Source organism: Pecten maximus, chromosome 18 (genome assembly GCF_902652985.1).
Source record: "Pecten maximus chromosome 18, xPecMax1.1, whole genome shotgun sequence".
Classification (NCBI taxonomy): domain Eukaryota; kingdom Metazoa; phylum Mollusca; class Bivalvia; order Pectinida; family Pectinidae; genus Pecten; species Pecten maximus.
The window spans coordinates 15195216-15323218 of record NC_047032.1 but is presented as its reverse complement, the minus strand read 5'-3'; the positions used below and the strand labels follow the sequence as shown (position 1 = coordinate 15323218).

The window sequence follows — 128003 nt, the reverse complement described above, 5'->3', positions numbered from 1 at the left end:
GTCCACTGTAGATTTTGAGAAAGATTTTGATAGCGTAGACAGAACAACCATTTAGAGACTGATGCAGCACTATGGAGTGTGTACAAAGATGATAAAAATGCTCTAGACAAGAGGCTGAGATCAGAGCAAGCATATATATATCATCAAGGGAACAGTTCATGCCAAGAAAGCATCACCACCCTTTTAATCACAATCGATCAGTCAGTCGAATGGCAGTGCCCGGCTACATCATTTCTATTGTATATAGAACAACCATTTGTAGGCAGATGCAGCACTATGGGTACCTCCAAAGATTTTATTTTAAACATCATCCACCAGCTATATGCAGACTCCATCTCTCAAATCATCCACAACGGGAAGCTAGCCAACGTGATTGCAGTGGGGACTGAAGTAAGACAAGACATCAGAAATAATCCTGAAGGACACTGACCACAGCAATAACACAGGCACACAGTGGACCTTCACCAAGCAACTCGAGGACCAAGACTTTGCAGAGGACATAGTCCTCCTGTTGTGTTGACAACATGCACAGACCAAGTTAAAGAGATTCCTGAGAAGGCAGGAAAGACTGGTCTGAAGATAGACATAAAGAGGAGGGAAGTGTTGAGGATAAACAACAGTCAATACGTTCAGCTAAAGCAACCAAGGAGTTTCACCTACCCAGAGAAAATGTGCAATGATGACGTGTGGAGGAGAACCAAGAAAAAACCCATCAGCCATGATGTCTCAAAGTGTAAATGGAGCTGAATAGGACATTCTCTCTGGAACCAAGCTGACATCAGCAGACAGGCTCTGGATCGGAATCCTCAAGGGAGAAGAAATGTTGGGAGACCAAGGCAGACTTAGAGAACATACATAGAGAAAAAACTCAGTTCTAATGATGTACGAGGTGAAGAAGGATACTCAAAGAAGAGTTTGCTGGCAAGATGTAGTTGCAGCCCTATGTACCACAAGGTGTTTAAAGAGATACACCAAGTCAAAATGAACCGTGGGCCTGTCCTTGTCTCACAAAGTGAAAGGAATGTCATTTTCACATGCTTGGCAAATATTTTGTACTGGTGTAATTCTTACAAGAAACTGCTCAACAGATGAAACCATATACAATCTTAACAATAATCCTTTACTGCTAGAGAGAATATTACCAGCGTAATATGTTGTTCTATACAACTATCAATACCAACTCCTCCATTATACATGACCAGTTACACTACAGTCAATTATCATAGATTACACCAAAGCCAATTATCATAGATTACACCACAGCCAATTATCACAGATTACACCACAGCCAATTATCATAGATTACACCACAGCCAATTATCACAGATTACACCACAGCCAATTATCACATACATGTATTACACCACAGCCAATTATCATAGATTACACCAAAGGCAATTATCACAGATTACACCACAGCCAATTATCACAGATTACACCACAGCCAATTATCATAGATTACACCACAGCCAATTATCATAGATTACACCACAGCCAGCCAATTATCATAGATTACACCACAGCCAATTATCACAGATTACACCACAGCCAATTATCATAGATTACACCACAGCCGATTATCATAGATTACACCACAGCCAATTATCATATATTACACCACATCCAATTATCACAGATTACACCACAGCCAATTATTATAGATTACACCACAGCCAATTATCATAGATTACATAACAGCCAATTATCATAGATTACACCAAAGGCAATTATCATAGATTACACCACAGCCAATTATCACAGAAGACACCACAGCCAATTATCATATATTACACCACATCCAATTATCACAGATTACACCACAGCCAATTATCATAGATTACACCACAGCCAATTATCATAGATTACATAACAGCCAATTATCACAGATTACACTACAGCCAATTATCACAGATAACACCACAGCCAATTATCATAGATTACACCAAAGGCAATTATCATAGATTACACCACAGCCAATTATCATAGATTACACCACAGCCAATTATCACAGATTACACCAAAGCCAATTATCACAGATAACACCACAGCCAATTATCATAGATTACACCACAGCCAATTATCATAGATTACATCACAGCCAATTATCACAGATTACACTACAGCCAATTATCACAGATAACACCACAGCCAATTATCATAGATTACACAAAAGGCAATTATCATAGATTACACCACAGCCAATTATCATAGATTACACCAAAGGCAATTATCACAGATTACACCACAGCCAATTATCATAGATTACACCACAGCCAATTATCACAGATTACACCACAGCCAATTATCACAGATTACACCACAGCCAATTATCATACATTACACCAAAGGCAATTATCATATATTACACCACATCCAATTATCACAGATTACACCACAGCCAATTATTATAGATTACACCACAGCCAATTATCATAGATTACATAACAGCCAATTATCATAGATTACACCAAAGGCAATTATCATAGATTACACCACAGCCAATTATCACAGAAGACACCACAGCCAATTATCATATATTACACCACATCCAATTATCACAGATTACACCACAGCCAATTATCATAGATTACACCACAGCCAATTATCATAGATTACATAACAGCCAATTATCACAGATTACACTACAGCCAATTATCACAGATAACACCACAGCCAATTATCATAGATTACACCAAAGGCAATTATCATAGATTACACCACAGCCAATTATCATAGATTACACCACAGCCAATTATCACAGATTACACCAAAGCCAATTATCACAGATAACACCACAGCCAATTATCATAGATTACACCACAGCCAATTATCATAGATTACATCACAGCCAATTATCACAGATTACACTACAGCCAATTATCACAGATAACACCACAGCCAATTATCATAGATTACACCAAAGGCAATTATCATAGATTACACCACAGCCAATTATCATAGATTACACCAAAGGCAATTATCACAGATTACACCACAGCCAATTATCATAGATTACACCACAGCCAATTATCACAGATTACACCACAGCCAATTATCACAGATTACACCACAGCCAATTATCATACATTACACCAAAGGCAATTATCATAGATTACACTACAGCCAATTATCACAGATTACACCACAGCCAATTATCATAGATTACACAAAAGGCAATTATCATAGATTACACCACAGCCAATTATCATAGATTACACCTAAGGCAATTATCACAGATTACACCACAGCCAATTATCATAGATTACACCACAGCCAATTATCATAGATTGCAAAAAAAAAGCCAATTATCAAAGATTACACCAAAGGCAATTATCATAGATAACATACACCACAGCCAGCCAATTGTCACAGATTACACCACAGCCAATTATCACAGATAACACTACAGCCAATTATCACAGATTACACTGCAGCCAATTATCATAGATTACACCACAGCCAATTATCACGTTATCATAGATTACACCACAGTCAATTATCACAGATTACACTACAGCCAATTATCGTAGATTCTACCGCAACCAATTATCACGTTATCATAGATTATACCACATCCAATTATCACAGATTACACTACAGCCAATTATCACAGATTACACCACAGCCAATTATCATAGATTACACCACAGCCAATTATCATAGATTATACCACATCCAATTATCACAGATTACACTACAGCCAATTATCACAGATTACACTACAGCCAATTATCACAGATTACACTACAGCCAATTATCACAGATTACACCACAGCCAATTATCACAGATTACACTACAGCCAATTATCACAGATTACACTACAACCAATTATCATAGATTACACCACAGCCAGCCAATTATCATAGATTACACCACAGCCAATTATCACAGATTACACTACAGCCAATTATCACAGATTACACTACAGCCAATTATCACAGATTACACTACAGCCAATTATCACAGATTACACTACAGCCAATTATCATAGATTACACCACAGCCAGCCAATTATCATATATTACACCACAGCCAGCCAATTATCATAGATTACACCACAGCCAATTATCACAGATTACACTACAGCCAATTATCACAGATTACACTACAGCCAATTATCATAGATTACACCACAGCCAGCCAATTATCATATATTACACCACAGCCAGCCAATTATCATAGATTACACCACAGCCAATTATCACAGATTACACCACAGCCAATTGTCATAGATTACACCACAGCCAATTATCACAGATTACACCACAGCCAATTATCACAGATTACACTACAGCCAATTATCACAGATTACACCACAGCCAGCCAATTATCACAGATTACACTACAGCCAATTATCACAGATTGCACCACAGCCAATTATCAAAGATTACACCAAAGGCAATTATCATAGATTACACCACAGCCAATTATCATAGATTACACCAAAGGCAATTATCACAGATTACACCACAGCCAATTATCATAGATAACACCACAGCCAATTATCATAGATTGCAAAAAAAGCCAATTATCAAAGATTACACCAAAGGCAATTATCATAGATAACATACACCACAGCCAGCCAATTGTCACAGATTACACCACAGCCAATTATCACAGATTACACTACAGCCAATTATCACAGATTACACCACAGCCAATTATCACGTTATCATAGATTACACCACAGTCAATTATCACAGATTACACTACAGCCAATTATCGTAGATTCTACCGCAACCAATTATCACGTTATCATAGATTATACCACATCCAATTATGACAGATTACACTACAGCCAATTATCACAGATTACACCACAGCCAATTATCATAGATTACACCACAGCCAATTAGCATAGATTATACCACATCCAATTATCACAGATTACACTACAGCCAATTATCATAGATTACACCACAGCCAGCCAATTATCATAGATTACACCACAGCCAATTATCACAGATTACACTACAGCCAATTATCACAGATTACACTACAGCCAATTATCATAGATTACACCACAGCCAGCCAATTATCATAGATTACACCACAACCAGCCAATTATCATAGATTACACCACAGCCAGCCAATTATCATAGATTACACCACAGCCAATTATCATAGATTACACCACAGCCAATTATCACAGATTACACCACAGCCAATTATCACAGATTACACTACAGCCAATTATCACAGATTACACCACAGCCAGCCAATTATCACAGATTACACTACAGCCAATTATCACAGATTACACCACAGCCAATTATCATAGATTACACCACAGCCAGCCAATTATCATAGATTACACCACAGCCAGCCAATTATCATAGATTCTACCGCAACCAATTATCATGTTATCATAGATTGTACCACAACCAATTAACATGTAATTATAGATTATACAACCAATTATCGTTGATGTTGATATAAATTTATTTCATTTCATTGAATGTACAATATCTTTATATACATGTACATCTAGTTTAGTATTACACTGTCCCTATATAATTGCCGGCGTCAACTTTTTCATTCAATCAAAGTCATTTATTTGAACAAACTTGGTAGCCCTTCACCCAAGCATGCTACAGACCCAATACCAAGTCCCTGGGCCTCTTGGTTATTGAGAAGAAGTTGTTTGAAGATTATAGCCTATTTGACCCATGTGACCTTGAATGAAGGTCAAAGTCATTTATTTCAACAAACTTTGTAGCCCTTCACCCATGCATGCTACAGGCCCAATATCAAGTCCTTGGGCCTCTTGGTTATTGAGAAGTTGTTTGAAGATTATAGCCTATTTGACCCCATGACCTTGAATGAAGGTCAAGGTCATTTATTTGAACAAACTTTGTATCCCTTCACCCAAGTATGCTACAGGTCCAATCTCAAGTCCGTGGGCCTCTTGGTTATTGAGAGGAAGTTGTTTGAAGATTATAGCCTATTTGACCCATGTGACCTTGAATGAAGGCCAAGGTCATTTATTTGAACAAACTTTGTAGCCCTTCACCCTAGCATGCTACAGACCCAATACCAAGTCCCTGGGCCTCTTGGCTATTGAAAAGAAGTTGTTTGAAGATTATAGCCTATTTGACCTATGTGACCTTTAGTGAAGGTCAAGATCGTTCATTTGAACAAACTTTGTAGCCCTTCACCCCAGCATGCTACAGACCCAATACCAAGTCCCTGGGCCTCTTGGCTATTGAAAAGAAGTCGTTTGAAAATTATAGCCTATTTGACCCATGTGACATTGAATGAAGGTCAATGTCATTTATTTGAAGAAACTTTGTAGCCCTTCACGCCAGCAAGCTACAGGCCCAATATCAAGTCCCTGGGCCTCTTGGTTATTGAGAAGAAGTCGTTTGAAGATTATAGCCTATGTGACCTTGAATGAAGGTCAAGGTCATTTATTTGAACAAACTTTGTAGCCCTTCATCCCAGCATGCTACATGCCCAATATCAAGTCCCTGGGCCTCTTGGTTATTGAGAAGAAGTTGTTTAAATGAAAAAGTTGACGCCGGACGGACGCACGGACGACGGACGCTGCACCACGGCATAAGCTCACTTCGGGCAGGTGAGCTAAAAAATTGTCTCCAGAAGATGGCATCTTAACGTCCTCTTTATGAAATTAAAACAGTTCCATTATTATTCAGAATTATTATTGAAATTATTCGACAATTGTTCCTTTCATAAAATGTAGACATGCTTTGTTAATAAGCATATTGTCCATCACTGGATACGAGACCTTAGTTCCAGCAGTATGAATTTAGTGAATGTAGTCCATCACTGGATACGAGAAAATGGTTCCAGTAGTATGATGTTTGTGAATGTAGTCCATCACTGGATACGAGAACTTAGTTCCAGTAGTATGAATTTAGTGAATGGAGTCATCATTGGATACGAGACCTTAGTTTCAGCAGTATGAATTTAGTAAATGTAGTCCATCACTGGATACGAGAGCTTAGTTCAAGCAGTATTGTGTTTGTGAATGTAGTCCATCATTGGATACGAGACCTTAGTTCCAGCAGTATGAACTTAGTGAATGTAGTCCATCACTGGATACGAGACCTTAGTTTCAGCAGTATGATGTTTGTGAATGTAGTCCATCACTGGATACGAGTACTTAGTTTCAGCAGTATGAATTAAGTGAATGGAGTCATCATTGGATACGAGACCTTAGTTTCAGCAGTATGAATTTAGTAAATGTAGTCCATCACTGGATACGAGACCTTAGTTGCGGCAGTATGTGTTTGTGAATGTAGTCCATCACTGGATATGAGACTTCAGTTCCAGCAGTATGAATTTGGTAAATGTAGTCCATCACTGGATACGAGAACTTAGTTCCAGCAGTATGGTGTCTGTGACTGTAGTCCATCACTGGATACTTGACAATAGTGCCAGCACTATGGCCTTTGTACGATATAGAACCATTGATGTGTAAAGCCGTGTGTCTGAATCAAATACCGACAGAAGTTTGACATTTTTTGAAATAGAGCGTTTTAACTTGATGAGTTTACATCTTTGCGAACATAATTCTTCATTCTTATACAACTTGTCGACACAATTTGCATAGATGTAAAAGGCTAAAGCATTACATTTGATGGGTATGGTATCTGGATCACCAAAGCGTTCAACCATCTCTTTAAGGAAGGTATCATGCCACAATCTCTGTAGGTCACCATATACAAGAACAATTGAAAGGATTTGCGCGGGATTCACTTCAAAAAGTCTTGCTTCAATCTTTCTCAAACTTGAATGTGCTTTTCCATACTCTCTGTTTAGATAATGGAAAAACGCCAGTTGAATATTTCCCGAAAATTCTTTGTCGTCGAATTCGCTCATTGGATATACTAGTCTTATTCCTCGAGTGTATAACTCTTCTGCTTGTTGAATATTGCCTCGGATGAACCCAGGTTGCCTTTGTACTATATCTCCGAGGAAACGGTAGAAGAGTGATCTTAAACAGTCCACCATGTCAGGGGAAACGATATTTTCCAGGTCTAGAAGGGTTTCATATAGCACAGCACAATACACGTGTTCATCGTAAACCTTTAATTCTGCTGGTATGTAAGACAATGTATCCGTCTCCACTATAGCCGATATCTTGTCAATAGCTATATTTGACGTTGAAGTTTTGAAAAACAATTTTCTAATCTGGGTCGACATATCTCGTCTTGGGCGAGAGAGTATTTTATCAAAGGCGTCGTCGAACGTTTCGTCACATAGGCAGTTTAGAAACATCTTTGGGTTGAGGGGTTCGATGTATTTACCAAACCATGCTGCAATTCTGTCGCATTCGTTTGGATCCAAGTGGTCAATCAAATTGTTTTCGGGAATGAATAATTGTGGTAGGTACCTTGACAGAAAGCACTGCTGAAGAAATTTTAGACACACAGATGTGCAATAGAGGAAATTCCTAGCTGTCCAAACAGCTGGGTCCATCCGTTCAATACACCACAGAATAGCCATTTTCACGTAGTAAGTTTTCAGCACATCATCCGAACTGCATACCTCTTCCTCTGTATGCTTTTTTATGTACTTCAGGAAAGCATAAACAGCAAACTGAATGTTTGAAAAACTCCTGATCAGGAGCTTCTCCGCTGATGCAAATGAAATACGAAACTCCAAAGAAGGTTCAATACAAGTTGGATGACTAGCATTAACAAGCGCATATTGGACCTTTCTCAGCTTCTCCATCGTGTCTCTATCCGGCCACATTCTTTTTCTTTCGAGGTATTTGAATAGTAGGCGATCAGGGTTCACACATTTTACAGCAATGACCCAGTCGTGTTGTATTTCCTCACTAGTCAGGGCCGGTCCGTGTGAATGCCATGCACTAAAGGCTCTATTCCCTTTCTGAAATAATTCTACCAAAGTTGTATTACAGAGATAAACAACTCTTTTCCTCTTTGCTGTATAATGCTTAGGTAATGTATACGAGTCGCATACGTTTTTTCCGGTGGAATTTGAGCTTGCAATATCCTGGATGGCAATCTTCTGTATCTATTACAAACATGTTTTCTAAAAGATATACATCCGGTGATAGAAAACACGCTGACAATGTTGTCATTGTGCATAGAGTATCTGTATCATTCGCTAAAAATCCCAACCCTTCTCCTCGACTTCCAACTGTTTCGTAAGCGGCATTGAAATATGGCTTCCCCTTGTCGATACCTACAACAGCAAGACGAGTTAGAAATCGGTCAAATGTATCCGTTTTGGCTTCAGTTAGTTTCCTCGATTCCGTGAAATCTTGCATACATTTACATATTTCATTATTGACTATCGTAAACAGTTCTACTGTCTGGTCACGACAATCACGTGTCCCGTAATTAACAACTGTCTCCGTGGATAAACCATCGATGAGGAATTGCTTCAGGACATCTGGTATCTGTACCAAGTCGTGCTCCATTTTAACAGTATAAGTAACACACTTTCAAAAAATGAAGACGAAATGCCTTCTCTTTAAAAACAGTTTTTAAACAACAAATGAAATAAATCCAAATCGGGTATGAATTCTGAACTTCATCTTCAACAGTGCTGACTGCTATGTAGTTCATTTTCTGCATTTCATATGCAAAATTGACGGTACGTACGGGTACTTTCGCTGTTTTATAATCTCCCAAAACAAAGCGGATGGTCCACGTGTCTCTGGATAAGCTTGTTGGCATTATTTAACACATGTCACCGGGTAGTGTATTCGTCTCATTTCCGGGTATTTAAACATGTCCTAACATTACGTCACGGTTCAACGGTTCGCGTGTATAACTCTCCTGTTCTCTTAAAATACAACTGTATACGCAGTTCTGTTTAAGTTAATTTCGTATATTCGTCTCGTATCCGCCAATCCATTCTGTACTGTTATATATATATATATAATTCTGTGAATTCCTTGTACTCGGCATACACTTATGGTCTCACAAACTACACCCTCATTTTGTCCTTGCAAAACAGCATATATATCGATATATACAGCCTACGTGCAATATCGTATATCCCTTCTGTGTCTAATTGGCTTAGAGCGATTCGTCACTCTGTAAATAATACCATCTGGAGTTTATGAAGTTTGTTTATCCCAATTAAACGTCCTAAAGACTCCGTCTCATGAACAGTCGGTGCCATTTGCGATAAGCAAGTCGGTGTTCGTCTTTCGGTTATGTACGAGTAATTTTGTTCCTGGCTGCATTGGTCCGTTCGCTGTGATACACATTTATATGCAACACTGATCAATATATATATATATATATTATAGTATTTATCATGATTTGGCACAGTCATAAAATGATATCAATATTTCACAAAAATACACAAACCACGTGATTCCGAAAACTCGACACATAAAAAAGGTTGTAAAATCAGCCGGCTGAAAATTTTCCAAATCCAAAAATCCGCGAAAATCACATTCATTATTACAGAGGTTCATTTTTCATAAGTCGATATTTTATATAAAAAAAATGCAATGTGATCTCGACAAACGTATAGGTTATAGTTAATCACAGTTTACAACGATTCGATATCCTTATAAAATCATTTCTGATAAAACTAACTTGACAAAATATTATTAAACTACATATCTGTATGGGTCTCTTCCTATCTGCCTATTTAAGGAATATATTCTTATTTCAGAAAAAATATCTCTCCTTTGAAGCAAATTAATGCGCAACCCACAGACCAAAGACGGTCATTTTCTTGACGCCATGACGTCGACCTCATTGTTTTTCATTGTGATGCCACAATCAAGTCACGAGATTGTATTACCCAATCCATAACCCAATTTGACGTTGATACTCACGTACATGTATATGGCATACCTATTTACAACGTCACATGTTCGCTGTCGTGCACACGTCAGGTCAAGATGGCGCAAACATATTGCAACATGTATATTACTTATCATATTTGCTGTTGTTTAGTAGTTCATAAACAACTGTGATTTTCGTCATCATGGCGTTATTTGCTATGAGTTTTTGCTCATATTGAATTATGAAAACAGCCTATTATCTATCTTAATTCTAAGAAAGGCCTCGCAATGACAATATTAAGCAATATTACGTACTGGTCTTCCAATTTTTTTTAATTGCAAGTTTAGCAGAAAACATTACAAATTGGTTCCAAAATGTTACGCATTTGTCTATGGATTCGTCCCAAATAGCCTATAGTGAAGAGTTGTGTTCAGGTAAGATAGTATTAGCCAGTCATGGGCGTCTCTGATACTTCATATTTTTTGGTAGAACTTAATTTGCTCTTATGTTGACAGTTTGATTGTGGACTCGCCAAATGTCGGTCAAGTTACGGTAATTTTATCAGCGAATTATATATTCATTCAACAATAATTAACCATAAAAGGTCTGAAATGTATACGTGCCAAAATGGGCATGATCTTTCAGTATCAGAAGTATGCTTGGTATAGATCTCAAAAACAAACCTAAACATATGATGAAAATTGATTTGAACGAGTCTTATAAACCAATGGCACAAACTTCTGTTTTCTGTGGCTGTAGTGCATAACTAGCAATGTAATAAACCTTTGTGATTTGATTATGAGGATGACTTCATAATGAAGAACATTGGTGTTACGTCATTGCGCCAAGAAAATGGCCGTCTTCCCGTCAAAATTTCAACGTCATTCTTCGAAACCCAACTGGCTTTCATGAAAGGACACAAACAACGGGGAAAGTTTCAAAAAAAAGGAAAAAAAAAAAGAAAAAAAAAAGAAAACAAAAAGGGGGGGGGGGGGGGGGGGGGGGGTTGCCATCTTCTGGTATGAAAAATTCATTTCAAGTCACTGCTTCCTTGAAAAACAAACCGTTGATAGTTGAGAATTTTCAAAATGGTGGGATGTCTGAATGCAGCATAAAGGGTTGGGTAAACTGCGATAGAAAAGCTAGACATGAGATAACAATACTTTTCCATGTGTATGCATGATAGGATATGAATATTGACTTCCCTTGGGATCACAAAATGTGGTATGTGCAATTTGTAATCTTTTGCATCAGTGATGTAATAAAACAAAATTCCGTATGTGATATTTATTTTTTTTTGTGCCGCGTCGGTGGCGTCAGACGTACACTACTGTACTATAACGTTTGTTTGTTTTTGCGTGTACAGTGACGTATAAATCTTGATTTTGCTAATATCACTGAGCGATTACACAAAGTTCCCGTTTACTCATTTAAAAACTCTGGAAGGTTTAATGAACATGTTCGTGTAAGTTATGACATTTTATTTCAAATTAACGATGACTGGTTTTCCAGCATTGTTTAACGTCCTGTCAACAACTAATTATGTAAAGTCTTATGGTAATTTTAGGACGGCCTTCCCTGTGCACGAGATGCATGCGTGTGGTGTGTGAGTGTTTTGGGAGGTTATGCATGCTCTTATACCCTTGTGCTAGCGCGAAAATGATGTCGACTGACTTTATAGTGCTATCTCACTGAAATATACAGCTAATCAAGTATTCATGTACATTCTAAAACCTTATAAAAATCGGGGTTATCGGTGTATAAAAAAAGAGTCCCTGTGCATGTCTACACATGCATGTTTGGTTTGGTTTGGTTTATTTTGTTTAACGTCCTATTAACAGCTAAGGTCATTTAAGGACGGCCTCCCGTGCGTGCGACATGCACGCGTGTGGTGAGTGCGTATGTGTGTTTTGGGAGGCTGTGGTATGTTCATGTTAAGTCTCCTTGTAATAGGCCGGAACTTTTGCCGATTTATAGTGCTACCTCACTGAAGCATACTGCCGAAGACACCCAGCAGCACACCCCACCCGGTCACATTATACTGACAACGGGCGAACCAGTCGTCCCACTCCTAATATGCTGAGCGCTAAGCAGGAGTAGAAACTACCATTTTTAAAGACTCTGGTATGTCTCGACCAGGGGACAGAACCCAAAAGTCTTCCTCACAGGGGCGAACGCTCAACTAAAGGCCAAAAGTGAGGCATTGTCAAGGGAGACATTAGGAAGAAGAAAGTGGTTCAGAGAGTAGAGAAAAGATAAGATCCCAAATTTAGTCGCCTTTTACGATCATGCAATGGGGCAGCAGGTACAATTCTCAATGCATGTACTAGATTCTAAATGAATTTGCCATAAAGTGAACATTGTATCTAATTGGTTAATATTGTGATTTATGTTTATTAGTGGTAAACAGTGCGAGATAAAATTATCGGTAAATAGTCGAATAAACAAAGGAAAAACACAATATTAGACACAAAATACACAATAAAAAAAATAGGAAAAAATTCGTATGACCCCGACGTGATTTGAACACGCAACCTTCTGATCTGGAGTCAGACGCGCTACCGTTGCGCCACGGAGTCCCCGATACTAATACAAGGTAAAATAATGATACGAAAAGGTAGAATTTATTTATTTACTAATGAGATCATGAGATTGATGTCGTACTTGTCAATGCTATTTTTGCTAAAAAGAATATAGACTATCATGAATTCGCTTAGGTTCATAATACTGCTTCTAAATTAGTTCGTTCCCAGGAATTAAACTTTGTACTGAAGAACATGGATGAATCATTCTACTGACGCAGATCGTTCAACGTTACATCGACGCTTCGGTGAAAAAACTAGCCTACAGGAAAACTGAAGGTAAACAATCAAGAACAAAACAAAGAAATTTTACTGTTTGTTTAATTTTAAAATATTTCATAAGTACCTTTTGGTTGATTGTATAAAGCTACATGTTTTTTCTTGTCAGTAATTGATTACATGAGCTAAAATGCCTTTTACTAAGATTTTTCGTTAGAAAGGGATGGGAGACGAACTGCCAGTCTCGGGGAGTCTCTTATCTCCGATACACTCTACCATCAGGGCTATAATGGGTTTACCATACTTCCTGCATTTGTCACGTCAATTTAGAATCCCTTAACAGAATAAAAATGATATATTACAATTAGATAAAATGTTTTAAGTTCTATGATAAGTCATATAACGTTAGACTATATATATGTATTTACAAAAATATAACGACTAACGTTAGTTCTAATTATCACAGGTATATGGTTCATGATTATGATGAAATTGTGTAAATTTGCGATTTGGTTAAACTGTCAAAGGTTCTAGTCAATGCTAAAATGACGTTCACAATTGAAAAAATTACAGAGAGATGTTATACTGAACTAAAGAATTAAAAGACTTTTTTTTTAAAGTGTAAGACAACTTGGCCGGGCGACGAATTTTTCAAATTAGCACCAAGATTGTATGACTTGGTAGCCAAATAGGCAACCTGGTAAAAATATCCACTTTGAGCCCTGCCTAATAAATAATTTACTCGTATATAACATAACATTTTAAGTAAAAACATCATAATCATGTCCACAAATACATGTGATAATTATATATATAATAAAAGACTTGTAAGTAAATGTAAATGGAATTTTAAATATATATGTAAAAAGAACAGGTTGATGTGGCTTATACATAGTGTTAAATACTGCCTCTGTCACTAAGCTGACGGAGCATATTGCTTCTTTGGCTCAGGATGGAGGTAGAGCCTTGGCAGTTATCATGCCGGAGACGGGTTCGATTCCTGTCAAGGCACTCAACAGGAATGTGTTTTTCCCTGTTCTTTCATATTAGTGCCCAACTAAAATCCCATGATGGTGGTATTGAGAGTCTGGGTTTGAGATGTATGTAAATCTCAAGAAAAAACAAGGGGAGTATGTAGTGTAAAAGGAACAGGGTGGTGTGGCTTGTACATTGTGTTAATAGGGTCTTCGTCACTCAGCTGACAGAGTATGCTTCTTTGGCTCAGGAGGTACACTGGTAGAGCTGTGGCCTATCATGCCGGAAACCTGGGTTTGATTCCTGTTGGGGCACTTGGCAGGAATGTGTATATATACATTTTGTCACCGACGCACAAGACTGATTTCAGACAGTATACATAGTTTCCTCGAAGGAGTCCAGATGTACTGGAAACTGTTTTCATGTGTGTCCGTGAACTTAAAATAAACAAAAACAAGCAACAGTCGAAGACTTCTTCTATTGAATTTAACATTATTTCTAATAAACTGTGAAAAGATTATCATAATTTTGGAATCAATTCTAAATACTGACTAAATGAAATGTTGATTGACAATTTGAACAATGGTGTGTTGTTTGATGTAGCACGTACTGTAGTGATATATCTCGATCTGTCACTGTCCCCGGGGATTTCAATACAACCAAGCTTGAGACGACTATATTATATTTTTTGCTAGTACAACAAATAACTAACAAGGATTTTTAGATTATATACATGATTTTTTTTGTATATATATTAATGTTTACACTTTTATTATGAAAGGAAATGTTGTATACCTCGACAGATAACATATCTCGAATAATCTTAATTAATGTGAAACATAAACTTCTTAATTTCTCTTCATTCCTTTCTGCTTTGTGTTAAGTCAATGCCATCAATTTGGACCACAATGCATGCGGTGTGCAGCTGGTAGCTGTGGCTTTTGGGGCTCCCGACGAGTGTAAATTTATACAGTTGTAATTGCTGCACACATGAATTATCGATTGACCATTTACCTTCACTGTCCACAGGTAGCCACAGCTGGATAAACACCTAAACTGTTGTTATGTACAATAAAGAATGCATTTTCGTCAATTTATGCCCATAGTATTACGTGTTTGTAAATGTATCGTAATTAAGAAATGTTTCATGCATGCTGGCTTCGCCTTCGTGGACCTCGCTAGTCGCTACACTAACGTACCTGGATGAGGAAGTCCGAGATGATAATATGATGAAGGCATATACCTTTTGTATTACTCCGTTTATATAATTAACATACATAGATCTCGTGACAGCCACCAACATTAAGGACCAATTAGAAATTGAAGCTAATTTCTCAGATTGGGAATCTGCACTTGTAGAAAGTGTCATATCGGTTGATTTTTTTTAATGCAGTCGAATGCTGCCTTAAATCAAACAACAATCAGTGATTGTTTTCAACCAATGTAACGTACACATAGGGTCATATTGCCAGTGTTGAATTAAATCATGTTATTCAATTCAAAGTTTGTATTTGCATGAATATTAATTCACAATGACATCTTCTTTATATCATTTATTCATTTTTTTTTGCCTTCAACAATGATAAAACAATAAAAGCAGAATCTTTTAAATCTGGAACTCCCTACAAACCAGATTTATTATGTGGTCCCAAAAGTGTCCAGTTTAGACAGTGTCCACTATATTTGTATTCCAAAGTTAGATTTTGCAGTGTCAATACATTATATGGAACCTGTTCTTGTGAAGTATATCATGGCTACAGGAGACAGTTCCCAGCAAAAAATATAGTCTGTTGAAATAAACACAAAACATTCAATTCAATTGCAAAATTTTAATCACTATATTCCACCATGTGGATATTCACTTTTTCAACAGGGTATCATTTCACAAAGATTCATATAACTTATGTACATTCGTAAATATCTACGAAAAAATTACGCAGAACTTATGAAGATCGTAAGTACTTTTCTACAAAGGTGTTCATAACTTTTTTTGTATATTTTGTCAAAATTGCAAGCTCTCCCGGTAAAAATATACCACTCTCTAATTAGGAGGTAAAAAAGGACGACACTTTTGAGATGAAAATTGTACGTACGCCCCTCCTATTCCCGTGTCCAGTATACAGACTATATGAACTTTATTTTGTTCTATCAAAACAACCGTATTGTTGAGAGATAAAATTTTCTGTAAAATTCCAATATCATATTGTTTTTTATGTGGTAAAACAAAAGTTACAATGCAATTTTCACATATTTTGCTCACTGCTCATGATCACAGATATATGTAATGCTCTTAAAATAGACTAACTGCTGGCACCTATGCCGATGGTCTGTGAATATGCATGCATTTAGTGTCAAACCTTTTAGCATTCACCAAGGCTTACTTGAGGGACCAGGGGCCGCAGTGGCCGAGTGGTCAAGGTGTTCTGACACTGAATCAATAGCCCCCACCCCCTCCACCACTTGGTTGAGAATTTGAAACCCACATGGGGGCAGTTACCTGGTACTGACCATAGTCTGGTGGGTTTTCTCTCTGTACTCCATGCAGCTTTCCTTCACCTTCAAAACCTGGCACATCCTTAAATGACACTGGCTATTAATAGGAATGTTAAACAAGATAAACCAAATCCACTTGAGGGACCAGCAGGTGGCCTTTGTAAACAGGTTTATCAGCAATTAAATAAGATACATTGAGATCCAGAGCAATGGTCTTTATAGACAGGTGTTTGCTATATACAGGCTAGATGGCATTTATATTATATTTGTTTATTACTATTATTATATTAGACAATTGCAAGTTTGACCAAAATTAACTCCTAGGTCTACAAATGTACATGCCTATTATTATAATATAGCATCTAACAAAAGATTTTTCTTTAAAAGTCACCATTGTATAGATATTAAAGGGATTGACTGGTTTTAGCTGACTGTTGCAGATTTCACTGTTGGGAATAAATTGGATCTGAATTCGTACATTATCAGTATATCACAAAACACATGCTGGCAATCAAGGAATTTAGATTAGAGAGGCCCAGCCATACTATGAAGTACTGAATATATATAAGGCCTTAGATTTTCACTTGCTAACCCTATAAATACTATTTCAAAGTCTATTTAATGTATTACAGATATAAATATTTCATCTCTGAAGTTTGTTTTTAAATTTTTATACTGGAAAAAAAAGAAAAAATATGCGATGAAAATCTCCTATACTTAAAAAATGTATTGAAATGAAGACTGAAGGGTTCTTAAATCATTATATACAATCACTTCACTTTAGAATATTATTGCCATTTCCCCCCATTTCAGGTACAAACTGTGCGGATGTGTCATTCAGGATGTACTCGCGATAGCTAGAAAGCAGTGAAGACATTCCTGGGTGGGATTACATTTGTATATATATAATAGCCACTAAAACCAAAGGGACTTGTACAGGTAAGTGCTTTTTGTTTGCATATACAGCTTTATATACACATATGCATGTGCAATACCTGTCCGCAGTGAAGTCCCTGTCCACATATGTAATTTTATAATTATGATTCCGGATATCCTTCTGAATTTTTGCAGAATCATCAATTTTAAAACAGCAATTAGCTAAAAGTGGTTCACAAATAATTATAAACCTTTACAAAACTTTATACTAAACTTTTTAAACAAGGGGAGGGACTTATTTGAGGATTATGGTATTGAATTTTTATTTTTTTTACACTAGGGGTGGGAGCTTATTTGGATGGTTCTAAACTTTTTCGCTAGGGGGCAGCCTTATTTGAGGATAGATATATATAGTACTTTATCTGTTACACTAGGGAAGGCAGCTTATTTGATGATTAATATGGTACTAAACTTTTACACTAGGGAAGGCGGCTTATTTGATGATTAATACGTATACAGTACTAAACTTTTATACTAGGGTAGGATTGAGGCTTATTTGTGGATAAATATGGTGTGCTGCAATGCTCATATATCATGAAATGATATTATTACATTTAATATAACATGATAGAAGAATGAAAATGTGCAAAAATCAGATTACATTTATTTAAAATCAGCAGGTTTGTGCTTGGTATTTTATAAATGGGGTTCTAGTTTCTGATTAAATGGGGGCACCACCCCTGTGTATAATTTGAATGGACAATTGACAAGAGATTCTTAGATGACAAACACTCGACAAACCTTTAGGTATCTCCCAATGTGGTTGAGATCTCCCCTGTCTCACTCAAACTCTTGCAAGGGGTGAAAAATTCTTGTCACTCTATGGATAAAACTTAAGGGTATTTGGTAGTTTGACAATCAGTATTATACTCAAGTTTGATCAATTAAATCCAATTTTTTGTTTTTGTTTATATTATTAGTCATTATTGATTGGAAGTATGATTGTTGGGGTTATTGCCCTGTCAATAACCACTGAGTCTTTTTGATGTGGCCCCTGGTCTACCTAACAGCTATGACTACCACACTGAACATGTTATCCACTTCAGAGCTGATGTTGGTCGGTAAAATATCTTGTTTGTCCAAAAGACAGTTGTCACAACCACAAATGCAGATCAAGGACTTGTACATAAATACTCTTTTCACGGCTGTTGGCTGGTAAAATATCTTATCCAGAGACATGTCACAACCACAAATGCACAGCATTTGTACATAAAAAATCTCCTCATGGATTGGCCGGTAAAGTATCTTGTCCGAAGACATATATGCATGCTACAACCACAAATGCACGTGGACTTGTATATAAATGATCTCCAATAATGTCACGTTACCCTATGTCCTGTGACCACATGATTGTATAATCACAACTACTGACCATCAGTTAATGGCTGACGAAGACCATGAGAGATGGTTGAAATATTCCAGTTTAAGCAAGCAGCATTATGCATATACCATACTTCATTGTATTCAGTATGCATTTATGCATTGTTTTTTATTTACATTTTTTTGTTGTGTTTCCTCAAGAGGAATTATGATTCGACAATTTTTACAAATGTTATTGCCCTTTTTATTTAGAATAGTATATTTTTTTTGTCTGGATCTCCTACATACACATGATATAAAATTGTGTTTTCCTGCTTGAAAAAATATTAGAATAATTTATCAAAAGTTATTGCCCTTATACATAGATGTCCATCTGTAAATCCTTAACCTCACCCTTAAACAAATTTCGAGCTTATTAGATCAAGACTTTGCTATGGCATGAAATTATACTCAGTGGAATTGTGATTGGATAACTAATCTTGTATTTCAATGTTTGTTTTCACTTGATACAATTGTGCATTTCTCTTAGGAATGGGACTGATGTATGTATTGTTTAAGCATGCAGTATTCTCATTTAAGCTTATCTCCTATATTTTCAGAACTAATTTCCTACACCATTAAATTAAGTCCCTTTTTTTTGTAATTTTTTCCTACTTTTTCAGTACTTTTTTTAATCTTTTTCAGTACAAATTTCCTACTTTTTTAGTACTATTTTCCTACTTTTCTAGTACTTTTTTCCTACTTTTTCAGTCCTAATTTCCTTCTTTTCAATACCATTTTCCTACTTTTTTGATACTTTTTCAGTACAAATTTCCTACTTTTTTAGTACTATTTTCCTACTTTTCTAGTACTTTTTTCCTACTTTTCCACTACTTTTTCAGTGCTAATTTCCTACCTTATTGGTACTTTTTTCCTACTTTTTCAGTACTAATTTCCTGCTTTTTCTGTACCATTTTCATACTTTTTTTGTACTTTTGTACTTTTTTTGTACTTTATGGACTTACCTGTAAAAGTACTAAAAAAGTATAAAAGCACAAAAAAAGTACACCATCAATTTGGCCCTGTGCACTTTATACTATTATTGTACTTTTAATGTACTTTTTCTGTACTATATTTGTGCTTTTTCTGTACTTAATGAAAACAATAAAATGTACTAAAGGTATACTTTTGTTAGACTTTTTTTGTACTTTAGTACTTTTTTTGACTCAATTTGGAACCGTGTTGGAATATCGGTTCCAAATTGAGTCAAAAAAAGCATACTTTTTCTATGCTTTTTTAGTACTTTTTTCCCATACTTTTTTTGTACTTTATTTCGGTGTGGGAGAGGAAAAAAATAGATATTTTCAAAAATCCAGCATGTTATGGCATGCTGTGAGGAATTGACAGTTGATCAGCAGTATTTATTACTTTGTGATTTATTTGGTGATCATCAGAATGTCAAGTAGATCCCTTTGAATGTTGCAATTTTGGCAGGGAGTTAATCATACATTTCTTTGGTAGCATTGGTAAGTTTTTACATATACATGTATATATTTATAGGGTCTAGTAAGTAATAACGACGGTATAAACCAATATAGGTACTGGATCCTAACGAACATATGTTGGATGCGTATTACTAGAAATAGATTATTGTCAAGTAGTAATAACGACAGTACAGACAAGTAAATTGTCGAATTTTCGAGGCAATCTGCCCTTTTATATATATTCATCTGCAGATATGTATTTATTGCTCACTGACTTGCTGGTTTATATCAAAGACAAAAATCAATATTACACCATTAAAGTTTATCCATATGCCTTACCTAAAGTTGATATTAACCTTTTTTTCTGTAGAATCCAGTTCAGTAGCTATAGGCTGAACTTGACCTGTAGCAACAAATTCAAAATAATTTTCATAATCAAAATGTTTATGTTACGACTGGCATGATAATGTGAACATTAACACTAATGTTTTCAAGCCGTGAAACAGCGCTCGGCCGTGAAACAGCGCTCTTCAGGTGATTATATTTAATGTGTGGGTAACAACATTATGACATAATGTAATCGATGGTATAAGGGGAGATAATAACATTATCATAGTTTAGGTGTAACAACACTACTTAATGCTTGGTAGCTTGAACCAGACTAGGATACTTCCAGAATAATCCATTGCATTACTACACCTATCAAAATGTGCACAGAGTGGAAATATGTGTTATAATACACTATGTGTGCTTTAACCGTGCTGATTTTGTCTATTTTCAGGGCATCCAGTTGACCCTTGATTTTTAACAATTTTAGATTTTCAAATCATTATTTTTCAGAAATCTGAAGGCTCAGACAAAACATCAATCAAATAGACAAATTGTCCCTTCAGTCCAAAGAGTCAGATCTCATTTTTAAGAGTGAAAAATATATATTCTCAACGATTTGCTGGATGCCCTGTTTTAATTAAGCATATAAACAACTATGATACTTTATTTATATATATATATAGCTTTATTTTCATTAATTGATGGTGAATTGTCCTATTTAAAAAAAAAAGATAGAAATTGATTTTTTTCCATAGCTGTAAATGAACACTAAAATATCAAAATTTGATCTAATTGTACTTTCTTAATTAATCTAGAGATTAAGTTCTATATGTGCACCATGAATAAAATATGATTATTGAAATTGTTAAATATTAACCATAACTCCATGTTTATACTATGTGTTCCTCAAACATCCCCTTACATAACATTCCTCATTAAATAGTTACCATAACTAACATGTTCCTAAAACATCCCCTAACTAGCAGGCCTCATCTAATACAGCCATCAAAATTGTTAAATATTTACTGAACAGTACACAGTCATCAAAATTGTTAAATAGTTACCATAACTTAAACTATGTTCCTCAAATTAAACATCCCCTAATTACTGTAGCAGGCCTCATCTAATTCACTGCCATCAAAATTGTTAAATATTTACTGTAGCTGCATATACATGTTGATAAGTGATGCATGAACATCCACTCACCCCTCGATCAGTTTAGCCTCATTTGGAGGGGATACATGCAGTCCATATATTGAATACAGCCATTGAAATTGTTAAATATTTTACTGTAACTGTATTTTGATGTAGTTTACCTCCACTCACCCCTCGATCAGTTAAGCCTAATATTTTGAGGGGATACATGCACCATATACAGACATGTTAACTCTACTGATTCCAGCGATAGTCTACCGCTTTTTAGACTGAACTTTCGTCTATCGATTTACTGTTAAGATATTCCACTTTATTGATATTTCTACCACATTAAGAAAATTCCTTCTGATTTCGCGATTTTGCTTGAGGGAAGCCATATTTGTTGACACTGAACTATAGTTCTCAGCCGAAACCTTTCGATGAAGCTGTTCCGAAATACTCCCCACGTGAAGTACTAAACATGATATAAGAGCATAATTTTATCGGCTGGGGTAAACGTAACAGAAGAAATATATCATAGCGAGTCTTAATCACATTGGAACACAGACGATTGAAAGTCAACTCATTCTTTCAAGTGAATTCCGCTGCTGGTTCCTACAATGTAACAAAAGCAGAGATAATGTTTGTAGAGTATCTGACAGAACATGGTATACCCTTTGATATGGCTGATCACTACACAAAGTTAGTCAAAGTATTGAGCCTAGAATATGCATGAAAACAGTGACGTTTAATCCCAATGCAGAATGTGAAAGGGTATTTTCATGTGTGAAAAAGATTCATACTTGCTTTCAGGTTCGAGATATACAATGTTTATGAGATCCTATGTTCACAGCTTTAATCCATGAAAATAAATACATTTGTAATACAAAATAGTAATAGTAATACTATCCAATGTGCAAAAGAAGCTACAAAAGTTAACTGTTACCAACATTAGTACAATCTGTTAATGTTAATGTGTATTCTCATTGTCTCTTTTATTGTATTATTTATATGTATTTTGAAGAACATTTGTCAACAAAATGCTGCGCCCAATATGCTACCGCTTTGAAGGTGTGAATCTCCTATTTTTGGTCATTAAAGGTCTGCATATATTGAATACAGCCATCAAAATTGTAAATATTTACCATAACTGCATGTTGATGCAGTGTGCCTCCGCCCAGCCCTCAGTTCAGCCTCATCTGGAGGGGATGGCCATGGGTGCACCTTGATCATCTGGCTACTTAATGTTCTTCTCATTATACCCATGGACTTGCTGACTTAATCATCACAAATCCTTTTGCTGCTTTGAGTGTGATATAAAGTTGCATCCTGTTTTTGAGATTTCTCAATTTTAAGCACACTAACAGTTTGGCAGTGCCTGATAATATATTTTCAACAAAGTATTACATGTTTTTGTGTTAAGTCATTTACACTTTGAAGATTTTCTAATGAATGAATGGTTTGTTAGTTATGGTATTATTTTTAGGTCTGTTGAGTTATAAATTGGGCCATTTAAGATTTTTTGAACAATTCATCTTTAAGTGTGCACTAGCTTTCAAATCAAGAAATTATTTTTTCATGGTTGTGCACATGTTCACTTTGGAAATTGGTAAGGAAAAAAATAATGTTTTTGGGCAGGTGACCACTATGATGATCTTAATTAGATTTCGACACATCAAACTTTCTTGCCAATTAGGTTTCCTTGGGGCTCTTGTTGGAGAAGGGTGAACAGAGAGGGGTGATCGTGACCACACATTTAACTCGATGACTCAAAGTTGGAGGTGTTCAGCCTTCAGTACTGGTCTTATTACAGGACAATGATGTGCCTCATCAATCTCTGATCATGACCTCAAATTAGTTTAAACGAATTAGATAATTTATGTACTCGGTAATTAATTGATATACCTCAAATCTGATAGAAAACCCTCCTAATTTTCGCCTCTTTGAAACACATATAGTTGCCTCTCTGAGCTTCAATCAATCAACTATAAAAATTTGTTCCTATTAAATTGAACATGGACCATTATGTATTTGCATGCCAATCAGTAAACAAGCACTTTGTTCTATACTACATGAAGCTAGATCAATTGAGGCTAAACCAAGCAAGAGTTGTGTTTTTCTGTCACCAGATCCAGACTAATTAATTATAAACCAAGCAAGAGTTGTGTTTTCTGTGACACCAGATTAAGGCTTAACCAAACGAGAGTTAACGTTGTGTCCTAGCTGTTACCAGATTGAGGCCAAACCAAACGAGAGTTGTGTTTTCTGTTACTAGATTGAAGCCAAACCAAACAAGAGTTGTGTTTTCAGTGACACCAGATTAAGGCTAATCCAAACGAGAGTTGTGTCTTCTGTTACTAGATTGAGGCCAAACCAAAAGAGAGTTGTGTTTTCTGTTACTAGATTGAAGCCAATCCAAACGAGAGTTGTGTCTTCTGTTACTAGATTGAGGCCAAACCAAACGAGAGTTGTGTTTTCTATTACTAGATTGAGGCCAAACCAAACGAGAGTTGTGTCTTCTGTTACTAGATTAAGGCTAAACCAAACGAGAGTTGTGTCTTCTGTTACTAGATTGAGGCCAAACCAAACGAGAGTTGTGTTTTCTGTGACACCAGATTAGGGCTAATCCAAATGAGAGTTGTGTCTTCTGTTACTAGATTAAGGCCAAACCAAACGAGAGTTGTATTTTCTGTTACTAGATTGAAGCCAAACCAAACGAGAGTTGTGTTTTCTGTGACACCAGATTAAGGCTAATCCAAACGAGAGTTGTGTCTTCTGTTACTAGATTGAGGCCAAACCAAACAAGAGTTGTGTTTTCTGTTACTAGATTGAAGCCAAACCAAACGAGAGTTGTGTTTTCTGTGACACCAGATTAGGGCTAATCCAAATGAGAGTTTTGTCTTCTGTTACTAGATTAAGGCCAAACCAAACGAGAGTTGTATTTTCTGTTACTAGATTGAAGCCAAACCAAACGAGAGTTGTGTTTTCTGTGACACCAGATTAAGGCTAATCCAAACGAGAGTTGTGTCTTCTGTTACTAGATTGAGGCCAAACCAAACAAGAGTTGTGTTTTCTGTTACTAGATTGAAGCCAAACCAAACGAGAGTTGTGTTTTCTGTGACACCAGATTAAGGCTAATCCAAACGAGAGTTGTGTCTTCTGTTACTAGATTGAGGCCAAACCAAACGAGAGTTGTGTTTTCTGTCACCAGATCCAGGTTAAACCATAAACATGAGTGAGATCATCCTCCATTTTTTGCAGGCTTTTAAATTTCCCCCCTTATTTTTTGGTGAATTAAGTTATTTGGCATTATATGCTGTATTTCATTCAATAAATCTACAAGTGAATTACGTTATTCCTTATCATAATTAGGTTACCTGAGACAAAGTCTATTGCTAACCCCTTTTGTCCTGCATCGTCTGCAGTGTGTCATCCGTCGTAAACAATTTACATTTACCAACAGGCCCAGAGACCCAATAATGAGTTTGTAGTATGCTGGGTTGAAGGGCTACCAAGTTTGTTCAAATGGATGACCTTGACCTTCATATTCAAGGTCACAGGTCAAATTTGCTAAAATCTTCAAACGACTACTTTTTATAACCAAAAGGCCCAATATTAGGTCTGTAGCATGCTGGGATGAAGGGCTGCCAAGCTGGTTCAAATGGATGACCTTGACCTTCATGCAAGGTCACAGGGGTCAAAAATACTAAAATATTATATGACTTTTTAATATTACCAAAAGGCCCTGAGACCCAATATTAGGTCTGTAGCTTGCTGGGTTGAAGGGCTACCAAGTTTGTTCAAATAGATGACCTTGACCTTCATTCATGGTCACAGGTGTGAAATATGCTAAAATCTATAAACAACTTCTTGATAACCGAAAAGCCTGGAGATTTAATGTTAAATCTGTAGCATGCTGGGATGAAGGGCTGCCAAGTTTGTTCAAATGGACGACCTTGACCTTCATTCAAGGTCACAGGAGGGGCCAAATATGCTAAAATATATCAAAACTCAGGTGACCGTTAAGGCCCATGGGCCTCTTGTTTGATTTTGTTGTCTCATAATATATATATTTCGGACAAGATAAACCATAAGCAATATATATAGCTGCTGTCTGGCCCAGAAATAAAGAATTTCATTAATTATTCCAATAAAGTCATGATTAATATAACAAAAACATTTACCAGTCCTCATTAATGACAAAAATATCCCCAGTTGTTTTTAATTTGAAGTTGGCAATTCTTTTACTTTATCAAAGTGTAAAACACATTTTAACAATAAGTTCTTTGAATGATGTCCATAATGTTGCTACATGTATCAGGGTCATCTAGACAACAATAGGTAGCACACCACAGTAAGACAGCCTGGCCATGGGCGATTTTTTTGTTAAGCAAATAACTCCTGTATTAGGATATGCATAAAAAATGAAAAAATAAATGTAAACTATAATTGGTATATTCAGTATGAAGTAGTACATACAGGCTTCACATTTATTAAAACAAAAATCAATAAATTGGTTCCGGATTTTAAATATCCGGATTTTCCGAACCTGTGTTTACACAGGAAATTTAGTTTTGACTACAGCGCAAAATGGAAGCCCACAGAAAAGGTAAGATAGCGGAAAAACTTAATTTACAACATATGTCCAAACAAGATTAATTCTGTCTTTGGGATAGAGATATCTAATTTTAAATAGGTTTCAGAAAAAAAATTGTGTAGAGAATTGTGCTATTTTGGGTCAAATATCATAATATTTTGCGATTTTTGAGAATTTTTTAAGCTGTTACCATGGTATTCACAGCTCTAAAAATCGCAGAAAATATCAGTTTACTTATCCTTCAGAGCTCTATTAAAATTGAAAATGTTGTACAGATTTCAAATATATATACTTTATTAGAGGTTATATGTAAGGTTAACTGGCAATGTTTACATATCTAAAACATGTGCCATATTTTTCAGAATTTGGCATTTTTACTGTACACTGCTACCTTATAAGGGCTGAAAAATGTTATTTCTTGGAAATTGTGCTTAATTATGCTTGATTAAGCTTCATTTTAATTCATTATTGCTCAAAAATGCATAAAAACAATCTAAAACTTGTTTATTATCTGGCTTGTCATATTAGAGGAATCAAGGGAGGTAACTCGCATATCTACCCATTTTAAGGGTGGGTTAATTAAGCATAATGTTAATGAGTCAGTGTAAATTGAAAAGATATTCTATGTTTTATAACAAACCCAAAATAACTTATTGGGTATCTAACAAACCATATAGACTGGATTCTGGTTTGTTTTACCTGATTTATTACCCCGTATCCATGGAAACTATTAGAGTAAGTGTTATTTTTTGAAATATTTGGTGAAACCATTATTTTCAGTTTATTTATACAATGGTAAGCATGTAATTTCAATTGATTGATCATGAGTGTACGGTTGATACAATATTGTCAATTATTGTCATTTCCTTCAGTAGAGCAGAAAAAATAGCATTTTCCGCATAAAATGGGATCAGCGGACACTTTCACATGATCATTGGTACATATCTGAATTACCGGGGTGGAAACAGATGACTGTGATGTCATAGGCATGACATTTTGAAATCTTGGATGTCATGTCATGATTTATCAGTTAGAATATTGCATGTGTTGCTAAGCTGAGGTTTGGAAAGGAATTTGGTTATTTATTATGACACCATTGAGTATTTATGACGTCATAGATACCATCTGATGACGTCATAGTTACTGATGACGTCATGGTAACTATGACGTCATATTACAAGGCTAAATTTGATAGTTGTATAGTATTTTTTGCTTGATTATACATGCACAGAGACTCAAAGTACCACATTCAACACAAAACACAACTTTATTCAAGAGATATACAGAATTATGGGAGTTTTCATCTTTAAAATTACCTCCCCTTATTACTGGATTGGGAGAAAAAGTTGTCAAAATACACCTCTCAGGGAAATCAGCAATACTCGGTGATTATCAAAGATACACAGTAACCCGATATGTCATTTTGTTCGTCGGAACATATTCTAGACCTTCATGGGGTTTTTAGTAAAATTACAATTTACAAAAGTGATGTATTATAAGGGCTGAAAAATGTTATTTCTTGGAAATTGTGCTTAATTATGCTTGATTAAGCTTCATTTTAATTCATTATTGCTCAAAAATGCATAAAAACAATCTAAAACTTGTTTATTATCTGGCTTGTCATATTAGAGGAATCAAGGGAGGTAACTCGCATATCTACCCATTTTAAGGGTGGGTTAATTAAGCATAATGTTAATGAGTCAGTGTAAATTGAAAAGATATTCTATGTTTTATAACAAACCCAAAATAACTTATTGGGTATCTAACAAACCATATAGACTGGATTCTGGTTTGTTTTACCTGATTTATTACCCCGTATCCATGGAAACTATTAGAGTAAGTGTTATTTTTTGAAATATTTGGTGAAACCATTATTTTCAGTTTATTTATACAATGGTAAGCATGTAATTTCAATTGATTGATCATGAGTGTACGGTTGATACAATATTGTCAATTATTGTCATTTCCTTCAGTAGAGCAGAAAAAATAGCATTTTCCGCATAAAATGGGATCAGCGGACACTTTCACATGATCATTGGTACATATCTGAATTACCGGGGTGGAAACAGATGACTGTGATGTCATAGGCATGACATTTTGAAATCTTGGATGTCATGTCATGATTTATCAGTTAGAATATTGCATGTGTTGCTAAGCTGAGGTTTGGAAAGGAATTTGGTTATTTATTATGACACCATTGAGTATTTATGACGTCATAGATACCATCTGATGACGTCATAGTTACTGATGACGTCATGGTAACTATGACGTCATATTACAAGGCTAAATTTGATAGTTGTATAGTATTTTTTGCTTGATTACATGCACAGAGACTCAAAGTACCACATTCAACACAAAACACAACTTTATTCAAGAGATATACAGAATTATGGGAGTTTTCATCTTTAAAATTACCTCCCCTTATTACTGGATTGGGAGAAAAAGTTGTCAAAATACACCTCTCAGGGAAATCAGCAATACTCGGTGATTATCAAAGATACACAGTAACCCGATATGTCATTTTGTTCGTCGGAACATATTCTAGACCTTCATGGGGTTTTTAGTAAAATTACAATTTACAAAAGTGATGTATAAGGTAGCACACCACAGTAAGACAGCCTGGCCATGGGCGATTTTTTTGTTAAGCAAATAACTCCTGTATTAGGATATGCATAAAAAATGAAAAAATAAATGTAAACTATAATTGGTATATTCAGTATGAAGTAGTACATACAGGCTTCACATTTATTAAAACAAAAATCAATAAATTGGTTCCGGATTTTAAATATCCGGATTTTCCGAACCTGTGTTTACACAGGAAATTTAGTTTTGACTACAGCGCAAAATGGAAGCCCACAGAAAAGGTAAGATAGCGGAAAAACTTAATTTACAACATATGTCCAAACAAGATTAATTCTGTCTTTGGGATAGAGATATCTAATTTTAAATAGGTTTCAGAAAAAAAATTGTGTAGAGAATTGTGCTATTTTGGGTCAAATATCATAATATTTTGCGATTTTTGAGAATTTTTTAAGCTGTTACCATGGTATTCACAGCTCTAAAAATCGCAGAAAATATCAGTTTACTTATCCTTCAGAGCTCTATTAAAATTGAAAATGTTGTACAGATTTCAAATATATATACTTTATTAGAGGTTATATGTAAGGTTAACTGGCAATGTTTACATATCTAAAACATGTGCCATATTTTTCAGAATTTGGCATTTTTACTGTACACTGCTACCATACAAGCAGAGATGCCTATACAAGCCTTCTTCAGAGAGATTTCCCAACATTACAGAAGAAATCAATGTGTATTATTCTTTTGCTTTTTATGAAAACCTGATATCTCCACCGTATGGATTCAATCCCCAGTTACATTTGTAGCATCTAGTCATGAAATTTGTTGCGTTAGAACTTTTCTCTAGATCTGGAAAGTAGAATTTTATTATTACTATGTGGAGAAAGACTTGAAGGTATTTTGAAAATTTTAGAATGAAAATAAGATAAAACAATCTTATTTGACAACAGAAATATAACACTTTATAGTCTTTTTCAGTCGAATTACTCTGGGAATATAAGTCTGTAACATTTGCCTTTTAAGTGCTGATAAACACACTGGCTATATATAACTTGTTTGTGTTTTGTATCTCTAGCTATTTGAAATAAGTCTGAAATAATTATCAATAGGCCAAAACAGCCATCCTCCATAAAACTCAGTATACTGCTATCTAATGGTCTGACTCACACAATAGTGTTAGGGTAATTTCATTTTTAGCATCAAACTCTCCTTTGGGAATTGGAGAAAAAAAAGCTGATGGCTTATGACTATAAATTCCATTTTGGTCACATGATTATATAATTATTCATATACATATTTTGTCACATTTGAAGAATTCCATACTCTGTCACAAATACTGTATAGTTGTTAAGCTTTAATTGCTGGGCTAAATGTTTCGTGATATTCCCAGTCGAAACAAATTTGCACCAATTAAGTGATAAAAATCCCTTTTCCTGTGAAATGTGAGTTTTAATATGGTGAATTTAGTAAAACTTGTCTGGAGAATGATTCAAATCTATGGCAAAAGAGGCATAAACTGGCAACTGAATTGCTTAATTATACTGCAAATAGCACAGTGAAAAATAAAGGTTTTACACAAGGTCTTGTCCAGATGGATCAATACCTTATCAGAAGGGTTGGTTTTTAGAAGTAGTCCATTCATCTCATTCTGATTAAGTTGCCAGAAAGTGGTTTTAGGGGTGAACCAAGCTAAGACAACAACTCCTTGTCTAGACCAAACCCATAATCTTGTAAGAGTATTCTGATGAAAAGCTATTTTGATATATGAAGATCTATAGAAACAAATTAGCCCAGTCTGGAGTATTAGTGCTGACTGGAAGTAAACCAGTTTCAAGTGGCTTTGGTGTATCCAATGTTTCAGGGTTTTTTTTTCACCACTGAGGAGAAGTAAGACTTCTATTCATTGTATATAACGGAGTGTAGTTTTCTGGTACATTTAGTTTTTAATATAAACCTTCACCCATTCCGCCCAATTACTAAGTGTAATTGCAGTAATTAAACTTCAAAATTTATTTATTTGACAGTTATGTATAAAAAGCAAGTTATATGAATGCTACCGATATCAACATGACCCTGCAGGGCATTGTGACCTCCATTATCTTTTTTACACTATATGGGGAATTGAACCCCAGTCCCTTTAAGTGCATCACCACTGTGCCACTTGACCATTAAATATATGTAATCACCTCCGGAATGTGTCTACTTTTCTTTCTTTCTTTTGTATAGATATTTGAATCATTAACCCTTGAACAGATTTTGATTTAACACCATAACATCACACTATAAAATTGTAAACATAATAAAATTTTGGTGGTCATCGCAGTCAAGTTAACAAATGAAAGGTTTAATGTTGCATTAAATTAATTCCACAGTCCTGAAAAAACCATGGATACTCTACCGTCCTAAAAAAAATATATATGTATATTCCACAGTCCAAAAGAAAACAAATATTCAACAGTTATAAAGAAACAAAATATATTCTCAATAAGAAACCTAAAATAGATATAAGCTGTTCTCAATCCCAAAGAAACCAGAAATACACCAGAAATATTCAAAGTCCCATATATAAACCAGAAATATTTGTAGTCCCAATGAAACCAGACATATTCACAGTCCCAATGAAACCAGACATATACACAGTCCCATATAGAATCCAGAAATAGTCACAGTCCCATAGAAACCAGAAATATTCACAGTCCCATATATTATCAGAATTATTCCTCAGTCCTTTGTGGAAACCAAAAATATTCCAAAGTCTGACAGAAACCAAAAATAATCATACGGAAACGTAGAATATTCTATCATTCTTAGAAAATACAATGACCAAGGAATGGAATGACTTCAGTTAAATAATCCATTGAAAACTAAATTATGGTCTCCATAAACCAAGGAGAGATTCCCCATCCCTAAATGACTGTTGACTCTTATCTGGAAGAGGCTAGGGGATTGTTATTCAGTCTTAATGAAAAATACACAACTGTCCCAAAGAAATGATATCTTGTGATCATGACTTCCAAAGAAACAGGAATGTCAGCTAGAGCCTGCGGTCCTTCATGGTATAGGTCCAACAGAAATCTTAAGCTCCCTAATATAAAAGAAGCTTAATTAGGTACAATCCAATTTAAAGAAATCAAGCTAGGTTGTCTGTAAAACTAATGAAACTGGAATGATCTGCAATATATATATAATCATTCCATAAGATTTTCCATCCCCTGCACCACCCAAAATAATAAATATAAAAAGAGAAATATTCCATAATCCACAAGCACACCCCCAAGCAAAAACTAGAAATAAAAATATCCCACAGTCCGAGGGAACAAAGAAACCTGGAAATATTCCACCTATAAATGGTCCCCATTTTGGTGTTGAGAGAATTTCCTGGGAATGATCTCCGGTCAGATAATCTGAACACTTTCTCTAGGTACCACACGTAATATATTTCACCAGATATATCTTGGAGGGACAATTGAATGAGATGTTTTTTATTATATTAAGTGGCATAGGGAATGAACAGGTTAAATCAATATCGTGGTGTGTCTATGCACAACAAGTTGGCAGGTCTTTTTTTTACAGTCGCGTCGTTTACCAATATTGTTACATACATGTATCACATGTAACAGTTACATAGCAATTGCGTGTGCATTGTGTAAAATAAACCTTGTTTAACCTGACATCTGACAGCAGAGCCAGAATAGCATATGTGCCAAAGGCTGATATATGTTTCAGTATAGTGTTTTAAGTTTTGTGTTATCAGATCGAGAGAAAAAATTTTAAACGTTAAGTTTCATAATTTAGTCTAGATCTGTAAAGATAATAAAATGTCACATAGTGATTTTTAAAAGTTTAAAGCAAACAAATTTAATTTGATAGTCTGTCTGTCTGGAGTGTCACATTGTCTGTCCGTATGTCTGTATGACATTCTTTGTCTGTAACATCACATTGTCTGTCCATGTCTCTGTCTGACTGTTGGTCTACCATGACATTTTCTGTCCATCTGTCTGTCTGGCTCTTTGTCTGTAGGATGACATTGTCTGCCCATGTGTCTGTTTGACTCTTTGTCAGTAGGGTGACATTGTCTGTCCATGTGTCTGTCTGATGCTTTGTCAGTAAGGTGACATTGTCTGTCCATGTGTCTGTTTGACTCTTTGTCAGTAAGGTGACATTGTCTGTCCATATGTCTGTCTGGTTCTTTGTCTGTAGGGTGTCATTGTCTGTCTGATGCTTGTCAGTAAGGTGACATTGTCTGTCCATATGTCTGTCTGGTTCTTTGTCTGTAGGGTGACATTGTCCATTTGTCTGTCTGACTCTTTGTCAGTAAGGTGACATTGTCTGTCCATATGTCTGTCTGACTCTTTGTCAGTAAGGTGACATTGTCTGTCAATGTGTCTGTCTGACTCTTTGTCAATAGGGTGACATTGTCTGTCGATGTTTCTGTCTGACTCTTGGTCATAAAGGTGACATTGTCTGTCCATGTGTCTGTCTGACTCTTTGTCAATAAGGTGACATTGTCTGTCCATGTTTCTGTCTGACTCTTTGTCAGTAAGGTGACATTGTCTGTCCATGTGTGTCTGTCTGACTCTTTGTCAGTAAGGTGACATTGTCTGTCCATGTTTCTGTCTGACTCTTGGTCATAAAGGTGACATTGTCTGTCCATGTGTCTGTCTGACTCTTTGTCAATAAGGTGACATTGTCTGTCCATGTGTCTGTCTGATTCTTTGTCAATAAGGTGACATTGTCTGTCCTCTTGTGTCTGTCTGGTTCTTTGTCTGTTTAGTGTCACAATTTGTCTGTCCTCTTGTGTCTGTCTGACTCTTTGTCAGTAATTAGGTGACATTTTCTGTCCATATATATGTCCGTCTGACTCTTTGTGTAGTGTCACAATATCTGTCCATGTGTCTGTCTATATTTCGTTTTCCCTCACAATATCTGTCTGGGTGTCTGTCTATATTTCGTTTTCCCTCACAATATCTGTCTGTGTGTCTTTCTTTATTTCATTTTCCCTCACAATATCTGTCTGTGTGTCTGTCTATATTTCGTTTTCCCTCACAATATCTGTCTGTGTGTCTGTCTGAAGATTTTGCATAAACGGTGACTCAGAACCCCAAGGGGCCTGAGGGGTGGGGCCTGATAGGGGAAATAGAAGTAATTCCTTTAAATCCTAACTAGTCATCAAGTTATCAATGGATTTGAACCAAAATTGGTCAGAAACATCCTTTGGGTAAGGGGAATAGATTTTGCATAAACGGTGACTCTGACCTCAAAGGGGCCAGAGGGGCGGGGCCCGATAGGGGAAATTGATATTAGTCTTTAAATTTCTACTAGTCATGAAATACTGATTAGATTTTTAGGTCACCTGAGACTTGTGTGTGTTATTTCTGTGGTATTAAATGTCAGATGATGTTACAGGTTTTTCTGGATAACAATATGAGCAATGACTGTTATTAGGAGTAGTGATATAAACCTCAGTAACCATGCATTTAAGGGGTATATGGGGACAAGGGGTTTTCTTAAGAGATTTGCTTGTTTCTCTAATACATTGTACGTTAAATGGTGCCAGAATGTGAAAATGATTGTATTCAAAATATCTAAATAACAGTCAAAGTACCTATGAATTACTTAAATCTTTATTTCCTCTTTCAATTCTGATTGTTTTTAAATTTACAGTTAATTAACTGTGATTAAATTTACAGTTAATTAACTGTGATTGAATTTACAGTTAATTAACTGTGATTTTTTGGACTTGGATATTTGAGTCCTTGACTCCTGTGGGACTCTCTCAAATTTTGAGTACCCACTACATCTCTTAAGTATTGGAACTCATCAAAATTATGGAAATGGATTTCAGAACTTGCCTGAAAAAATCTGCATCAATTACTTAAATGATAAAATGAAAGCTTTAAAATGAAGCTGATTAACCTATATGTGCAGTATGTATACCATATATCCTCACAAGTGGTACTGCACGGATGTCGGTCATGGTTAATGACCTGCCAGCTCAATGCACGGTACAATGTTGTATGCCAAGCAAACATATGTAAGATGCAGATTTGGATATTCAAACATGTGGACAACACAGATTTCAAGTTTGATCCATCATGTGCATGACATGCTTCCTAGTCAGGATTTATGATTCTTATAACAAAAGTCACTGCATAGAATATTACAAGCTAATCATTTTATCTGTGCAACACCAAAAAGATGATCAAATAAAACAATATTAAGCTGGATGCTTGTCCATCACCTGTCTACCTTCCTCACTTAAGTTTCAGCTGTTTGGTTCCAATTGCTGAAGATTCTCTTAACAGATACAAAAAATTAATGTATTTCAAATTATGACAAGTCTCTAAAATATAACTAAATTGCCTTTCTTGATAGCAAGTTATAATTACTTTAATAGTACTGCTAGTGATGGGAATCGGTTAGAATTTCAACATCGATGATCGGATGAAATCAGTTGGTTTCAACCAATGGATTTTCGATTATTTATCGGTTAGCCTACTGTTATACTTTTTCGTTTCTCCGGGATTGAATAAGCCAATATAATATTATCTCTGATGCATGCAGAGTTTGTGGCCAATTTGATTTGATATCAGCTTTACTCCGATTAGTTTTGTATCTTATCATCTTTACTGATATACCTATATGAATATTTTTTTGCAGTTAATTATAGTTATATTGTATGATTGGTAAGAAGTTGTAGTTACGAGTAAAGTTACATAGAACTTCCGTTGTCTGAGTCTTTAGTGAAATTGAGAGTATAGATCTTGTTGACATCTCACAATCGATCATTGAGAATTGGTTGCCTTTCCGATAAGATATTGATTATAATCGATAATCGGGACAACACTTAATGATTACTGCACATATTTATATCAAAATTAATTGAAAAATTAAGTGTCATTATCATACATCAGAACATCATGATTGCTATTCAGATCATGATGTTTTGATATTAACTGTGTAACTGCTGTTATGGTGTGATTATAATGTAATGTAAAATTATCTGAAAGATAGATATATATATTGACTTTGTCACTTATTCTAGAGTGTGATCCTGTATATAGATATATATCATAGCCAAAAATATATATGTATAAATGTGTGACTGCTCCCAGACTGTGAATTGGTGGTTAATTCCATGACTTGGAGGTGACAGTTTTAAAACTGTCAGATTTGGCTACCAAAATGCTCCTTGAGAAATATTGCATGCTGGAGAGCTCCTTGTGTGTGATGAGCCAGGAGGGCCACTAATGATGCTTGCTACTGGATGGAAGCTCTTTGATTGTGAAAGCTAAGGTTGCATGCTTGTGCACTATGATTATACATCATGCTATGGCCACCAATATTAATGCTCAGTGAAAGTTATTGCATGCTTAGACATTCCAGGAAGTGGATATCTCGAATATGCCTCCCCAATAATTGGTGAAAAATATTATTTGCTCAACAGCTCCTTGAGTGTGACAATTCTTTTCTTAGTGAGAAATATTGCATGTCGACAGTTCATGGAGGGTGACAAGCCAAAAAGGACACCCATTTGTATACCTTAGGGAGCTCTTTGATTGTGGAAGCTGATGAATTGTCCACCAACGCTTAGAAATATATTGCATGCTGTATGACTCCTAGCTAGCTGGCATCTCCTACAGTGTGGGGTCTGATATGACAACAAATGATTGGTAATTAAGGATTATTGCATGGTTGGGAGCTCCATGAAATATATGACATCTCATGCAAAGAGTATTTTCAATTACATTCTATGAGAAAATATTGCATGGCTAGCACCTAGCTCCTACAGTGCGAGAGCTGAGTTGACCCCAATGCTTTGTGATAAGAAATATTGAACACTGGGCATGACATGGCCAAAAATGTTTAGTAAGAAATATTGCATGTCGAGCATCTCCTACATTGTGATCTCAAATCTGCCTCCTTGAGAAACATAGTGCATATCTTGGTCGTGGGAGTCTATATGAGTAGAGTTAATAATGAATTGGCCCTAACTGTTGCTCGGTGAAAATATATTTTACCATGCAGCTCCAGGAGTGTGTGTGCTCCACAGATCCACCACATGGAGGGGTGTGAATGCTCTCCCAAGATATGTAGGGCAGATTATCTCACAGCTCCAACATTGTTTTATTTTCATCAAAATCCAACATGATGTTTCTCTCTTGAAAGTGTGTGTAAGCGCTGGCTACTATTGCTGTTGGACTTCTTGTATAAGAGGGAGCACATCTTGCCTATTTGTGCGTATAGCACACACGGATCTCTTATAGATGTACATGAGTCTGAGAACTATTGTGTCAAAGTGTATGAATCATTGCATATAAAGACTGAGTGTTGATTGGGTGTTTTCATGGAATTCTGGAGGGTTATAGCTGTGCCATAGAAATACTGTCTGTATCCCTGGAGTTAAATATTTAACCTGGTAAGGACTGACCACGTTAATCAAAATCATCTTTATATATATATAATCACGTTTATTTGAAAATGTTTTATTTTAATGAAGGATTATAATTTTTGACTAAAATTTCTATTAGAATATTTAAATCATCAATTAACACTATAAGGCTTGATTATGTGAGTAAATTTTATTCTATTTAAGAATTTTGATTCATGCAGCTACTTAATTTATTTTCAATATTTACAATTTTCTTATCAATGATTGTTATTACAAAGTATAATGCAATATTATGTTTTTAAAATGAATATTTGATAAATTCTTTTAGATATTTTGGGGGGAAAAAAACACATTTTTTAATCAAATTTTACTCAAGCACTGTTTAGGCCTCAGTATCTCATGAACATTAAATTATCAATGAAATTGAGCTTTATAGTTTTTGGCTGATACGTTTAAAACTAGGGGGAGATAAGCTAGTCATTCTTTACAGAAAACTAATTAGGGGCTGATCATGATTGGTTGTCAGTCTAGCTGATTTTAATGGTGTTTGTATATATAGCGTATGTATGGAGACTCTATTTCATTAAAGACAGGGGCCGCGGTGGCCGAGTGGTTAAGGTGTCCCGACACTTAATCACTAGCCCTCCACCTCTGGGTTGCGAGTTCGAAACCTACGTTAGGCAGTTGCCAGGTACTGACCGTAGGCTGGTGGTTTTTCTCCGGGTACTCCGGCTTTCCTCCACCTTTAAAACCTGGCATGTCCTTAAATGACCCTGGCTGTTAATAGGACGTTAAACAAAAACAAACAAATCATTAAAGACATTGACTTTGAAAAGAAATTCCTTTCAAATATTGATATGTGGTCATGATTTCTGGTAAATGATATAGATGCCTTATCATTTATTGTTCAATAAGCAGAAATTATTTTATGAATACAAAAGTATCAGAAAATGACACCTTCAGTCTCTGTTCTAGCTATAGACAGGTAACAAAATATTGAGTCACTTGCAATATAGTGTTAAAGCCTAAAAAATCTCTGCGTAAAGTGGAAATCTGAAGAAAATAAATTGAATATTAAGTGTTACTCCATTAAAGAATGACAATTTTTTTTTTTATCTTAAGCAGAAATGTTCATGTATGGTTGTTTACAGGGTTAATCATTAATATAACTTATATAGTAACATCATTATGTGAACAAATCATTACGGACACATACATTGTTTACAATTTCTATTTCCAACTCTTGGTCAATAATTGTATTACAGATTAGTTATGTCCCTTTGATACCTTCAATTGTACACTTAGGGCTGCGATATCTCAGTCAGTTAGAGTGCCGGCCACATCAGGTGGAAATCCGAGTAGTATACTGGCTCAATCGCCCTACCCCTCTCGGTTTGTGTTTCAAGGGAGCTGAGGAACAGGCCATGGTTGTGTCCTTGGGTAATACATTTAAACCTTATTGCTCTGGACAGCATGAAATGGGCCTCTCATATATATTGTTAAATGAGGATGTCACCAACTACTACAAAAGAGACCCAACCTCAAAATTACACTGGCTGTTTACAGGGTGATCAACATTAACCCACAAGCAAACATTGTATACTTATGTCATAATACTTTTGATACTAATTTACCTAAGTTTTTGACTAGTGTTCACAAAACCTTAGTGATTGTATATCCTGGTGAGTGGATATAGAGAGAGTGCTGTGTTTTGACATACCATAAAACATTTAATATAGATTAAATACACAGCAGGTACATTTTAGGAGTGACAGTGATGACTAGGTTGCTTAATTGGTTGGAGCACTCAGATGATCCTGATCTCATGAGGGCCATAACTTTCCTGTTACTTTCAGGATATTTCACCCATAACTAACAGATTATATGTCCCCACGTTTATCTTTTTCACAGCCAAAACAATTCTTATTTGGGAAATTTCACCTTTTACTAATAGAGTTATGTCCCTTTGTTGATTTTTTTCCCTTTGACCATATAGCTGGTTGATTTTTTCTCTATGACCATTGCTTGTTGATTTTTTCTCTATGACCATTGCTTGTTGATTTTTTCTCTATGACCATTGCTTGTTATCCCCCGCGAAACGCGTTTGTGGGGGATATTAAATTGGGCTCTGTGCGTCCGTCCGTGTCCGTCCGAGATTCTTTTCCGGGCTATAACTCCATAACCGTTCAACGCAGCTCCTTGAAACTTTCTGTATATATCCGACTAGTGTCCTAGTTGTGCCTTTTGCTATTGCGGACCTTCCATTTTCTGTATCTTTTCTGTCACCATGGAAACTTTGTCAAAAATACCAAATTACTGTTTCCTTTTGTTTCCGGGCTATAACTCCATAACCGTTGAACGCAGCTCCTTGAAACTTTCTGTATATATCAGACTAGTGTCCTAGTTGTGCCTTTTGCTATTGCGGACCTTCCATTTTCTGTATCTTTTCTGTCACCATGGAAATTTTGTCAAAAATACCAAATTACTGTTTCCTTTTGTTTCCGGGCTATAACTCCATAACCGTTGAACGCAGCTCCTTGAAACTTTCTGTATATACAGCATGTAGGGGTTACTACATTTTGCTGTAAAATTTCATTGGTGTTAATATCTTGGCACAGTATAGAGTGTTGCATTCAAAATTTTGGACAGGAACATGCTATATTTTTTGTAGAGTTATGGTCGTTTATTGAACTGTTTTATATATTGCCAGAAATCTAAATGATAAGTAATTTATACTTAGCTATAGCTTGATGAATTGACGTGGTCATTTAGCATCAACTTGTTTGTGTGGTTCCTGTCATGATGTCATCGGAAAGTTTCAATTTAATTTTTAACCCATACAAACAAACAAGGAATGATGTACAGTTCAGTTCCTTTTATTTCATGATTGCAGCAATAAATTATATCTTACAGCTGTACAGCTGATGAAGCAAAATATGATATTTTACATTTAAAAAATAATATATTACATGTGAAATATGTGAAACATAAAATATGACATATGAAACGAAGTATGACATGTGAAACATATTTGGGAAACATAAGACATGACAGGTAAAACATAGTGTGATGTCTGAAACATAAAATATTTATATATAATTATGTACAATGTATTCATTATCCTAATTAGACTTTTTACATTATTCAATATAAGTGTTATTAGAGTTACAAGTGACACCAACAATTCTAGAACTAATTGAATATAAAGAAAAACACCAGCTCATATGATAAATGTGCAGTCATAACAGAACTTTTCCAGTATGATACATTTCTGTGTGGCAGCCTTAGTCAGGGTGCTTAGCAGCACTTCAAACAGATGTAACAGTGGGTGTAGATTTAAGTGGAATATGTTGGGCTTGACTACTGCCTAGGGTGTAGGCTTATTTATATCAGCTAGTGTATAGATTGTCGAGTACTGTCACATCATCAACATGTAGATTTGGAATACAAAGTTCAATCAAAGAAAGGTAATTGCTTTGCTGTTCTGGCCCGGATGATTTTGATGAGATCATGTACTAGTTTGGTTTGGTTTGTTTTTTGTTTAACGTCCTATTAACAGCCAGGGTCATTTAAGGACCTGCCAGGTTTTGGAGGTGGAGGAAAGCCAGAGTACCCGGAGAAAAACCACCGGTCTATGGTCAGTACCTGGCAACTGCCCCATGTAGGTTTCGAACTCGCAACCCAGAGGTGGAAGGCTAGTGTTAAAGTGTTGGGACACCTTAACCACTCGGCCACCGCGGACCCTCATGTACTAGTTCAGACAACAAGCTTTCTTAACATTGACATGTCCACAAAGTCCGACCTTATTTCTGACAGCTTCTCAATGAAAGACTGTGTTCCCGGAAATCTTCTGACAGTACTAGTGCTGAAGTGTTCTTGAAAACTTTTGATGTTCTTAATTCTGGCAGTCGTACGCGTTCTGTAAATCCTTCTGAAAGTGTCCACTGAATTAAGCCTTCAGATGTTGAGCTGTGGAATTTTATGACAAGGTTTCTTCAGATGGTGAGCTGGGGAACTTTCTGATGTTATTCATTTGTAATCTTATGATTGTGATCAGAGGAACTTTTGACAATGTTCATTGAAATCTTCATATGGTTAGCTGGGAAACTTTCTGATAATGTTCATTGAAATCTTCATATGGTTAGCTGGGAAACTTTCTGATAATGTTCATTGAAATCTTCATATGGTTAGCTGGGAAACTTTCTGATAATGTTCATTGAAATCTTCATATGGTTAGCTGTGAAACTTTCTGATAATGTTCATTGAAATCTTCATATGGTTAGCTGGGGAACTTTCTGATAATGTTCATTGAAATCTTCATATGGTTAGCTGGGGAACTTTCTGATAATGTTCATTGAAACCTTCAGATGGTTAGCTGGGAAACTTTCTGATAATGTTCATTGAAATCTTCATATGGTTAGCTGGGGAACTTTCTGATAATGTTCATTGAAATCTTCATATGGTTAGCTGGGGAACTTTCTGATAATGTTCATTGAAATCTTCATATGGTTAGCTGGGGAACTTTCTGATAATGTTCATTGAAACCTTCAGATGGTTAGCTGGGGAACTTTCTGATAGTGTTCATTGAAACCTTCAGATGGTGAGCTGGGGAGTTTTCTGATGTTATTCATTTGAAATCTTATGATTATGAGCTTGGGAACTTGATGAAAGTGTTCATTGAAAAGTAATTAACTGACTCTGCTGAATGGATGTGATTGTAAAATCTTTTGATTTCCTGACAGTACAAAACTCTAATCAGTTCTGAATTAAATCCTATAATGTATATATACATCTCAAATGTCCCCTGATGTTGTGAAAATAAATTCCATGGAAAGTCTAATATTATGTCTTTAAAAAATGTTCAGAGAAATTAAGCATTTGTTTATATGATATGTTATGCATACATACTTTTGCATTATTTGTCTACCGGGTAAATTAGTTGTTTTGAAAACGAAATCCATGGAATGTTTATTTGGTGTCTTCTTTCAAATTATTTACAGAACTACCACTTTCATGAAATGTTTGTTTACACAAAGCTTTGGTGAAATCATATCTTGTTTGTTTAGAAAGCAAATTCCAAAGAATCTCTATTTTCTGTGTCTTTTCATAATCAAAGAATGTTATCAGAATCTGCTCAATGTATGGACTACTGTGGATGGGAAGAAATTAGTCCTTTATAGGGAGTATGTATACAAAATTAAACAGGTGCTCTCCTCGTTATGTAGAAATTATTAATTGGTGAATCATCTCAGTTGGTAAGTGATCATGTAAAATTTCATGACCTTGACTTGCTGGGTTGTACCAGAAAGCAGCTGTCTGATGAATTAAAGTTAATATAGCTGAATCTCTTAAAGACTCCAGAATCTGCATGTTCTCAAATGGTCAGTACTTTTAGAATTACGGTGAATGTTTTGGGATTTATGTGATTATGGAAAATATTTCAGGATTGGGCATTAATCTTATATTTAACTCTAAGTTAATATATTACATATACTGTATTTGACACTTAAAAACACACAAATGGGATGCATGCACTTAAAAAAAACATGCACAGGAAAAGTTTCCATGTGAAATCCATGTGGGGAAATAACACTTTTCTATCTATCAAGATGCATACCTTGATGTAGCTGAAAACTGAAGATTATATTAACGGATCAGTGAGGAAGAACTTTTAAATATTTTAATCAGCGCAGCCATCCTCATTTCCTGAAAAAATGTGTGTATGATGGTGTGTGTGTGTGTGGAGGGGTGCACGTGGGTGTTATAGGGGCAGGTGCACTTTTTAGTAGGTGCAATAGGCTTATATATAATTAGGGTATAAGTATTCATTGCAACTCATCAGGTTTAGTAATTTGTATACTCCACTTGTACTTGAAATCCTTGAAATTTGTTTGTTTGCCGGGTTGATTGCCCCATAAACAGCTACGGTCATTGGATTGATTGCCATGTAAACAGCTACGGTCATTGTATTGATTGCTCCATAAATAGCCACGGTCATCGGGTTGATTGCCCGTTAACAGCCACGGTCATTGGGTTGATTGCCCGTTAACAGCCACGGTCATTGGATTCATTGCCCCTTAAACAGCCACGGTCATTGGGCTGATTGCCCCGTTAACAGCCACGGTCATTGGGTTGATTGCCCCATAAACAGCCACAGTCATTGGGTTGATTGCCCCATAATTATAAACAGCCACTGTCTTTGGATTGATTGCCCCTTAAACAGCCACGGTCATTGGATTGATTGCCCCTTAAACAGCCACGGTCATTGGATTGATTGCCCCGTAAGCAGCCATACACATTTTGAGGCAGCTGGGTCTCCTTGTAGTAGCTGGTGACTACTTCATTGAACAACATACAGGAGCATGCCAATTCAGTCACAGAGCAATTAGGGTAATGTGTCTTGCCCTCAGCCAGTTTCTCAGAACAGCTTCATAATCACAAACCCATACAGGTTGGGAGCGTTGAACCATTGGACCTCTGATCTTCATCTGTGATTACGTGTTACCTCTTCACAGTGTTTTCATTTGATTAATAGAGATGATTTGTTAAATGAAGTGGTCTATTTCATATAAACAGGTGTCCTCTTGAGTACTGCAAGTCTTTTGATTGATTGAGGTGCAAGAAGATTCTTTCATAAGGTGATTGGACTGTTAACTAGCCTATGTGGCCTCTTCACAGAGGTGGTTTCTTATTAGGGGTAGATTGTTAAATAAGGTCAGGCCTGTTAACAGAGGTGGCCTCTTAATAGGGGTGGATTCTTGAATTAGGTCAGGCCTGTTACCAGTAGTATTAACCTAGCTACTGATAGGGGTGTTAAAACTGTGGTAGCCTCTTAATAGGTGTACATGTGGATTCTTAAATTAGGTCAGGTCTGTAATGTAGGTGCATGGCCTGTTTATATCTATCTTTATGTAGATTACCAAGTTAGTAGAACTTTATTTGCTGCTTTATGGTGACATCCTGATGATTTTCATTGTTTAAAAGAAAACAATTGTAAAAAAAATATAATTAACTTTGATTTTGTTTTGGTCATTTAAAACCTCAACTCTATGTTTTTGCTTGTGAATATAAAACTATATCAAGTTTAACTTCATTTGATTCTCTTCAAATCTTTTCAGTTCATCAACACTTCATAAGTAAAGTATTGTTATTAACATCTATTCTAAAATAGAACATGAAACAACCCTGCGTGTACCGAGTTACATCGCCTGATCATGATAAACAGAAAAACATGGGTTCGCTTATCAAATGATGGTCGATCAGATTCACTATGAATTCACTATCATTATGTCTAACTGACCATGGATTTCTGATGTTTGGCTTTGATAGGTAATCCACAATTCTTCAAAAAAAAGAACGGTTTGCACAAGCATGCATCAGACATGTTTTCGGCAGCTCGTTTACATATAGAGAATGGAGCACCACATTAGAGATTCCCCGTAATCAGTGGGGAGTTTCCCTGTTTTAATTGCAATTATGAAAAAACTATGTTTGGATTCTCATATTATATCATCATTATGGTACATATTCTGTCATTCAACATATTTTTGTAATTTTGTCACAATTCATATGTTGGGAAAGTACAAAACCCAAATTTGGTACACCACAACAGCAATACACACAGCGGGGACACTTCATTGTAAAAATACAATGAGAATATAATTTTACCGGGTGTTTCAGAAGGGTAAACGTCTGTCATAATCTCAAAATTCTGAAATTTTAGTTCAACTGTATGTTCATCAAAATTATATCTTAAAAGTTTTTTCTAATGCTTCAAAGTTTGAATGCATGCACAAATTCTCCCCCATTGGAATTAAAAATTTCGGCTAAGCATTCGTGTATGATTCGGTTGAGTATTTGACACATAATTATATACATGTAAGCTAGATCATATGAAAGAAAATAAAGATTTTTTTGTGTGTCTTAATTTGTTCCAACTTCCAATCAAGTGTTTTCTTCATCTATGCGGGTTAATTTTTAATCAAATTTTTAAGCATACCATATTTGACCTAATAAGGGCGCCCCTACCTTTTTTTCAAGGAAATGAATATTTGACCGAGTGTCAAAATGGTGTTCAAATGTAATAATTCATGTGAAAAGTTTTGCTACTTTATGTATTCAATATTCTTCAGCAAATTAATATATAGGAATATTCAAGTGATGTTTAAGCTTAATATATGATAATGAATAGATATCTTCATCTGGAATTTTTTTTTGACGGAATATTTTACCGTTTCCATAGCCTTGGGTATGCTGATATAAGGTATAGTCTGTTTCATAAAACTTCAAAATAACTTATCTTAATAAGGGCACACCCACTGTCAATTACCCGCGCCCTGTGCCCTTATTAGGTCAAATATGGTATATGCCAAGACTATATCGATCCAGCTGTCTGCCAAAATTTTTTTCGAATGTCGATCGATGTACTGGTAAAACAAAAAAAAAGTACTTTATTCCCAAATATTGGTCAGACAAATTCTAAATGTTTGACCTGTCAGTGTGAATTTGAATTAAGCCTGACGTAATATATTAAGCAATGTTCTGCTACCGCACTTTCTGTTTGAAAATGATTGATGGACACTTATATTTTTAATCATTACAAGTTTAAAATCTCATTGAAAGTTGCTTAAAACTGTATTATAGTGACCTGGAAGCTTAAGTACATCATCACCAATCTTATCAAAAGACTTACACTGAGAAATGAATTAAGCCAAAAAAAACTTTCTAAAAAAATATGTAAATAAATCTTGATGGTTTCATATGGAAACCTGTCCTTGTAAACTGTTGATTGTAATGTTTTATATCACCTCTGGATTGGGTATTATTCATTGTATCGCAAAACTGGAACACAAAATAAAATTCTCACAAAAAAACTGGTTTCTTTAAGATAAAAATATCCTGATTCCTATAAATGGATTTTTTGATTGCTGGGTCTTATCTATTGTACAGCGAAACTATAAACACAAAATAAAATTCACACAAAATATCTATTTCTAAATATATATACTGATCTGCCTGTGAACAATTTTATTAAATGCTTACCTATGATTTTGGTGTTTGTGTATGGCAAAACTCGGAATGCAAAATGCGTCGCATATATATCACTTTTATAAGGCTTTTTACCAATGGCTCGTAAAGCGGAACATTAAAACAAAACGCAGCCAAAATCAAAATGAAAATCTGCAATTTTTATTTACATTTCCAACAAAAAAGTGCATAAAAATTGGCAGCATTCCCCCAGCAGGTTATATCATATAATAGCCAATTGCCAAGTCAAATATCCAAGTAATCGCCCGCTTGATACCTCAGAGGCCACCTTGGCAAGAGGAAGGGATATCTATAGTCACTGCGATAAGATGTCTGAACTTTTAAAGAGCCTTGATGGCTGATTATTTATTTTTTGCTGTGTGATCTTTTATGAGATTTTATTGCAAGTTAAATATACAAATCAACTTTGTTACAGTGATTTTTTAGGTCACCTGAGACAAAGTCTCGAGTGACCTATTCTAATCGATCGCCTTTTGTCCATCGTCGTCCGTCCATAAACAATTTTCATTTTCGACATCTTCTCCAAAACAACTTAACCAAATTCAATGAAATATTGCAGGAAGCTTAAGCTTCCATGGCTAAAGGTCATCTAAAATTGTGAATTATATGGTCTCCACCCCCCAGGATCATGAGGGGCACGGGCCAAAAAGGGTCAAATTGTCTAAAACTTCTAAAATCTTCTTTACTCTCAGATATGGTGGAATCAAACACTCTTCATAGATGTAAGGGTCTTAATTATAAGGTGCTTTACCAAAATTGTGAATTTCATGACCCTTGGGTCTCATGTTTGCCCCTGGGGAGGGGGTAAACTTAAGTATAGTTTATATAGCTATAGGAAATCACATTTTTGACTATCATTTGTTTGGATTTGTATTGGAATTCATTCTACCTGGTTAACATTATTAGCATGAGATGACAGTTTGATGGTAAATGCACATATTGGCCCTGACTGATCCCTAGGGGCTGATGGGGTAACCTTTACTTTAGCTTATGTAGGGAAATCACATTTTTGACTATTATTTGTTGGATTTTTTTTTGGAATTCTTGGTTAACATTATCAGGGATGGGCTGGGATGACAGCATAATGGTTATGCATATGTTTGCCCTGACTGACCCCTTGGACTGATGAGTGTGGTAAATTCAATTAATTCAATCAAACCTGGATTATGGTTGCATATATATTGTAGTATGGACATCTCAACACATTCTACAGATCACATGAATTTTTATGTTTTTGCTGTATTTTGGGGTCAAAATACTTCTGATTTTGAGAAATTGATATGAAACCTTTATTGCTTCTCCAATTAGTTTACAAATCAGCTTATAGCCAAATTGGAATGAATGATGTTTGGAATTTGTATAAAACTCGCCATACTGAGAAAGCCGGACAGGCAAGACATATATAATTAATTACATGTCATTCTTGTGACAGTTACATTTTTGTAGCCCCCTCCCCCTCCCCTCCAAACTTTCTGAAATTTGACTACCACACTAGTGATGTGTAGATGCACAATAGGCCTTAAAAATAAAATTTCTTGGCCATGGGTCAAGGTCGCTTCTAAATATAGAACTGGAAATACACTATCTAATAAAATATGTGACATATCTGAAGTCATTAAAAGAAGTTTAGAATCTGGGGGAAGAAAGGTTTCCTCTCCGTCTGTCTTTTTAGGTGCTGTGAAACACAACCTTAAGCGGTCATTGCCAAATTCTCGGGGGAATGAAAATGTCGCTTATTTCAAAGATAAATCCTGGATGGGCTGCAAGCTGGAATTAATTTTTCCCAAAAAACGCTAACAACACAGTAGACAATCTTGTCTCCTTCTGCAAGTATTTGTTTGTGATTAAGAAATATGCTTCAAGCTTTTATGTGTTTGAATACATTTGTTGAATTTTTTTAAAAATATAGAAAAACAGCTTAAATCGTACGTAATGACATGTAATGTTTAATTTATCCCTGAGTAGTCCTAACTATTTTCTGTGCAAATTACGCTTGCTTCCCGGTTTGTGCAAGGGGAGATAACTCGTATACACTCTAGTTGAATATATAAGACAAATTTGGAAAGTCATCTCAAGCTGTTGGGATGATGAAATGGCCCTCGGCCGTTGAATAGCCTACTGTTTATAGTTTTCCGATTGGAAATCGATAAGTAAAATCTCTGATTGCTTCGATTCTACATTCGATACTTAAATGAAAGTAGAATACTTCCTATTTGTTTGTCATTTCCGAGAAATAGGCGACACAAACATGGCCATGCTGGTTGAGTTGGTTGAAGTGAAATCGATAATGAGGGGATCGAACCTAACGTAAGCTTGTTTCAGCAGCAGAGATTCCGATAGCAATAAAGAGAATGCATGTTTTAAATCAGTCAATAGTGAAATACTTGCACAAAGTATATAACATGAACGTGCGATTCAACAAGTCAAAGGAACCGATAAGGTAGGCCAATTCATTTAAAAATTTTAAATTAAATTTCCGAGACAAGTTTCTTCTAACGAAAGTTGTCAGATTTAGATCTCTAATTAGGATACAGATCAGTTATTACTCGCGGGCAGAAAAAAAGCAGTAAATTGCGTACAATATAAAAACGTAGGAACCAAAATAAACTGGGAGAGTAATATTTAATTCACAGGAATCTTTGAATTTTGTTCAAATTTCAGGCATTATGATAAAGGATGTACTATATATATCTCAGACAAGGATTATACAGATCAGATTGAGTTTCAGGGAATTTAGATCAGGTTAGGGGTCACGGTGGCCGAGTGGTTAAGGTTTCTCAACACTTTATCACTAGCCCTCCACCTCTGGGTTGCGAGTATAAAACCCACGTGACGTAATTTCCTGGTACTGACTGCAGGTCAGTGGTTTTTCTGTACCTCCAAAACCAGGCATGTCATTAAATGAAATACATAATTATCTCCCTTACTTAACCCCCTGACTGTTGATAGGATGTTAAAACAAAATTAACCATAAACCATTAGACCAGATCGAGGTTCAGGGCTTTTTTGGTCAAGGTTAAGGTCACAGTTATTATTTTTACTTGGGGTCTATAAGGGAGATACTATGTATTGGTTAAGTAAGGGAGATAATTATGTATTGGTTAAGTATGGGAGATAATTATGTATTGGTTAAGTAAGGGAGATAATTATGTATTGGTTAAGTAAGGGAGATAATTATGTATTGGTTAAGTAAGGGAGATAATTATGTATTGGTTAAGTAAGGGAGATAATTATGTATTGGTTTAGTAATACCCAGTAAGCTTGTTTATGCACATTTTAAGGTGTGTTTTTTTTTCTGTAATGTGGCACCACATTTTGTATCAGAAATGAAAATAAAAGCATCAAGCCTTATATGAAAAAAAAACCCTCCAAAAATAATATCATCGAAAAAAAAACCCTGGTTGGAGGTGGAAGGGACTTGAGGGCCGTTCTTGATTGCAACTTGATCAGCCCATGTTGGTTGTTTTGGCATTTTTGTGCAGATTTATTTACATACCACTTGATTAAAAAAAAATATTCTAATAAACTGACTATAAACTGCATACAATTTCAATGAGTCGTATCAGAAACTTTATCTGTAGAGTACAGTATGGAATTGACATTTTACCATTCAATTTTTTTCTCACGGAGAGAATTTTTCAGTCATGTAACAAAAACTTGTTCTGGACCGGAGTATTTAGTAGTAGACAGTAAACTACTCACAGTTTTGATTCCGCATTATGATAATACAATATACAGGCCACAGGTTGAATTGTGTTTGTCTGCTCGGCTGTGATACAAATTTGTTTTGACTCTGAGGGGGGAGAACAGGAAATATTTGCAGAAATTTTACAGGAAGAATGTCTTCTCTTTCATACACGGTTCAGATAATCAGTCACAAAGAACATATATCCTGTGTTTCCCTTGGTATTCTAGTTAAATCATTATCTTGTTTCCATCCACTCCCTGATCTGTCAACTTCAATAAGCATTACATCAGCAGCCATAGCCAAGCCTTAATACCCTACAGTGTAGAGTAGATTATAACATACGGATATTTTTCACGAGATAAGCTCGAGGTATTTCCACTCAAGGAGTTTTTTTATGTACAGACTGTGTTGACTATTTGCTATTAAGAAAACTAAATTATGCTATAGATCAGGGTTTTTTGGGTTTTTTTATTAACACTCGTTAACAAACACATACTCTATTTTTGGATTTTGAAATATATTTTTTTTTACTGATATTGCTTGAAATTTGTTCACATAGAAAGTTTTTTTACTGATATTGCTTGAAAATTTGTTCACACAGAAAAACAATTGCTGAAAGGATAGGGAAAATGTATGATTATCTTATTTATTAGAAATTTTAATGCAAGAATGGACGTATTTAAAAAATATGATTAATGGTAGTATATAGGTATAACTTTGATTTTTGCTTTTAGTCAAAATTTTTAAAAATTCCCTGAGAAATCAAAACACGATCTTGAGATAAATCTTTCCCTGTTGTGTATGTTTACAGGTTAATCGGTACCAGACATTCTACGATGTGTGTTAGTGTGTGGATGTAATACATTGACATGAAACTGAAGGAGATCAACAAAACTTTAAACGTTTCTCAAAGACACTACCTGTGGTCGTGACATTTGGATTACCAGAGGAGATTACCTGTGGAAATTACCTGTGGAATACCTGTAATTTACCTCCAGATTACCTTTAGTGGAGTGTAAAGTTCCTGCCTCAAACTTTACTGAATATTCACCGTATGATGCTTAATTAAAGGTAAGATTTTTGTTTTGTTTTCCAAATATTCATTCTTTTGTTTACTGTATTGTAACTTTTGTATCATAGTTGGTCTGTAATTATACTAACGATAAAAGAATGGATTTGCATTAGGTTAACCCCCTGTTTTGAAATAGATTCTCATTAGTAGCTGAAATATTTAAGTATTTCTTTACCCACAATGCAATATCAACAAATTTCTGAAATATTTTCCTGTGCGGCATTCATCCTGTAATAAACGTTAACGTTGGGAGCCAAAACAAATTTGTTGTCCAGTGTGGACATTGAGGAAGAGAATAATGTTCAAACTCACTGGACAATGGAGGTTAAGGGAATATTAAAAATAATGGGGTATAATACTTGACAAAACTGAGAAATAGGAGGGGAAAGTATTCAATTTGTTGAGTTTGGGGGGGGGGGGGGGGGGGGGGGGACGGAAAATAAGGAAGGAAAAACTTTACTGAACAATGAAAAAGGGCGAGTGAAGTGTATTCAAAATTGTCAAGTTTAGTTGACGTTGATAGTACTGGAGGAACTAGACAATATAAAGGATTTAGGGAGATATCCAAAATGTTTTTTTCAGGTTTACTGGCAATGGGCAAAAGGGGAGGGAGTAAGATCTATTTTGTGTCCAGTTGAAATAACTTGATTACAGAGAAAGGAGCTTGTAATTGTGCTGCATGTTGTATTCAAAATGGACAGTTGACCATTGGTTTTTATCAATGTCAAAAGTCAAATAACTTTTTCTCAGAAATCTGAAGGGTCAAAACATGGCAAATGGACATGTCCATTCAAACCCAGTAGTTTCAAATCTCATATTGGGGATCATAGTCAAGACGTACTATCAGGGGTCTACTGAATGCCTTAAGTATAGTGGGCATGCATATTACAGGGAATGGAATAGTAAGAATTGAGTTGATTATAATAAACTGGACATTATATACAAAGGGACAATAGTACCCTTAATTTGATTATCATATCTATGACATTAGGAAGCTTTTGTTTCAGGTATAGATCCACACTTTAGTAATTATATATATAATGACCCAATCGATCAAACTAAAATGTGCCATCAGATTGCCATTCCACTGCTATCAGTTAATTATACACAAAAAGAAAAACTCTCTTTATAGTTGGTCAAAGATAGAGAAGGCAATGGTGGGAATTTTATAGGATTTTTTTTTGTTCAGCGGACAAGTCCAATATAACACAATTTCAAAAAAATACAAATGAGCCCCAATATAGAGGGTTCTCAATACTTGAGGGAGTCCAACAAGGAAAGCACAAGTTCAGGATATTCATATTTGCATTTAAAACATACACTTCAATTGTCTATAGCAACTTACATGTACTGCATAAGAAAACTATTAAAGGATCCTTAAATGCTCTAGGACCGTTTCCCTTGCTGTATAAATCTGGTGATAAGAAGGAAATAGAAGGTAATAGATTTATACTGCAAGCTAGTTGTGTATTTACAGGAATCTCTAAAATCTGGCTATAGAGTTACTAGCCTTGGCAGATTTCTTCCAAGACTGCCACAATTCTGGATTTAATTAGAATATATATACAGTGCATTCCGCTTAATCGGGTTGCCTATTTGCGGGGACTTTTTACCCGATTAACCGACTTACCCGATAAGCCGAAATGCACGTCGCCATCTTGGATTTGGTCCGTAATGGTAGTCAGACTTGGGTCGATTTTGGATGAAAATATTTGCGTTATTATTGTTAATAAATGGTGTTTTTGTTTGTGCTTTTACTGATGTCAAATTGTCAGATTACTATTACTAATTGTATAAAAATGTGTGTATTAAAATAACAAAACCTTAATGATTTTCTTATTCGCGGCACAGTACAATCGTAGCACCTCAAATCGGGGGGTCATACATCCCTGTTTCATCCGTGTGTTCCTAATTTGACATACGATCTAAGGACTCGCCGACAATTACATCTAAAATCATTTATGTTTATCATAGAGACATTCTTATGTTCGCTTTGAAGTTTAAAATATTCCATATTATTTCCAATTACCAAAGCACAGAGATCGGAGAAACCGAGTTTATTTAGGTCGTTTCCTGTGGTATAAATTTATACGAACTTGACACTGGCAGTCACTGATAAAACAACACGAAATCCAATGTAATGTTTTTATTAACCAGTTCTAATCCTAAACTGAATAGGAATTATGAGCTAACGTCGGGCGTCTGTCCTTTTACTGCTCGCTACTGATTTTTAACTCACCTGTGTATCGGTGTCGTCACATTTCCCCGTGGCGAACCCCTCACTTTGGATTCGCCACATACAGTAAGCGGTGATATCAATCGATCTGTAGCAATATCAGACCCAGGTAAAAACCTATTGTTTAGGTTTTTGCTTCGAAGATTTTACATCCCAGACGTAAAAGTTTAATTGTCTAGTCGCTTAATTATGCTTTTAAAACCCCATTACGTTTTGCCTGCTGCTGACTCTAAAAATAACATTTAATTTTACCCACAATTCTTAGTCGACTTCCTGTTGGGGAAAAACCACACGAGGCAGAATCAACAACAACACAGTTCTGAACATGACAAAACCCCGACATAACATTACCGTTTAAGGTAATATTTAACTGTTTTTTGACATTTGAACCATCAAAATTACACTATTTGTTGATAAATGTCTAAAACTTAAAGAAATACGCGATGACTTTCGTGAAAATCGGAGCATTTCTATTTTTTGTCCCGATTGTTCTATTCGAATAACCGAAAAATACGACTTTTCCAACCCAATTAAACGAATTTTTTTAACATGATTTAAGAGAAAATGGTTTTGGTTTTTGAAATTTTACCCAATTAAACGAAATACCCGATTATGCGTTACCCGATTAAGTGGAATGCACTGTATATATATATCATTGGTGTGAGTGAAGATTCACCCCTCTTCAAACTCTCCTATCTATATATATGATTCTTTCTGAACTCTTGGATAGACAAGTAGTTCCAAATCAGAAAGATACACCAAACAAATTGGAACTCTTCTTTGCCTGAGATTATAACATGGTGTACTGTAACTATCCACCTTAAATGTGTGGTCTAGTGAAAATGCATTAATGTTGTTAGTGCGTCAGTATGTATATATTTATAGACATGTGTACACAAATCCATGGAAAACACATTCCTTTTGGTCAGAACAGAAAGGATTTTTCTTCTTCAGAACTCATTTCCCACAAAAATGTATGGTGGCATACAGATCAAGTGGAATACAGCATGTCAAAGTTGATAAAAAAAAACAGATCAGAGTTCAAAAAAAAAATTCTGGGAATTAAAAATATTCAATATTGTTTGTTCATTGGCTAAAACACTTGTGTTATCTGATGTCAGTAGAAACCTTTAATACAGTATAACAAGACTTTAAGATTGATGTTCCACATTATTTGCTTTAAATCTGACAGACCAAGACAGAGGCTTGACTTATTTATCAGACCAATCTGTCTGTCTGCAAACCTCAACTATATGTCCTAGATCTATGGTAAACACAAAGTAAAGCACAAAAATAGTAATTAAAACATTGGAAAATGTTGCCGATTTCCGGTTCTATGTAATTAAGATCATAAAGTTTAAGATAAAAACAAAAAATAACATTTTTTTATTCAACATGATGAAATCTCTTGAATTCCATTATCAATATAATTTATATGTATATGTACACTTATTACATCATTATATATACCATGATTTTTTTTGATTTTTTTTTTTGTATTTAACTTAATTTGAAAGATAAATCTTGTATTTCCTTATTCTAATTAATGTATCAAAATAGCTATCAAGGATAAAAACTAGAGATATCCAGTTTGAACTTCCTTCATAGACTTGGCAATTTTTGGCAAAGCTTATAACTAGCTTGGGCAAGTGAACATAATTATGCCATAATGTGTCTTCGCAGTCCGGCTATCAGGAGGTCCGGCCATCAGGAGGTCCGACCATCAAAGTATTTAGTTTTAAATGTCAACTAAAAGAGTTAAGAGTGGTGTAACCTGCTATCTGACATTGTTTGTTTGTTTTTCGGGGCTTTAAATGTCCTACAACAACCAGGGTTGTTATGAGGATGGACTGTCAGTCTTTATTTTGATGACAATCTATTCAAGGGACTGGCAATGTATAAACACACAGGCACAATGCAATTCTTGACAATTACTTTGTTTATCAGAATCATTTGTGTTTGAGGGGGGGGGGGGGGGGGGGGATTCACTGCGCAACACACCTTTTAATTAAATTGTAGTTTGAATCAAGGTGTCCCTTTGTCATGGCAGACATGTGTATGTAACAGTTTGTTGATGTTATGTAACTTCGGTCTCTATTATATTGTCCTGGTGTGTTTGAAGCTTGAAGAGAAAACATAATTTTGAATGTTGAAATGGTTCCATAATTTGATAGATCTATCAGATGTAACTATATGTATGACCCTTAATGGTAATACAATGGATTTAAAAATATTGATATTTCATTTGAACATTTTTGTTTCTTTTTCAATTCAGATTTTGAGAAGTTGCTCTAGATCTATATGAGATTAAGCTAATAAAGCTTTCTACGATTAAAATTTTAAGGCCTGGGAATATTGGGTGTTTTTCTTCTCACACTTTTCAGATCGTGAGAAAAATTGTCTCATGCAGTCATATATTTCCTGTTAGATATATGTAAGATTATATATAAAGACAATTATAAATAAACCAGTGTTGATGACATCACTGTTATATCCAGTGTTGATGACGTCACAATGACTAACATTATCACTGATAATAATTAACATGTGGTCTCTTCATTTTTATAGTACTTTAGGGGTACAAATATTCTCTTGTCCTGAGGAAGCCCACTGCATGTATGGGTGAAACTGGTCGACAATATATAGATAAAATTGAGGTCTCCTTTAATTTGCCTGTTGCGATTAACCTTGCCTATAATTAGACAATTATAGTATATTATATGGAAATCATTCACATGCAGTAAAGTTGCAGAAATGTATATTTGAAAACATTATAAAAAGTGCTTTGACCAATAGAATAAAGGAAAACATTTCTGTTTGAGTGATATGACTGTAAATTCAAAGGGAAAACAATATTTCTGCAGATCAAGTGCCCTGAATATTGGGAATCGAACCCAGGTCTCTGGCGTGGTAATCCATAGCTCTTATGTACACCTCTATATAGAGTCATAGAAGAATGCTCTGCCAGCTGAGTGACAGAGAGAGAATTTGTCATGGTTCGTACAGATGATGAAAAACGCTTGAAATAGGGGTCAGTGTTGGAAAAGTGGTGGAACTAATGCGCGCTCAAATATATATGTATAAGTTGTTGAAAAGAATTGGAATTCATACTTACTTGCTGAAAACATGGTTCTACAGATTCTTTAAAAATGAGTAATATACAAGAAGAAACTTATAAATAGATTTTAGATTGCTTTGATTTGTTATTATATACTGCATGCGATGATTCATGTTCTTTATTACTAACACAGCTCAGTCGGTTGAATACTTAAATTTACTTGCACAACATATTTTTTTATTTTTATCATATCTTGTTAAAGACAAAAATTACATCAATTTTTTCCTACTGTATCATATCACATGTTTATATACAAATCATCAACCCAATCCTTTATGATAATCAATCCCTCAGTTATTCTTCAGATTTCCAGTCAATCACAACCATGACTCTCTTTACCATGATCACCGTATAATTATGTACTGTAATAATGTCTTCTAAGTTAAAGTTGCAATGCATGTGTCAGTGTTAGATTCATATGTAAAAAAAAAAAAAAAATCTTGGGAGGTACTTGATAATCAAAAAAGTTCGGCTGGATTCAAGTCCCAGAAGTGACAATATTATAAGAGTATTAAAAACTTCAGAATCTCCTCATCTCTAATTTCTCCATAAATTGCTCATTACAATATTTAATTGCCTTTTGATGAAATTGCAAAAACAATATTATCAAGTTTTTAAAGGAAAAAGATGAGTTATCTACCCTTTTTTCAAAGTTGACTGAAAATACTACAGCTGTTTGGACATGCCGAAGTTCTAATGTGCATGCAGTTTGCACTGAAATATACATTGAGTAATATAACTTGAGTGACATTTTAGGAATGTGTATCAAATTGTTTATATATACTGATTGAAACATAAATCACAGCAAAGTTTGTTTACATTAGTGAAACCTCATGATCAGAGACCCTTTGTACATTACTAGGTCCTGATTTTAAAATGTAAACATAAAAAGGCAAATCTTCCAAGATAAAAAAAAACAAGTACCAGGGTATTATTATTGTGTACTGTTAAATATGCTACATATACAGGTTCATGTTATTGAGTAATAGCAATGCAATCAGGCACATATCTAGCTTAATGCTATCTTCGTTAATTGTCTTTTCATGTCATTCATTAATATTAGTCCGATCTGATATACAATGTTATCAAAGATATTGCAAAACTGCATTCTCAACAGAGTGTTTGCATTAGTGAGCAAGCAAATTTTTATGTTGACTCATAGTTGGATCAGCTGGGTTAATATAGTTTAAACACGCTGTTTACATTTAATTATACATCTATATATGCAGACAAATGTCATTCTTATTCTAAAAAAAAATCAGGATTTATATAGAATATTAATTGTCTAGTAAAGTGATTCAGACAATTGCAAGTAATTCCTCGAAAAATGATGTCAGATTTATTACAGTAAAAATTTTTAAAAACCAGTATGATACATAAATGTTTGGAGCCTTCAAACCTTGCAATTCGATGATACATTAATAATCAGAGTCTGGCTAAGTTTGAATGGTACTTAGATACTCAAGGCCGGCCAAGTTTGAATGGTACATAATTATAAATAGTCATAACCTGGCCAAGGTTGAATGGTGCATAATTATAAATAGTCAGAACCTGGCCAAGGTTGAATGGTGCATAAATACTCTGAGCCCTTCAAACCATGGATCATACATAAATACTCTGAGCCCTTCAAACCATGGATCATACATAAATACTCTGAGCCTATCAAACCTTAGGATCATACATAAATACTCAGAGCCCAACAAAACATGGATCATACATAAATACTCTGAGCCTATCAAACCATGGATCATACATAAATACTACAGGCCTATCAAACTTAGGATCATACATAAATACTCTGAGCCCTTCAAACCTTGGATCATACATAAATACTCTGAGCCCTTCAAACCTTGGATCATACATAAATACTCAGAGCCCTTCAAACCTTGGATCATGCATAAATACTCTGAGCCCTTCAAACCTTGGATCATACATAAATACTCTGAGCCCTTCAAACCTTTGATCATACATAAATACTCTGAGCCCTTCAAACATTGGATCATACATAAATACTCTGAGCCCTTCAAACCTTGGATCATACATAAATACTCTGCGGGCCTAGCTATCAAACCTTGGATCATACATAAATACTCTGAGCCCTTCAAACATTTGATCATACATAAATACTCTGAGCCCTTCAAACCTTGGATCATACATAAATACTCTGCGGGCCTATCAAACCTTGGATCATACATAAATACTCTGAGCCCTTCAAACCTTGGATCATACATAAATACTCTGAGCCCTTCAAACCTTGGATCATACATAAATACTCAGAGCCCTTCAAACATTTGATCATACATAAATACTCTGAGCCCTTCAAACATTTGATCATACATAAATACTCTGAGCCCTTCAAACCTTGGATCATACATAAATACTCTGAGCCCTTCAAACCTTGGATCATACATAAATACTCAGAGCCCAACAAAACATGGATCATATATAAATACTCCGGGCCTATCAAACATTTGATCATACATAAATTCTCCGGGCCTATCAAACCTTGGATCATACATAAATTCTCCGGTTCTATCAAACCTAATGGATCATATATAAATACTCTGAGCCCTTCAAACCTTGGATCATACATAAATACTCCGCGGGCCTATCAAACCTTAGATCATACATAAATACTCTGAGCCCTTCAAACCTTTGATCATACATAAACCCTCTGGGCCTATCTAATCTTGTATCATACATAAATACTCTGAGCCCTTAAAACTTTGAATGATATATAAAAATGTGAGCCTTTGATCAGTCGCCTGGCCACTGTGACATTTACATGGAGTAGTCAGGTGACCATCGTTTATTACCTCCAGGTTCTGGTACAGAGAGGTATTTCAGATTTGACAATTCTGTCAAACTTTCATCAACATTATAGTGTAACTAGTCATGTTTAAACAAGAGCACTTTGTAAAAGGTCACAGGAGGGAAGTTGCACATGGACTTGTTTTTTACAAGGAGCCACATGTATGTACACATATACAAACTGAATCTGGCTTTACATGGAGCTTCGAGTTGTGACATGTACACGGTAGGTTCTTTAAGTATCATGGTACTCCAAATAAAGTTAGCACATATATATAGTGCCTTTTATTGTAAAACATTATTACAAAGGCATGATGTGTCTCCTACCGTAGGTTTTAACTCACCTGTTTTGAGTTACTACCAAAGCATGAGGAATCCCTAGAGCTATAAAGGTTGTGAGAAGTCTTGGAAAGGATTCATATTTTTTTTAAGTCCATAGTAACATTAACATCCCACAGTCCCTTAATTAATTCCTATTAGGTAAATACAGTCATTAGACTATATATGTATTATGAAATAACATTTCAGTATTGAAATATTCAGAATTTGTTTATGAATTTTACCATATTTTGGGTTTAATCATTGATATCAAAATTGAAAATGTTGGGATTGTTTAAAATTAGAACTAGTAATTCAACTCTTACATATTAGATATATATATATCTATACATATATATATAAAGTGTTTATATCATCATTTGACATTAATTTAAAGTTTGATGATATTCCTAATAATAGCTTTGACTGCACGATTTAGTTAAAGGGCAAACTTGATGCATAAATTTCACTTGACTACCCTATATGCTAAAGTACATATGTCCGTTCATATATGCAATATGTTTCTCAAATAAAAAATGTATACAAAAAAATCTACATGGATCTGTCAAAAAGACAAAATGGTTGTGTATTTTAATAAAGAATTATTACCAATAGTTCTATAAACAGACACATTTGGTAATTGATTTAAGTGCAATTCAATGTTGAATGTTCAAAATTTATTGGTCCCATATAAATTAATTACGAAATCGTGCACCTGTAGATATGTGTATGTCCGCCAGAAGAACCCCTTGATAGCAGAAACGCCTGGTGGTAAACGTCTGATAAATTTGTTGTTTTATATATATGTATATATTTATAGACGTGTTGGATAACAATTGTTGTCTTCAGCTGAGGTAGGCTATCATATTTATTAACCCCAAACGTACAGTGTTAACCTCTGTCTCAGACAGTGACATTGTAATTAAAAACGTAGACTGTAATAGGTGTCAGTATTTCCACTAACTTAACTTACACGTACGTATCTTATACTTAATGTATACAATGAGAGAGTCCAAGTCCAGTTTAAATTGGCACAGCTGTTGAAAATGTATATATATATCCTCTCAATTACTTTAAATGAGTAAGGACTGGGACACCTGTCTTCCCAGGGTTCGGGACACCAGTCTGTCTGGGATATTGATTACTAAATTACCCCACACCCTGCAATGAAGATAGAGAGAAGATATAAGAAATTTGTTTGTCCATCTATCAGTTTATCTGCAGTTTTGTCCTTATTACTCCTGCTTTTCTCAACCAACTCTCTTTTTCTTATTGTGAATTATATTTCATTTTATTTTTCCAAGTGATATTTGGAGTTATGCCCCTTTATTTTTATATGTGGGTATTCAGACATTTTCAGGTCAGACTGATATACATATTGTCTCAGGGAAACACAGCAATATTTTAAGCTCACCTGCCTGAAGGGCAATTAATGAATTGATTATGCTGTGGTGATGCCGTCCATCTGGCATCATACTTTTCCTTTTAAACAACTTAACTGAAAGCCTTTATATAGGTTCTTCCCAATAACTGTTAGTGTGTTTGCATGGGTTATAATCACCTAGTGAACAGCCAGGGTCATTTTGAGGCGGAGTCTCCTGGTAGTAGTTGGTGACTACCTCACTGAACAACATACCGATTGAAAGCCTGATGCATACCATCCAGAGCAATTAGAGTAAAGTTTCTTGTCCAAGGAAAAACACAACCATGACAGCACAGCTTAGTTAATATGCCAAATCAACACATTAAGGAGAATCGAACCTGATGCACCACAGATCTTCATGGTCACCTGAGATTTGAATAATGTGGCCTGCGCTCTACTGTCTGAGCTATCGCGACCCCTTCTCAATAAGTGAAAGGCCCAGATACCTGATATTGCACCTGTAGTATGTTGGGGTGAAGAGCTGCAAGTTTGTTCAGTTGAATGACTTTGACCCACATTCAAGGTCACAGGGTCAAATATGCAAAATTCTTAAAAAAAAACAACCTTCTTCTCAATAACCAGAGATCTGATATTTGGCCTGTAGCATGTTGGAATGAAGGGCTACTGTTTGTTCAAATTAATATCCTTGTTTTTAGCTCACCTGCCCGAAGGGCAAGTGAGCTTATGCCATGGTGCGGCGTCCGTCGTCCGTCCGTCTGTCTGTCCGGCCGTCCGGCGTCAACTTTTTCATTTAAACAACTTCTTCTCAATAACCAAGAGGCACAGGAACTTCATATTGGGCCTGTAGCATACTGGGGTGAAGGGCTACCAATTTTGTTCAAATAAATGACCTTGACCTTCATTCAAGGTCACATGGGTCAAATAGGCTATAATCTTCAAACAACTTCTTCTCAATAACCAAGAGGCCCAGGGACTTGATATTGGGCCTGTAGCATGCTGGGATGAAGGGCTACAAAGTTTGTTCAAATAAATGACTTTGACATTCATTCAAGGTCACATGGGTCAAACAGGCTATAATCTTCAAACGACTTCTTCTCAATAACCAAGAGGCCCAGGGACTTGATATTGGGCCTGTAGCATGCTGGAGTGAAGGGCTACAAAGTTTGTTAAAATAAATGACCTTGACCTTCATTCAAGGTCACATGGGTCAAATAGGTTATAATCTTCAAACAACTTCTTCTCAATAACCAAGAGGCCCAGGGACTTGATATTGGGCCTGTAGCATGCTGGGATGAAGGGCTACAAAGTTTGTTCAAATAAATGACTTTGACATTCATTCAAGGTCACATGGGTCAAACAGGCTATAATCTTCAAACGACATCTTCTCAATAACCAAGAGGCCCAGGGACTTGATATTGGGCCTGTAGCATACTGGAGTGAAGGGCTACAAAGTTTGTTAAAATAAATGACCTTGACCTTCATTCAAGGTCACATGGGTCAAACAGGCTATAATATTCAAACGACTTCTTCTCAATAACCAAGAGGCCCAGGGACTTGATATTGGGCCTGTAGCATGCTGGGATGAAGGGCTACAAAGTTTGTTCAAATAAATGACCTTGACCTTCATTCAAGGTCACATGGGTCAAATAGGCTATAATCTTCAAACAACTTCTTCTCAATAACCAAGAGGCCCAAGGACTTGATATTGGGCCTGTAGCATGCTGGGGTGAAGGGCTACAAAGTTTGTTCAAATAAATGACGTTGACCTACATTTAAGGTCACAGGGGTGAAATCGGCTTAAATCTGTAAACAATAATTTTGCGATAGCCAAGAGCCTCCGAGACCTGATATTAGGCCAATAGAATGCTGGAATGAAGGACTAGAACATTTATTAATATGAATAAACCTAGCTTACTATGATATTTGAATAAAGAGGTGTTAAGCATAGTATCTGTAGAAATGCCCTCAATCAACTTCAAAGTTGCTGTAGAGCCAGGTGAGCGATACAAGCCCATTGGGCCTCTTGTTCAGATAATTTAAAACTTATTAGTTCTCAAACAAACTTTCAGGCTTTTGAACATTCATGATGATTTGATCCTCTTAAAGATCATGAAATAACAGTTTACAGTGTTACTAACATGCACAAATGTACTTTGTTAAAAATGAATTCCAAATTTAAGTTGTTGTTTTTTTCAATTGTAATTTCAATTTGCAGAATTTCACATGACAATCTGTGCTTTACACTGATTTAGATCCGCTCATGTTAAGCAAGTTGAATGATTCATGTAACTAATTTTGTGGCCTGTCACTTAGATGTAATCAGATTAAATGGATAGAAAGCATGATTTGGAAAACATTTCATTCAAGCAATTAATCAATTAGTGCGCCCAGCTTCTGTCAGTCGAGGAAGACGGTTAAACATTGTTGCCCGAGGTTTTAAGACCGATGTCATGAATATATCAGAAAACTAGTATGTGGCAATTAAGGTACATGGATATTGCATTAAATATTAATATTTTTTAAAACAAAATATCACACTAATAAAAATTATCATTCAATTTATAAGAGAGCCTATTTACGATGATATATTGCAGAATCAACTATCAACACGCTTACAATATCATTGTAATGCCTGAAGCTATTGTCTCAAGCAGTAGTAAAATATCTCTAGAGAAATCCCCCTCACCATCCAATTATCATCATGTGAAATGCTGTTCTCAGCATTAATTCTCAGTAGTTTAGAGAAAGTTTTCCCTTCTCCCTCGATCTCCTCATCAAAGCATCACCATGTGACATGGATAAGAGTGATTTGGTTTGGTTTATTTTGTTTAACGTCCTATCAACATCCAAGGTCATTCAAGGACGGCCTCCCGTGCGTGCAACATGCATGTGAGTGCGTATGTGTGTTTTGGGAGGCTACGGTATGTTCGTGTTATGTCTCCTTGTGATAGGCCGGAAATTTTGCCGATTTATAGTGCTACCTCACTAAAGCATACTGCCGAAGACACCCAGCAGCACACCCCATCCGGTCACATTATACTGACAACGGGCGAACCAGTCGTCCCACTCCTAATATGCTGAGCGCTAAGCAGGAGCAGCAACTACCATTTTTAAAGACTCTGGTATGTCTCGGCTAGGGGACAGAACCCAAAACCTTCCTCACAGCGGCGAACGCTCAACTAAAGGCCAAAAGTGAGGCGTTGTCAAGGGAGACATTAGGAAGAAGAAAGTTGTTAAGAGGGATAAGAGTGAGAGGAGTTCTCTATGATAGCTAATTTCTCTGTAGAGAAATCCCATCTCGTTATCCAAACATCATCAGGTGAAATGGCTTTTTTCAATTTTCTCTGTGGAGAAAAGTCCCCTCCCTCCCCTCATCAAAGCATCACCAATTCACCATATGTATGACATAGATAAGAGTGAGATCGATTCTCTGTGATGAAATTCTCAGAACAGTAGATAAATTATGTTGAAATTGCTACCACCCACTAATCATTGCTATGACAAGTATTTGTGAATTTGCATGGTTAAGAAATTATATGATATAGAGTCTTAGAAAAAGCACTATACAATTCATAGTGATGGACAGAATTTATAACACTAATATGGTCGTCAATAATATATAATGTAAAAAAAAAAAATTCCAAGAATAGAATAAACTGTATAACATAAAGATATCTAAAATCATTATTGATATAGAAAAATATGACCTGTTCTTAATTCCTGTGAAAAAGTCTTCCTCTCTGGATAAGCTAAGCGAATGGGCTGAAACTACGGTTGCCAGGGAATGAAAAGCAGACTATTCGGGAATTTGTTACCAAGAGTGATTGATGTTATAAATGTGTGAAACTGTGCATCAAAACCACCTGAGGCAGATGTGAATAAAAAAGTGCAGATTGAGAATGGTGATTTAAATTCTTTACCTATCTTTGCATGTTTTATACAGTTTTTATGTAATTCACAAGCATTGGAATTCTTGTTAGGTAGTTACATGTATCACAAGAAAGCATTTTTGGATGAACAGTGAATTCTTTAGCCGTACACTCTTTTGAAATTTTCCTCATTTTTTGGCTCTGTGATCCTTCTGTGCTGGGAGCATTCCGAGGGTATAGGGTTGTTATTTTAAATGAAGCATATTATTGTACTACGAGCAGCCAGGTTGAGTGGTAAGTTAGAGTACAACTTGATAGCACCTGATAATCCTCCCCTTATCAGCCTTCCTTTCCCATATCTGACAATCCTTACAGACAGTTTATCCCCCTCCCCAACTAAATCACATACATACGCATACCCTAACAAAAACTAAATCCCTTCATCAAGGAATTTTCAGAATCTTTGAAAAAATATCCTTCTTTTCTGTATCAAATTGTTTTACATAGACATCTTAATTGATAGGCAGCTTCGTGGCCACACTGAACTAGACAACATACATACATCCTGTTATTTTCCAACATCTAAGTAAAAATGTCCTTCTTTCCTCTGTGTATTTACTGGTTAATCATATGCTATAGACAACAGACAGCTCTGTGGCCACCTCAAACATATATACATCCTGATATTTTCAGACATCTAAGTAAGAAAATACAGTCAAACCTGCTCCAACGGTCACCTTAAAGAAGCGGTCACCTGATTAACGTGGCCAGTGGTCACGAAAATCTGGCCCTAGTTGTGAGTTTCTCAGGTTTTTATAAGCAGCCACCAGCTGTCCTCAGCAAATTTCTGTCGGTCCCTTGGGTGACTGCTTGATACAGGGTTTGACTCGAGCTCGGTACCCTTCTTTCTAAATCCCTGTATCAACTGGCCGTGGTTGTGACATATAGATATGTCCTTAAAGACACTCACCCACCTTCAAAGCTTACCCAAACTAGACTACATTATACTCATGCAGATAGAAGATTCAGCTACAAGGTTTGTTTATAGTAAAGGTCAGATTTTGAACACCACCCTGGAGAGTGCACCGTCCAATATATAGCCAGGGTGAATGATTTGACTGGAACAACAATTTCTGACAGGTGGTTGCTGCATAGTTTGACCTTTAAAACATATTTTTATTATCATTTGATTTGTTATCTCTCTAGATATACAGCTCATTGACTCTGATGGACTGTCAGGTGTTAACTTACGGAAGTCTTGGGAGTACAGGTGCCAAAACTCTACTATAGACAAATATTCACCAATACCGAGATGAACTTTTAACAATTATCTGAGTTCATTCGGTTAAAGGTTGTTTACACAAATCAACCTATCCCACTGTTTTTCTTCTCTAATTATGTCCAAATGTCTTGTTATTGAAGTAAAGGTATAACCCTATAGCTACGATAGTTTCAGCAATCCTTTGATAAAATTGTTGATAGCACACTCCTGTGGGCTAATGAATGGTTCTGTGGATTCCACTTAATATCAAGTATTGGTTAATATCAAACAACACCTAACTGTCCGATTCTATATTATATGAAATAATTTGGTTTATTTTATATTATACAAATTTTTTACAGAAAATTAGACCCAACAAAAATTATTCATAAAATGTTGATCACTCTGACGTAGTATGTGGTCTTAAACGATTGGTCCATGCTTCAGTGGACTCCTCTTAATATCAAGTATTGGTTAATATCAACACCTGTTTGACTCTATATTATGTGAAATCTGGTTTCTTTTAAGTTTTTACAGAAAATTAAACCCTATTTGATTTAAATATATTTTATTTGCAAATAGATTTGGACCGATCAGACGTATTGAGTTTAAAACTTACAATCCGTCTAATCTCCTATGGATCTTCAATTCATACAAAACAAAACTTTGGTCATACCAAGTGTAACAAAAGTGTGGACAATGATATAGGCTCCTTAATTCTCACCAAAAATGTACATTGTGTTTCTGTGGATCGTATAAAAAAACATTTCCATGCTGAAATGCAGTATAGAATGATAAAATAGTTGAATATTAAAATGTATAAGACTCCTTCATATGTGTATATGTAGGATAGGGATATTCCACCCGAGGGGTCACAAAATGTGGTGAAACCCGAGGCTTTTTCTCTACTCTCATATTTGGTAGAATAAAAAAATCTCCATAGATGGAAGGGTCTTATGGTGCTTTACCAAAATTTTGAATTTAATGACACAGGGGTCTCGCATTTTGCCCCTGGGGAGGGGATAAACTTAACTATAGTTTATATAGGGAAATCACATTTTTGGCTATTATTTGTTGGATTTGTATTGGAATTTATTCAAACCTGGTTAACATCATCAGCGTTGGATAACAGTTTGATAGTACACATATGTTGGCCCTGACTGACCCCCAGGGGCTGACGGGCAGGGCTAAAAAGTGTCAAATTGACTGAAATTTCAAAATCTTATTCTCAATACCTATATAAGATAGAATCAAAAACTTTTCATAGAAGGAATGGTTTTATGGTGTTTTACTTGAATTGTGAATTTCATGACCCTGGGGTTTCACATTTGCCCCTTGGGAGAGGGTAAACTTTGCGATAGTTTATATAGGGAATTCATATCTTTGACAATCATTTGTTTTATATTGTCTATTGGAATTCATTTTAACTTTCTTAAAATTATCAGCAAGGGATGACAGCTTAATATGCACATGTTGGCCCCGACTGACCCCAAGGACTGATGGGTGGGGCCAAAAAGGGTCAATTAAATTAACTGAAATATTTCAAATCTCAGGTGACCGTTAAGGCCCGTTGGGCCTCTTGTTCAACTTCCTATCATTGCCAGGTGATTGTGTGTGTTTGCATGTTTTTAATGGCAAATGACAAACCTGTTGTACGGTAGGCCAGTCTGTACTGTACTGTAACTGTTACGACAGGCCTGTAGGCCTAGTCTTCTGTAACAGAGTTATATTTTTGTTCAGATGAAAATGAGTCTAAGTTTAACCGTGTAGCCTATTGGTTTATTGCTTATATGATATATATTTATCTCAGAATGTGTGTATTTTTATAGTTAAATCCAACGTTTCAAAACCAACACCCACGATATAATAAATCTAATGATTGTCGGATGTAAACACAAGCACACAACATTGTAAGAGGTGTCCCCCTTGAAAGCAAATTACTCCGCGCGCGTGAAATGCTATGTTAGATAGATTTATCTTACAAAGCTATCTTAATCCAACATGGCGAGATATGAGAGAAAATGACATACTACATTGAATTAGGATTACAGTTATCATTGACAAAAGAAGAAATTCATTAAGAAGGTTCAGTGAAGATTAATTAATTCTTTACATACCAGTAATTATCTTGATGATGTTATATAATTATGTGGCTTTTCATCTTTGGTGCAAAACAACAAACACTAAAATTAGATTAATCACAAAATTGCAATAAATGTGAGTTGTACAAAGTTAAGTTTAATATTCCACCTTGAAAAAATGAATACATATCATTTGTAAAGGCTGGAGTGACTCGTGCAATTTTCAAAATCCCAATTCTGATGGTAAATATCACTTACATTATCCAGAAAATGTCAATATTCAGATCTTGAAATGTCAATATTCAGATCTTGAAATATGTATAAAACAGCTGGTCCAGTTTCTTTAATGATATATTTTATGCAAGGTTTTATATTTTCAATCATGGATTCTGTTTGTAAGATATGATAAATGTAATTATTAATCACAAAAATTTCACACAGCAAATCAGAATTTTTTATTTTTTTTTACCAGGATGATTTATTTCTATGTCCAATTTTAAGGCGATATTAAAGTTTTATAGAGAAAATTATAATCTTGGTTACAGTTTGCATGAAAAATACATCCTTCTACCTGTAAGATTTTGTTTAAACTGTAAAAATTTAAACAGTTTGAAAAAAATAATGATAATTTTTTGTAGAAAAGCCTGATTTTATATGAACCCCCTACTGGAACAGAGGGAGGTAACTATTATGCATGTATTGCTTTTTTCTGTCCATCTGCCCTTAAATTCAGTCTTTTCTCACTTTATCTTAAATCAAAATAATAAAAACTATTAAAAATGTATAGTTCTGAAAGAACCACTAGGGCCCAAAAAACCCTTATTTGTCCCCTACAAGAACAGGGGGAGGTGACTTTTGTTTTGCATTGATTCTGTCTGTCTGTCTTCTTAAATTAATTCCTTTTGAACTTTTAATTCTTAACAATTGTCCAGGACGTGGGCTCTCTTGCAGACCTTATCAATATCTTATCACTAAAACCTCATACTTGGGGCATCAGCGACATTCACCTGTAGCTAAGGTGGTGTCAATTACCAAAAGTAGGTCACTGTGACCTACATTTTGAACTTTGACCTGCATCAAAGACAAAGATTGTCTTCGATATATATACTACATGTCACTGGAACATCTTCATGTGGGTTTGGGTTCACTTAAGTTAATTATTGCATTGAACTCTATTATATCAACTTCTTCAATTAGTGATATCACTGAATTCATTTACATTAATATCACAAAATGCAATTGCTGTGAATATCTGAATGTGTGGGTCTGTCAAACATTCAATGTGTAGAATAAGTTCCAACACAAATAACTTCATCATCTATGAATTCTTGGCAAATATAGTTTCCCGTCTGTTGGGGACTGTAATTGGCAGAATGGTGGTGTTTTACATATATTATATAAGGGTTTTGATATGGCACTCATGGGAACCATCTGTTTCTGAAATCTGTTCTTCTGCAATTTATTGGAGAGAAAATGCAAGCAAATTGATTTTCTGCCCTAGGTAATATGATGTGCCCCATATATCATAGACTCTAAATCACTTACATTTTGCAAATGTTTCATTTCGCAAAAGTTTCATTTCGCAAACTTACATTTCCAAACAGGAATGCTGATCTAGATTGTACTTTAAATTCACAAATGATAAGCTTTTAGTCATGGACTCACTAAGACTTCTATACATTGATTACTTATAGCTTTAATTGTTCACCTTTCAAATTTTTAGCTCACCTGGACCGAAGGTCCGGTGAGCTTATGCCATGGTGCGTCGTCCGTCCGTCGTGCATCGTGCATCGTCCGTCAACATTTGCTTCAAATCGCTACTAGTCAAAAAGTTCTTATTGGATTTTGACCAAATTTGGTTAGAAACATCCTTGGCGGAAGGGGATCAGATTTTGCATAAATGGTGACTCTGACCCCCAAGGGGCCTGAGGGGCGGGGCCCAATAGGGGAAATTGAGGCAATTCCTTTAAATCCCTACTAGTCATAAAGTTATGAAAGGATTTGAACCCAATTTAGTCAGAAACATCCTTGGCGGAAGGGGATCAGATTTTGCATAAATGGTGACTCTGACCCCCGAGGGGCCAAATTTGCGGGGCCTCATAGGGGAAATAGAGGTAATTCTTTTAAATCGCTACTAGTCATAAAGTTATGAAAGGATTTGAACCCAATTTAGTCAGGAACATCCTTGGGGAAGGGGAACAGATTTTGCATAAATGGTGACTCTGACCCCCAAGGGGCACAAGCATGCAAAATACAATGACAGGCTTAAAAAAAGATGTTATCTTCTAGATCAGTTTTTATTTTATTCGACTGCAATCAGTGTCGTTTGAAGTTCATTTTGAAATATTTGATCAACATCCATCTTTAATAAAGATAGCCATATTGTATTGCTGAATATATGCAGGTTGCAGGTGTAATATATCGAATAAGTTTGATAGGCATCACTATAGATGTTTGACGCCTAGCGTCTCTGTGAGTCTAATTTAATACTGGTCATGATAGCAATCATTTAAACATGGGGAATACGATATGTGTGAATGCCGATTTGTATTGAATGAAAAAATATCACAATCATGGTCTCATGATATTGCATAAAATAATTCTTTGATGTTAAAAATTCAGTGTGGTCAGAGCATTGTACATTATGGGACCAGATTTTTTATCATTCAAATATTATCCTGTACCTGTTGGCCTTTATCCATGTCATTCTATAAAAATGTAATTTGCTCTAATGATAACTTATATGTTTACAAGATCGTCATTAAGATTCAAAATGACTATATTTAACTGTAAAAATTACAGATGGAAAATAATTACATAATATTATCTGAGGCCTAATATTTTTAAATAGTATATAAAGAAAAATAAGACTTTCGCTTCATTACGAAAATTAAAAGTGTCTGCAATCTTCTATTTTAGATACCTAAATCAGTGCAAAATAATAACAACTAATTTGATAGGTCCTGATACAAGAATGCATATATGTGCTAGCAGTGTGCTGTGCTGACTTAAATTGTCACTCAGAGCCATGTGATTCTATTCAACTTTGTCTTCGTGTAGCATTATATTGCTCACTAATATCAATGGAGGTAAAGTGTTTTAATACCCAAAAACATTTTTACAGAAAAAAATGTCCTGTACAGGTTCGTGTCTCACAATATCTTAAACCTTTTTCACTATATATATATTGATAAGATTTTTTTTTTCATGATTATAGAAATTTAGCTATAATCACTTTAAAGTAGTTACCTGAATAAAGTACATAGTTACCTGAATAAAGTACGTAGTTACCTGAATAAAGTACGTAGTTACCTGAATTTCGATGGCCCATATTTTGGTTTGGTTTGGTTTGTTTTTGTTTAACTTCCTATTAACAGCCAGGGTCATTTAAGGACATGCCAGGTTTTGGAGGTGGGGGAAAGAATTGTACTTCAAACATTTTTTTATTTTACCTATCTTTACAAGGTATAAGGAATAATTAGTAAACATTTGGTAGTTCATGAGAAAAAGAAGCAAAAAAAAAAAGAATTGAAAAGTCTGAATTATCAGAAGGTTGCAAAATACTTGACAGATACTTCGTAACACAATGGATACATCACAACAAAAGAAACACATACAATTAACAGATACATTGTAACGCATACAATTAACACATACATTAATTGTACCGCATACAATAAACACATACATATACATCATAATACAAGAGATACATTATAATGCAATTAACAGATACATTGTAACACAATTAATAGATACATTGTAACACATACAATTAATAGATACATTGTAACACATACAATTAACAGATACATTGTAACACATACAATTAACAGATACATTGTAACACATACAATTAACAGATACATTGTAACACATACAATTAACAGATACATTGTAACACATACAATTAACAGATATTTTGTAACACATACAATTAACAGATACATTGTAACACATACAATTAACATATACATTGTAACACATACAATTAACAGATACATTGTAACACATACAATTAACAGATACATTGTAACACATACAATTAACACATACATTGTAACACATACATTGTAACACATACAATTAACACATACATTGTAACACATACAATTAACAGATACATTGTAACACATACACTTAACAGATACATTGTAACACATACACTTAACAGATACATTGTAACACATACACTTAACAGATACATTGTAACACATACACTTAATGGATACATTGTAACACATACAATTAACAGATACATTGTAACACATACAATTAACAGATACATTGTAACACATACAATTAACAGATACATTGTAACACATACAATTAACAGATACATTGTAACACATACAATTAACAGATATTTTGTAACACATACAATTAACACATACATTGTAACACATACAATTAACACATACATTGTAACACATACATTGTAACACATACAATTAACACATACATTGTAACACATACAATAAACAGATACATTGTAACACATACAAGTAACAGATACATTGTAACACATACAATTAACAGATATATAATATTGTAACACATACAATTAACACATACATTGTAACACATACATTGTAACACATACAATTAACACATACATTGTAACACATACAATTAACACATACATTGTAACACATACAATTAACACATACATTGTAACACATACAATTAACACATACATTGTAACACATACAATAAACATGCACACAGATACATTGTAACACATACAATTAATAGATACATTGTAACACATACAATTAACAGATACATTGTAACACATACAATTAACAGATACATTGTAACACATACAATTAATGGATACATTGTAACACATACAATAAACAGATACATTGTAACACATACAATTAACAAATACATTGTAACACAATTAACAAATACAGAGGAGCCCACTTATTTGCATATCGGTTATTTGAATATCCCGCTTATTTGCATAAAATTCTCAGGTCCCGATTTTTTTCTTCTTTATCTTTGTATTTCAATCCCGTGTATTTGCATCGACTAAAACACCGACTCCCGCTTATATGCATATAAAAATTCCCAAAAAATCGAAAAATTTTAATTGATTTTAGGGTATTTTTGTTATTTTCCCGTAATAAAAGTTTTATGAAATGTGTTTTAACTTACATTATTGATTCGACACGATGTACAACGTTATCTTATCATTGGTTCACACTTTGTCATTACAGGTTACGTTCGATGCATCGATTTCGACATTGTTATTATTTAGACCATATCAGTAGCAATGTGCAGAAGAATTACTGAATAAAATATCTATATGCCGCATCTTTTGATGAGATTTGTTTATTTATTATAGCATCGATCCAAACCTGTGTTCTGTGCACTTGAACACTCGCTGAGGCAGGTTGCGATTGCCATGATTGTTTTCTAGGCTCGTTGCATTGTGGGGGCATATGTGTAATGAACGACAACTCTTTCTGTGTGTGCGCCATTTTCCAAAACAAACCCAAACGACAATACACATGTCACGGTCATTTAAGACAGTCTATTGCTTCAGCAGTTCATCATCTATGATCAAACAACTAATATACTCATAGCAGGAACACAACGCATCTCGAGACGATAATGAATATTAATTGAAACGATGACATTGTACATCGTAGTGCCAACCCACGCGTGTATGACCGATATCTGACCCAGAGACTCAGAGTGACAAGTAGTAAACGATGAAGTGTATGCAAATATTTGTACATTTACAAAGAATAACAACCCATGTATTTTGTATTTACTCTTATATTTTAAATAATGTATTTTTTTCAAATATATTTTTAATGCAAATAACGTAAACAATCATATAGCGCCCATTTTGAGTACCTACCTGACGATCTACACGTGTATAAGAGGGGCCAAAACCCAACTCCGCCTATACGAATACTCCGGTTATTTGCATATTTTGTCATGGAAAAAGGGCTATGCAAATAAGCGGGTTGTTCTGTACATTGTAACACAATTAACAGATACATTGTAACAATTAACAGATACATTGTAACAATTAACAGACATATTGTAACACAATTAATAGATACATTGTTCACAATTAACAGATACATTGCAGCATTATTAACATATATATTTTAACACAGTTGACAGATATATTTGTTACAAATTTAACAGATACATCGTAACACAGTTGGATACTGACGCACTGAACAGATGTATAGTAAGAACAATCCCCATGTTTACAAATTGTTCTGTCATCAGGTACATCCTTTGTAATGCTAAACAATATGTTTTATATATATATGTATACTCAGGAATGTTGCTATTCATGAGATACATGGAGGAAGTGCAGTTAATATGCCATATTGTTATCAAATACACACTGTAACCAGGCAGGGTCTTAGTCTGTGTGAGTACATGCTGTTATAACCATATCTATTATTCAAAGCTATTCATGTTATTTTTTCATTCATAAATTTGTTTGGTTCTTCTTAAATATTTTACTCTTTGTGTTTTTCAGATGGGAAACTAACAACAGAAACAAGTAACGGATTAGAGAACAAAGTCGATCAGGATGTCATCATCGCTACAAGTATCCTACCTGTTGATCGTCATCGGCATTTTAGCTTGGTGTGCGACAGCATGGGTTGATTCTACGCCTCGCCGACCAAACCGGAGGAAAAACAAGCAGACAAAACCAAACATTATCGTGATCATGACTGATGACCAAGACATACTATTGGGTAGATAATATTAGTAGACATGTGTTATTTTAAAATTAAGTATCATCAAAACATTTATTATTTTTATGAGCTCTGGTTTTTTTCTCACCTGGCTAATGGTCTGAAAGACTTTTGAGCTGATAAAAATGCCATGTCAATGCATCTGTCGTTTCATCTGTTCAACATTTCCTTTAAAATATCCCTGATATATCACTCCTGAATGATTAAATGGATTTTGATGAAATTTGTTCTGGAGTGTTATTATGCAAAAGAGACCCAATGTTTTATAAACAGAGGGTGTGGCTGCCCTGGGGCTTTAGAGTGGGGGCCCAATAGGGAAAATATAGGTAAATCCCTTAAATTCCTACTAGTCCTGAACGACGGAATTGATTTTGATGAAATTTGTTTTCAAGTGTTTTTGTGCAAATGCAGGGCTTTTTCTGTGGGCTTTTTCTGTGGGGCTTTTTCTGTGGGCTTTTTTGGAACCATTAATAGGCTGCTTTCCCAATTGAAAGAAATTATTTCATATTTAAGCCAAATTCCTAAAATTTGCAGTTTACTTAAATCTTTCCCAATTCAATTCACCAATTTTCTTCCCAAAATGAGACAAAAAGGCCCTTTCCCTAGCCAGTGAGAAAAAAGGCCTGAAATGAGATCCAATTTTGAATAAACAAAATGTGTGGCTCTCCTTGGGCCATAGGGCAGGGCTCAATAGGGGAAGTAGAGGTACATCCTTTGACTTATACTTAAGCCCGAATGACAGAATATAGTCCAGAAAGACTAAATGGATTTTGATGAACTTTGGTCTTGAGCATTATTAGGCAAAAGGATTCAACGTTACATAAAGTGTGGATGTGTCTCCCCTTGGGGCTTAAGTGGTAGGACCAAACAGGAGAAATACAACAAAATCTTTTGAGTCCTATTTCCTTAATTAAGAATAAAAGGATTTGGTTTGAACTATTTTTGGGAGATGACGTCAAAGAGTAGTAACAAGGTATTTGTAATATATTACTTCAAGGAGAGTATTTTGCCATGACTTTTGAAATATCTGGGTGAGCAATGCAGGCCGTTTGGCATCTTTTCAGTGCTTTCTTGGATACGATAAAAGCACAAAAAACATACCTTGTAAATAAATGTTGTATGGAAGATTAAAGTAAGTTTCAAAATTTTCGTACAAAATATGATTTTTCCTCCAAACTTTTGGTAAACCCACAAGAATTGTAACGAAAAAATGTATTGTTACCTTATGCTGTTATATTACACAAAACAGTTAAATAGGGCCTTATAGATAATAGAATATTGCATTGTTCCAAATATTAATCTTATTTGATTTTAATTTTAACCTCTCTACCACATTCATCATTTTTAGGGTCAATGGAGGTCATGCCGAAGACACTAAGAATCATGCGTGACCAGGGTTTGGAGTTCAACAACTCTTTTGTAGCATCACCAATGTGTTGTCCATCACGATCATCATTTCTTACCGGACTGTACCCTCATAATCATAACGTTTATACCAACAACGAGAATTGTTCGGGGGAATACTGGATACAGAATCACGAACCAAACACCTTCGCTACCTACCTTAACAATGCAGGGTATCGTACAGGTACTTGAACCAGGACGGTTGTTTTCCCCCTGTTGGTACTGTTAACGGGGTCTATACATTTCACTCCTTCATTAAGTAAAGATGTTGCATTATGTAGAATATAATTGTCGATAAACGGCCGCGGTGGCCGAGTGGTTAAGTTGTACTGACACTTTATCACTAGACCTCCACATCTGGGTCGCAAGTTTGAAACCCGCATGGGGCAGTTGCCTGGTAGTGACTGTTGGCCGTAGTTTTCCCCGGAATACTCCGGCATTCCTCCACCTCCAAACCTTGGCACGTCCTTAAATGACCTTAAATTAGCTGTTAATAGGATGTTAAACAAAGTAAACCAAACCAAACCAGTTCCCATAAAAAAAGTATATGATTTGCCTGCATGACCTTTTGGGGTATCTTCATATACACTGATTTCCTTGCACATTTGTGTTTTAAAAGCTACATGTAACAACTTGGCAGCCATGGGGATATTTGTGTATTTTGTTGAAAATTTATATCTAAGCCCCAGTTTCATCAAAATCATTAAAATGCTCATTTGGAAAGTATTATTAGATCTAAAGGGAAATCTTTGTTTAGGAAATGTCCTTATCTTCTGCAAATGTTTTTCCTGTTGTAAATTTAAGGTTAAGTTAATAAACTTTTATTAAATTCTGAAACGTTTTAAAATTAAGGAATATTTTCAGTTAAGGAGGAACTTCCTTAAATTTAAGACAACTGATGAAACGGGTAGGTCATTATTATAAATTTCAAAATCTAACTAGCTAGTGTTAATGGACATTCTGATCATGAGTTGTAATAAGGTTATTATTTTGTTTTGGACATGTACGTTTTACATTGTAATGAATTCAGCTCATTTGTTTCTTATGAAAAGAGGAAAAGAAGAAGGGTTACCATTTATGAAGGGTGGGACACTAATAAGAATACTCGAAATGTACGTATTTTGGAGCAATCGAAATTCAGCACAAGTCTTAATTCAAAAAGATTAGCAACATGATGATTTGGTTCTGCCACAATTAATGCTTGCCATAGAAAACACTGTAAACTGTACAATTAGCAAAATCAGTTTTTCATAAAATTGCTAAGATAAGATTACCGCTGGAAAATCTGTGTCTACAGTATACGTGGTATGCATAGCCACTGTGGTACCATTATATATCCGCAAATAATCCCCTACCCACAAATAATCCCCTACCCACAAATAATCCCCTACCCACAAATAATTCCCTACCCACAAATAATCCCCTACCCACAAATAATCCCCTACCCACAAATAAGCCCCTTTTTCATTTTTCCAGAGTCGGTTTGGTTTGTTTTTGTTTAACGTCCTATTAACAGCCAGGGTCATTTAAGGACGTGCCAGGATTTGGAGGTGTAGGTTTCTAACTCGCAACCGAGAGGTGGAGGGCTAGTGATAAAGTGTCGGGACACCTTAATGACTCGGCCACTGCGGCTCCAGAGTCATCAATTATAATAGTAAGGTAAAAATGGTTCACAAATAAGTCCGCCCATAATTTTAATTCTAAACTTTGACACTAGGGATGAGGTCTTATTTGAGGATAAATACAGTACTAAACTTTGACACTAGGGATGAGGTCTTATTTGAGGTTAAATACAGTACTAAACTTTGACACTAGAGGTGAGGTCTTATTTGAGGATAAATGCGGTTCTAAACTTTGACACTAGAGGTGAGGTCTTATTTGAGGATAAACGCAGTTCTAAACTTTGACACTAGGGATGAGGTCTTATTTGAGGATAAATACAATACTAAACTTTGACACTAGGGGATGAGGTCTTATTTGAGGATAAATACAGTACTAAACTTTGACACTAGGGATGAGGTCTTATTTGAGGATAAATACAATACTAAACTTTGACACTAGGGGATGAGGTCTTATTTGAGGATAAATACAGTACTAAACTTTGACACTAGGGATGAGGTCTTATTTGAGGATAAATACAGTACTAAACTTTGACACTAGGGATGAGGTCTTATTTTAGGATAAATGCGGTTCTAAACTTTGACACTAGGGATGGGGGCTTATATGAGGATAAATACAGTACTAAACTTTGACACTAGGGATGAGGTCTTATTTGAAGATAAATACAGTACTAAACTTTGACACTAGGGATGAGGTCTTATTTGAAGATAAATACAGTACTAAACTTTGACACTAGGGGTGAGGTCTTATTTGAGGATAAATGCGGTTCTAAACTTTTGCACCAGGGATGGAGGCTAATATATGAGAACAAAAATTATGATAATGTCTTGAATTTTTTCAGTGATCAACATCATTGATTTGTTGCTAATTTCAGGTTACTTTGGTAAATACCTGAATAAGTATAACGGCTCATATATACCGCCTGGTTGGCGGGAGTGGGTCGGACTGGTACGTAACTCCCGTTTCTATAACTACTCCATCAACTTTAATGGTAACAAAATGGAGCACGGCGACAACTACTACAGTGACTACTTGACAGACCTCATAGCCAACGACAGCGTGACCTTCCTAAAACAAAGCAAGGAATACTTCAAACGGAGGTAGGCACGCTGACTATTACACAGAGCTTAAGGGGGAGTGTCCCACCACTTTTCTATTGATATGTATATGAAAGCTTTCATAAATTATAAGCTCACCTGCTTGTTATGAAAGCATATGGGACTAAAACTTTCTACACCCGATATTAATATCACTATCATTGAAAGACTTTTTATCCTTCATCATGGTCAAAAAGGAATTGTCCTATTTAGGATTTTGTTTATCTTTTGTATGCCCGCGCCATGAAATGAGGGGGACATATAGACTTATATTGGCATATAGACCTATGTTCGTCCCGTCTCGTCCCAAAGCAATGTAACTGGTTAATTTTAGGAACTGATGATATGATCCTCACCAAACTGGTTTGTGGTGTCAAATGGCAGCGGAGGCATTTATGTCTTATGTCTTACAAGCATTTTGTACTTTTCACAAGATTCATGTAGATTTAATTTCATTATGTATTTTAGTCAAATGGACACCGTCATTGTTAACAATACTGTAAAATTAACTTTGTATATACATGTACTCCTTACTGTATGGTTGGTCGGGTGGCACAGTGGAAACACACATGCCTATCACCTGAGCGGTGGAGGTTTGTTTTCCGATCAAAACGTATGGGGTCACCTGTCCAACCACTTTGGTTTTCCCAGGGTTCTCTGGTTTCCTCCCACAGTAAGACCTCTCACTCTTCCATCCAGGCCAACAACAGTGATTAATATAAGTTGATATAACTTGTTTCGCAATTGTTGTAAATAAACAAAATTTACATTAACTGTTTGTAGGCCTGTACTGATGGTGCTGAGTACCCCGGCACCACATGGTCCTGAAGACTCTGCCCCTCAATATCAGCATCTCTTTTACAACAACACTTTACATAGGTAAGTCATTTTAATGCGTCCATTTTGGTAAATTTTTAATTTAAGTGGAATTGTATTTTTGTTGCCTATAAGTAAGCCTGCCACCCTATATTGAGTTAAGAGATTATGTTGGCCCACTAGGGATAGAAATGATATCAAGTGATTTATTTCCCCTTGCAATGTTTTTTTTCTTGCACAAGAATTTATGAGTGACTTATCTTCCCTTTGAAAAATATTCAGTTACTTAAAATATCAAAATCCTGATATTCCCAAAGAAACTTTTTCATTTATTAGCTCACCTGGTCCGAAGGACCAAGGTGAGCTTATGCCATACCGTTGCGTCCGTCGTCCGTCGTCCGTCCGTCCGTCCGTCCGTCCGTCCGTCGTCCGTCGTCCGTCCGTCCGTCAACAATTGACTTCTTCTTCATAACCACACATCAGAATTTGACCAAATTTGGTCAGAAGCATGCCTATGGGTAGGTGACTCAGAATTGTACAAATGACGGGGCTGACCCCCTGGGGGCCTCTGGGGCGGGGCCAAAAGGGGTCATTTTTGCGCTATTGATATAAACGACTTCTTCTCTGAAACCAAGCAATGGCTATCACTCATATTTGCCTGGTAGCATCACTATGGGGTGGGGATTCAAAATTGTACAAATGATGGGGCTGACCCCCCAGGGGCCTGAGGGGCAGGGCCAAATGTGGTCAATCGGGCTATATTGATATAAACGACTTCTTCTCTGAAACCAAGCAATGGCTATCGCTCATATTTACCTGGTAGCATCATTATGGGGTGGGGATTCAAAATTGTACAAATGATGGGGCTGACCCCCCCAGGGGCCTGAGGGGTGGGGCCGAATATGGTCAATTTGGCTATATTGATATAAACGACTTCTACTCTGAAACCGAGCAATGCCTGTCACTCATATTTGCCTGGTAGCATCACTATGGGGTTGGGATTTAAAATTGTACAAATGATGGGGCTGACCCCCCAGGGGCCTGAGGGGTGGGGCCGAATGTGGTCAATCTGGCTATATTGATATAAACGACTTCTTCTCTGAAACCGAGCAATGCCTGTCACTCATATTTGCCTGGTAGCATCACTATGGGGTTGGGATTTAAAATTGTACAAATGATAGGACTGACCCCCCAGGGGCCTGAGGGGCGGGGCCAAATGTGGTCAATCGGGCTATATTCATATAATTGACTTCTTCTCTGGAACCAAACAACGGATATCTCTCATATTTTGCTGGTAGCATCACCTTGGGGTAGGAATTTGAAATTGTACAAATGACGGGGCTGACCCCCTGGGGTCTGAGGGGCGGGGCCAAAAGGGGTCAGTTTTACAGAATTGATATAAACGACTTCTGTTCTGAAACTAAGCAATGGATATCACTCATATTTACCTAGTAGCATCCCTATGGAGTGGGGATTCAAAATTGTACAAATGGTGGGGCTGACCCCCAAGGGGTCTGAGGGCCGGGGCCAAAAGGGGTCAATTTGGCTCTCTTAATATAAACGACTTCTTCTCTGAAACCAAGCAATGGATATCGCTTATATTTGCCTGGTAGCATCACTATGGGTTGGGGATTAAAAATTGTACAAATGATGGAGCTGACCCCCCGGGGGCCTGAGGGGCAGGGCCAAATGTGGTCAATTGGGCTATATTGATATATGCGACTTCTTCTCTGAAACCAAGCAATGGATATTGCTCATATTTGCCTGGTAGCATCACTATTGGGTGGGCATTCAAAATTGTACAAATGGTGAGGCTGACCCCCCGGGGGCCTGAGGGGCGGGGCCAAGAGGGGTCAATTTGGCTGAATTGATATGAACAGCTTCTTCCCTGAAACTAAGCAAGAGATATCGCTCATATTTGCCTGGTAGCATCCTTCTGGGTAGGGATTCAAAATTTTATAAAGGAAGGAACTGACCCCCACTCCCCCCGGGGTGCAGAATGCGGGGTCAAAAGGGGTCAATTGGTTTAAACAACTTCTTTTCTGAAACTAAGCAATGGATATCACTCACATTTGTGTGGTAGCATCCCTATGGGGTTGTGCCAAAAGTTGATTTTATTTCATGGATTAATGCATTTTTTGACATCAAATCATCACGTACCCATATAAAATGCCTATGATATATTGACATAGCAATACCAGTGACAAATATACTTAATCATCATTCTTGTTTCATATCTCATGAAATCCAGGTGAGCGATACAGGCCCTCTGGGCCTCTTGTTAATTCATTTAAGAATTTCTGACTTTTTATATAACTGAATTATCTCCCTTTGAACAGTTTGTTCACTGATGCAGTGACCACGGGCATGTTCGTTTATGCCGATAAATCGGTTCGTCAGTTTTAAAATGTAATATTTCAAACACATTTGACGGACCTGCAAATGTTAATACAGGCCTTGGTAGTCTTTGAAAGCAATATAAAATCACCAGGTCAGTCTTTATTTCATAAACGAACAACACCGGTCCCTAGTGGTCTAACCGTTTGGACCGCAAAAACGAAAACAGCCCATGACAGGAAGCATTAGTCTAGGAGATTAAGATGCTTCATTCTATGATCCTGTGATGGGTTTATACAAGTTATCTCCCCTTTGTTTACAGGACACCTACCTGGAACGTAGCTCCAAACCTAGACAAACAGTACCTTTTAAAGATCACCAAACAAATGGAGCCGATACACCAGAAATTTACTGACGTTTTACAACAAAAAAGACTACAGACTCTTCAGTCTGTGGACGACCTTGTGGAAAAGGTATACATATAGAAGATGGAGAATAATAAAATTGCCTTCTGCAATATTCTTTAAGTTGTTTATTTTACAATGAGATTTATTCACAATTGCCTGAAACACGAGGACAGTTTTGTAAGTTTTTGAGTTGCTGACTATGCAACTTTACATTGAAAGCCTCAAATTTTATGGTCTTATAAGTTTAAAAAATTTTAAGATTTACTGGCTTATATTTCCAATAAAAATCTGTTTAGAAATGGAAATTAGTGTTATCAAACTTAAATGTAATGTTTTCAGTATGAAAAAACTCTGAATGAGGTAAATGACTTTCACCATTAGAATTTTTAAAGCTGTATTAAACCTTCAACTATAAAAGTCACATACTTTAGGGGCCGCCGTGGCCGAGTGGTTAAGGTGTACCGACACTTTATCACTATCCCTCCACCTCTGGGTTGCGAGTTCGAAACCTACGTGGGGCAGTTGCCAGGAACTGACCATAGGCCGGTGGTTTTTCTCCAGGTACTCTGGCTTTCCTCCACCTCCAAAACCTGACACGTCCTTAAATGACCCTGCTGTTAATAGGACGTCAAAAAAAACAAAAAAAAAACAAAAAAATGTACTTTACAATAGAATTTTACATAATGGTGCACTTAAGTTATGTTTATGACCCCATTTCAACATAAGGGACAGAATAGATCGGATATCATCCGGCCCTCAGACTGCCTGCCTGATCGTGAGGTTACACTTTCATCCCATTGTCGAACAGTGGACTGTGACCAAGGCTCAGTAATTAGTCCCCTACTGGTGAAACTGTGGGGAATATAGATTTCCTCCTCGTTAGTCTGTCAGTCCATCTACTCGGTTATCTGCACTTTTCTCAGCAATGCTTCGAGGTATGTTGGTGAAAGTTTGAGTTTCAGGGTTTTCGGGTCAAGGTCAAGCTCACTTACTATTTTTAGCGGGGACCAGTAGGGGACATGTATTGCTTTAGCAATACCAAGCATACTTGGTTGTACTCTTTGTCTGACGAATGTCATGATAAAGTCATACACTGGTTGTGATATACCCTATTCAGACTCACACTTACCAACCTGAAGAACATGTTTTTTGATAAAGGAAACAGGCATTTATAAAAGCAGTTTTGATTCAAGTGTTTGTGTTAAAGATAAACATGTTTCCATGTTATGTAATACCAAATTGGAAAATCTAAGCCTGAACTTAATTAATCATCGATGTCAATTTTTTTCCAGTTTCGTTTTGGTATAATTAATTTTTCTTTGTTTTCATGGTAAATACTCAAATGTGATTGGTCGAAAAATTCTTTTCATTCTTCTATGAAAGAAATTCCGAGAATGCCGCGAAAAATGTGACGTCACAATACGACAATTGACGTTGCATATTGATTTGAGAAAAAGAATCCCATTTAAAACCAGTAAAATTGTACATAAAACATGTTTTAAATTAGAAAATCATTTTCAAAAATTAATCATAAGCGTTGATGTCAATTATTAGCTCACCTGGTCCGTAGCGTCCGTCGTCCGTCTGTCGCCCGTCCGTCCGTCAACAATTGACTTCTTCTTCATAACCACTGGTCAGAATTTGACCAAATTTGGTCAGAAGCATCCCTATGAGGTGGGGACTCAAAATTGTACAAATGGTGGGGCTGACCCCCCAGGGGTCTGAGGGGCGGGGCCAAAAGGGGTCAATTTGGCTCTATTAATATAAACGACTTCTTCTCTGAAACCAAGCAAAGGATATTGCTCCTATTTGCCTGGTAGCATCACTATGGGGTGAGGATTCAAAATTGTACAAATGGTGGGGCTAACCCCCTGGGGGCCTGAGGGGCGGGGCCAAAAAGGGTCAATAGAGCTATATTGATATTAACGACTTCTCCTCTGAAACTGAGCAATGGATATCGCTCATATTTGCCTGGTAGCATCACTATGGGGTGGGGATTCAAAATTGTACAAATGATGGGGCTGACCCCCGAGGGGGCCTGAGGGGCAGGGTCAAAAAGGGTCAATATAGCTATATTGACATTAACGACTTCTTCTCTGAAACCGAGCAATGGATATCGCTCATATTTGCCTGGTAGCATCACTTTGGGGTGGGGATTCAAAATTGTACAAAAGGTGAGGCTGACCCCACGGGGGCCTGAGGGGCGGGGTCAAAAGGGGTCAATTTGGCTAAATTGATATGAACAATTTCTTCTCTGAAACCAAGCAATAGATATTGCTCATATTTAACTGTGAGCGTCCCTTTGGGGTCGGGATTCAAAATTGTACAAATGGTGGGGCTGACCTCTCTTGGGGCTGAGAGGCGGGGCCAAAAGGGGTCATTTTGGCAGAATTGATATAAACAACTTTTTTCTGAAACTAACCGATGGATATCTCTAACATTTCACTGGTAGCATTCCCTTAGGTGAAGGATTCAAATTGAACAAATGACAGGGCTAACCCCCAGGGGGCTGAGGGGTGGGGCCAAAAAGGGTCAATTTGGTTAAATTGATATAAACAACTTCTTCTCTGAAACTAAGCAATGGATATCACTCACATTTGTATGGTAGCATGGTCATGGGGTGGGGATTCAAAATTTTACAAATTTTAGGGTTGACCCCACCAGGGGGCTGAGGGGTGGGGCCAAAAGGGGTCAATTTTGCTAAATTGATATGAACAACTTCTTCTCTGAAACAGCTCATATTTGACTGGTAGCATCCTTTTTGGTAAGGATTCAAAATTTTTAAATCCAGGTGAGCGATACAGGCCCTCTGGGCCTCTTGTTTTTTAGTTTCATCGAGGTATAAAACAAATTTTGTTTGCAAACTTCTGTAAGAATCCATTACGCGGATTCATACAGTTTGCAAACAAAATTTGTTTCATACCCCAATGAAACTAAAAAAAAATGACATCAATGCTTAAATGGAAAAAAATTTTGTTTGCAAACTGTATGAATCCGCATAGCGGATTCTTACAAAAGTTTGCAAACAAAATGTTTTTCATACCCCTTTGAAACTAAAAATTAATTTAGATCAACGCTTATAATTAATTTTTGAAATTGATTTTCAAAATTAAAACATGTTTTATGTACAATCTAACTGATCTTATAAGGGATTCTTTTTCACAAATCAATACGCAACGTCAATGGCTGTATTGTGACATCAAATTTTTTCAAGCCATTTTTGGATTTATTTATTTTTTCATAGAGGTATGAAAAAAAAATCTCTCAATCAATCAGAAAGCCGCAATTTTGCATACAAACAATGGAAAATTAATTATATAAATGTGTCTTGTGTACGGCTAGGTCTACACAGAGCTTTGGATGCTGGGAGAACTGGACAATACCTACATCATTTACACGTCTGACCACGGTTATCATCTGGGCCAGTATGGTGTCATCAAGGGCAAGGGTTTGCCTTACGACTTTGACATCAGGGTCCCGCTGTACATCCGAGGGCCAGGCATCAAACCAAGATCAAAGTATGTGTCAATCCTATATGATGGTTTTCAAATCATTCAAATGATTTGAAATGTCACAAGACTAAAGAGTCAAAGAAAAAAAAAACAGCTGAATATAAAAAGTTAACTTCTGAAATTAAGTTGCAAAGTACAATTTACTGTACAACCTGAAATGTTGGTATGTACCTTCATGCATGGTTTGGTGCTTAGTTACATAAACAAATGGGTTCCATCCTCACTCAATATTGAATATCATCATATTCCATGCATATTTAATGAGGCTGCTTTGACCTGATTGACTGATAACTTTGATCACATTTTGATGAGACTTGCTTGGTAGACTTATTACCTAAACCAAGTTTGATTAACATTATATTTTGCGCTTACTTAATCAGGCTTCTGTGATCTGATTGGCTGATTGCTTTCCGTACAATATTTTTTGAAGGAATGATCAGGTTTTGATGCTTGGTATAAACTTGTTATTTTGATAACTTTCACAGGAACTTGATGACTGAACACAAATACATGTGTGGATTCTAAATGATACGTCATGTTACCCACTTTAATTTCATGTAATACAATATTTGCATGGGCGGGAGATCTTGAAAACGATGGCCTTGTTGTATTTATATTCCTGGTGCCATAGCAACCACGAAAACAGCAAAAGTTTATACACAATGAACCTTTCATGTAATTGGAAGGAGGACCTATTGCTTCCAATTCGGTTCATGACCATTTCTTTTTTGTAATATATGCGAAAAATTATTTATGATAAAATCTTTAATTAAATCCCTGGTGTTCCATGATGTTCCTTGTATGTGCTCCCCATCTTTAGATAGTATCTCTATTTCATGTTCTGAGAATTTTGTTGTTTTTCTCAGGATTTCCAATATGGTGATGAATGTTGACCTGGCCCCCACTATACTGGACATGGCTGGAGTACAAATCCCAGACCATATGGATGGACGGTCAATCCTCAAGCTTATTAAGACCTACAAAGACTCCACAAGGTATGCTTTAGTATCTTGTAGGAGAATTATTTAGGGAAAAGTTTTATTGAGGAATTTATTTTCAACTTTAATCAATTCTGTGAAGAGAGTTGAAAGTTTCATGGATTTTGTGTTCCGAAAATTGAAATTGAAAGAATTGAAACTGAAATGGTGGACTGATTCTCTGCACAAATTATGACGGGGAAAAATTTTAAACAAGTACTTTCATAAATGATTAAAACAATAGTTATTATATCAGTAAATATGTTTATAGATATCAAGTAAGAATCAATTATAAATTTTATTATTTCACACTTTATTGGAAATATAATGTAGAGACTATATGTGTTCTTTCAGTGTGAATGACAAAGACTTTGTCCAAATGAAGAAACCTTGGAGGGATACAGTCCTAATTGAGAGAGGGTGAGTTACTGTCTTATTTGCAAAGGGTGAGTTAGTCTTACTTTAGAGAAGGTTAGTTACAGTCTTATTTGAGAGAAGGTTAGTTACAGTCTTACATGTACTTGTGAGAAGGTGAGTTACAGTCTTACTTGTGAGAAGGTGAGTTACAGCCTTACTTGTGAGAAGGTGAGTTACAGCCTTACTTGAGAGAAGGTGAGTTACAGTCTTGCTTGTGAGAAGGTGAGTTACAGTCTTACTTGTGAGAAGGTGAGTTAGTCTTACTTGAGAGAAGGTGAGTTACAGTCTTACTTGTGAGAAGGTGAGTTACAGTCTTACTTGTGAGAAGGTGAGTTACTTGTGAGAAGGTGAGTTACAGTCTTGCTTGTGAGAAGGTGAGTTACAGTCTTACTTGAGAGAAGGTGAGTTACAGTCTTGCTTGTGAGAAGGTGAGTTACAGTCTTGCTTGTGAGAAGATTAGTTACAGTCTTACTTGATAAAAGGTGAGTTATATAGAGAAAGTGAGTTACAATAAAGTGAGTTACTTGTAAATAGTGGAAAGGTCAAGGTCTGTAGACAGTAGAAAGGTCAAGGTCTGTTTACAATAGAAATGTCAAAGTCTGTATAAAGTAGAAAGGTCATGGTCTGTATACAGTAAAAAGGTCAAGGTCAGTATACAGTAGAAAGGTCAAGATCTGTATATAATAGAAAGAGCAAGATCTGTGTACAGTAGAAAGGTCAAGGTCTGTATATAATAGAAAAGTCAAGGTCAGTATACAGTAGAAAGGTCAAGGTCGGTATACAGTAGAAAGGTCAAGGTCGGTATACAGTAGAAAGGTCAAGATCTGTATATAATAGAAAGCTAGGTCAAAGTTAGTATACAGTAGAAAGGTCAAGATCTGTATATAGTAGAAAGGTCAAAGTCTGTATACAGTAGAAAGGTCAAGGTTGGTATACAGTAGAAAGGTCAAGATCTGTATATAATAGAAAGCTAGGTCAAGGTCAGTATATAGTAGAAAGGTCAAGATCTGTATATAGTAGAAAGGTCAAAGTCTGTATACAGTAGAAAGGTCAAGGTCGGTATACAGTAGAAAGGTCAAGATCTGTATATAATAGAAAGCTAGGTCAAAGTCTGTATACAATAGAAAGGTCAAGATCTGTATATAGTAGAAAAGTCAAAGTCTGTATATAGTAGAAAGGTCAAGATCTGTATACAGTAGAAAGGTCAAGATCTGTATATAGTAGAAAGGTCAAGGTCTGTATACAGTAGAAAGGTCAAGATCTGTATATAGTAAAAAAGTCAAAGTCTGTATATAGTAGAAAGGTCAAGGTCTGTATATGGTAGAAAGGCCTAGGTCTGTATGCTGTAAAAAGGTGAAGATTGGGTTACAGTAGAAAGGTCATGGTCTGTATATAGTAGAAATGTCAAGATTGGGTTACAGTAGAAAAGTCAAAGTATGTATATAGTAGAAAGGTCAAGGTCTGTATATGGTAGAAAGGCCTAGGTCTGTATGCTGTAAAAAGGTGAAGATTGGGTTACAGTAGAAAGTTCACGGTCTATATACAATAGAAAGTTCAATGTTTGTATACAGTAGAAAGGTAAGGTCAAGGTCTTTATACAGTAGAAAAGTGGTAGGACATCTCCCTTAACAGGAAAATAACTGATGAAATCTTGTATACAGCAGTAAAGTGGCAGGGCACTTTGACTAACAGGTATAACTTAGGAAGGCCTGTATACAGTAGAAAAGTGGTCAGTCATTTTGCCTTAGTTATTTGGGGGGAAACACTTTATACCTTAACAGAAAAATAACTAATGAAATCTTGTATATAGTAGAAAATATGTCAGACTTTTGCCTTAACAGTAACAGGCAAATAGCTAACCAAGGCCTGTATACAGTAAAAAGTGATGGGACACATAGTTTCAACTTTATTTACATAACATAAGTTTTATTTTTTTATTTTCGCAGGAAAGTTACCAAGAACAAACAGAAAATACTAATGAAAGAACAGAACCAACTCTTTCTGGACAACCTCAGTAACATGGATAACATCCCGGCACACATACTACAGTATGCTACACGTAAACAACGCCGCATACTCAAACAGTGCTCAAAGTCCAAAAACAAGCCTCCCTGTAAAGTAGGACAGGTAAAATTGACTCTGCTGTCAGGTCTTATCTTTAGGAAAGCAGAAATGTTCAGTTCAGTCGCAAAACAGTCCTTGCAAAGTACAAAGGGTAGAGCATGTTTCACTCCAAGTCCAAGCTGCAGTTTTATCAGTATTACTTCGCTTATGGAAAATACTTGTCTTTAAAATTTTCCATAGTAAATTTTCCATTACACCAAGTTCTTTGCATAGGTGTGAAAATTCAGGTCTTAAAGACATTTCTAGTTTCCCATAAGTTTTAAGATGTTTTCTAGTTTCAAGTATCTTTTAAAATATTTTCTTGTTTTCCTTAAGTTGTAACTGAAGTTTTGTGTATACACAGAGATACCAATGCATCCAGGAACCAGGGCGAAAATTACCAAGGTTACAGAAGTGTCGCTCCAGAGACATAGCAATGAATCAAAATGTCCAGGGTGATGGTCCATATTCTGCAACATCACGGATATGCCGATGTCCACAAAGAATGAATCCGCAAGAACGCCGAAATCAGGAACAATTTCTCCTGAATCACGTCAACAAAGGTATACAATATAGTCATTTTACATTAATTTTCAAAATTCAAGTATTGCCATCTTTGTTATTTATGAAAATATTCATGAGACAAAGTCTCAAGTGACCTATTGCAATTGTCTTCTGTCCATTTTTGACTTCTTCTCAATAACCATGAGGCCCAGGGGGTCATGGTATTAGGCCAGTAGCATGCTGAAATGAAGGGCTAACGTCACACGACCCCATTTGGTACAATTTTTACACATTTATTCTAATATAGAAAATACTCACGTGAGGATTTCAAATTAATGTTGATATTTTAATAAGACAACCTTCAGTACTTCCAACTGCACGAGGAAAAAATAAATAGTACGCGATAGCTATTTATAGATCGGCTTTTTTCGTGTTACGTAACTTCCGGTCTGGAGCATGCAGAAAGGACCCCATTTGGTACAAAGTGGTGAGACATCGATTTATTCGGTTATTTCCAAAGATGTGATCAATAATGTGAGTGATTTCGATGGTAATACATGTTTTGTTACTTATTACATAAGTGTTGTTCCAAAATATCAGTAATTTGTGTATAAATACCATAGCTGGAAATGCAAATATCTCGGCCCGTATTTTCCCGGATTTTTTTCCCATTGAGCTCGAGCCCACGTGGTTTCATTGAACGATGTTTTGTTACAAATATCATAAATGTACGTTTATGTACTGTGGTTTCACAACTTTTTATAAGTGGTAATACATTAAACTTTTTTAAGATGATGAAAATTGCATAAATATAAATAATAGATAACTAGAATAGAATACTGAAGCGAGGGGCACTTGTCGCCGTCAGGAAGGTAGAATGGCCCTGCTACTGAATCTGTTCCGATACGATAGGCCTTGTGATATATGCTGCTATATCCAGTAAGGACATTCCAACCAGCCGTCAGACAGCTCAGCTGTATGTCTACAGTATACATATTGAACCACAGGGACGTTACAATGATATTAAATGTATACATAAAATGTATGGGGTCATATCAGATCAGTTTAAACATAAGTTATAAACATTTTACATTTAGTATCGATCATTGTAACGTACGTGTCCCTGTGATTGAACAGTTATAATATATAATAACAAAAACAAGTTTGTTTCATGTTGGTGACCATTACCCAGGCAGTAGCATTTATTAATTTTGCTTTCTTTTGTGTTTTTTCCCGGGGTGATTATTGAAATGAAATATTGAAAGAAAAACTCATAAAATAACAATTGATTTTATAATCAATCAATCAATTAAAAACACTCTTGTTGGAGAGTATTTAAAACATGACGACATTAGCACTATTGGCACAACATAACATGTACATGAGGAAGATTTAACAATAACAACATATCACAGTTCATGTATAAATTTCAACAAATTAATTTGATTATAATTAGATTTATCACTTACATCACAGGGAAAGTTATTAAAATTAGAATGAAATAAAATCTATTTATTTGTTGACTAAATGGACTAGTAATTCTCACAAGTGTGACTAAAGAAATAGTTATAACACTATTGCAATGTACATGTATATATAGGTTATATGCTAATATAGCAAATTATAAAATTTACATAAACACTAATATAGTGCGAGTTAAGAACATTCAATCAACAGAAGTGAAATTAAAAGTTGAAATCATTTTGTTTCTCATTCTCAACTTGCAGGGCACATTTGACAACACCAGGATGAATCTGATGCCTTCCTCATTTCAAATGTGCGGTACACTCTGGGTGGTAAACAAAAAGCATGATAGGACTTCTTACAGAAGTAGCATGTCGCCCAATATATTTCTTCTTCTATTGGAGAAACATATTGGTGATCCATGCATACTTGACATATCAGCATGGCATGTCCGTCTGGGGTTGTACTATCCTGGTCAAGATGTGTTGGAAATGGCTCAATATCTGACTGAACACTAGTACTGTGACTAGTGTCCTGACTAAGAGCTGGGAATGGCTCAACATCAACATTCATGCTGGGATCAAAGCAATAACTACAAAGCCAGTCTGAAGACACTAGCAAACTTAAATCTACATGAGTTTGCTCTTCATGATTGAGGCAGTCCCGATGAAACCACCGGCCACATTCTGGACCATCACATCCAACCCATAGGATCCCTTCTTCCTCATCATTACATCGACCCCTGATGTTGCAAATTTTGCAGGTAAATACTTCTTCTGCAAGTTGGTCATTGCCTTTGTTCTGTAGATGAAAGATTAAATTATGAGTTTTTTAATTAATAATATTTCTATGTGTTTTTGGTAAATTTATTTCGTCTGTTGTCACAATTGGCTTCTTCTGGAGACAAAGAGAAAATCAATTTATCAAAGATACTATATTATTTAATATAGATAATTGGTGGATTAACATTATGATTTTATGCACATAAATTAAATGAGAGAAAAAGGAAAAAAATAAGCTTAAGTTAAAGACACACAATTATATAAATTTACCTTCTTTGTTCCTGTGCGTGGTGCTGTTCTTTTTCTCTTTTTCGGAGGATTCATTCTCGGAAGCTCATCATCTTTTGAGATGGAAGCAGTATTGACCTATTATCAACAAATGAAAATTAACTTCACATTTTGCTTTGTTTGCTAGTAGAGTAGTTATAATAGTATTTTTGTTTTTGTTTGATATTGTTTTATTTCTATTTTTACTTCTGTTATGATTATTTTTTTCAACACACAAGAGTTTTGAAAATAATATAGAATAAAAATGATATAAAAAGTCCTGAATTTTCACACATAGATTTTACTTACTGGGTTGTTTTTTGTGGGTTTGTTCTTTTTGTTGGGTCCTTTGGTCATTTCTTTTTCTTTAAGTTGTTGATAAATTTCATTCCCTGTTAACAAAAAAAAAAAATCTGCACTTTTAACAGTTTTCAATAATAAAAGGACAATTGGCAAAAAAGAAAATTTATGACTTTTATGTATTTAATAGTTTAAGGTTCCATTTTGGTTGATAAGTATGTAATTTGGTATCTAGCTTTAACACTGTAGTAATATTGAAAATAATTACAATATTCTTACTTGTACAAAGAAAAAGATGTATACATAATGTAGTTATTCATAACAAGGAACTTGATAAATTTTAGCCACCGGAGCAGAACCAGTTTCAATTTAGACATAATTGCATCAAATTATGGTACTCTTACAGCCATTATGTTTACTTACCTGTCAAAACTCTGGACTCTGTCACAATTCTAGTATTTTTGGTTTTGTTTGCAGGCCCAATAATTGGCACGAATATATCGGCGAGCTCCTTTGGAATGAGTCCCTCTGTGACTAAGGGATGTCCATGTACAAATTGTCCACATCCATCACAGAGTGGGTGCAAATCCAGATTGTCTCCCCCTGGTCCAGGCTTGGGAAAGGTATAGCTTCTGTCGACAGGAGTCAATCTGGAGGTGTCAATAGCATTTGGGTTTAAAGGGACAATACCACATTTCCTGAAGGCAGTTTTGACATGGTGAGGACTAAAAGTCCTGTCAATAGCTGCTCTGAGAATCTGGGCAAACCTGTAAATGAGACAAAATGAGGTACATATATATATACATTTTATTGTTAAAAGTTAAATCACTTGACCATTTCGAGTGAGAAAGTGAGAACCTGACTTTTTGAAGGTCCTGTATTGATAAGCTTGCGATTTAACTTCATTGTTTAGAAAGAGTTAATTATAATATTTCTATCTTTAAGGATTTTTTTTTGTTTTTTGCTTTTTGTAAAGTAAGGAATTTTGTTTTCAGGTTACCTGCCCTTTCCAATGATCAAATTTGGGTTGGCATAGCCCAAATTGACTGCCAAATCTGAAACTGTCTTCTTGAGTGGTCTAAAAAGTGCAACATCTAGAGGCTGGAGTAGGTGTGTGGTGTGGGGTGGCAAGCCTATCAGCTCCACTCTGTTTTCCCTGGCCATTTCTATGGTGTCCAGCGAAAGATGACTCTCATGGTTGTCGAGGATCAGTAATAGTGGCCGTTCTTTCGATGCATGTTGGAGAAAAATACGCTCAAACCATTTTTTGAATAATGCTGCATCCATGTAGCCATTCGGAGAGGTTCCAAAAAGCCATTCCTCTGGTATGCCTAATATTGGAAATTGAATAAAGTTAAATTTTCATTTCAAATCATTATGAATTTTTAATTAAGACAGTAACTGCTCAATTTTATATCTTGAAATATCTATGCTATGTTTTAGTTTGAATGGAATTTATTTTATTGTAAAATTGCTGTTATTTAACACATTTTTTTCATGTTTCTTACCATCTCTGTATGTTCCACCAGGAAAGGACTTTTCAAAAATTATGAAAGAAGGCAGCACCTTTCCATCTGCAGAAACACACACTGCAGCTGTGGTGTGGTTGGTAGTGGAAACCTGTCTTGTATAGGCTCCTCGGTTGGTGACACAGACCTTGTCCTGGGCTACAACCCCTTTCCCAAAGCCAGTTTCGTCCATGTTGTAAACCAGGTTTGGTTTATCGGCTAGTCCTGAATTAAATGTTATGGGTTTTTTTTATAAGTAAATGACATGGCATTTATTATATATACCTGTTCACGAGGCACAAGTGCAGATAAATGCATAACCAATAAATATGTCGCATATTGATTTTTAATGCTATGAGAATTTATTGATTAAAGGGAGATGATAAGATTTACTTTTATTTGATACATGTACTCCCTACAGAACGTTACTATTATTTTGTAATTTTTTAATAATATAGGATATTATCAGTTATTGAAAAACTGAATTAGGATCAGTCCTAAAGTCATTTTCAAAACTCTAATGAAATGTTACAATTTAATTTCAGACAGAAGATTAATGCCTTACCAAGTTTGTCAACAGTGTCCTTTAGCAGAGAGAAATACTGAGACATCACAGTTTTATTTGCCATCCTGACACGACCACCATCTATGGTCTGTGGTTTCCTCATGTGAAGGTCTCGATGTCTGCCTAGAAATCTTTTTATCCACTTGTCGGAGGGACCATTCTCACCGATAGGGCTTGGCCTCCCTGACCTTTGCACAAGTTTCAGTACAAACATCTTTATCATTTTCCTCGTGAGACCTTTCTTGACAATACTTGATGTATGTTACAAGATACTTTTCTTCATCAGAAGAAATTACTCGGACAGGCTGACCTCCCTTGTTAAGACCTTGTGCATGCCTCTTTAACGTCATGTGTGGTACATTGTAGTTTGAAGCTGCACGTCTTATTGGTATCCCTTTTTTTACATCCTGTAGAGCTTGTTTAAAATTTGCGGTTTCATATTTCCTGTATTTAGCTGTGAATGATAAATGTGAAATAAATATATTTTTGTTTATTTAAGTTGTTAAGTTGTTTACAGTCGAACCTGTAATAGCGGACACCTTTATATAGAGGACACCTGTCCATAACGGACAGTTCCAGGAGTCACCAATGAAAATCACTATATGAATATCATGTATATAGCTGACACCTTCCTAATGCGGACAGCGGACACTTATTTTTGTCCGTAAAGTTGTTAAAGATTCTGTATAACGGACACATGAAACCATAGCTATGTTGTTACTTGTGTGTAAAACGTTTCTGAATAACAAAGCAGAGCCTTATTTAATCAACTTCCCTGTATTTGTTTCCTCAACCCCACGGGTGACATGCAAGCCATTCAACCATGGCCTAGACAACAAGAATGGTCAGGTAGTAATTAAATCATTATTAAGACCAACAAAAGAGGATAAAGCAATAGTTATGTCTGTCATAATTGTTTTACTTACAAAAAACAACTGAATGCAAATCTGACAGAACAGAAGAGTTCTGAGTATACCCTATAGTTATTGACTGAACCAAAAAACGGTTTTTATTAAATTAAATCCCAACATGGATTTCAGAAAATATATCTCAAAATAAATGCTTTGGATTAAAATTAAAAGAAAGGGTTAGGGTAACCCTAACCCAAAAATACACTTTGATTTTTAAAAGGTTAATGTAATAGAAAAGATATTTCAAACATATTTATTTTCCTAATTCATGTGTTAGTCATGCCATCAGTAAGGACATAAAGACTGAAACATCCCATCCAGGATAGATTTTGCTTAAAAAGGTGGACTTGGCATTTCATAAATGGGGTCTTTTTCAGATAAAAAAAAATGGGTCCATGAGAATAATTTGGAGAAAAAAATGGGAGTCCCAGAGTGTTTTGGGTGTTAATAATCAGCTTGTTGGGAATAAGTGAATGTGAAAAATTAAATTATGCATGCCATAAATATTATGTTAATTTGTATTTTTTTTTCATTGAAAATTACACTAAAAGTTTAAAATAAAAAAGGGGGTGGGGTGGGAGTGTGATAATTGCACTTGGAAGAAATCAGTTTCCTCATCCTAGATAATATGATAATTAATATCATTAAAAGGAAATGGTGAATTACTACTTCTCCAATGTACAGAGGATATTTCCCATTTATGCATGTTAAAAGTATTAGTAGGATTATTATAAATTTAATTATTAATTGAATTATTTCTGCTTCAGTGTTCATTGAAAGCCCCTATATGTTAAGAATTCATAGCAGAAGGGAAATAACTCCTAATAAAAGCTTTAAAAAATCCGGATATTTCGTTGATCAAGCACCTGTGAGAGTGTATTAGAGATCAACTTCCGACATGCGCACAAATAGTTTTACTGCAATGGCGAAGCGGGGCAAGTTCGAATTGTAGGTACAGCACACTGAAAATGACCGATGTTCACTTTATAAGGTAAGTACCGGTGTAATACGACCAACGAAGACTTTTAGGACTATAAGAAATAATTTAGAGTGATAAATGTGCCGGAAAACATTTCAAAAGTTGATATAACACTGTCGTCGAAAGGCAAAACTATGCACAACATGGATGTTTTCCTATAACTTACCCATTTCAATATCTTGTACTAAGCAAACTGGATCGCTGCATGCCTCAAAATTGTCGTTGAAATGACCGTTTATGTTTACATTATGACGTCATAAAATCTCGCGTCATGGAATGGACATGCGAGGATTTAGGAGCCATTTTATCAAATTTTGTACCAAATGGGGTCTTGTACCAAATGGGGTCGTGTGACGTTACAAAGTTCGTACAAATCAATGACTTTGACCTACTTTCAAAATCACAGGGGTTAAATAAGTTAATATTTTTTAAACAATTTCTTCTTATAAACCAGGAGGCTCAGGATCATGATATTTGGCCTTAAGCATGATGGGGTAAAGGGCTGTCAAGTTTTTTCAAATGAATGACCTTGACCAACATTCATAGTAATAGGGGTCGAATATGCTAAAAATCGTTTAAACAATTTCTTTTTAATAACCAAGATGCCCAAAAGACCTAATTTTGGGCCTATAACATGATAGATTAAAGGGTTACCAAGTTTGTTCCAAATGAATGACCCTGACCTACATTCAAGGTTACTGAGGTAAAATATGCTAATTTTTTAAGTAACTTCTTCTTAATAAAAAAGATGTTCAATGATATGATAATGGGCATGACGCATGCTGGGATAAACTAGGGCTAATATGTTTGTTTAAATGAATGGCTTTTACTAACATTCAAGGTCACAGGGGGTAGATTTATTTAAAACAATTAATCAAGTTCTTCTAAACACTCAAAATGCTTAAATTGATGACATTTGGTAATGATATGATGGGATGAATGACAACCTACTTAAGGTTGTTGATATTCAAGGTCAGAAGTCAAAAATGTTTACATGACTCACCTTATATCTGGAAATAAAACACACAGCAATCAACTATCAATGACTTCTACTTTGCAAAAAAAAACTTGTAATGCTTTATAATTACAAATAAATGTTTCTTCTTAAAACAACTTCTTTGATTAATGGCATATGGGCAATACAGGCCCATTGGGCCTTGTTTCATTTGCTCTGATAAAAAGTCTTTTTTTTATTGGGTCTATTCCAGACTTCACTCCAAAATTCATCAGCAGACGTAAACGACAACTTCCGTATGACCTGACAGATACTACATTGCCTGATGATTTAACTGAACAGTATCCACGTAAGTATGATACCCAGCCAACACCTGCCCTCCCTCCCCCTCCTTCCTCTCCTCCCTCTCCCCCTCTCCTCCTCCTCTTCCCTCCCCTCCTCCCTCTCCCCTCCTCCTCCCTCCCCTTGTCCTCCCTCCCCTCCTCCTCCCTTCCCTTCTCCCTCCTCCTCCCTCTCCCCCTCCTCCCCTCCTCACTCTCCTCCTCCTCCCTTCCCCTCCTCCCTCCTACTCCCTTCCCTTCCTACCTCCTCCTCCCTTCCCCTCCTCCCTCCTCCTCCCTTCCCCTCCTCCCTCCTTCCCCTCCTCCCTCCCTCTCCCCTCCTTCCCCTCCTTCCCCTCCTCCGTCTCCCCCTCTCCTCCTCCTCCTCCCTCCTCAGTCTCCCTCTCCCTCCTCCCCCTCTCCCCCTCTCCCCCTCCTCCCTCCTCCTCCCTCCTCAGTCTTCCCCTTTCCCCCTCCCTCCTCTCCCTCTCCTCCTTCTCCCTCCCCCCCTTCATTCCCCCCTCCTCCTCCCTCCTCCTCCCTCCTCAGTCTCCCCCTTTCCCCTCCCTCCTCTCCCTCTCCTCCTCCTCCCTCCCCCTCTCCTCCCTCTCCCCCTCTCCTCCCCCCTCCTTCCCCTCCCCTAGTTTGACTGCACTGGCACTGTGTTGTATCCTTGAACAAGGTACTTGTATCAGTTGTGTTCCAGTCGTTCAGCTGTAAATAAGTACCTGGCATCTGGCTGTATGCTCCCCAGGGAGTTAACAAAGACATTGGTTAATTGATAAAAGCCCAATGACCACAGATAGTAATTTGTTAAACACTTTGAGACGGCTATGTTGCTGTAATATAGCAGTAAAAAGTGCAGATTTGTTTCCTTGAAAACTGGACATATATTTTCCACATGAATATCGTAGATCCTATGACATTAAAGGGTAATTTGATAAATTGCTGTAATTTCAGAGGTGGAGCCTTTTGAGCATCGTTGCCGACAGCTGCCAAACAATACGATAGTATGCGACCAAGAGTTGTATAATGATGTGGATGCCTGGAAGGACCACAAGGGACAGTTAGATGAAATGATACAGGAATATCGCAAGATGCTGGAGGACCTCAGGGTAGGGGCGCGGTCAAGTGACCGATTTGAGGATGGAAGGTTCCAAAAATCTTTGGTGGAGGGTTTTAAAATGTATAAAACACAATCAGGTGATATTGGATTTAAAAGGGGAAAATCATGTTCAGCCCACTGGTGAGCTGTGAGCTGTTCAAATTGCCCTGCAGCCATAGTCTGATATACATCCTTTAACAATCCTTGTTGTTGTTATTTCTTGAGAAGTATTGGAAGGATTTTTTCTCAAACTTCATATTATAATGATTTTTTTCCCTACTTGTGTCCATTGAATTTTGAGTGTGATTCAGATAATTAGATTGCTAACAGACAGCCATCTCGGAATTTGACAGGGAGGTTTGTTAAGTATTGGAAGGATTTTTCTCAGACTTCATAATACATATGTAGACCCTTGTTAACATATGATGATCCATATCCTAAGGTGAAAAGATGAAAGAAATGATTTGCATATGTAAATAAAATAGTCTAGCTCCAGATCTATATTTTTGGCTATCATAAGTCAGTAAGCATTGGGCAGAAAGTTCAGAAACTGTCTTTTAACACCACAAATGGTATAAATGTTAAATAATTTTAACTTGGACATATCACCTATAAATAAAGTCACATTTACTTCTATCAAGTAATGATTACTTTGTAGACATATCGGCGACACCTGAAGATCACCAAGCCAAAAGACTCCTATCTTTCTCAGTTTGGTGGAGATGTCAACGGTCCGGGTTATCTGGACAACATGGATGGCTTTGATACTACTGACCTACTGGACCCCGACTGTGACTGTGATGATAATCTTACGTTAGTACAAGCTTTCCGATTTTCTCTAAAACTGTCTCTCTGAGATTCTAAAAACTCTATCCTTCGTGATGTCAGTTTGTGTTGATGAAGCTTGAGACAATAATTTGGAAACTTTACCCCAATAGCTCTGGATTGCATGTGATGTGCCTCTGTATGTTATTCATTGAGGTAACCACCAGCTACTACAAAGAGACATATTCTCAGAGTGACCGAAGCTGTTCATGAGGAACCAACCAACACAGAAATTTTATTTCATTTTTTTTTTACTTTGCATTATAGATTGATTAGCATAAGTATATAGATTGTAACTTGTTTCACAATGGTTATAAAAGAAATTGAAGTTTTTAGTTATATGTTTCATAGACATCATCATCTAATCAAAATTAAATTTGTTTGCTTATATTCATATTCTAGTATTATCAAATAAGCATAGTTACACACTATTTTTACTCTCAATTGGAATTTAACAGTGACACGATTAGGGATAAAAGACAACGAAGGAAGGACAAACGGAAAGAAAGAAAAAGAAGAAGATTTAGAAAAAAGAGAAAAAACAGGGATTGTAATAAACCTGATATGAACTGCTTCACCCATGACCATGCACACTGGAGAACTCCACCCCTATGGGATTGTAAGTATACCAAATGTGTTTTTGTCAGGGGCTGTAACTCTGCAATTTCTAGAGTACCCCGGTAGAATAATTTTTTTCAAGGGGCATAACTCAGGAAGGTTTTTTATGGCTGTATTTAGGAGTAACATACCGATGTGTCTGTAGCTGTATTAAGAGTTTGTAACATAACAGTGTGGATAAATTGAAAGTGGGATTACTCAAATTTATGTTAGTGAATTTACTCATTTCAGAGTACTCAAGGGCAATAACTCTGGAATATGTAAATTTATTAAGAGGGGTAATTCAAACACGAGGGGAAGTAACTCTTAAACATTAAAAGCAGACTTGATTATTCAAGGGGAATTATTCAGGAATGTGACTTGATGTATTTGCAGACAAAATCTTCAACATAAGACTAGATGTTGAAAAAATCAAACAATATTGGTTTCCCAGGAATCTTTAGAGAATGTGTATTGAAGCAGATTTTCTTTGGAGATATAGGTATAGGTGGATATGATTTTTAAAATGTCTTCATTGTACATGTACATTTTTCTGAGATGGGTAAGTAAGGGAGGTAATTCAGATAGATACAAAAAGGCAATCTGCTTAGAAATTTTGATTGAACAAATTATCTTGAGAAATTTCTTAATTTATACAACCCAATGGTTTCTATCTAACTAATTTTATATTCGTCGGCGTTGGTCGTCAGCTTCCGTAGACAGCTAGGTTAAAGTTTTTATAAAGCAGTGTTGTTTCAATATGAATGATAATACAGCTCAGGTATTTGTCATGTGTGTTCCATGTAACATGACCTGTCCATTGGTAATATATTTGGGGACCTGCTTACCTTGGCTGTAGCCTTTGACCTACTTTTAAAAGCTTTAACCTTGACCACTGTATGTTATCTGTGTGAAAGATGGCTTTTAAATTTGACATGTGTGTACCTTTTGATAAGTCCTTACCATTGACACTACATTTGTTGACCTGCTGACCTTGATCATGACCTTTGACCTAATGTTGAAAAACTTAAACCTTGGCCACTGAATGTTAATTGTACAAGCTAGGGCTTCATATTTGACATAACTTTTCCCTTATGACAAGACTTTTCCACTGGTACTGCATTTGTGGACCTGCTGACCTGATCTAGACCTTTGACCTAATTTTAAAAACCTTTATCCTTGGCCTGTGTATGTTAACTGTACAAGGTAGGGATTTTATATTGACGTGTGTACACTATGACAAGACCGTTCTATTGGTACTACATATGTGGACCTTCTGACCTTGACCATGACTTGCTTTTGAAAAATTAATTCTGAATCTCAACCCATTTGGTGAGCGATAATGTCTTTGGAAAATCCTTGTTCTTCACTATGATTTGTTGATCTGTGTACATGTATGTTCTTGTTTCTGTTTGTCCATTATGCCTGATTGTTGAAGTTTCCTTTTCCCTTCATATTTGAAATTATTCTGTTCTCGTTCTATTTACTGTTTCCTTTGCTCTAGCAAGTTCTGAACATTCGTAATAACTTTCCAAATCTCTACACATTATAACTTCACATATCTCTACACCTAATAACTTCACATATCTCTGCACATTTTCCCGTACATTTTCAACATTTTCTCAATAACCAACAGGCCCAGGGACCTGATGTTGGGTTTGTAGCATTCTTGGATAAAGTCTACCAATTTTGTTCAAATGGATTATCTTGACCTTCATTCAAGGTCACAGGGGTCAAATATGCTAACAAAATTTAAACAACTTCTTCTTGATAACCAAGAAGCCCAGTATCCTGATATTGGGTTTGTAGCATGCTGGGAGAAATGGCAATCAAATGCAAGTTTGTTAAAACTGATGACCTTTACCTTCTGTCGGTTCACATGGGTCAAATATGCTGAAGTCTTAGAATGACTTTTTGATAACCAAAAAGACAAGAAACCTGATATTAGGTCTGTAGCCAAGTTTGTTCAAATGGATGACCTTGGCCTTCATTCAAGGTCATAGGGTCAAATATGCTTTCATCTTTTAAACAATTAAATTAACTTCTTTTCAATAACCAACAGTCCCAGGGATCTGATATTGGGTCTGAGCATTCTGGGATAAAGGACTCCAGAGATTGTTCAAATTAATGACCTTGACCTTTATTGAAGGTCACAGGGGTCAAATATACTAAAATATATCAAAACTCGTTAACCGTTAAGACCCATTGGCCTCTTGTGTCTTAATTGTTGTTCATCTGGAACCACTGTATTACCTTTATTCATTAGAATAGTAGGCATGTTCAGTACTTTTATTTTTTCACCTTAAGCAAAAATTATGTTGCACTCAAATTTAAACACAGCTTTTAGAAACACTTTGTTCTTGTACCTTGAGTAGCAGATATGGGCTTTAAGCAGGATACTGTAAAAGTGGATATTTTCGTGCATTGAAATTTTCGCTTAGTCAGCTTACAAACTGTTTGCGGTGTGGATATTTTCGCGCTGTCAGTCATGATGAAAATATATTTTCGCGCTGCGATGTCATTGGCCATGTACATAAAGTAAGATTATTTTCGGCAAACTCCATTGAAAGCTCACGACGATCGGTCCAGTAAATATACCAAACTTTGATCAACAGACACGTTTAGGTTGTAAGTGTGATCATTGCATTACGTCTGTGTGACCGAAAAAAAAACATTAATGTATATCAGATATTTTAGCATTGATTCAGTCATTTACATTGAAAATACACCACGTACAAGACACCTGATTGCAACTTAGGCCCCGGAAATGTATAAATAACATGCGTTATCAGTACTCGTACTGTATGGTATAAATTAAGAAGTCATCCGTGTATTGTTGAATGCAGTATTAACTAAGTATGTTCGTATTTAATTGCGACTGAACACCTCTTAATTATTTCCAACTCAAGCTAGGTAGAGAGGCCACGCGAGGCGTCACTCGCGGTTAAGTTGAAAGGATAGGACGTCCGGTTATGCCGAGTGACGTGTTATGCTTTCATGTCTAGTCAAAACAAAGCCAGGTTTCCCAATTAGCGGTAGTTGATTTTGCAGGTATCAAATAAGTTTGGTAGTAATTAAATACGACTTTGCAATTAAAAAGCAGACATATTGATGTTCTGACCTAATTTTACCAACATATATAGACCTATTTCTACAGTAGCCCTTTCGTATTTTCAATATATTAAATGGACCATTCATTACAGTTAACTATCCATAGTTTCTGATTCAAATAAAACATATAACCACGCGGAGACTCAACATTAACATTTCTAATACAAGCAAGTTTATCTATTTTGTCACAAATGTAACGTGTGCTGTTTTGGGGCCTATAGCTACACAATGACCGACCAGCTTTGCGATTGATATGTACAGTAACGTAGAAGCGATCTTAATTATCATGATATGAAGAAAGTTTAATGATCAATCAACATTAAACTAGATATATTTATCATTTTACTAATTATTCAAATTAGTATAGCAATGTCTCAGACAAATGACCGACAATGACAGCGTTACACATCACGGACGACATGGTTTACAGCAGGAACTTGCGTCTTTGATGTGGAAATATTGGCGTGCCAATATTTTCACGTGTTATTATAATCGCGTGTTGATATTTTCGCGGAAATTTAATGATCGCGAAATAAGCAAAAATTTCCACGCCGCAAACATTTCCACTTTTACAGTAATACTATTTATTTGGATTTTATCAGGATAGTACTTAGTTTATTAGACTTTTAACAGGTTAATATATATATATATAGTAACATTTATACTTGTTAGGCTTTTTACATGATGATACTGTAGCATTTGTTTTGCTTTTTACATGATAATACTGTAGCATTTGTGGGATTTTCACATGATAATACTGTAGCATTTGTGGGATTTTGCGGGTTGATACCATAGCTTTTGTTAGCATTTCTACAGAATTAATAGACATTGGTGGGCCTATTAACAGGTATGGGCCTATTACTGGATATATATAATATCATCCTCTAAACCTCTCAGGTTTAGTTGTCAGGGTTCCTAAATGTTTAAAACAAATTCTACTTCAAGTTATTAATAGTGCAAAATATTTTATGATAATCTATTGATCAGTTATATATTAGATTCACCTGCTTCTGTTCAGACGGCTTTAATGAGGATCATGTTTTGATTTTACTGACCAAATATGGAAAATGTTATAAACAGATCAAATAATATATAATTATGCACTTTTAATTAGAAGATTTTGTATTCCCATTTCACACTACTTCTGCAGCTCACTTTAAAATCCATTGATAAGGATTTTCTAGTAAGAGACAGGAAAATAGAGTGGAAACAGAAGATCTTTATTCCATTTATTTATTTAGTTAAGAAGAGATATCTTTAGAAATATTGTGAATGGAACTTTAAAGAAATAGTTGAAAGAGGAAAATCTATTTATTTATATTTATATTCATTTATTTAAGAAGACATATTTTACAATGCTGAGAATGGAACTTGTTTGAGAAATAGATGAAAAAGGAAAATCTATTTATTTCTTGTTTATTTATTTATTATATGGTAAATTTATTTTATTTATTCATTATTTATTTTTAGCCCACCATCATCAGATGGTGGGCTATTCAAATCGCCCTGCGTCCGTGGTCCGTCCGTCCGTCCGTCCGTCCCTCCGTCCGTCCGTAAACAATTCTTGTTATCGCTAATCCTCAGAAAGTGCTGAAGGGATCTTTCTCAAATTTCATATGTAGGTCCCCCTTGGTGCCTAGTTATGCATATTGCATTTTGACACCAATCGGAAAACAACATGGCCGACAGGCAGCCATCTTGGATTTTGACAATTGAAGTTTGTTATCGCTATTTCTCAGAAAGTACTGAAGGGATCTTTCTCAAATTTCATATGTAGGTTCCCCTCGGTGCCTAGTTATGCATATTGCATTTGGAGACCATTCGGAAAACAACATGGCCGACAGGCAGCCATCTTGGATTTTGACAATTGAAGTTTGTTATCGTTATTTCTCAGAAACTAATGAAGGGATCTTTCTGAAATTTCATATGTAGGTTCCCCTCAGTGCCTAGTTATTCTTATTGCATATTGAGACCAATCGGAAAACAACATGGCCGACAGGCAGCCATCTTGGAATTTGACAATTGAAGTTTGTTATCGCTATTTCTCAGAAAGTAATGAAGGGATCTTTCTCAAATTTCATATGTAGCTTCCCCTCAGGGCCTAGTTTTGCATATTGGGACCAATCCGAAAACAACATGGCCGACAGACAGCCATTATCGCTAAATCTTAAATTTTATATATAGGTTCCCCTTGTGTGAAAAGGACTAGAGGGCTGTTTCTGAATTTACACTGATTAGTAAGACTTAGAGGAAGGGAAAAGTAGAGAAAAGATCAATCTGACATGGAACCTATAAAGATCAATCAATGGTGGGCGCCAAGATCCCTCTGGGATCTCTTGTTTATTAATTCAAGCAGATATGTTTTTTCATTGCTGACAATGGAACTAGAGAAATTGTTAAAAGAGGAATATCCAATTGAATCAATCTAGGACTATTAGTATTAGATTAAGTGTACAATGCACCTGAAATATGTTTACTGGAATCAGTAAACTCAGAATTTGTTACATGTAACAGTGAAAATGTTAAATGGTCTTTATATTAGTTAAATAGAAAGTAGATAGTTACTTCATCAATTCAGCACAAGCATGATCACATCTTCTTTAGCTCTTGGGGTGTCCTAGTATCATACTATCAACACTACTACTGTAGCTTTCGGGTATCCTTGCTCTTTATCTTCAATATATATATTCTGTCACACAAGTTCTATGTGCACTGAGTTATTTCCCTTTGACCTCTCTAACCGAAAAGAGATTTTTGTTTTCCTTGGTTTCACCAAACTTTATATTAGCTCGTACATGGAATCTACCACCTAACAAAAAAATGCGCCGATTGAACCATCCTGCTTGCAAGCGAGATCAAATGGAATGTTACCTAATGGACGATACTCACTGGAAAACTCCACCTCTCTGGACTTGTAAGATCTACATCCCATAATCCTCTGTATTTAGGTCACACATGGTGGAGAGCTCATTAGATATTCAAGGTGACCCAAAAGGAATTGGGGTTAAATTTGGGAGAGCAATATTGATTTTAAAAAATGAAAGAAAATTCAAAGGGACATAACTCCAATATTTTTTTTTGCTTTATGTGTGTGTTTTGCATTTTAGTGATATTTTATTTTGGCTTCCGTTTGAAAATTCTTCACTTTTATCACTTATAATGCTTCATGTTCATGGTTTTATTTTGTTTTTGCTTTTCTTGGAATATAAATTGTTACACATAGGTAATTCAAATTTACTTATTTTAAAACTTTGAACCCTGATCCTTTGAGTGATTTTGACTGTTCTGATCCAACAATTTTTTTATTGCCTCCAATTATTAGTAATGACAAAATTGTTGAATCAAACTCGTTAATTAAATTTCAATCAAATTTGTTGTCTCACTTATTTGATAGATCAAAAAGACTCCATACTAGATATATTTTGTGTAAATTAGATTTATGAGTAAATAATTTATTTTTTTTTTTTTTTTTTACTGTACATTTCAAGTTGTGACATGTTTTTCTTCACAGTCAGTGTTTCTTTTTTTCTTTCAAGAAAGTGAGAGTTCTGTTTGATTGTTTTAGAGCTTACCATCCAAAGGGAATAGAAAGAATTTGTTTGTCCTTGAATTGTGATTTTGGTATGAAAGTCTGCATCAGGGCCAGCAGGCAATTTTTTTATGTTTTTTATTTTTTTATTTTTTTTTTTTTATCTTATTTTTTTTTCAAAATTCATAATTCCAGTTTTGTTCCTTTAGAAAAAAAAACCTGTTTCCTTTCTATGGTGTGCTACCACAAATTTAAGTAAGGCTAGGGTTATCTCCCCTTTCTGGGTGTTGAACACAGCTTCCTTTGTTGTTGTACCCAAATAGCAGCAAAGTGGAATCTACCGCCGGATGAAAAAATCCGCCGCAAGAAACACCCTGCCTGCAAGCGGGGAGAAATGGACTGTGCTCTCATGGACAACTCCCATTGGAAAACTGCTCCTCTCTGGACCAGTAAGCCAGATATATAACCCCTGACCTTTCACCTCTCACACTTCAACTTTGACCCTTACAAGGCTGTTGCTAGTTATTTAGAGCTTACTGGCTTTAGATTACATAGTTTTTATATATTCAGTCATATAGTTCTCATCCAGTTTAGATTTCGATTCCACTCAACTATAAAGTCATGTGATAGAGGCACTTGCTTTTGCCATTCTAATTGGTTACACATCAAATACATTGCTTTTATAGAGCCTATGGCAACTTACCATAACTTGTAAGGGAGATAACTCTTCAAATGATTTTCAATGTGTCTAATGTGTGATCAATAGCAAGTTAACCATATCAAAATTTGTATTTCACTGATGCTCTCCTCAATTGTCTCTCAACACCTAAAACAATTATCATTTCATGACGAAATATTTGACATGAGTTACCTCCCTTCAACTATAATCATACAATAATGTTTTGAATTTGGGTTTGGCTTCTGGAATTGTTTTACACTCTCTCAAATGAGCTTGCTGACTTTATGCTACTAAACATTCCTGAATTCCTAGATGGTTATTTTAGTGATTGCATGTTAAAAAAACATACCCCACTTAATCATAAATTTTACTGTTAAATTTTTGCCCTTTTCACCTTTGAATTTAATCTTTAATTGTTAAATGTTGGATTATAACACAGCTATGTAAATTTCAGGCTATCAATGGGAGAGTTAATTACATAACAAAAAAGGCCAGAGGGCAAAATTTTAGCACGACAAGAATACCATTATTCCATTACCCTATAGCACCTCTCTATCTGATGAGCTGTTCACCTTATGCCTTGCTTACTACTTTCTACTGTCAATCATATATCTACCTACTCAATATATTATATATGTAATTTATATACATTGTATTTTATAATTTGTTTGTATGTATTTTTCACAACAGGAGATTATTGAGTTATCTTCCCTTATAAGAAATCTTTTTCTCAGGAACAGTTTACTTGCACATTATAGTTTTAAATAATGTCAGTTAAGTAAATAATATATTTTGATTTTGAAAATGCCTTTTTAAATTAAAGATATACTTTACAAAATGTTATGATTTACAATACATATCCATCAAGATTTGATGCTGTTAATAGAAAATCACATATTATCTTTACTTACCCTTATAATCTTCTAGTCAAGGAATCATACAAAATATATTATAACTAAATAGGGGTGGTAGAGTGCATGCTGAATAATTGAAACTGCATTACACAGCTCTTTACGTATTTATCAGTTCTAGGACTGAGCAAAAAGTAATGCTAGGGCTAAATGTGTACGGAAAATAATCTAGAAAAAGGCAGGGAAACAAGAATGTGTCGAAAAAATATTCTGGAGTATAATTTAATAAATTCAATATATTCTGGATATTTGATTATTTTAAAGACCAGAGTTAAGAACAATTTAAATTTATGCTTCAAATAATTGAACTATTCTGTTATTAAATAGTAATTTCTTGAATGGAGACTGATTAACAAAGCCAAAAGAATGTCATTTCATATGGTCGGCAAAATATTACATATCCATGTCAGTCATTTTACATATTTTGTCCTTCATTTAAAAACTGCATTATATGCCAATATTTATGGCACTGTTGTAAGAGAATCTACCTAACATTATCCATGAACAAATTTAAATTACGAAATGACTATTCACACAAAAATAAATCACAAAAATGTGATTTACAGTATTGCATAAATATAGTTTCATAAATAAAAAAAAGCTCTAAACTCTATTTTCTTCTTCTTTAGAATGTCCAATTTAACAACGAAATATAAATTTCATATGCCCCTTGAAAATAGTAGATGAAAACGTACTCTACCTTAACTGAGACAATGTATAAAAATATCTCTATTTTTTCAGATGGACCTTTCTGCTACTGCACGAAACTCCAATAATAACACGTATTGGTGTCTGAGGACAATTAATCAGACCCACGATCTGTTGTATTGTGAGTTCATCAATAACTTCATCAGCTACTATGATCTTTTGACGGACCCTTTCCAGGTACAGTTAAAATCTAAATTTAAAAATGGTACTCCGTAAAAACATCCTCATTACTCCAGGGTTTTGTTCGTTTTCACTCTCCTCACGTGAAGATAGCCAAAGTTAATGTAACCTCTAGAGTATTGAGGTTTAAATATTTCCAGTTCTTATTTAATGATATTCTAGATAATTAATCATTTGTAATATTCAATATTGAATTAGTTGTGAGAAATAAATGACCATGTTTAAAAGTTGGAATGATATTTACAAAAATTTAATCTAAATGTGTAAATCAGAGAACTTTATATTGTATGTTATTATTAAAGTTTTTGTGTAAGTGTTTTTTATGCCCCCCGCGATGATGGGGGGGGGGGGGGGGGGGGTTGTTGCATAAAGTGATACCCATATCTGTCCCGTCCCATCCCGTCCCGTTGCTTCCCGATACAATGTAACTGATGCGATCCTCATCAAACTGTGTTTCAGGGTTTGAAATGGCCGTGGGGGCATTTATGTCTTTCATATAATTTCTAGTTTTTAACTCAAAAGCTTTTGAAAGTGAAAACAAAAATCTCCACCTAACAAAAAATGAGTCATTTACGGATCTTAACAGGGTTCTTCCAATTAAAAAACAATAATTGTTTGAAGTACTTTACACTGTAATGTCGTTATTGTATTCTGCAGGAAATCAACACTATACATGACGTAAACTATGGTGTACTACAACAACTCCACGACCAACTCAACGAGATGAGGGCATGCAAAGGTCACCGAGAATGTGACAAGGCTGGGACATGTATGTACAATGATAGAATCATCTATAGTGTACCGACAAAGACATTAATAAACTAAAGCTCTAAAATGATGGCAAACTGTAACAAAAAAAAAACATGATGGAAAGCATTATTACAATTACAGTAATACAAAAATCTTTATTTGGGAACTATCCTTAAAATTATGGAATGATTTCCTATTAAAGAATATTGAATAAAACTGTAGATTTCTGAACAACATCAGTCATGTGAATCAAAGACAAGTCCAGACAATATTGCATTCTCAAAATGAGATATAAAGTGGTGATATCGCAATTTACTACATTCTAAACCCTACTTGACAATCCATCTGTATCTTGAAAACACCAGTTTCGACCTTGAGAACACATCCCTTGACCAAGCAAAGTCGTCCTCTACAGAAGCTTCCAAACCCAAGTTTACACCATCTTGACATTCCTTGACCTTCTGTTCAAACATAGAAGCAAAAACCTCAATTCAAGTTCAAACATCTAAGTTTGGCTGCTTGTCCTTCTTAGACACCTAACTCTCCACTTGTCTTCTTTACTATCAATCTACACAAACTTCTTAACACCATTTTACATCAGATACTTTTCCCTCTACGGTACGAAAATGTCCATAACCTAAATTTCCGAAACATCAATTTAATCTCTTGAGAATGTCCCTTGCCATTCTAAACCGTTCCAGTGAGGTAGCCTGTAAAGTCAGTATTGGTTCTATGTTGTCGCAAAGTCTCAGACCGCAGCCTCTCAAAGTACTCGCCAATCTCAGACCGCGGCCTCTCAAAGTACTCACCATACGGATGCATGTCACACATACGGAAGACCATCCTATTAAATGGACCTAGGACATTAAAGACGTAGGACTAATAAAGATAAAATGACATTAAACAATACTAAACCAAACCAAATTACTCAGCTATTTCAGTTCTTCTTCTGCACAAATATCAACTTCCCCAATGTTTATCGCGGCTAATACTCATACATCATCATAACCTCTACACTTATGTCTTGTCACAATTCCAACGCAGCACCTTCACAACCATCAACCAATATGCTGGTCCATATACAGTATATGTATACAAAAGCTAAAAACTCAATTTCGGCTTACCAGTTCTCTTATCCAACAGACCTATCGATTCATGCAAAACCACGAGCTATTGAAACATACCAATGTATTGTTTTTTCTGTTGTCTAGTGAAAGAAAGAAGAAATAGGGATAATTTTGATGATGATTTCAACGACGAGGAACTTGATGACTATATTGACAATGGAAATACTGATTTCAGCTGATCCTGGCCTGAAATCAGTCATATCATATATTAGTGAATTGTCACTTACTGTACAGATATTTTAAAGTGTAAGTGAAAACAATGTAAGAGACAAACTATGTACAAATTGTTCTGTATAGGAAGATAATGCATTAGGAAATGGCTGCTTTAATACCCTATTCAATAAAAAATGGGAACATTGATTGTTCGAAAAAGTCCTGTGATGCAGACTTGTTAGCTGGAGTCAGTGTTCCGATAACGTACTAGTAGTCATTATATTGGAGCCCGGATGTAAATTGTTGCTTCGTTGTCATGAAACCGGTTGAAGATGTTGTACCAGGGAAATTATCAGTTTTTTATGTCTGGAAAACATAGTTACATGTATACTGCAATGAAGAGCCGTCGGTGATTTGGTGCCTAGACGTTATGGAGCCAGGAATGTTGTAGGTGTCATGGTGCATGGAAGACAAAAGTTACAATGGCATCACAATCTATATCTGGGGACTGGAAAACTGGGAGTTTTGTGCCTGGCAAAATCGGTTGTAAGAAGTTAGTTAAGAAAGTGATCAACATGATTGCTATTGACAAATAAGTCATAGATGTCGAAAGTTAAGAAAGTGATCAACATGATTGCTATTGACAAATAAGTCATAGATGTCGAAAGTTAAGAAAGTGATCAACATTGTTGCTATTGACAAATAAGTCATAGATGTCGTGCCGGAGGCGACTGTTGCTTCAGTGGTAGGAAAGCGCGGTATGATAACGGACCTGGATTGATGTGATGGAAGATGTGATATGCTTGCCATGAAAAAGGATTTTTTTAGTATGAAATTGATGAAGACAATACACCAATGTTTCCTGTTTGCAGTATGTGGAACCCATCTAATATGTATGTTGATCAGTTACCAAACGTTATCATCAGTGAATTGCTTTCAGATGAACAGACATCGTAGAGAGCGATTTCGATAGAGGAGTGCAAGTGGAACTTGGCGACACATTTCTCTCCCACGCTCTCAATGTAGGGGATGATTTTTTTTCTCATTATTTTATTTACGCAGGTCCAGTTATTCCAACATTTAAAAAACAAATACAACAATGCAACGCAATGTTGAGGTTACCTGATTGAATTGTCGTCATGACGTTGTTTTCTTGCCAGCACGTGCTATCTGTCATATTCTGGAGGTTGATGGAGCATGAACACCCTAGGGTTGACATAGCAATTCTGCGAATAAATGAGGATTTGTAATAAATAACTTCAACAATAATAAATTATGTTTCTATATGCTCTTATTTTCACGATTAAGTACGCTTACTTATACAGAACAATGCTATATTTCAATAAAGCACCATTTATGTCAACTGGTTCTGTTGTAAAATAATAAAGATTTCTTTATTAAAAGATCAATTATGATGTCGCATGTTATATATAAAAGTTAATCATGTACATGTAATGCTTGCTGAGCTATAGTGATGCTGCTGATAAAGCGATTCCGTTTATAGTATCATGTTGTTTTCTGTCATATTTCTGTTCAAATCACATTTTCTGTTTATATCACATTTATGTTAATATCAAAACAACCTTCTAATAAAGCCACTTTGATGTCATGTATGTAATATAGTTTAATATGAGTATTTAACATTCGCTTCATTTGATATTAGTATATATGGCCAGTTTCCCTAAATGTCAGTAGGCTCCATTATAAATTTAACATATACGTATACAGTACATACTAATTTCTTTGTTATTGACCAAGCTTTTTTGCATTAACAAGGGGTGTGTATGCATTATTAAAATTTTGTATTACTCCAGATAATACTGCATTATTCATATTTCGTATGACAAAATAATTGTGATAAGAGTAATGCTTATACAGCACATATTTCGGATATCATGTTTACCTGGTGAAGAAGTGGTTCGATAATATTACCGTAGCATTAGTTATATACTGCGGTTAAATTGTTCTCCCTTGAGAATGTGCGAACAGTGCCCAGCTGTTCAATACATAATTTAATCTTACTACAAATTGACTCAAAACTTATGTTATTTTCCTTTTGAAAGACAATATTAGCCCTTTTTATGCATTTAATAAAGATTCATATTAATCTGATGACAAGATATACATTTTTGTTGGGGTTTTTTTTCAGAAAAACAATACATTATTTTGAAAACCAGGCTTTGAACAGCTGGTATTTAGACATTGCTATTTTGGAAAAGCTAGAATGACAGATCTTTCCAGAAGTCTAAAGATGAGCTTTCATACGTAGTCCGTAGGAATAGAAACACTAACCAAATCTTTAGTTTATGGAGGGGTTGGATGTCTGAACCAGAAGATAGAAGTATATTAAGGGATATAGTACTGGCAAGGGAGTGGGCACTTATCAAATTGACAACAACATTAATCGGCAATAGGGTAGCCTTTTTATGTTTGTTTCATTTTAATGCTGTATGTGTTTGCAATTATATGTAATATGGTATTGTTTGTTACTAAACTTGATTATTTGAAATTATGATTAATGATACCTGTGATAATGCGATGAATAAGATTTGATTTATTTCAAGTTTGATGCATGATAAAAAAAAAATCAATGTTCTTGGATTTGTTTCTAGTTACCCAGTGTATTGAAAGTGTGCCTGCTTGTCTTGACTACATTGAAAATATTACGGTTACTTTTCAGGAGCATTTAACCAGTTGTATGTGATTGTAAGGAATGTCTTGTGTTAAATTTAAGCTGCTGCTATTTTAAGGCCATGCATGAGACCATTCAAGTAATAATGTATCATGAGAACCCTATATAACCATAGATTTGGATATTTTGTTGTCGGCGAATCTCGGCGTTTTCCACAGGGTGGTGTGTCTTAATCTGGTATTTCCATATGTCTACCCTTTTGCAAATGTCTTATTCCGATGTAACTAATATCCTGAATTAGTTTTTGCCTGGAACTAATATGTTATGAACATAATTCAACTCTAATTGAAGAAGAAATGAAAACTAGTTCATTAATACATGTTCTGTATAATCATTTTGCCTAACATTACTCTTTTCAAGTTTTCGGTTTTAAAGTGGCTATAACTGTATGAATTACTGTTGGAAAACGTTTCGCCCGTGTAATATTTTAAAATAACTTTTGCTTGTCACTAGTGTAATATACCCTGGGATGTTTTAATTGGCTTTGCCGATCAGAAATCGATTGCGACGTCATACTATGGTCAAGGACGTGTCGTAATGAATTGTAAATGGTGCAGCAAAGTGGAAAATATTTAATTAAGACCACCACATTTAAAATCTGTCAAAGTTGAAATTTTCTGAGTGTGATAAAAACAACTTAATTTGATCTAATTTCATACATAATTTTATGAAACTCGTCTCGAGTTTTTGAATGTTTGCTCGTCAAGGCTCGCAAAAATAAACATTTGTTTTATAAAATATCATACGGAAAGAACACACATTAAATATCCTATATTTATAAAACTAACTGAAGTCTGATTTATGAAAATCATTTAAAAGATGTGAATAGAAGATAAAACTCTTTGGGGGTGGCAATCGCGTGAAGTATGTTACCTTTGTAATGTATAAACAAAAGACTTTAATAGTTTATTAATCTTAACTATCACTCATAATTACTCTTGTCAGAGATGTAGCATCTTGATTAATAATGTGAGTTAAGTTCCTAAATCGTTACTATCAGTCTGAATTTTTAGTTTTGATTGTGAATGATGCTTGGCTACTGAGTCATAAGTAACCTTTACGCTATTTTGATCCCGAAATCCAATAGTATTGCATATATGAATGATCAGACACATGACCGGCTCGTGATTTTGTTAATGTCACAAAAGATTGTGTTTTCGTTGACTGAAATTTTCTTGGCTTTACTGAAGGTTTGAACCAAATATAATTTCCGCTCTTAACTTTCGATATAACAAAGAGGAGACAAAAAAACTCGTGACTAGTTTTGTCAATAGTATTATCAATTTCTAAGAGACAAACTTATTTAAGGATTGTTTACCAAACAGTTGTCTCTTTTCATACTTCATAATGATTTATATTTTTTAAATCTTTTTTTGATAAAAGTTGATATGTGTAGTTATTAACCCATTAAAAATCTATGTTATACTTGTGTATTTTTGAGAAAAGGAATTGCTTATAATCAATATATACAAGTTACTTAAATATTAAAGTGTAATTTTATTTTTAGATTTATTAATTCTAAAAAATATAAGACATTTAGATACCTTTGCAATTAAAATCAGTATATTTTTTTGTCTATTTAAACAGGGTGTTTTCTTCATTTTAAGGAGGTATGCCACAGAGACCTGGCAAGCACTTCCTTTCTCAACAACTCATCATAATGGGAGATAATGTTCAATTGATTACTTTAGATTCTGAAATATAATTGACTTCATCTACAAAAATGGCCACCAGTATACAGTGGTCACAAAACCAAGTGCCAATATATGTTTTTTTTCTGTAATTAATATATATAGTATGTATGTGGAAGTTTGTCTTTGCGACATTGAACACATTTCTACATTTTAGGTTTTAAATGGTGTATTTAATGAAACAAGCTTCTAATTTTTCATTTTCATTTTATAATTAATTTACTTTTTTGTATTATAATCTCATGTGTGTGTTATAAGAACCAGAATAGAGTTCTTGGCAAGATATGGTGGAAGTTTTCTTTTAAATACCCTAAATGAAACAAGAAGACAGTATTCCATGTGTACAGTATTTGGCTAAAATAGTAAGGCTTGTGAGAGTACATAAACAAGGTTTATCTTTACACAAACAGTATACGTAACAAAGCGTACGGGTGTCGTTACAATGTTTCAACGATACAGTGTGTATGTCCCATCGGCAAGCGATAATACACACACTTTTATACATTGTAGTTATCATTTCGTCACATAGACGTACAGGTAAAACATGAATTTCGCTCGCACAGCCAGTCAGGACCTTGACAAAAGAGACCAGTCGGTCTTGAAACGTTGCAACGTCACTCGTACACATTATTATTGTCACGTTTACCGTTTGTGTAAAGATAAATTTGTATTTATATGTATATTCAAACTGATGAATCGTATTAAAGATACTGTTTTGAGAGTGTTGAAAGCGAGGTACTGTATTGAGTTTATGTGTAGCATTCTCATTTGGAATTAACTGCAAACTTTATCTTTTAATTGCTTAATAAAATAACTATACAACTTCATCGATTTCAATTATTGAATACAAAAGTGTTCACTGAGACACGGACTAGGCGGAATTAAATCATGAGAGCAAGTATGGCATTTTCTGCTGAAAAATATTCGGTAGTGTCGGACAGGTTTTCGGTTAGCCATTTTGCGTTTATTGTTCAATGTTAATCGTCATGGACTAGATTTCAAAAGAAGTATTTCATTTCGGAAAAAAAAGTTTAACTTACTATTTAATAAAATCAATTTCGGTTCTAACAAGGTTTTACCGTGTCGTGTTTCCTATCGTACACCATTTTCTCTATATAGAAGTTACAACGATGCAACATCGCGATTGCTGAAAACGCAGATGTCTTTTGGTGTTTTTTCGAATGATGATTACATATTTGTCATAAGAATTGTATTCAACAGGGGAAAAAACGCAAAAAATTACATCGTAGTGCCATATATATATGCCTTAATCCGCTATTGATTCAAGCACGAGTCAAATGTCATAGAGTCCACACACTACATTTTTCCAGTACATAACATTATGTACGTTGTCACCTTTGATACGATATTTTGCGGAATACTTAACCCAAAAAATCCCACAATTTTTTTACATTTAGAAGTTGTAATCGTTAGCAGTGAATCGTTTTAACAAAACCTGGTCAGTATATGTCTCTGATGATTACGAAATTTTCCGATGTAAAGTTAAAACAATTTGTTATAATAAAAATTCGCTAGTAAAATTAATCACTTGCTTATCCTTTACATGAAGAAATACAATCTTGCAATTCGCGTGTCTTGTTTAGAAATATATATATAGACATTTTCGATGGAGGACTCGGTCTATAAAATGTGATATTTTTGTCAACTTTATGTAACTAAGTTACAAAATATAGGGCAAGTTAGTACTGATATCTCGTGATGGCTTGTTTCATTATGTTGTTATTATAATATTATGGTGTCTCGATCCGTCTGGACAATTGGAAAATGATGCGAGTGTAATATTGAGCCATCTCGAAATTGCATTTAACACATCAGTATTAGGTGCAATGTCGAGATGATCCCCATATAGTATAACTAAATAAAACATGTACCTGTGTAGTGAAAATACCGTGATGTGTTTATAAAAGAATACAAGGAAAACAATTTATTTTCAGACTTTTGAAAAAAAAGTATTATTCCACAAATGCTGATTCGGTTTGTAGGTCGTAGTTGCGGTTTACGCAAACTGAAATGGAAAATCATTCAGGTTAAAATCTAGCGAACCTTGTCCTTGATAGGATCTTTTCAGACTATTACATTTCGTCGTTTTTCACTTTTGAAGTGATTCGGGCTATGTAGTCCAAAATGTTTTCGTGTAAGGTATAATTTGTGTTGTATTCAATTTTATTCGCGTATTAAGAGTGTATGCGCTTTCATTGTCACTTTTTAATGGGGATTTGCTTTTGTCTTTTGAGATGTAACCTGTACCGTGAATTTAAGATGTTGATTGTGTGTACCTTAACGGTGCTGGTTAAATTTATTGTATTTTGTGTTAGTAAATAGCCATACTTTATTCTCTTGATCAAAGTAAACTGCAGTAGTTCTGGGTGAAGTAAAATTAAGATATGCCCTCATAAAAATCATCTGTACTTGTTCATAAATTTGTTTTGATGGAACTGCATTAAATCATGATCACTGCCTCAGGATTTGTGTTTTGTATTGACCATGATCGCTGCCTCAGGATTTGTGTTTTGTATTGACCGTGTCATTTGAAATCGCATTTGAGAACATTTATTTATTTGTCTGAAATCACGCGAGAATCAAACGGCAGGAAATTAGTTTCAGGATTCTTGCCTTCAATGGGAGGGAAACTTTAGAAGTAAATGTGATTTAAATTTAAATCAATTTTATTGCATAAGTATTACACTTAAGAATAGGACGTAATTTACCAATATCTTCTCCATAATACAAGTACATATATACATTTAAAACTTAACAATGGCCTAATGATATGATAATCAGCAGATGATACATTTTAGAAGTACTAAAATAGAGCAGAAAAAGAACGGGTAATTTGTTTGTTTGTTTTTGTTTAACGTCCTATTAACAGCCAGGGTCATTTAAGGGCGTGCCAGGTTTAGGAAGTGGAGTAAAGCCGGAGTACCCGGAGAAAAACCACCAGCCTACAGTCAGTACCTGGCAACTGCCCTACGTAGGTTTCGAACTCGCAACCCAGAGGTGGGGGGCTAGTGATAAAGTGTCGGGACACCTTAACCACTCGGCCACCGCGGCCCCTACTAAAATAGAGCAGAAAAAGAACGGGCAAGAAGAAAATAAAGATAATGAACAACAGAAAGAAAGGATACTGGTAGTTGAGTGAGAATACAGTATAGTAGTTTACTGCTCGGCTGCTGATACTATCAACAATGACCTGTACATGTACATATGTAACCTTCTGCTATGAACAGTACAGTTTTGAACAAGCTTACAAATAGCTTCGTTTGATTTGACATCTAAGGAATTATCACCGTACATCGGCTTTCGTATGTAATATTTTTATACCATAATAGATGTGATTTCATCAAACGGGTAAAGTAATTATTATACAAACCCAAGACTAGTGAATAAAAACTTTAGCTATGAATTTAGTAGTAGATATACACACAGAGAGTTACGTATCTAGATATACACCCAATTACTTTTTCTTAGTCTTCGAAATGTAGATATCGATGCAGGTATGAACTTACAGTTACTCCTATGTGGAAATGTCCATCTGCCTGTAGACACTAATTTAATCATATTCAGAAATGTGCACAAGTTTAAAAAAAAAGCAATAGATTCTAAAATGCATGATATTTGTTTGTTCTGTACTTCCTGCCTTTTGACAAATCGGAGAGCAATGTTACAAAGATATTACAAAAATATTGAATTGGTGACCTTTAGTCTTTATTTTGTCAAATATTGTAATTTTGTATTTGTTTTGGGAAAGGGCGTTGATAAGTTGCAAAAAATTGTGCCCAATCCTTTTGTACGTTTTGACAATAAAACGTGTCTGAATAAAAAAAATAAGAGCTAATCTTCACCGATATCGACAGCAGAAGTATACACAAAGCACTTTCCAAAGCTTTTTGGTAGTCTTTTCAGTCCCAGACGTTTATCGTAATATATGTTTGTCACGTTTTCATTCATTTAAAGTGTGACAGGGCTCAGAATATACATAACCTTCTTTTAAAATCAATATCGAAAATCGTGACTTTTTTTAATTATTGGTCCATTGCACCTCTACGTCCCGTCCACATTTTGATATATTGTGGGCCTATTTCGAGTTTTTTGGTCGCTAATGGCAAACACTTAAGGAACTTGGCATTACTGTCGAGTCCCAGAAGGACGAAAAAGCTGTAAAATTTAGTTGGGCTCTACTGTATCTAACTTTCCATTCGGTTTGAAATGTGCTTGTATCTTGAAGAGTCCTAAAGGGATTGTACAATAGACATATTGTACAATCCCTTTAGGACTCTTCAAAATGACAAAAATGATAGAGAATGTTATGATGGCTTATAACACCGAATGCTATATATAAAATAATGCTCGACCGCACAACGGAATTTCTTATCATAGTTAGTCATTCTTTTTTAAATTGAAAAGATAAAAAGCAAAGCTCGAACACTATGAATGTAGTAAAGTATGTAACTTGTGTTTTTGTATAAGATATTACTTTACAACAACCTATTGTTTTCAATCGATCACAATCACTCTTTGTTGGAGATGTAGCACCTCAAATTAAATCAGCGTGTTCGAATAAGAAAACAAATACCATAATACTTGCTAAGTATACGTTGTATATATGTATACTGGTTGGAACGGCATATTGACACACGTGAATGGTATTTGGAATATCCACTTAAAATAACAATAGGGTCCCAATTAGCTTAGATCTATCCATTCAAACCGCATTATTTTCACAAGGGAAAGGATTTCAATTAACAATGGGTCTTTACAAGATTTATTAAATATTAATCTCGTTGGATTTCCAATATACGTAAACACCTTTTGTTCATACTCGTATTCCCATGCTTTGGAAGACCTGAAACGTTCAAATTTCACATGTCAAAAAATCTTCAAGACATTCCGCGACAAGATTAAGTAGGGATATACCAAATCATTACGCGGATAAAACGTGATTACGGAATATTTGTATATTTCTCCTAGCTGTGCCGCGATTGAACTTCGATTACTGACAGATTAACGGTGATAGGCTGAGGAGGTATTTTGTTTTTAGACAACTCCGAGATTTATATAGCCTTGCTTTTCGCAGTAACAATGAAGAATTGGTCATAAAAATGAAACCACATCCGCAAAATGTTCGTTCAGGACCAAGTTTCATCAACATACCTTAACTTATTAAAATTTTGAACTTTTTACAGTATTTGAATTTAAGTCAGTTTTATTGAATAAAAAATACACAAAAGCATTGACACAAGATATCACAACTTATAAATGTCCTCTCCATGATATGAAGTGATACATATGCGGAACTTAGCAATGGCCTAATGATTATCAGCATTAAATAATTATATTATGGTATTTTAAACAGAGCAGAGAAAGAACAGGTGAAGGGAAGGAAGGAAAGGGGGGAAAGAGAGAAAGAAGAATACTTTACACAGTAAATAATGAATCACTTATAAAGGAGACAGATTGTAAATTTTCTTTAACTTCTTTCTAATTCCATTTGAAGTTGAAGATAAAATATTTCGCAATCAAATAGTTTCCAATAATACTTTCCTATGGAAATGTTTAAGTTCCTTAAATGTTTTTCCTTCAAAATAATGATTTGTTTTCAGTCATGCAATTGAAGAACGTTTGGGAGACCTGGACCATAAACTAGTATTAGCTAGGTTAGATCGCAGGGGCTTGGCACGATTTTATAAATGATAGTCTATATATATATATATGTATCATAGTGACTATATATATATATATATATAGAATAAAGTTGAAATGTCCATGTGACGCTAAATAATAATAAAATAAAAAGCCAAACACAGATCTGCTGAAGAGCGGCAGAATGTAGCCGCGAAAGTACTAGGGAGACAGCAGATCTGTGTTTGGCTTTTTATTTTATTATATTTATATATATATATATATATATAGGGACTATCGTTTATAAAATTGTGCCAAGCCCCTGTGGGTTAGATCAAGGTTTGTATTCCGTGTTTAGAGGGTCAACAGGAACTCCGCCAATCGCGGTAATGAGACGCGCACAATATACATATACTGACCACCAAATCTGATGACCACACACACTTCGGCCAATAGTACACTGGCCAGACAATAACCTTTAAGTGATGGCATATGGTTAAAGGTGACCAGTGTCCATCTGCTGTTCTATTTCGGCCCCTTGGGAGCTGTAAGATCCCTACGGGCCCGTATGTTTATGAAGGGTATTAGCACGGTCCGTGTGAATTGACACTTCAGGTGTACTTGTGAATACCCGTTCCAGGGTGCGTATCGCTTTTAAAGGGATTTTAAGGATATAACGCGTTTTTAGATTAAAGTATAGTAGTGTGTTTATTTCAATTGTTGAAATCCGCGCTCGTTGCTTGTGACGTATGGTTGTATGGTGACAGTCGACTGGTTGGATTTTTCCCCTTAATAGAATAGTTACGTGAAGTAAAAAGGTTTAACGAACTTAAGTTGGTTAAATTGGTAAGTTTGATCATGAAAACACCATTAATTCTTCATTTGTTGACTTCATGAATCTCCCAAATATACCCGAGGGTTATTTTTAATATGACACTCCGTGCTGTATTTGAAACGAGATACCAATAGACGAGACTATCTAATAATATGTAAGGATATTCATGAATTCGGTTAAGTTGTAAATAAGCGATTACGATTTTCCAAACACACGCTCACAATTAATTCTATAATATTAACCACACGTTTTCATTGTAATCGTATTTTTTTCAAACTAGGGCGCTTGACGGGTTTCATCTGTGAGATAATTAGTTTACATTCTGTGCTGTTTTATACAAGAAAAATCCCATGGTAATATATTCATATTATCACTATACAAACCTCCTATTAATTAGATCATGTTTTCCATTTTCCGCTGACAAGCATTGTTTCCGGATATGTCAACATGCCTCCGGTTTGTGATGGTGATTAAGTATTAATAGTAGCGACACATCACGTATGCCTTGTCCACCTCCTTGCCGTTTTCTTTTCAATTATTCAGGGCATTAGTAATCAAATATACCCGTCCGATTGCAAAAAGTCGTACGTAAAACAATAGACTGTAAAGACTAAACATCTCGGTTGCGCTGCGCTACCGCTCTTTCAAGAGAACTGGGTTTTTTTCTAACGTTAAATCACAGGTGCCCGACTCGTTTCATAAAATAATGTACTCGTATATGTTATTATTTTATGAAACGAGTCGGGCACCTGTGGTTAAATAAAGCTCGTAAGAGAGCTAACGAGTATGGCTAGTTTGTTGAACATAACAAATGGTTAAGTCTTGATAATCTATCTATACAGGTGTCACCTCACTAGTAATCTATCTATAAACAATATGACTTCATTTGTGGTGACAGTTTAGGAGAATTTGTTGAACTTTACTGACAATTTATAGAGACGTTTGTTAAATTGCTACCTTAGCCAAATTGGGAGGGTTTGAAATAAAATAAAAATACCCGCAGGTAAAATTGGAAAGTCTTAAAGATAGAAACTGGCCTGGATCTGCCTGTTACGTACGTTAGACGGATATCGCGTTGGTACCGTAATCCAAAGTTGTAGCGCCTCAGAGAACGCCAAGGTGTGAAGTCTAATTGCATTAACTACTTGACCATACAGGTGCGAAAACCCAACAAGGCAGGTGAGAATTGTCCTAGTGTCTGTGGTCAGCCATCAATAAAATATTAATGATGCATACAGGATGATATTTCCAAGAAAAATGAATTACACCCTTTGTCCGATAACGAAGACATCCTATTGACATGTATTACAATGGAACGCGATTGGATTATTCAGGTTAGTTACAACTTGCGGTGCGTTCTATGCGCTGTTTTGTATGGTCGGAGATGATTAACAGTCATTGTAAAGTTTGGGTTTATAGTCTCAACAATAGCCACCGTAAACGATCTGTAGGGAAAACGAGAAGATGTAAAATCGAAAAGCAGAGATACTACAGAAAACCGCAGAGAGAGAGAGGGCTGACGAGGGGTCCCATGGGCATTGTTTGGTAGACAATGCCGCCATCAGAAGTGAAGTCAAACAACGAGCAATTACAACAGAAAAAAAACTCTGATTCTCATCCCTAATACAAACGATATGGATTGCTTGTACTTAACATGAGTGGTGCTGTATAGTCCTAATTGGTCATCAGACGAACCTGACATTGATTTGAGTAAATACATGAATTTTGGCACTCTAGAGAGAATTTAGCAAAGTTCTCGAAAGCAAGAGGCTTTGTAGATATATATGCATGTAAAGAAGGCGTTCAACTACCTTCCCGTTTACTTATAATAAACATGCATTTCACATTGTCATAAAGGACTTTATTGAAAAGAGAGTACCTTTTGGTATTAAGAAACATTTCGCAATCAAAATCCCTGCTACAAACAAAATTAATGTTTTCTTTCCGACGTCTCACTTGACACTGTCTCACATTTGACTTTAATTTAAAGTTCGTCCCTGTGAAAAATGCGCAAAATGAAACGTAACTGGTGAATTGCGTCATGCAATTTGTTTACGGTATTGCTCTTGATTGAAATTCACTATAAAAGGAAGAATGTCCCATGAAAATAGGAATCGCCAATAAAGGAATTTCAAACAGTAACAAACAAATCATTAAAGTGGTTGTCTTTCGTAGTTTTGTTTCAATCTGCTTGGCTTCGCTTCAAAATACAATACGTATTCATAAGCGCAGCTAAGCGAAGAAGAAAAGGAGGACGAGGAGAGGAGGAGAACGAGGAGAGAAAGAAAGACAATGAGACCTACAGTCTATTTTCAATCTTTTGGATGAGTCAATATCGCTTACACTTTGATATCATAAAGCACCTTAGTACCAATATACCTACTATCCTGAGGATTGAGGTTTAAACTTTTTAGCTGCTCCCTACCATTTTAATTTCCCACGATTAAACAATAGAATTCTATTTTGATTGAACAAAGAAACTTATTGACAAATGAATAGGATTAAACTTTGCTTTGTAATATATCGTTAATGTATAATCTTAATCTTATGGAAAAGTCTGGTTATAATCCTTATCCAGTTAAACAGTCGATTGAAAGTCGTTCCTGTGAATTATTTTTCTCTGGCTAGTTTACTTTCCGTCGTGGGTCAGAGAATAGCCTTACCCTTTGAAGTAGTCCGGAAAGCAAGTAAATCCGTTATCGGTGCGGTTTTTAGACATACGTAACGTGTACGTATTACGGATGAGATTAACGTCGTTACACTTTGGTCGTTATTCAGTACCCTAGCCGTTCCGTGTGTCCTTCCTAATGGTAAATACACAACCGCAGTGTAATAATACACTTACGGTTTAACTCAAAGGCTATATATGTTATATAAGGTATGCTGAAATAACACCTATAAAACGGGGGTATGTCTCGTGGGTATAGAACAGGGGCATGTCTCGTGGGTATAGAACAGGGGGCATGTCTCGTGGGTATAGAACAGGGAAATGTCTCGTGGGTAAAGAACAGGGGGCATGTCTCGTGGGTATAGAACAGGGGCATGTCTCGTGGGTATAGAACAGGGGGCATGTCTCGTGGGTATAGAACAGGGGCATGTATCGTGGGTATATAACAGGGGGCATGTCTCGTGGGTATAGAACAGGGGCATGTCTCGTGGGTATAGAACAGGGAAATGTCTCGTGGGTATAGAACAGGGGGCATGTCTCGTGGGTATAGAACAGGGGCATGTCTCGTGGGTATAGAACAGGGGGCATGTCTCGTGGGTATAGAACAGGGGGCATGTCTCGTGGGTATAGAACGGGCATGTCTCGTGGGTATAGAACAGGGGCATGTCTCGTGGGTATAGAACAGGGGCATGTCTCGTGGGTATATAACAGGGCATGTCTCGTGGGTATAGAACAGGGGCATGTCTCGTGGGTATAGAACAGGGGCATGTCTCGTGGGTATAGAACAGGGGCATGTCTCGTGGGTATAGAACAGGGGCATGTCTTGTGGGTATAGAACAGGGACATGTCTCGTGGGTATAGAACAAGGGCATGTCTCGTGGGTATAGAACAGGGGCATGTCTCGTGGGTATATAACAGGGGGCATGTCTCGTGGGTATAGAACAGGGGGCATGTCTCGTGGGTATAGAACGGGCATGTCTCGTGGGTATAGAACGGGCATGTCTCGTGGGTATAGAACGGGCATGTCTCGTGGGTATAGAACGGGCATGTCTCGTGGGTATAGAACGGGCATGTCTCGTGGGTATAGAACGGAAATGTCTCGTGGGTATAGAACAGGGGGCATGTCTCGTGGGTATAGAACGGGCATGTCTCGTGGATATAGAACAGGGGCATGTCTCGTGGGTATAGAACGGGCATGTCTCGTGGGTATAGAACAGGGGCATGGGGTATAGAACGGGCATGTCTCCTGGATATAGAACAGGGGCATGTCTCGTGGGTATAGAACGGGCATGTCTCGTGGGTATAGAACGGGCATGTCTCGTGGGTATAGAACAGGGGCATGTCTCGTGGGTATAGAACAGGGGGCATGTCTCGTGGGTATATAACATGGGCATGTCTCGTGGGTATAGAACGGGCATGTCTCGTGGGTATAGAACAGGGGCATGTCTCGTGGGTATAGAACATGGGCATGTCTCGTGGGTATAGAACAGGGGCATGTCTCGTGGGTATAGAACAGGGGCATGTCTCGTGGGTATAGAACGGGCATGTCTCCTGGATATAGAACAGGGGCATGTCTCGTGGGTATAGAACAGGGCATGTCTCGTGGGTATAGAACAGGGGCATGTCTCGTGGGTATAAAACAGGGGGCATGTCTCGTGGGTATAGAACAGGGGCATGTCTCGTGGGTATATAACAGGGGGCATGTCTCGTGGGTATAGAACAGGGGCATGTCTCGTGGGGACTTTTTCTTAGTTCTTAGTTTATACATGTTTTTTTCCGGTTGTTTGTTTTATTTTTGTTTGTGTTTTTGGTTGTTGGGCTATTTAATCTGTTTTTCATTTTTTTTTTTTTTTTTTTTTTTGCTGTTTTTTAATTATTATTATTATTATTATCATTTTCGGGGCGTGGGTAAGTTAATCTACATCTATTTTATTGTTAACTTGGGTGTTATTTATTTATTGATTGATCTATTTATTTATTTTCACTTTATTTCAGTTCTTTACCAGAAAGAAGATAACATTTTAACTATTCGATCCCACCATGGATTTCTTTTTTCTTATTCTTATTTTAACTTTTTATTGCTTCAAAATTTATGCAGGATTGAACACAAGTTCTATAAATTAATTACCTTTCCTTGATAATGTCGTGTACTTATTACAGAAAT

At 35.7% G+C, this 128003-nt stretch overlaps 3 protein-coding genes, 1 long non-coding RNA gene and 1 other non-coding gene across 7 annotated transcripts; 2 read left to right on the top strand and 3 right to left on the bottom strand.

The window, feature by feature from the left end:
- Positions 1–6523: 6523 nt before the first annotated feature.
- Positions 6524–10140, bottom strand: LOC117317090. Its single transcript, XM_033871879.1, has one exon. It carries the CDS (start codon positions 8720–8722, stop codon positions 7379–7381), a length of 1344 nt encoding a protein of 447 aa, XP_033727770.1. The 5' UTR covers positions 8723–10140; the 3' UTR covers positions 6524–7378.
- A 3113-nt stretch (positions 10141–13253) lies between these two features.
- Trnaw-cca lies at positions 13254–13325 on the bottom strand. Its single transcript has one exon. It is a non-coding gene; the product is annotated as a tRNA-Trp (tRNA).
- Positions 13326–13533: 208 nt separating this feature from the next.
- On the top strand, positions 13534–119174 carry LOC117317159 (putative extracellular sulfatase Sulf-1 homolog). The gene is given in 22 exon segments (XM_033871959.1): positions 13534–13607; positions 17829–17954; positions 51315–51574; positions 75171–75393; positions 76742–76981; positions 79292–79517; positions 80298–80393; positions 82990–83140; positions 86417–86592; positions 87453–87581; positions 87918–87983; positions 89927–90107; positions 90448–90646; positions 98572–98667; positions 99599–99753; positions 100402–100556; positions 101027–101187; positions 107065–107190; positions 110137–110159; positions 110161–110280; positions 110941–111052; positions 112245–119174. Coding segments are annotated over 19 exon segments (2676 nt in total). The 5' UTR covers positions 13534–13607; positions 17829–17954; positions 51315–51574; positions 75171–75224; the 3' UTR covers positions 112340–119174.
- On the top strand, positions 90856–95966 carry LOC117317160. 3 transcript variants are annotated; one of them, XR_004530120.1, is made up of 6 exons: positions 90856–91121; positions 92315–92814; positions 93878–94188; positions 94396–94725; positions 94930–95113; positions 95454–95966. It is a non-coding gene; the product is annotated as an uncharacterized LOC117317160 (long non-coding RNA). The 3 variants fall into 3 exon arrangements; XR_004530119.1 differs by having other exon boundaries at positions 94930–95966; XR_004530121.1 differs by having other exon boundaries at positions 90856–91137; positions 94930–95966.
- Positions 119175–126066: 6892 nt separating the features above from the next.
- On the bottom strand, positions 126067–127542 carry LOC117316252 (uncharacterized protein DKFZp434B061-like). Its single transcript, XM_033870790.1, has one exon. The coding sequence runs from the start codon at positions 127540–127542 to the stop codon at positions 126067–126069; it is 1476 nt and encodes a 491-aa protein (XP_033726681.1).
- Positions 127543–128003: the final 461 nt, after the last annotated feature.

Bases quoted from the DNA above. Each gene is read 5' to 3' on its own strand.
- LOC117317090 (XM_033871879.1), bottom strand. From the start codon at position 8,722: ATGTGGCCGGATAGAGACACGATGGAGAAGCTGAGAAAGGTCCAATAT.
- LOC117316252 (XM_033870790.1), bottom strand. From the start codon at position 127,542: ATGCCCCCTGTTATATACCCACGAGACATGCCCCTGTTCTATACCCAC.